Source organism: Megascapheus bottae, chromosome 2, assembly GCF_031878675.1.
Source record: "Megascapheus bottae isolate mThoBot1 chromosome 2, mThoBot2.hap1, whole genome shotgun sequence".
Taxonomy (NCBI): domain Eukaryota; kingdom Metazoa; phylum Chordata; class Mammalia; order Rodentia; family Geomyidae; genus Megascapheus; species Megascapheus bottae.
The window spans coordinates 11,118,336-11,262,514 of record NC_143510.1 but is presented as its reverse complement, the minus strand read 5'-3'; positions in this window follow the sequence as shown (position 1 = coordinate 11,262,514).

Sequence of the window (144,179 nt, the reverse complement as noted above, 5' to 3'; positions counted from 1 at the left end):
ATCCTATTATCATGTGAAGACAGTTTTAAAATATGAAGACTTTTAGATACAGTAATTCCTAAATTTCTTACTTGAAGCCTTTGTAGTCCTTGATCTTTTGGCTTTGAAAATAACCTTCTGAATGTAAATTATGCAGCAGGGGTTAGAGCCCAGAACCAACAGTTCTGTCCCTGTATCTGAAAGAACATTACAGCCTTTCTTCTTTGCCGATTGCTAAGAACACTGTCAGTACTTAAAATGAAATAGCAGTTCAGTTGTTAGACATTAACTCGATACTTGCCTTGAGACTTTGAACTCTACTACCAGCTGAAAAGCATAGCACAGCCTATTTTTCTTGGGAACAGATTCCCCTTTTAGTATTGTATTTGATGGAAGTTTTCAGAGGGTAATTTATCCTAAATACTTCTAAATATTTGAAGCAGAATACAGGGCTACATAGTTCTGCTTCTTAGATAAAATAATTGGAAATAATAGCTTAAAAATAATAGCCACTTAAGCTTTACTCCATGTAAAAAATCATTGTGCAACAAATATGTATGAAGATCCTTATTAAATGTGGAAAAAGGCGAAATCTGCCTCTGGGAGCTAGGTCTCCAATAAGGGGACAGATACATGAAATAATTACCACATGTCTCATGAAAGCAGTTGTATAATAAATGTTTAATATGCAATTATATATAATTCTATATTATAATTACATACAATATGTAATTATACACATATTTGTTTTTTTATTGTAATTAGTAAAAGGGTTACATGATATTTGTCAGATAGAAGGTGCATTAATTCACATACATTGATACCCTTTCACATGTCTTGGTACCCATTTTCCTCCCCCCCCACACCCTCCACCCGTCTTGGTTTTCCTCCCTTCCCTATCAAATTTCAAATAACCAAATACGAAAATATTCAATATATCAGATAACAAAGTGAGATACTATAACAATATGAGATAACCAAGGGACAGCAAAGGAGATGAGAGACAACATAATACATTAAGGACAACAATCATTCATTATATGGCTTTTGTTTCAATATCCTGGAGGTCTTTTCAATTAGCTTCACATTATATGGCCTTATGTATCAAGATTTTGCTCTATTGCAGATCTCTGCTAGTAGAGCCCAAGGTTTCTACTGATTATGACGAATGAGGGAAACCATTGAGCCTAAGTTCCCTTGAGTCTGGCTTACTTCACTTAATATGATTTTTTTCTAAGTCTTTCCATTTCCTAACAAATGGGGCAATGTCATTCTTTCTGACAGCAGCATAGAATTCCATTGTGTACAAATACCACAACTTGTTGATCCACTCATCAACTGAGGGACATCTAGGTTGGTTCCATATCTTTGCTATGGTGAATAGTGCTGCAATGAACATTGTTGTGCTAGTGGATTTAGTATGTCCTTGTTTCTGGATGGTTGGGTAAATGTCAAGTAGTGGAATTGCTGGGTCATAGGGGAGTTCTATGTTTAACCTTTTGAGGCACTGCCACACTGCTTTCCATAGTGGTTGAACGAGTTTGCACTCCCACCAACAGAATTATACATATATTTGTATATAGAAGTTTCCTTGTTTTCCTTAAATAATGGTTGCCATTGGCTTCTTATCGTGAGTGCGGTACTGTTCTCACTTCTTTTTCACTTCATCTCAACTCAGATATTCCACCTGGCAACATGTTTGGTAAGTACACATATTATAAGGAAGCAGGTTGACTGCTGATCACTTACAGATTATACAGTCAGAAAGTGGAAGGGGCAGAGTTTGACTTCTACTCTGTTAGGATTTAAATCCCTTGCCTTTACTGCTTAACAGAATTCTTTCTCTGGACCTCAAAATCTTGACTTCACGGGCTGGGAGTGTGGCCTAGTGGTAGAGTGCTTGCCTAGCACGCACAAAGCCTTGGGTTTGATTGCTTGGTACCACTTACATGGAAAAAGCCAGAAGTCATGCTGTGGCTCAAGTAATAGAGCTCTAGCCTTGAAAAAGTCCAAGAACAGTACCCAGTCCTTGAGCTTAAGCCCCAGGTCTAGCCAAAAAGAAGAAAAAGTCAATGTTAGCTAAGTTAAAATACTCTACCCTGATGATTAATGCTCTTCAGAAGCTGAAGCTATCATATATTCTATATTTCTGGGTTTAGAATAATGTATATTATCAAATATATATTCTCCAGTACTTTGATATTAACTTCAATATGAAATTCAAAAATACATTTATGTAAATATAATATCTGCGATTATATTTGGTGAGAGTCACAAATAGAGTTCTTTTATTATTCCTTAAAACTTAAAATTCGATTTCTTATTGAGTTCATATGATAAACATTTATAATAACTTTGCTTAAAAATGAAGAAAATTCTTACTTTGGTAGGTAAATAACCTTATTCTTTACAGTTTTCCTAAAGTGAAAATTTGGTTTTGGCATAAAATGTAAATTTCTTACTACCTCATGCTTTTCATGGATAGACTAAATCGATCTGTGAAATTATGAAGGAGAAAATGCATATTACTCTGTGGTCATACTTCAGACTATCAAAGTTAGAGCCAGTGCTTCTGTGTTTTGTTGAGGTGGAAAGGCATCACAGAACAGGGTTTGTGAGTATTGGTGGTTTTTGGATTCATCTGGCGGATGCATAGGTATTGTCCTTAGTATATGTCATCTCATAGAGAAGTGTTATGTTGAGACAGTCCTCTAAATAGAGTAGTGGTACTTGCGAGTTTTCCATTAATTTATCATATATATATATATATATATATATGTAACTGTGTTTTTGTTTTTATTTATTTTTAAATATATTTTTATTATAATTAATAGAAGGGTTACATTATATTCACTAGATAGAAGGTACATTATTTCACAAACGTTGATACCCTTGCTCATGTCTTGGTCCCCATTTAACTCATTAGCTGTGTTTTGAAAAGCTAGAGGTTGGTGGTATTTCAGTAACTAGAACTTACTAAGAGCTAGATTTTTGTTGTCATATCTTTTAGAAGACAGTATAGAAAAATGACTTTACTTTGGCTGTTGAGTCACAATTTCACATAATGACAGGGATCACTTGGTGTGTGGAATTGCTGCCACACTTAGCTTGTAATGTGGCCACAGATGACATCTGTTCATTGGCACTGTTCTCAGCCTGCTCAGAGTGCCCTTCCAGAATACCATAGTTGGGGTGTTACACTAGAGATGTTTCAGTCCTTAGTGCTCTTGGAGCTGGATGCCCAAGATCAGGGGCTCAGGAGGGTTAGGTTCTTGGTGAGGTCCTGGTTATGTCCTCCTATGGCCACACAGATACAGCAGTGGAGTGCCTTTCTTTTTATATGCATACAATCCCATCATGAAAACCCAACTGTAATGGTCTAATCTAATCCCATTAGCTCCTGAAGTCCACATCAGTAAATATCATCCCACACACCTTCAATCCATGACATTGTCCTTTTCTTCCTTTTGTTTTTAAGTCTTTCAGTAGAGCATTGTACTAACAATCCACCTTTATCAGTCCAGATTAAATTCTTGCTTAGAGGAATGATCTATCCTCATTCCACTTTATTAGCAATCGGTTACATTATCGTTTAAAACAGTTTTTAAGATAAACAGTTTGGGACTGGCACAAGAACAGGCCTGAGGACCAAAGGAATAAAACTGAAGACCCAGATATCAACCCACAGACCTATGGCCACTAATCTTTGATAAGGGAGCCAAAAAATAGAATGGAAGAAAGACATCCTCTTCAACAAGTGGTGCTGGCAGAACTGGCTAAGCACCTGCAGAAAGCTAAAGTTGGATCCTTCTTTGTCACCCCACACTAGGATTAATTCAAAATGGATCAAAGACCTTGAGGTAAAAGCATACACCTCAAAAACTTTACAAGAAGGAATAGGAGAGTCCTCCTTTCTTAATAAAAACCCAGAAACACACTTAATAAAGACACAGAAACACACAGAAACACAACAACTTAAAGATAGCTTGGACAAATGGGACTGCATTAAATTGCAGAACTTCTGTATGGCAAAGGACATAACTAGCAAGTTAAATAGAAAGCCCACAGATCTTTACTAACCATACAACAAAGGCCTCATATCTAAAATATCTAAAAAATTGAATCTCTCCAAAACAAATCTCCAAAGAAACAACCATCCCATTAAATAATGGGCCAAATACTTAGAGACTTCTTTGAAGAAGAAATAAGAACGATCTCTAGGCACATGAAGAAATGCTTGACATCTCTGGACATAAAAGAAATGCATAAACTCTGAGATACCACCTCACTCTAGTTAGAATGGCCATGATCAAGAATTCTAACAACAACAGATGCTGGTGGGGATGTGACCAGGAGGGAACACTACTACACTGTTGGTGGGAGTGCAGACTTGTTCAACCACTATGGAAAGCAGTATAACGATTCCCCAAAAGGCTAATCATAGAGCCCCCTGTAGACCCAGCAATTCCACTACTGAGCACTTACCCATTGGTCCAGAAACAAGGACATACTAAATCCACTAGAACAACAGTGTTCATTGCAGCACTATTTACCATAGCGAAGATATGGAACCAACCAGGGTGCCCCTCAGTTGATGAGTGGATCAACAAGATGTGGTATTTATACATAGTGGGATTCTATGCTGCCATCAGAAAGAATGACATCACACCATTTGTAAGGAAAGGGAAAGACTTGGAAAAATTCAGATTAAGTGAAGTAAGCCAGACCTAAAGGAACATAGGCTCAATGGTTTCCCTCATCTGTAATAATTAGTACACATCTAAAACTCTCCTAGCAGAGGATTACAATAGCTCAAACCCTAGATACAGAAGACCATATAGGATGAGGCCAAACTAATGGACCTCCAGGACATGGAAACAAGACTTTAAGTATAAGTTACTCTTTATGTATTATGTTTTTCTCCCTTCTCTTATGTTGCCCTTTGGTTCATCTCATATTGTTACATTATCCCACTTTGTTACCTGGTATATTATATAGATGTTTACTTGTTTCTTTGAAATAGGAGGGGAAAATGAGGGTAGGGGGTAGTGGGAGGGAAATGCAGACAAAAACATAAGAAGGGATATCAATGTGTGAGAAGTAAAGCATCCTCTATCTGGCGAATATAACTCTAACCCCTCTATATATTGAAATTAAAAAAAATAATTTCTAAGATTAAACAGTAATTGTCCTAGACCTTCTATTTAAGGTTTCTTCGTGTCTGATCCATGATTTAGGCTGAGTAGTCAATTTAAGAGGGAGGCTATACAATAAAAATCACTGTTGCTTTTTTGTTGTTGTTGAAAATAAGCAAATCTGAAAAATTAGGTTTGTTTCCCTTACATCAGAAGATTCAGATTCTTACCTTAATTTTTTGTATTGAGTAGCTATGTGTTCTTGGGAAAGTATTCTTTTTCAGCTTCTGTCTATACACTTGGGATAAGACGATGAAAGTCAAATAAAATGTTATAATAGAAAAACTCCACTGAAATATATAATCTGCTTTATAAAAGCAATGAGTTATTTAAAAGAAAAAGGTTATTCAGAATTAAGTGTAGAATATAGCATTCCCCTCTGGGGGTTTAAAACCCAAGACAATATATAGTCAGGAAGGTAAGTGCTTCCTGTGTGTGCTATTGTAACTAGAAAAACCTGATATCTGGATTTAAAATACTTGTCAAGATTTTGAAAATGTGCCCCTCTGCTGCAGAGCTGTTGACATGAGATAGAATAATGATTCCACTTAAGATGCTGGTAACTGCTATTACTAGTCACTTTTTATTGGAGGGTATTAATTTCTGTCTTTCTGCCTTTTCATGGTAGACAGGTGGAATGCAGAAGTAGGGTATATTTCTATGTGAATCATGAATGGAATGAAGCCATCAGGAAGAGAACAGTTCTCTCAAGTCCTCTCCTTTGGATTTTGTGATGTGATCTGGTCTTACTGCCTTGGGCTTCCTGGCCTCTGCAGCACAGCCCTTGCTCTCCTGTCCTTTAGCCAGCCACCCTGATGCTTCATGTGGCTGCTTTAGTCTTGCCCCATTGTTTTAGTTCATATCTATTAGCCTCATTGGTTTCTTTGTATATAGGAGTAGATGAGGGGCATTGTTGCTAGTTTGGTGGAAGTATTTATTGCAGCTTATTCTTAAGCCAAGTGAAATATTGAATGAAGTATTTTAAAAGGAGGACCTCTGGTTTGGGGGTTCTTTCTCAGTGACTTCTTGTGCACAGTGTCAGGCTGCTATCCACTAGATTTTTCACTTGATGTTAATACTCAGCCACTTGTATAACAGCTCTGCCTTTGATTTCTTGGTGGCAAATTGGAGATAAGAATTTCCTGGGCTTTCCTGCCCGTGCTAGCTTTGAGCTCCTGTCCTCATATGTGAGCTTCTTGGGTAGCTAGGATTATTGGCATGAGCATGTGCCTGGCCATATTTTAGTTAACTGTTGATTATATATAGTACTGTTTTGTGATGGATAATATAGTACATTTTACAAATCAAGTAGTAATATAATTTTGAAAGTCATTTTATTTGTGTCTGTCAAAAACAACCAAAGCAGATTAGAATTTATTGATATGGGTAAATGTTTAGATAGAAAAAACAATATCCCTAATGGTCCAGGACTTAAAACTAGTACCACACATTGATGTAATGGTACAGGAATATGAACCAAAAATTTGATCAAAATGATTGAGTTTGACTTATTGCCTTATCGGGGGCAGCAAGTTAACTTCCAGAGTCTCTCATCAAACTTTTGGGAGGCAGTTGTCTTTATTTCAAAGGGAATTGGTGTTAGAAGCTTGTTAGGATGGTGTAGTAGAGGGTTCCAAAGAATAAATAGAACAAGGAGGAGAAATGCAAGATAATGAGAAAACTGTCAAAACTGTGAGACATTATTGACCTTTTGGGAAATCATATCCCAACCTACTGTCGTTCCAGGACATGAGCTGTAAACTTTCTTCTTTATGTAAAGTAAATTTGGGTTGTGTTTCTCTTGTTTAAATTACTGCATTTTAAATAACATAATGTCCAAATAAGGGAAAAAGTGTTTTTAGCCTAAAAGGAGAAATTCAACATTTCTGAGGCTTTTCATATTAAATTTAGTAAGTATACAATCAATAGTTTTATTCTTAGTGGACAGATTTGAGGGCTTGCCATTGTATTACTTTTAATTCTTTAAAATGTATAACAATATTGTATTTTTTCTTTCTAGGACCAGTATTCCCATCAGAGCAAAGAATGAATGCCATATTCTATAATAAAGTTTCATTTGTATCTCCAAATCATGGAGAGTACAGTTTTTAAAACTTATTACTGGAACAAATTACCTTAAGCCTTTTGCTGTCCTAGAGTAGATATTTTCTTTTTAGCATTATCATTTCGGTTGTTGTACTTCAAAGTTGTTATGTCCTTGAAGCAATGTGCCAGAATGTCAATTTTAAAAATCTTTCTAAAGCCAATAGAGATCTAACTCTTCAAATCATTTCTGAGAGCCTACATAATCCCCCTTAAGTCTCCTAGTCTTCCATTTCAAATAGTTCCATCAGCATTTTTAACTTTATATTGATCTGGTAAACTAACTGGAAAAGAAATGGAGCTAGTAATGTGAAGGCTGAGTGAGGCAGAGCAGGTACTCGGTATTAATAGACACTCAGAGCATCATAGGAACTGCTTGAAAACATCAAGATTTAAATGAGTCAAGTCAATGCTTGTGCATGTTCTTGATCTCTAAGACTGGACACACACATTAGTTTGCTTTTCTTAATTCCAGTCATAGTTTTAACACTTTAAACCCCCATTTGTGCAGCTATTTTAGAAATACAGGAGAGAGGGTAAGGTGAGATGAGAGTTGATTTGGCTTTAAAGTATATAGAAATGAGGTGATGCCCAGGAGCCTTCAAAGCCACCATGCCAAGAAATACCAGTGCTTATTATATAGTGAGATTTTGGAAGAGAAGAATAAGAATATCCTCCTCTGGTCTTACTGTGTGAGTGTTCGCAGTCCTGTATACTTTATCATATCCTAGTGAATTTTTGTCTTTTACTTTCCAATGTTTTTACTTGGAGAATTATAGGCACATTCTAGATCAAAAAACTCAATAGCTATGTGCATATGATCATCCAGAAATACGATTTATTGAAATGAACTACAAGAAATGGAGATAAGACTTTGGTTTTTGCTGTTTGCCTTTTGATTTTTGCCTTTTGTCTTTTTGATGTTTGTCTGTTTTCTCCTTTGCCACCACTTGTGATTTCTGTACCTTTTGTCTGGTATATATGTTATCTATTTGTGGGAGGGAGAGGGGCACTGAAATGGTGGGACACAGGGTGAACAAATGTATTGGTGATACTCACTAGATGCTATGTTGAAAATTAACTATAAAAATTGTGGGAGTGGACTGGGAGTTTGGCGTAGTGGTAGAGTGCTTGACTAGCATACATGAAGACCCGGGTTCGATTCCTTGGTACCATATACTTAAAAGCCAGGAGTGGTGCTGAGGCTCAAGTGGTAGAGTTCTAGCCTTGAGAAAGTCCAGGGACAGTCCTCAGGCCCTGAGCTTAAGCCAGGACTGGCAAAAAAAATTGTGGGAGAGTTGGTTACCTCATATTATAACGGTATTTTACCTTTTATCTGATATATTGTATATGTTTATTTGGTTATTTGAAATAGGATAGGGAAGGGGGGAAAGCAAGATGAGTGGCGAGGATGGAGGGAGGGAAATGGGGAACAAGACATGAGAAAGGGTATCAATGTATGTGAAGTAATTCACCTTCTATCTGGTGAATATAATGTAACCCTTCTATTAATTACAAAAAATATATTTAAAATGTAAAAAATGTGGGAGAGGAAAGCATTTAAGAAATAGTTACTGAACTGTCGAATTTAATTAGATCTCTAATTTATTTAAGTCTCTTTTTAACAGGGCCTGCAACAAAAACTCAACAAAAGTTAATTATAATTACAATTGTAATGGTGAAAGGTTAAGATATAATCTGAGGTATATACCCTGCTATTAAGGAACTGGCATTTCTTTTGGGAAAGAAGCTCAATTCTTCCTTGAACACCTTGAGGTTTTTGAAGAGTAACAGTTCTAGTACAAGAATGGATCACACAGAGAATATTAGGCATTATGGAGGAACATGGATATGATAAAGCTGTCTAGGTGTATTCTGGTACCTATACCTATACATCCTAGGCCTCCAGCACTTGTTGAAATTGTGATTTCACTCCCATAGCCTATGGACTAGGGGAGTTAAAATTACTTGGGTACTGAATCAACATTTTAAAGTGAAGACTGTCCAGGAATGTTCATATGTAGATCTGCCTGTAGAAATTGGAGCTAACAAAAGCAGAAATATAATGCTCCACAAATACTGTCTGAAAATGTAAATTTTCTTTTTTAAGATATTTTTATTGTCATTAATAGAAGGGTTATATTATATTTGCCAGATAGAAGATATATTACTTCACAAACATTACTACCCTTTCTCATGTTTGCAATTGTGATTTTTCTTCTGATATACTTTCTACTCAGGACTTATGTGATCACTGGGAATACGGATTTAAAAATAAATATAGCATGCTCAATTGTATTTACATTTCAAATAAGTAACTGTGTATGTATGTAGGTCTCACAAATTTACTGAGAACTTTTTCAGATTTTCTCAGTGGTATGAGCTTCATTTATTCTGGTAGTTTCTCCTTCCTGAAAGCTACCTTGAACTATTATGTAGATTTCTGTATGTACTGCAAACTCCAACTATGGGGTTCTTCTTTCATGGCAGAGATTATTGCCCTACCCTTATACTCTTCCTTCAAGTCTTAACATGTACATAGTTATCCTCATACTAAGTAGGCATTTTTACTGGTGGTTTCACAGTGAGCTCTACAAAAACAAATTTCACCTGTATAATAAGATTTCTGTTTCTCTTTCTAGACTAAATCCTATAGGACAAGAATTACTTTTTGCTTTACCTTTATGTAGTCTGTTGTACTCAACATGAGAAACCTGCTGAATGAACATATGTAGAATATACAAGGAATAATAAGTCTTATCAGTGTGATTATCATTAACAAGCTACCTTTTTATTTTCTTGCCATATTTTCACAATGGATTTCAAAGATATTAATAGCCATTCTCTTTTATATATTAATGTGATGTTTGTGAGCAATAATTTTTCTATTGTGTGGTGGCCAATTCTGGTTCCTAAAATAATAACAAAAATTCATTGAGCAGGAAGTGGTGCTGTGGCTCAAGATGTAGGGTGGTAGCTATGGGCTGAAGAGCTCAGGGCCAATGCCGAGACCCAGAGTTCAGGTCCCACGACCAAAAACAATAAAACATTATTGAGCACCCTACAATGTCCCAGTTGCTGTTGGAGCTGCTTATAGATATCTAATGTGCGCCATAGCCAACCATGAAAAGATCAATGCTAACTTGGAAAACAGTAATTAATAATCCGGAATGTCAGTTAATTTAGTATTTCACAGGCTATTGATATTAGGACCAGATTAATTGTTAATTCTCTATATGGACTGAATCACTAAAAAAATCAAGATCAAAACAAAATCTATTGCTGCTACGTAAAGGAAGTTAGAGGCAGCGTTAAGAAATAATTCCATTTCCTTAAAGAATGACATTGGGATGTTGATGGGTATTGCATTGAATTTGTAGATAGCTCTTGGCAAGATTGTCATTTTCACAATGTTGATTCTTCCAATCCAGGAGCATGGGAGGTTTTTCCATTTCCTTAGTTCTGCTTTAATTTCCTTTTTTAGGGTTTTAAAGTTTTCGTCAAAAAGGTCCTTTACATTCTTAGTTAAGCTAATTCCTAGGTACTTTATTTTCTTTGAGGCTATTGTGAAAGGAGTTGCTTTCCTGATTATTGCCTCGTTCCTCTCACTGTTGGCATAAAGGAAGGCAGTTGCTTTTTGAGGGTTGATTTTATAGCCTGCTATCCTTCCAAAGCTTTGGATCAGCTCTAGGATCTTGGGAGTAGAGTCTATAGGATTCTTTAAATACAGAATCATGTCATCTGCCAAGAGGGATAATTTTATTTCCTCTTTCCCTACTTGGATCCCCTTTATGCTTGCTTCTTGCCTTATTGCACTGGCTAGGAATTCTAGTACTATGTTCAAGAGGAGTGGAGAGAGTGGGCATCCTTGTCTCGTTCCTGATTTAAGAGGGAATGGCTTTAGATTTTCACCATTAAGTGTAATACTAGCTGTGGGTTTCTCATACACAGCCTTTATTACATTGAGGAATGTTCCATGGATTCCTAGTTTCTCCAGAGCTTTTAACATAAAGGGGTGTTGGATCTTGAAATGCCTTTTCCGCATCTATTGAGACAATCATGTGATTGTGAAACAAAAGCCATATAATGTACTATGTTGTCTCTCATCTCCTTTGCTGTCCCTTGGTTATCTCATATTGGTATAGTATCTCACTTTGTTATCTGATATATCGAATTTATTTGTATTTGGATATTTGAAATTTGATAGGGAAGGGGGGAAAACCAAGACGGGTGGGGGGTGTGGGGGGGGAGGGAAACGGGTACCAAGACATGTGAAAGGGTATCAATGTATGTGAATTAATGCACCTTCTATCTGGCAAATATCATGTAACCCTTTTACTAATTACAATAAAAAAATAAAAAAAAATTTAAAAAAATTTAAAAAAAAGAAATAATTCAACAATTTGATGCTGCCGTTTCCAATACACAAGATGCACTTCTGCTTAGATGATAAATATTATAATGATTAAACAAAAGCCATATAACAAATGATTGTTGTCCTTAATCTACTATGTTATCTTTCATCTCCTTTGCTGTCCCTTGGGTAACTCATAATGTTACAGTATCTCACTTTGTTATCTGATATATTGAATTTATTTGTATTTGGTTATTTGAAATTTGATAGGGAAGGGGGGAAAACCAAGATAGGGGGTGGGTGGTGGGTGGGGGGGAGGTTAATGGGTACCAAGACATGTGAAAGGGTATTAATGTATGTGAATTAATGCACCTTCTATCTGGCAAATATCATGTAACCCTTTTATTAATTACAATAAAAAATAAAAAAATAAATAAAATAAAACAGTTTGATTGATATTAAATTTTTGCTTAAAATCTTACCTTTTGTTTTACTTAGCCATAAAAATCATCTCACCAGAAGTATTACAGTTTTATAAACCGTGGCATTCTTTCAATCCAGACATATTTTAAAATGGTGATCTATGTTCATAATCATGTTTGAAACTTAATTATAGATTATTTCTTTGTTGGAAATAGCTCCTATAAATTAGTATTCTACCTCTTATGTGTTTTTAATTAAGATTTTACATATGAATTTTTCTACATTTGTTTTAAATGTTTGATAATACAACCTTTTTAAGGTTTACAACTCCCAGCTCACAGACTACAAAGTGTTTTAAATTAGTAAGAAACTGGAGAAAATATCAAAGATGTTCAGCTACAACTGCCATGTTTAGAATAGATTATTTGTTATGGTTTGTAGGCTTTTCTAACTCTCAAAAGTCTCTCAAAAAAAGGTGAATTTCTTTGAGCTTTTTTCTTCTCTCTATCATACTTTGTGTTTGTCCTGCTGTCTTTTTAGACATAGCATGAAACACCTCCCAGATGCAGTCTCTCAATCTCAGACTTCCCAGTCTCCAGAACTGTGAGACAAAAAAAAACTTCTACTGATTATGATTGACCCAGTCTGTGGTATAGCGACTGCATCACAAAACAGACTAAAAAAGAAAATTGATATTGAAAAGTGAGACTATCACTATAGCAAATAGTTGAACATGTGGAAGCAGCTTTGAAGCTGGATAAAAACCAGAAGAATTTGGAAGAGCAGGCCAGAAAACCAGTATTGTCACTAGCAAAATATTGAGGTTTGTGCTGGTGAGGATTGGGAGAAAGAAGGGTGCTGTAGAGAAAGTCTGAATCCTCTAAGAAGAGTGCTTAGGTAATTTGACAGAATGCTGATGGAAGTATAGTTAGCCAATCTATGGTGTAAATGGAGAACAATTTCCTGGAAGATGGAGTAAAACCCATCCTCTCGGCAGTCTCTCTCTGCTTTAGAGCTTTGTGGAAGAAAAATATATGATAGATGAACTTACAAAGCCAAAGAAGCAGGGTTGCCAAAGGCTTTGTGGTGTCAACCACCACTGTGTGTCCAATAAAGAACACATGCAGAGAACTGGTATAGAGTTTAGGGTCTAATGTTGCTTTCCCTGTGTGAATTTACGTGGGTCCTGTTGTCCATTTCTTTTTTGATGTATGCCCTTCCACTGTGTTTGAAAAGCACTTAACCTTAACACTTTGAGTTAAAACATCCTAGCTAGACAGAATTTTCCTCAGGATGCAAAGTAGAGCCTTACCATCAGTAAAATCATGCAGAAAATACCCGTGTCCTCTTTTATGACTGTCAAAGTTTGTTTTATAAACTTGGTGACAAAGCTTAAAAGTGGATCTACCTACTCCATCTCTTAGCAACTACCCCATGATTTTATTTTCACCTTGTATATTAGAACTTGTACATTCCATGTGGTGATTTGGTATTTAGGTCTCTTGCTTTTATCCTTTCTCTCTCTCCTTGATCTTGGTTCTCAAATTCTTAACACCTTGGAATCTCCCCAGTGCTTTCCAGACGTAAGTCATTTTATATTTTAGTCAAGTTTGCTTGTTGTTTGCAGTGGAAATATTGATCCTCAATGAGCAAGTACTTCACCAATATAAACAGAAATCAAGCCAAGCAAGTTTCATGTTTTTGAACTGTTCTTTCTGTTTTGCTGGCTAATTTTATGATACAGAAATTTAGTTTTCTTGGGTTGACTCATAATTCTACAGAAGATCCTTCTCCAGCACCTACCTACTCACTCTCCTATCTCTTCAACAGGGCAAACCCTACTTCCTTGAATACAAGATTTCTTCCTGGTGTCTATCTTGCATGAAGAGTGTACATGTATCATTTTATATTCTATCCAGATGCTTATGATTGTTTCTACTTTGTTTAGAACCAAGGAACAAAGCTAGGAGATTGGTCTCAACTCTAAGGAGAAGGATGAGTAAACCTCTTCTGTTCTTTTTCAAGCACCCTATTTTCTGTTCTATTTCAAAACCCTATGGTTAAAATCTGCAGGTTTGCTGCATCTTTCACTACTTTGAGTAGTAAGTGACACGTCTCGGTCTCGTGATGTTGTTTCCTGTATTTTCTGCTTTTGCTAGGATGCTGGTTCTTATTTTCAAGACTAGTGGTTCTTTGCGAAGTATTGAGAAGTTGTGGATTTTTTTCCTTCTCTACCCAGGACTTGGCAGAAGGAAGCCATACATTTGTTACTTTTTAATCTATTTTCTGCTTTAGAAATGTAACTCCAATTACATTGTTCTGATTTAGTTTCTTTCCAAATATAACTGGAGTATGGGCATGGCATGTGTACCAGTTCCTCCTAGGATGTCTATTTCAGCTTAATTCTTTTATCACCCCCATTCCCTTATCAGTGAAACATAAAATTCTTACCATTGCCCCTGTGGATTTGGAGCATCTGGACTCGTGGGAACAGCTAATTCCCTTCATGACCTCTTGCTGAAAACAGTTCCTTATTTAAACATTTCCTACTATTATGCTCTTCTGTTCTGGGGTATCCAGAGTCCTTTTATTGTACTCATCATTCCTCCCATCTAAATAACTTCCTCAAAAACCTGGCTGGTATCTCTCACCTATTAGAATTGGTCGGCATTTCCCATTTTTTAAGAAAATAAAATTATTTATGTGGTAATCTTGTGTATGAGTCATTATAAAATCTCATTATCTGTACCTTAAATAAGTAAAATGTATGCAGTTGTGGCAAGTGTTTCTTTCTTTGTCAATCTCCTTTCTCTTGAATTATCTTTAATTCATTTTGCGAAATTGCCTTTCTTTTACCTGGGCACTCTCCTCCCCTATTCTGAACAATGATAAATACATCCCAAATGCATGATCTTGAACGTCAAGTTAAGCCGTGAAGACTTTTGAGTGCTGCTTTTAGAGATGAAGAGAAGGTTAAATGAGAACTTGTTAACTCTAGTTCTAGTACCCTGTTAGAATAGGCAGTAGTTTGGATACAACAAACTACTTGAGTTTGCTGTCCTATTTCTTTCCTGATTATGAGACATCTATCACTAGCTAAGAAAGCTAATTTACCACTGATACTTTCCATTTTGCTTTTGTGGTTCTGTTACTCCCAGGTAGGGAAGATTGATAGAGGAGGACAAAGGGAAACTGATATAAAGAATACCAACAAGGAAAAAGACAGCTGTTCCTCTGATTTTTCTCACCTTTTGTACTCATATCATCTTTTTTTCTATATTCATTTAATGGTATTCTCTTTCTCCAAACTAGTTTTTAATACATTTGGTTCCAAAAATTCTCCCTTAACCCTTGCTAACAAATACTATTCAATCAAATGGGTCGTAAAGACTGTCTTGATTTCCATCATAATCTCGGCTACGTTAAAATCGTAACTATCCCTAAAAATTCCCCTTTACATGTTTTCTGTGCCATACAAACATCCTTGTCTTTCTTATACAAAATAACTACTGAAAATAACTACTTGTAAGTAAAGTCTCATACAAGTTTGTATCTCTTTTATGATATGAATTATGTCTTGGTTGCATTAAAATTCAACAAGAGTACTATTTTGAAACATGTAAGCAGAGGAACGTCTGTTTTGTGATTCTCAAATAAATGTTCAAATTTGTCATTGGAAAATTAAGGTTAGTATAATTATATTGTAACTGGGATTGAAAGTCTATATCAAAGAACTAGTGTTAGTGTTCTCCAATCCTAAACCTTCACTCATCTCATTATCTATTGATTCATACAGAGTAGGCTTCTCATTGACACTGCCGACTTACAGGGACAGCAGTAAAAACATAACAGTAATTCAGAAGGAACCCGAGTTTTGTCAACTGAGCTAAACATTTGTATATCTTCTCCATGCTTTTCTGATACGTTAAATTCTGAAGTATGGGGAACATGGTTTCAGTTACCTGACATAATAAAAATCTAAACATTACATGAGATTTAGTAGAACAGTCTAAATTCATTGGTATACTTTTATGTAAAATTGAATGGAAGCATGATTTTCTAGCAGCACGAGTATCAGCGTGGAAATTAGTTAATTCATTTCTCATGCAATAGTATAACGATGACATATATACACAATTCTAATAGCTTGCTACAGTCAGAGGGTGAAAGGTCAAATTGTGACTGCTCCACTAATTCTCTCTGGTTGAAGTTCTCTTTATTTGGAACGCAACCATCATCTTCCTTCAGAAAGAGGAGACATGTGACCTTCCAATGTCATTTAACCTCTCTCTGTTTGCTTACCTTGAAAATGATGTCAAAATACCCCAACTCCAGTGTGAGTCAGTGGACATTTTCCTCCTCACAGCTGCAGATGTTTTGTGTAAAGCAGTATGAGTTCTTTCAAGAATACTATAGTATAGTATAGAAATGATTATTAGAAGTCATAGTGTGAGGTTAGTTATCTGACTCTAATCACAAGTAATAAGACCTGCATCGTTGCATTGTTCCCATGTGACTTGATACTTCCGCACAGTTCTAAGTATCTCTGACCTCAGAAGGCCTTTTCAGGAAGGATTGTCATTGGGCAGAAGTTTTAAATGTTTCAGAGGGAATACAATTGGAAAAGGTTTTGCTTGTTTTCTATTTGGCAGCTCTAGGATTTGCTTGCTAGGCAAACATTATTGCTGAACTTCTAGCCCTGGGAAGATTGTGAATCCTGCTCGGCCTGGTCTCTTTAGCCCTTTTGCTTTGTTATATTTAGGAGGCATTCTTATAGAAAATAACATTTTCTTTCTTACATTTAAATAACACAAATGTAAAACTGCCAGAAAATACTAATAGTTCTATTTTTTTCTTGGAGTTTGAAGTCCTTTCTAATAGTTTTAGGAAGAAGATAGCTCTATTCCCACATAACAATTGTGAGGAAAACAGATGTGCTCTCACGTATGGAATGACTTGCGTGTGAGTTGTGGAGAGCATATCAGAAGGAGCCTCTTCCTCACCTGGATGAGGTCTAGCCCAGTGGCCGTGGCCAGCAGTGCAGTGCAGTGCACACATCCCACTGGCCTTATGATCACCGGGTCTGAGTTGATTTGGGGTTTTCTCACTTGGCATATTACCATTGTTTTTGTGTATATTTAGTTGTAAGTTAGGGGAGTAGTGAGCCTTCTTTAGTTTCTTTCAGGAATTTTTTCCTTGAACTCAATGTATGTTTTAGGTGATGCTGAACCTACCTTTGGAATTCAGAGTTGGGCTCAGGGCCTTGTAACAGTCAGAGTGCATCAGCATGAAATTGTCTCTATGCGTTTATATGCAATTACTGGAAAAACATACTAGGCTGGGAAATCTGGAGTACTGGTTAAAGGCTTTTTAAAGAATTGGCTTCCAAATAAAGTTATCATCATGAAAATATTTAAATATCCTTGGCAAACAGAAGCTCTGCATGTTTACTTGAAATATCACCTCTGCCTAGTAATGTGAGGGAGAGAATGAGCAGGTGGGGTGTGGACACCTGAAAAACCAAAACACTCCCCTACAATTTCAGTTCTATAAATGATAAATATACACAAATACTAAAGTAAAACACATAACAACAATGTGAAAATACTCTCTATAATACTTTAGTTTGTAAAAAAAATACTGAATGACACAGCGTAAGGTAGGAGTACACATTGACTTATGGAAATTTATGAGTATAAACATTTGCTGTGGTGTATGGCACTGAAGTGTTTGAGGAAAATTGACTTGCATGAAATTTGTCTGAGTCAGTCTAAATCAGTAGCTGGAATTCGCTGTTACTATCTAGTGTTTGAGGGTAGCAATTGTGACAGTAGGTAACAACCTTCTACTAAATATTTTCTTTCGAAATGTTGCCACTCATTCAGTGAAAATTTACTGAGATGAATGTGTGGAGTGTACTCCTATCTGTTTATCTGACTAATTATGTTTCTGTATATTCTTCTTTGTGATATCACAGAGGTTCCTACCTAATGCTAGACTTCCCCATTATAATATCAGTATCAAGAATCTGTGTAGGAACACCTCGTAATTTCTAAGTAACGTATATAAATAATAAATAAAACATGTGAATAACACCAAAGCTAAGTATTTTGGATCACATATGATTAAATGTTTCTGCCAATATCTTTGCGAATAGGAACTGCAAAATACACACTAATTTCTTTGAGTTCAGCCTTTGGTAATTTTTCTTCACCTTTGTCATTGCCAGAAAACTCTGGATGTGAAATACCCTTAGTTTAATTTTACGTAGCTCTGTACCAAAAGGAACTCGATCATACTTACTGTATTATGTTAGTTAACATTCTGCTCAAAATGGCTACCCCTGGGTAAACAGAACAGCTTGAAAACTGCTACCCTAAACTGCTGGGTTATCTCATCCTTCACACCTTTGCAGACACCTGAGTGGAGAGGTCATACAGCTTCTCAGCTATGTCAGTCCTGATGACCCCTGGCATGCAGAATCCAGCTCCACAAATGGCCTTAAAATTACATTTTTGAGCATCTTTTTTTTAAATTTATTTTTTATTGTAATTAGTAAAAGGGTTACCTGATATTTGCCAGATAGAAGGTGCATTAATTCACATACATTGATACCCTTTCACATGTCTTGGTACCCATTTCCCGCCCCCCCATTTTTGAACATCTTATAATAGAACTGTTAACATATTAACAATCTGTTAGCAGTCTGGATTGTCATGAGCAAGAACCCACGTACAGTATGATCCATCATTTATTTTTGGTCCCACCAGGAAAGTACAACATTTATTTTCATAAACTAAGGCATATAAAAAGCAAGTTGAGATGCTCCAAATGGAGTACTGAGAAACAATAAAAATGTTGTTGTCTCTTTAGTGGACAGAGGACAGGAGACAGGAAACTTGTTCTTTTACACAACAAGGCAAGCTATTCTCTTGTCACTCTGGGAGAGTCTGGATTACTTCATTTGATTTTTCCTTAACCAGGGGTTGGTTGTTTCTGTAATTTATAATTCACAAGTATCGTTTTCCAGAGAGATGCTCTGTTGGAAACATGGCATAGTAGTCTCTTAGCTAACTGAAAAACATTGAGCTACTTTGATTCTCTTTTGGGGATAGAGAACTATGAATCTACACTTACAATGTGCAATTCTGGAAAGAAATTTTCAGTTGGAAAAGAATGAATGTCTATATAACAAAGGAAAATGGAACAGTCCTTGTAGAAAATAACTTTACTTACCTTAACTTTGGCAACTGATAATTTGCAAGGACGGAAGCTAAGAATCTTATTACACATGGTATGCATTAATCTTATCGAAGTGACTTTTATATTTAATCTTTGGATTTCATAATTTTTCTTTCAGTCTTGGTGTTTTCATGTGGAAACACTGGTTTGAATTCATTGAATAGACTTTATTTTTGCATAAACACTGCATATTTTGACTTTTTCCCAAGCCCCCAAATCATGGAATTCTGCAAACTGGTCTTCACAGTGGGAAGGGCTTCCTGCCACCTGGCTCCCTGGGGAGACAAGACTCCTTCATGTAAGGGGGGGATTAAATATATCAGATAACAAAGTGACATACTATAACAATATGACATAACCAAGGGACAGCAAAGAAGATGAGAGACAACATAGTACATTAAGGACAACAATCATTCGTTATATTGCTTTTGTTTTGATATCCTGGAGGTCCTTTCAATTAGCTTCATACTATATGGCCTTATGTATCAAGATTTTGCTCTATTGCAGATCTCTGCTAGTAGAGCCCAAGGTTTCTACTGATTATGACAAATGAGGGAAACCATTGAGCCTAAGTTCCTTTGAGTCTGGCTTACTTCACTTAATATGATTTTTTCTAAGTCTTTCCATTTCCTAACAAATGGGGCGATGTCATTCTTTCTGACAGCAGCATAGATTTCCATTGTGTACAAATACCACAACTTGTTGATCCACTCATCAACTGAGGGACATCTAGGTTGGTTCCATATCTTTGCAATGGTAAATAGTGCTGCAATGAACATTGTTGTGCTAGTGGATTTATTATGCCCTTGTTTCTGGATGGTTGAGTAAATGCCAAGTAGTGGAATTGCTGAGTCATAGGGGAGTTCTATGTTTAGCCTTTTAAGGCACTGCCACACTGCTTTCCAGAGTGGTTGAATGAGTTTGCACTGCCACCAACAGTGTAGTAGTGATCTCTCCTGGCCACATCTCCTCCAGCTTCTGTTGTCATTCGTTTTCCTGATCCTGGCCATTCTAACTGGAGTGAGGTGGAATCTTAGAGTTGTTTTGATTTGCATTTCTTTTATGACCAGAGATGTTGAGCATTTTTTCATGTGTCTATAGGCCATTTTTGTTTCTTCTTCAGAGAATACTCTCTTTAAGTCTTTGGCCCATTTTTTAATGGGATGGTTGTTACTTTGGAGGTTAGTTTTGGAGTGATTCAATTTTTTGAGTTGCTGATATGTTTTAGATATGAGGCCTTTGTCCGTTGTTTGGTTGTTGAAGGTCTTCTCCCACTCTGTAGGCTTCCTATTTAATTTACTAGCTATGTCCTTTGCCATACAAAAGCTCCGCAGTTTAATGCAGTCCCACTTATCCAGCCTTTCTCTGATTTGTTGTGATTCTTGGTCCTAATTAAGGAAGTTTCAACCTGTGCCAAGGAGGCCAGTGCATCTGCTAATCCTTCCTGTAAAGTTTTCAGTGTGTCAGCTTTTACCTCCAGGTCTTTGATCCATTTGGAGTTAATTCTAGTGCAAGGTGACAAAGAAGGATCCAACTTTAGTTTTCTGCAGGTGCTTAACCAGTTCGGCCAGCACAACTTGTTGAAGAGGGTGTCTTTCTTCCATTCTATTTTTTTGGCTCCCTTGTCAAAGATTAGGTGGCCATAGGTCTGTGGTTTAATATCTGGGTCCTCAGTTCTATTCCATTGGTCTTCAGGCCTGTTCTTGTGCCAGTACCAAGCTGTTTTGAGAATTATAGCTCTGTAATAGAGTCTAAAGTTTGGAATTGAAATTCCTCCAGCGCTGTTCTTTCTGCTAAGAAGTGGTTTTGCTATACGGGGTCTTTTATTATTCCATATGAAATTTTGAATTGCCTCTTCTATTTCTTTAAAGAATGCCATTGGGATATTGATGGGTATTGCATTGAGCGGTCTGCGGTCTGGGTCTGGGGCCGGTGTCTGGGGTCTCAGGTCGGGGGTCTGGGGTCTGGTGGAGGGGGTCTGTGGTCTGGGGTCGGGCGTCCTGGGTCTGGTGGAGGGGGTCTGGGGTCGGGGGTTTGGGGTTGGGGGACTGGGTTCTGGGGTCGGGGGTCTGGGGTCTGGGGCCGGGGGTATGGGGTCTGGGGTCTGGGGCCGGTATCTGGGGTCTAGGGTCTGGGGTCCTGTGGCAGAGGTCGGGGTCTGGGGTTGGGGTCTGGGGTCTGGGTCTGGAGTCTGGTGTCTGGGTCTGGGGTCGGGAATCTGGGGTCTGGACCCGGGATCTGGTGTCTGGGGTCAGGGGTCTGGGGTCTGGATTCTGGGGTCGGTGGATGGGTGTCTGGGGTCTGGGTGGGGTCTGGGGTCTGGGGTCTGGGATCTGGTCTAGGGTTTGGGTCTGGTGTCTGGGGTCAGGGGTCCGGGGTCGGGAGTCAGGGGTCTGGTTTCTGGGTCTAGGGACTGGGGTGTGGGTTCGGGGTCTGGGTCTGAGGTTGGGGGTCTAGTCCTGGGGTCTGGGGACTGGGGTCAGGGGTTTGGGGGCGGTCATCGGGGGTCTGTGGTCAGGGGTCAGGGGTCTGGGCCTGTGGTTGTGGTCTGCGGTCTGGGGTGTGGGACCAGGGTCTGGGTCTGGGGTCAGGGGTCGGGCGTCTGGTGTCAGGGTTCGGGGATCAGGTGTCTGGGTCTGGGATCTGGGGTCTGGAGTCGGGGTTCTTGGGTCTGGGGTTGGGCGGGCTCTCAGGGCAGGTTGCGGTCTGGAGTCTGGGTCTGGGGTCGTGGTCTGGGGTCTGTGGTCGGGGGTCTGGGGTCCTGGGTCTGGGGTCTGGGAATGAGATCTGGGATATGGGGTCGGGGGACTAGGGTTGGGCGGGCTCTCCGGGCAAGTTGGTGTCTGGGGTCTGGGGTGTGGGGTCAGGGGTCAGGGGTCTGGGGTCTGGGGTTTGGGGCCGGGGCCTGGGGTCTGAGGTCAGGATCTGGGGTAGTGGTCTGGGGCCTGGGGCAAGGGGTCTGGGATCAGGGGTCTGGGGTCTGGATCTGAGGTCAGGGTCTGGGGGTCTGGGTTTGGGGGTCTGGCGTCAGGTCTGGGGTCGGGTGTCAGGGGTTTGGGGTCGCAGTCTGGGGTCTGGGTTTGGGGGTCTGGTGTCAGGCTGGGGTCGGGGGTATGGGGTCGGGGGTCTGAGTCTGGGTCTGGGGTCTGGGGTCGGGGGTCTGGATGAGGTCGGGGGTCTGGGTTCGGGGGTATGGGTCTGGGGTCTGGGGTCAGTGTCTTGGGTCTGGGGTCTGGCATTTGGGGTTTGGGGTCGGGGGTCAGGGGTTTGGGGTCGGTTGTCAGGGTTCAGGGGTCCGAGGTGTGGGATCAGAAGTCTGTGGTGTGGTGTCGGGGGTCGGGGGTCTGGGGTCTGCGGTTGGGGGTCTGGGGTCTGCGTAGGGTCGGGGGTCTGGGGTCTGGGTCTGGGGTGTGGGGTCGGGGGTCGGGGGTCTGGGTCTTTATTCGGGGGTCTGGGTCTGGGGTCGGGGTCTGGGATTGGGGTCGGGGTTTGGGGGTCGGGCATGCTCTCCGGGCATGTTGGGGTCTCGGGTCAGTGGTCTGACGTCGGGGGTCTGGGGTCTGAGTCAGGCGGGCGCTCCGGGAAGTTTGGGGTATGGGATTGGGGTCAGGGTCTGGGGTCTGGGTTCGGGGGTCATGTGTCTAGGGTCTGGGGTCAGGGGTCAGGGCCTGGGGTCTGGGGTCTGGGGTCGGGGTTCTGTGGTCTGGATGGGGTCAGGGGTCTGGGGTCTGGGTCTGGTGTCTGTGATCTGGGGTCGGGGCTCTGGGGTCTGGGTGTGGGGTCTGGGTTCTGGGTCTGGAGATGGGGTCTGCGTCTGGGTTCTGGGGTGTGGGTTCTGGGGTTTGGGGCCAGGGTCTGGGTGTGGGGTCAGGGTCTGGAGTCAGTGGTCTGGGGTCTGGGGTCTGGGATCTGGCGTTGGGGGTCAGGATTCTTGGGTCTGGGTCAAGGTCTAGGGTCGGGGGTCTGGGGTCTGCGGTCTGGAGTCTAGGGTCTGGGGTCTGGGGTCGGAGGTCTGGGGTCTGGGGCCGGTGTCTGGGGTCTGGGGTCTGTGTCTGGGGTCTGGGTTCGGGGGTCTGGGGTCGGAGGTCTGAGGTCGGGGGTTTGTGGTCGGGGTGTGGGGTCTGGGGTCTGGGTCTGGAGATGGGGTCTGGGTCTGGGGTCTGGGGTCTAGGGTCGGGGGTCTGGGATCGGTGGTCTGGGGCAGGGTTCTGAAGTCTGGGGGCTGGGGCCAAAATCTGGGGTCTGGGATCTGGGGTCTGGGGTCTGGGGTCTGGGGCCTGCGGTCTGGGGCCTGGGGTCGGGGTCTGTGGTCGGGGGTTGGGGGTCTGGGGTCTGGGATCAGGGGTCTGGGGTCAGGGTTCTGCGGTCTGGGTCTGGGTCTGGGGTCTGGGGTTGGGGGTCTGGGCTCTGGGGAGTGGGGTCGGGGTGTATGGGGTGGGGTCACGGGTCAGGGGTCCTGGGTCTGGGGTCTGGGTTCCTGGGTCTGGGGTCACGGGTTTGGGGTCGGTGGTGGGGTCTGTGTTGGGGTTTTGGGGTCTGGAGCCTGGGTCTGGGGTCTGGGGCCTGGGTCTGGGGTCGGGGGTCTGGGGTCGGGTTCTGGGGCCTGGGGTCTGTGGTCTGGTGTCTGGGGCCTGGGGTCGGGTCTGGGGTCTGGGGTTGAGGGTCTGGGGTCTAGGACTGCAGTCTGGGGTCTAGGACAGGGGTCGGTGGTCTAGGGTCTCGGGTCAGGGGTCGAGGTCTGGGGTTGGGGGTCGGGGGTCAGGGGTCTGGGCCTGGGGTCTGCGGTCTGGGGTCTGGGGTGTGGGGCCGGGGGCTGGGTCTTAGGTCGGGGGTCGGGGGTCGGGGGTCTGGAGTCTGGATTCTGGGGTCTGGGGTCCTGGGTCTGGGGTCTGGGTCTAAGGTCTGGGGTATGGGGTCGGGGGACTGGGGTCGGGCGGGCTCTCCGGGCAAGTTGAGGTCTGGAGTCTGGGTTGGGGGGTTGGGAATCTGGGGTCTGGGGTATGGGGTCAGGGGTCAGGGGTCTGGGGTCTGGGGTTTGGGGCCGAGGTCTGGGGTCTGAGGTCAGGATCTGGGGTAGTGGTCTGGGGTCTGGGGCCTGGGGTCTTGGGACAGGGGTCTGGGGTCTGGGGTCTGGGTCTGGGGTCAGGGGTCTGGGGTCTGGGGTTTGGGGCCGAGGTCTGGGGTCTGAGGTCAGGATCTGGGGTAGTGGTCTGGGGTCTGGGGTCTGGGGCCTGGGGTCTTGGGACAGGGGTCTGGGGTCTGGGGTCTGGGTCTGGGGTCAGGGTCTGGGGTCTGGGTTTGGGGGTCTGGGGTCTGGGGTCGGGTGTTGGGGTGTTGGGGTCACGGTCTGGGGTCTGGGTTTGGGAATCTGGTGTCAGGCTCGGGTCGGGGGTCTGGGTTCAGGGGTCTGAGTCTGGGTCTGGGTTCTGGGGTCGGGGGTTTGGGGTCGGTTGTCAGGGTTCAGGGGTCGGGGGTGTTGGATCGGAAGTCTGTGGTGTGGTGTCGGGGGTCGGGGGTCTGGGGTCTGCGGTTGATGGTATGGGGTCTGCTTAGGGTCTGGAGTCTGGGGCCTGGGTCTGGGGTCTGGGGTTTGGGGTCGGGGGTCGGTGGTCTGGCTCTTTATTCGGGGGTCGGGGTCTGGATCGGGGTCGGGGTTCGGGGGTCGGGCAGGCTCTCCATGCATGTTGGGGTCTCGGGTCGGTGGTCTGGCGTCGGGGGTCTGGGGTCTGAGTCGGGCGGGCACTACGGGAAGTTTGGGGTATGGGGTTGGGGTCAGGGTCTGGGGTCTGGGGTCTGGGGTCGGGTGTCTAGGGTCTGGGGTCAGGGGTCGGGGCCTTGTGTCTGGGGTCTGGGGTTGTGGGTCTGGGGTCTGGGACCTAGGGTCAGGGTCTCTGGTCTGGGGTCCGGGGTTTGGGGTCTCGGGTCCTGGGTCTGGGATCTGGGATCCTGGGTCTGGGGATGTGGGTCGGGTTGGTGGTCTGGGGTCTGGGGTCGGGGTTCTGTGGTCTGGGTGGGGTCAGGGGTCTGGGGTCTGGGTCTGGTGTCTGGGGTCGGGGTCTGGGGTCTGTGTGTGGGGTCTGGGTTCTGGGTCTAGAAATGGGGTCTGGGTCTGGGGTCTGGGGTGTGGGTTCTGGGGTTTGGGGCCGGGTTCTGGGGTGTGGGGTTAGGTCTGGAGTCGGGGGTCAGTTGTCTGGGGTCTGGGGGTCTGGCGTTGGGGGTAAGGTTTCTGGGGTCTGGGTCTAGGTCTAGGATCAGGGGTCTGGAGTCTGCGGTCTGGAGTCTAGGCCCTGAGGTCTGGGTCTAGGGTCTGGGGTTGGGGGTCTGGGGTCTGGGGCCAGTGTCTGGGGTCTGGGGCCGGTGACTGGGGTCGGTGTCTGGGGTCTGGGGTCGGGGGTCTGGGGTCGGGGGTCTGTGGTCTGGGTGTGGGGTCTGGGGTCTGGGTCTGGAGATGAGGTCTGGGTCTGGGGTGTGGGGTGTGGGGTCTAGGATCGGGGGTCTGGGGTCAGGGGTCACGGGTCTGGGGCCGGGGTCTTGGGTCTGGGGCCTGGGGTCTGGGGTCGGAGTCTGGGGCCGGGGGTCTGGGGTCTGGGGCCTGGGGTCGGGGGTATGGGGTCTGGCAGCTGTGGTCGGGGATCTGGGGTCTGGGGTCGGGGGTCTGGGGTCTAGGTCTGAGGTCGGGGGTCTGGGACTGGGGTCTGGGGTCTGGGGTCTGGGATCTGGGTCTGGGGTTGGGGTCGGGGTCTGGGTCTGGGATCTGGGTCTGAGGTCAGGGTCTGGGGTCTGGGCTTGGGGGTCTGGCGTCTGGGGTCTGGGGTCGGGTGTCGGTGGTTTGGGGTCGCTGTCTGGGGTCTGGGTTCGGGGGTCTGGGGTCTGGGGTCTGGGTCTGGGTGGGGTCGGGGGTGTGGGTTTGGGAATATGGGGTCTGGGGTCAGTGTCTGGGGACTGGGGTCAGTGTCTGGGGTCTGGGATCTGGGGTCTGGCGTTGGGGGTCGGGGATTTGGGGTCGGTTGTCAGGGTTCAGGGGTCGGGGTGTGGGATCGGAAGTCTGTGGTCTGGTGTCGGGGGTCGAGGGTCTGGGGTCTGCGGTTGGGGGTCTGGGGTCTGGGTCTGGTGTCGGGGGTCTGGGATCTGGGTCTGGGGCCGGGGCTCTGGGGTCTGGGTCTGGGTTCGGGGGTCTGGGTCTGGGGTCAGGGTCTGGGTTCGGGGTCGGACGGGCGCTCCAGGAAGTTTGGGGTATGGGGTTGTGGTCAGGGTCTGGGGTCGGGGGTCGGTGTCTAGGGTCTGGGGTCAGGGGTCGGGGCCTGGGGTCTGGGGTCGGGGGTCTGGGGTCTGGGATCTGGGGTCTGTGGTCTGGTATCTTGGGTTGGGGTCTGGGGTCTGGGGTCCAGGGTCTGGGGTCTCGGGTCCTGGGTCTGAGATCTGGGATCCTGGGTGTGGGGACGTGGGTCTAGGGTTGGTGGTCTGGGGTCCGGGGTCGGGGATCTGTGGTCTGGGTGGGGTCAGGGTTCTAGGATCTGGTTCTGGTGTCTGGGATCTGGGTCTGGGGTCAGGGTCTGTGTGTGGGGTCTGGGTTCTGGGTCTGGAGATGGGGTCTGGATCTGGGGTATGGGGTCGGGGTCTGGGGTCTGAGGTCAGGGTCTGGAGTCAGAGGTCGGGGGTCTGGGGTCTGAGGTCTGGCGTTGGGGTCGGGGGTCTGGGGTCTGGGTCTAGGTCTTGGGTCGGGGGTCTGGGGTCTGTGCCTGCGGTCTGGGGTCTAGGGCCTGAGGTCTGGGGTCTAGGGTCTGGGGTCTGGGGTTGGGGATCTGGGGTCGGGGGTCTGGGGCCGGGGTCTGGGGTCAGTGTCTGGGGTCTGGGTTCCGGGGACTGGAGTCAGGCGTCTGTGGTCTGGGTGTGGGGTCTGGGGTCTGGGTCTGGGTCTGGAGATGAGGTCTAGGTCTGGGGTCTGGGGTCTGGGGTCTAGGATCGGGGGTCTGGGGTCGGTGGTCTGGGGTCAGGGTTCTGGGGTCTGGGGTCTGGGGTCTGTAGCTGGGGTCTGGGTCTGGGGTCTGGAGCCTGGAGTCGGGGTCTGGGTCTGTGGTTGGGGGTTTGGGTCTGGGGTCTGGGGTCTGGGGCCGGGGTCTGGGGTCGGGGTCTGGAGTCAGGGGTCGGGGATCTGGTGTCAGCGGTCTGGCATCTGGTGTCGGGGTCGGGAGTCTGGGCTCTGGGGACTGGGGTCGGGGAGTGGGGTCTGGGGTCCTGGGTCTGGGGTCGGGGTTCTGGGGTCTGGGTGGGGTCGGGGGTCTGGCGCCTATGTCTGGCGTGTGGGATCTGGGGTCTGGGGTCTAGGGTCTGGGGTCCTGGGTCTGGGGTCGCGGGTCTGTGGTCGTTGGTGGGGTCTGGGTTCGGGGTTCTGGGGTTTGGGTGGGTTCGGAGATTGGGGTCTGGGTCTGGCGTCTGGGATCTGGGATCTGGGGTCGGAGGTGTGGGGACTGGGTCTGGGGTTGGGGGTCTGGGTCTGGGGTCTGGGGTCTGGGTCTGGGTCTGGGTTATGGGGCCGGGGTCTCGGGTCTGGGTTCGGGTTCTGGAGTCGGGGGTCGGTAGTCTGGGGTCAGGTGTCTGGCATCGGGAGTTCGGGGTCTGGGGTCTGGGGACTGGAATCTGGGGTTGGTGGTCAGAGGTCGGGTTTGGAGTTCGGGGGTCTGGGGTCTGGGTCCAGGGTCGGGGGTCTGCGGTCTGTGGTCTGGGTCTGGGTTCGGGAATCTGGGGTTGGAGGTCTGGGGACGGGGGTCTGGGGACGGGGGCCTGCGCCCTGGGTCTGGGGTCGGGGGTCTGGGGTCTAGGTGGGGTCGTGGTCTGGATCTGGAGCCGGAGCCTGGGGTCTGGGGTCTGAGGCCGTGGTCTGGGGTCTGGGCTCGGGGTGTGGAGTCGGGGTCTGGGGTCTGGGGTCTGAGGTCCGGGGTCTTGGGTCTGGGTCGGGGGTCTGGGGTCTGGGGCCGCTGCCTGGGGTCGAGGGTCTGGGTTCAGGGGTCGGGGGTCGGGGGTCGGGGGTCGGGGGTCGGGTGTCTGGGGTCTGGGGTGGGGCATCGGGTTTCTGGGGTCTGGGGTCAGGGTTCTGCGGTCTGGGGTCTGGGATTGGGAATCGGGGGTCTTGGTCTGGATTCGGGGTCTAGGGCCAGTGCCTGGGGTCTGTGGTCTGGGGTCGGGGGTCTGGGGTCAGGGTCTGGAGTCTGGAGCTGGGGTCTGCGGTCGGGGGTCAGTGGTCAGGGGTCAGGGGTCGGGCGGGCTCTCTCGGCATATTGGGGTCTTGTTTCGGAATCTGGGGTCTGGGGCCGGGGTCTGGGGTCTGGAGTCTGGGGTGGGGCGTCGGGGGTCTTGGGTCGGGGATCAGGGCCCGGGCCTGGGGTGGGGGTCTGGATTGGGGTCAGGGGTCTGGGGTCGGGGGCCTGGGGTCTGGGGCCGGGGTCTGGGGTCAGGGGTCAGGGGTCAGGCGGGCTCTCTGGGCATGTTGGGTCTCGGGTCGGTGGTCTGGGGTCGGGAGTCTGGAGTCTGGGTCGGGCGGGTTCTCCGGGCAGGTTGGGGTCTGGGGTCTGGAGTCTGGAGTCTGGGGACGGGGTCTGGTGTCTGGGTTAGGGGTCTGGGTTCTGGGGTCTGGGGTCGGGGGTCTGGGGTCTGTTGTCTGGAGTTTGGGGCCGGGGCCTGGGATCTGGGGTCTAGGGTCTGGGGCCTGGGATCTGGGGACGGGGTGTAGGGTCTGGGGTCTGGGTCCTGGGTCTGGGGTCGCGGGTCTGTGGTCGTTGGTGGGGTCTGGGTTCGGGGTTCTGGGGTTTGGGTGGGTTCGGGGATTGGGGTCTGGGTCTGGCGTCTGGGATCTGGGATCTGGGGTCGGAGGTGTGGGGACTGGGTCTGGGGTTGGGGGTCTGGGTCTGGGGTCTGGGTCTGGGTTATGGGGCCGGGGTCTCGAGTCTGGGGTCGGGTTCTGGAGTTGGGGGTCGGTGGTCTGGGGTCAGGTGTCTGGCGTCGGGAGTCGGGGGTCTGGGGTCTGGGGACTGGAATCTGGGGTTGGTGGTCAGAGGTCGGGTTTGGGGTTCGGGGGTCTGGGTCCAGGGTCGCGGGTCTGCGGTCTGTGGTCTGGGTCTGGGTTCGGGAGTCTGGGGTTGGGGGTCTGGGGACGGGGGTCTGGGGACGGGGGCCTGCGCCCTGGGTCTGGGGTCGGGGGTCTGGGGTCTAGGTGGGGTCGTGGTCTGGATCTGGAGCCGGAGCCTGGGGTCTGGGGTCTGAGGCCGTGGTCTGGGGTCTGGGCTCGGGGTGTGGAGTCGGGGTCTGGGGTCTGGGGTCAGGGGTCCGGGGTCTTGGGTCTGGGTCGGGGGTCTGGCGTCTGGGCCGCTGCCTGGGGTCGAGGGTCTGGGTTCAGGGGTTGGGGGTCGGGGGTCAGTTGTCTGGTGTCTGGGGTGGGGCATCGGGGTTCTGGGGTCTGGGATCAGGGTTCTGCGGTCTGGGGTCTGGGATTGGGAATCGGGGGTCTTGGTCTGGAGTTGGGGTCTAGGGCCAGTGCCTGGGGTCTGTGGTCTGGGGTCGGGGTTCTGAGGTCAGGGTCTGGAGTCTGGAGCTGGGGTCTGCGGTCGGGGGTCAGCAGTCGGGGGTCAGTAGTCAGGGGTCAGGGGTCGGGCGGGCTCTCTGGGCATATTGGGGTCTTGTTTCGGAGTCTGGGGTTGGGGGTTGGGGTCTGGGTCGGGCGGGTTCTCCGGGCAGGTTGGGGTCTGGGGTCTGGGATCTGGGGTCTTGGGTCGGCAGTCTGGGGTCGAGCTCTGGGGTAGGGGGTCGGGGGTCAGGGGTCGACGGTTGGGGATCTGGGGTCTGGGTCGGAGTCAGGGGTCTAGGGTCTGGGCCGGGGCCTTGGGTCTGGGGTCGGGAGTCTGAGGTCGGGAGTCTGGGGTCTGGGGTCTGAGCCTGTGGTCTGGGGAATGGGGTGAGGGGTGAGGGGTCGGGGGTCTGGGGTCAGGGGTCTGGGGTCAGGGGTCTGGTGTCTGGGGTCAGGGTGTGGGGTGTGGGGTGTGGGGTCAGGGGACGGGGGTCGCGGTATGGGGTCGCGGGTCCGGGGTCGGTGGTGCAGTCTGGGTTGGGGGTCTGGGGTCTGGGTGGGTCGGGTGTCTGGGGTCTGGGTCTGGTGTCTGGGATCTGGAGTCTGGGGTCGGGATTTGGGGTCTGGTGTTGGGGGTGTGGGGATTGGGTCTGGGGTTGGGGGTCTGGGTCTGGGGTCTGGGGCCGGGGTCTGGGGTCTTGGGTCGGGGTCTGGAGTTGGGGGTCGGGGGTCTGATGTCAGCAGTCTGGCGTCGGAGTCGGAAGTCTGGGCTCTGGGGACTGGGATTAGGGTGTGGGGTGTGGGGTGTGTGGTCGGGGGTCCTGGGTCTGGGGTCTGGGGTCCTGGGTCTGGGGTCGCAGGTCTGGGGTCGGTGGTGGGGTCTGGGTCGGGGTTCTGGGGTCTGGGGTCGGGGGTCTGGGGTCGGGGTTCTGTGGCCTGAGGTCTGTGGTCTGTGGTCTGGGGTCTGTGGTCTGGGTTCTGGGGCCTGGGGTCCGGGACTGGGGTCGGGATCTGGGGTCTGGGGTCGGGCGGGCTCTCCAGGTAGGTTGGGGTCTGGGTTCTGGGGTCTGGGGTCAGGGGTTAGGGGTCTGGGTTCTGGGGTCTGGGGTTTGGGGCCGGGGTCTGGGGTCTGAGGTCAGGATATGGGGTAGGGGGTCTGGGGTTTGTGGTCTGGGGTCTGGGGCCTGGGGTCTGGGGTCAGGGTCTGGGGTCTGGGGTTGGGGATCTGGCGTCTGGGGTCTGGGGTCGGGTGTCGGGGGGTTGGGGTCGCGGTCTGGGGTCTGGGTTCAGAGGTCTGTTATCAGGCTGGGGTCTGTTGTCGGGGGTCTGGTTGAGGTCGGGGGTTTGGGTTCAGGGGTATGGGTCTGGGGTCTGGGGTCTAGCGTCTGATGTCTGGGGTCGGGGGTCGGGGGTTTGGGGGCTGGGGTCAGTGTCTGGGGTCGAGGGTCTCAATAAGGGGTCTGGGGTCTAGGGTCTGGGGTCGGGGACTGGGGTCTGGGAACTGGGGCCGGGGTCTGGGTCTGGGGTCTGGGGTGTGGGGTGTGGGGTCTGGGGCCGGGGTCTGGGGTCTTGGGTCGGGGTCTGGAGTTGGGGGTCAGGGGTCTGATGTCAGCAGTCTGGGCCGGGACTAGGGTCTGGGGTCTGGGTCTGGAGTTTGAGTCTGGGGTTTGGGTTCGGGGTCTGAGGTCTGGGTCTGGGGTCTGGGGTCTGGGGCTGGGGTCTGGGGTCTGGGGTCTGGGGCTGGTGGCCGGTGTTGGGGGTCTGGGGTCGGAGGTTTGGGGTCTGTAGTCTATGGTCGGGGGTCATGTGTCGGGTGTCTGGGGTCTGGGGTCTGGGGTCGGGGACTGGGGTCTTGGGTCTGGGGTAGGTGGTCTGGGGTCTGGGGTCTGGGGCCGGGTCATGGAGTCAGTGGTCGTGGGTGGTTGGTTGGGTGTCTGGGGCGGGGGTCAGTGGTCGGGTGTCTGGGGTCTGGAGTCTGGGGTCGGGGGTCTGGGTATAGGGTCAGCAGTCTGGGTCTGGGCTCTGGGGTCTGGGGTTTGGGGTCGGGAATTTGGGGTCTGGTGTCGGGAGTCTGGGATCGGAGGTCTGGTGTCGTGAGTCTGGGGTCGGGGGTCTTGGGTCTGGGTTTGGGGTTCTGGGGTCTGGGTCTGGGGTCGGGGGTCTGCGGTCAGGATCTGGGGTCGGGCGTCTGGGGTCTGGGTCTGGGATCTGGGGTCTGGTGTCATGGGCCTGGGGACTGGGGTCTGGGTTTGGGGTCTGGTGTCTGGGTTGGGTAGGTGGTCTGGGGTCTCGATCTGGGGTCTGGGGTCTGGGGACGGGGTTCTGGGATGTAGGTGTGGTCGGGGGTCTGGGGTCTGGATCTGGGGCCGGAGACTGGGGTCTGGGTTTGGTGGTCTATGGTCTGGTGTCTGGGTCTGGGGGTCTGGGTCTTGGGCCTGGGGTCTGGGTTCTTTGATCTGGGGTCTGGGGACTGGGGTCGGGGGGTCTAGGGTCTGGGGTCGGGTTCTTGGGTCGGGGGTCAGGCGGGCTCTCCGGGCATGTTGGGGTCTCGGGTCGGTGGTCTGGCGTCGGGGGTCTGGGGTCTGGGTCGGGCGGGCCCTCCGGGAAGTTTGGAGTATGGGGTTGGGGTCAGGGTCTGGGGCCTGGATCGGGGGTCGGGTGTCTAGGGTCTGGGGTCAAGGGTCAGAGTTGGGGATCTGGGGTCTGGGATCTGGGATCGGAGGTTTGGGGTCTGGGGTCGGGGCCTGGGGACCGGGATCTGGGGTCTCGGGCCCTGGGTCTGGGATCTGGGGTCTTGGGTCTGGGGACGTGGGTCTGGGATTGGTGGTCTGTGGTCTGGGGTCTGTGTGTGGGGTCTGTGTGTGGGGTCTGGGTTCTGGGTCTGGAGATGGGGTCTGGGCCTGGGGTCTGGGGTGTGGGGTCTGGGGTTTGGGGCCGGGGTCTGGGGTGTGGGGTCTAAGTCTGGGGTCTGGGGTCGGGTCTGGAGTCGGGGGTCAGGGGTCTGGGGTCTGGGGTCTGGAGTTGGGGGTCGGGGGTCTGGGGTCTGTGTCTAGGTCTAGGGTCGGGGTTCTGGGTCTGCGGTCTGGGGTCTAGGGCCTGAGGTCTGGGTTCTAGGGTCTGGGGTCTGGGGTCGGGGGTCTGGGGTCGGGGGACCGGGGTCTGGGTTCTGAGTCTGAGGTAGGGGGTGTTGTGTCGGGGGTCTGGGGTCTGAGGACAGGGCTCTGGGATATGGGGTCTCGGACCGAGGCTAGGGACTGGTCTGGGGTCTTGGGTCGGGGGTCGGGGGTCGGGAGTCTGGCGTCTCGGATCTGTGTTCTGGGGTTGGGGGTCTGGAGTCAGGTGTGTGGGGTCTGGGTGGGGTCGGGGGTCTGGGTTCTGTGTCTGGGGTCGGGGGTCTGTGGTCTGTGGTCAGGGGTCTGTCCTGGTTCACAGGCTGCTGCTCTGTTCGCCCCGCCTCTCCAGGTGGGAAGGGGAAGAAGTGGAGCTGAGAGGAGAGCAGCCAAAGGCAGTGGGAAGAACAGCCAGAGAAAAAGGCGGGCTGGAGCCGGAGTGGGGCTGAGGCTTGAGAAGGGCGGGGCTTGAGGGGTGCTGAGTACCGGGGGGGGGGGGGGGGGGGGGGGGGGGGGGGCCTGGACGAGGAACAGAGGTCAGCGGTCTAGGGCGGGGCTTGGAGGGAGAGCTCCAGGGTGGTGGAGCCAGGGCACGGAACAGGTGGTCTGGGGGCGGGGTTTGCATGGTCCGAGCCTGAGAGCGCTGGAGCAGAGCAAGGACGTGAGAGGTCAGGGGCGGGGCTTGCGGGATCAGAGCCTGAGACGGGTGGGGTGGAGCAAGGATGTGAGCGGTCCGGGGCGGGGCGAGGACACTGAACTGGTCCTTGGCGGTTCTGCCCGTGAGAGGCTCCAGTGCGGCCGCCTTTCTCTGAAAGAGCAGCATTTGTTCTGGGGCCTGCAGAGCTGGGCGGGCACTCTCGGCCTGAGGCCGGGCATCTGTTGCCTGTTCACCGGTCCTGTAAGTTGCAGGCAGCGTTTCTTCATGGGGAAGCACCTGAAGGAGGCTGTCTCTACCCAGATGCCTCGTGTGTGTGAGGAAGGCCATATTAGGCCTAAGCCCGGCTTCCGGAGCCAGCTCCCAGTCAGAGGTGCACTTTTTAGCCTTGGCAGGCCTGGGGCCTGGTGTGTGGTGGCTGTGAAGGTGTATGAGGTGGGGCCTGCTGTTTCATTTTTCCTCTTCCTGAAGGGGCTTCGCCTATGTTAGGCTGAAGCCTGTCCTCCGGAGCCAGCTCCATCAGCGGTGAGCTTTCAGTGTAGGCCCAGGGCCAGGTCGAGCGTGGACGGGTGCGGCAGCCCGCCCACCACTGCCTCCTCTTTTGTTTTATTTTCCTCCATCCAGGCCTGGTGCCGCCACGGGAGGGAGGGGTCAGAGCAAATGGGGCTTGGGCAGCTGCCACTCCACTGTGAGGACTTAAGGGGTTGCAGGTGGGGCTTGTGTGTCAGCCAGAGAGGGGTTGGGCGGAGCGAGGACGTGAGAGGTCAGGGCTGGGGCTTACAGGTTAAGAGGCTGAGAGGGGTGGGGCGAAGCAAGGACGTGAGGCGTTAGTGGCGGGGCGAGGACACTGAACTGGTTCTGGTCGGTTCACCCTGCGACCAGTCCGCCTGTGAAAGGCTCCAGTGCGAGAGAGAGAGCGGCATTTGTTCTGGGGCCTAGAGAGCAGGGCAGGACACTCTCGGCCTGTTGTGTGTTCACCCGTCTTGTAAGCTGCCGGCAGCGTTTCTTCTTGGGGAAGGGCCTGAAGGAGGCTATCTCTACCCAGACGCTGCATGTGTGAGAGGAAGGCCCTTAGGCCTAAGCCAGGATTCTGGAGCCAGCTCCCTGTCAGAGGTGTGCTTTTTAGCCTAGGCAGAGCCGGGGCCTGGTGCGTGGTGGCTGTGAGTGTGTGGAGAAGTGGGGTGAGCAGCTTCATTTTTCCTCTCCCTGAAGGGCCTTCGGCCATGTTAAGCTGAAGCCAGGCCTCCAGAGCCAGGTCCGTCAGTGGTGAGCTTTCAGTGTAGGCCCAGGGCCTGGTTGTGAGTGGACAGGCACAGCAGCACGCCCGCCACTGCCTCCTCTATTGTTTTATTTTCCTCCATCCAGGCCTGGGGACGGTGCTGCCACGGGAGGGAGGGGTCAGAGCAATCAGGGTCTGGGCTGCTGCCCCTCTACTCTGAGGACTTGAGGGGTTGCATGCGGGGTTTGTGGGTTCAGCCTGAGAGGGGTTGGGCGGAGTGAGGATATGAGTCGTCAGGGCCGGGGCTAGCAGGTTCAGAGGCTGAGAGTGGTGGGGCTGAGTGAGGACTTAAGGGGTCTGGGGCGGGGAGAGGACGCTGAACTGGTTCTGGGCGGTTCTGCCCGGGATCAGTTGGCCTGTGAGAGGCTCCACTGCAGCCGCCTTCCTCTGAGAGAGCGGCATTTGTTCCGGGGCCTCTCGGGGCACTCTCGGCCTGTTGTGTGTTCACCCAGCCTGTAAGCTGCTGGTAGCATTTCTTCTTGGGGAAACACCTGAAGGAGCCTATCTATACTCAGAGGCTGCATGTGTGTGAGGAAGGCCAGGGCTCTTGAGGTAAAGCAGTGCTTCTTGCCAGGTCTATACAAGGCATGGGCAGGTGGTGGCTGTGAAGGTGTGTGAAGTGTGGCCTGCCAAGCCCTGTGCGTTCTTTGTGCTCTTCCTGAAGAGCACATGTTAGGCCCAAGCCAGACCTCCAGAGGCAGCTCACAGTCAGCGGTGAATTTTCAGTTTAGAAGGCCTAGGGCCTGGTGGAGAGTGGAGAGGCCTGGCAAGCCGCCTGCCGCTTTCCCTGGCCTGGGATCTGCCTCATGAGGAGCTTGGTGGGGTAGCAGATGGTGGGAGCAGAAAGTGTGGTCTATGTGGCTTTTTCTTTTTTTCCTTCTGTCAGCACTACCCCAGATCCTGCTCAGCGGAAGAGATGCCTCGGGATGCTGAGCATTTGTTCTTCAGAGACTCCTTTCACTGTAGGTGCTGTGATGAGAAAAGATGAAGATTCCAGAACCTTTGAATCAATCGTAAGTGTGGGATCTGGGTGTACACTCAAATGTAGGATGGGCTGTATGGATCCCAACACATGTTGCTCCCAGCCCACATCTTGCATGGCGCATGGGGGTTAGGGTGTGAGGGGATGTGTGGAAAGCATTGTTTTTTTTTTTTGCCAGGTGATGGTGCTCTGTATTCCTAGTTGCTAAGGTGTCCAAGATCTGAGGTTTGCAGTTCACCCCTAGGTCTGTGGTTTAATAACTGGGTCCTCAGTTCTATTCCATTGGTCTTCAGGCCTGTTCCTGTGCCAGTACCAAGCTGTTTTGAGAATTATAGCTCTGCAATAGAGTCTAAAGTTTGGAATTGAAATTCCTCCAGCGCTGTTCTTTCTGCTAAGAAGTGTTTTTGCTATACGGGGTCTTTTCTTATTCCATATGAAATTTTGGATTGCCTCTTCTATTTCTTTAAAGAATGACATTGGGATGTTGATGGGTATTGCATTGAATTTGTAGATAGCTCTTGGCCAGATTGTCATTTTCACAATGTTGATTCCTCCAATCCAGGAGCATGGGAGGTTTTTCCATTTCCTTAGTTTTGCTTTAATTTCCTTTTTTAGGGTTTTAAAGTTTTCATCAAAAAGGTCCTTTACATTCTTAGTTAAGCTAATTCCTAGGTACTTTATTTTCTTTGAGGCTATTGTGAAAGGAGTTTCTTTCCTGATTATTGCCTCGTTCCTCTCACTGTTGGCATAAAGAAAGGCAGTTGATTTTTGAGGGTTGATTTTATAGCCTGCTATTCTTCCAAAGCTTTGAATCAGCTCAAGGAGCTTGGGAGTAGAGTCTATAGGATTCTTTAAATACAGAATCATGTCATCTGCAAAGAGGGATAGTTTTATTTCCTCTTTCCCTACTTGGATCCCCTTTATGCTTGCTTCTTGCCTTATTGCACTGGCTAGGAATTCTAGTACTATGTTAAAGAGGAGTGGAGAGAGTGGGCATCCTTGTCTCGTTCCTGATTTAAGAAGGAATGGCTTTAGATTTTTCACCATTAAGTGTAATACTAGCAGTAGGTTTCTCATACACAGCCTTTATTACATTGAGGAATGTTCCATGGATTCCTAGTTTCTCCAGAGCTTTTAACATAAAGGGGTGTTGGATCTTGTCAAATGCCTTTTCTGTGTCTATTGAAACAATCATGTGATTTTTGTCCTTGCTCCTGTTGATGTGTTGAATTATATTAATTGATTTGCATATGTTGAACCAGCTTTGCCTCCCTGTGATCATAGTGTATAATTTTTTTGATGAGTTGTTGTAGACGGTTGGCCAGTATTTTGTTGAGAAGTTTTGCATCGATGTTCTTCAAAGAAATAGGTCTAGAGTTCTCTTGCTTTGATGAATCTCTGTCTGGTTTGGGATGAGGGTTATACTGGCTTCATAGAATGAGTTTCGTAAATAACGTTTGGTTTCATTTTCATTGAAGAGCTTGAGGAGTATTGGTGTGAGCTCTGCTTTGAAGAACTTACAGAATTCAGCTGTGAATCCATCTGGCCCTGGGCTTTTCTTAGTTGGAAGTTCTCTAATTGCCATTTCTATTTCAGAGATTGAAATAGGCCTGTTGAGTTGGGTTAGTTCTTCTTGGTTCAATGTGGGTATGTTAATATTGGCTAGGAATTCATCCATTTCTTCTAGATTCTCAAATTTGTTGGCATAAAGGTTTGAGAAGTATTCCCTCATGAGGAAGAGGTCTGAGGTGGAGGCTTGTTGAGGAATTCTGAGTCATTCCGAGCATGGATATTGGAATAGAAGCTGTAAGAATGGAGGAGATGGTAAAAGTAATGACAGAGTGAAGATGACCAGTTCAGGGAGACAGAGGTCATTGAATATACTTTTTAAAGGACTTTATAGACTTTATAGACTGTTGCTGTTTAATTTCTATGTAAAAGAGGCTATCAGTACCTAAAGTTCTATATGCAAGGATTTTTTTGGAGCACTGGCTTATGTTGTCTTTTTTTGTTTTTGGCACAGGTGTATATAATTTTATAATTTTATATGTACTTTCAATGTAGGATACGGTCATTATATGAAAGCTAGTTATCATTTTTTATCTAGTTATTTAAGGTGCTTGTTTACCTTTTCTCTAAACTTTACAGAGAAGTGATTCAATAATTTGCATTGTAATTTATTCCCTTGTCCAGATATAAATAAATACACACCAAAAATGCTAATTAAAGCAAACCTTGTTATTCAAACAATTCATTATTCAAAGAAGTTCTCTAATATTTAATGTTAATTTTATTTTGTGGATGTCAACATTCTCTATGACCTTTTATCATTAGAATTCATAAGTGGCTAATCAAAAACACAAATAAGCATAAGAGTATTGAGATTTAAAATCATAGTTGATAAAAATACTTTGGTAGTGGTCCTGTAATACTTTCAAATATTTATTTGGTGGTAATGCATTTTGTATTGCCAGAGGGCAGCAGTTCTTCTACTGACTGTTATGATAACACTGTTTTATGTTTCTTGTCTTGTTCATTTCTTGTATTTTTTATTTTTCTTATTAAGTAGTTGTATAAAAGGCTTACAGTTTTGTAAGTCAGGTTATGAGTACAGTGCTTCTTGATTAGTATCATCCCTTCCTTTGCCCTCTTTCATTTTCCCCTCCCATCCCTATCCATAAATTCATAGTTCAGTTTTTATTTGTTTTATATTTTTTGTTGTGCTGCATTAAAGTTGAAATAACTTTTGTTCTTAGATTACTACCTTTAAAAATAAAGGTGGAAAATTAATTTATACTTAGCAGCTAAGGTTAACACTCAACTTTTCCCTACAACAGTCTTGTCCTCATTTGGCTTGCTTTGTAGGCAGAACACTCCATCCTTCAGTCCTGATTTTTGTTATTTGGAAGAGATAGTCTCATGGACTTTTCACCTAAGCTGGCCTCAAACTACAATGCTGTAGGTAGCTTCCCGAGTAGCTTCCTGAATAGCTAAGGTTGTAGACGTGTTTCCAGCAACCAATAAGGGTAGTCATCTGAACCCTTTGATTTTACTGAAGAGTGAGTTCCATTTTGATTTACTACACTTTCTATAGATATTTATGTATTATCTGAAACTGTATGCAAGAGATTATTCAGGCCAGCCACCCTGTTTCTATGTCATCTAAATTGGTACAATCTGAGTAAGAGGCACTTTGATCAAATTCTGGAGAAAAGGTGACTTTTTCCCCACTGAATGTGAATGAGGGAAGCTTAGTAGATCTATAAATATCTTGGAAGATGGAGGGAAGTAGGGAAAACTCGCACACAAATCTGGGCATGGGTGGCTCACTCTTGTAATCCTTGCTACAAAAGAGGCTGAGATCTGAGGATTGTGGGTCAAAACCAGCCCATGCAGAAAAGTCCCCATGAGATTTTTACCACCAGTTAACCACTCCAAACCTGGAAATGATGCTGTGGCTCAAGTGGTAGAGCTTTAGCCTTGAGCACAAAGAGGCTCAAGGACAGCCCCCAAGCCCTGAGTTCAAGTCCCACAACTGACAAAACAACAACAAAAATCCCAAATAATATCAACAGAAAACCAACTTCACACATAAAGATAAACACACACAGAACTTTTGGTGCCATGGTCAAGTGTTTTAGATACATGAGCTAATACATTTCACTTTGTTTTTTTATTTATTTTTTATTTTTTTATTGTAATTAGTAAAAGGGTTACATGATATTTGCCAGATAGAAGGTGCATTAATTCACATACATTGATACCCTTTCACATGTCTTGCTACCCGTTTCCCTCCCCCCCACACCCCCCACCCGTCTTGGTTTTCCCCCTTCCCCTTCAAATTTCAAATATCCAAATACAAATAAATTCAGTATATCAAATAACAAAGTGAGATACTATACCAATATGAGATAACCAAGGGACAGCAAAGGAGATGAGAGGCAACACAGTACATTTAGGACAACAATCATTCATTATATGGCTTTTGTTTCACTATCCTGGAGGTCCTTTCAATTAGCTTCACATTATATGTCCTTATGTATCAAGATTTTGCTCTTGGCTAGGGGAAGTCCTCTGAAGCTTGTCTTCCTTCCAGGTTGTTGCTCTGACTCAATGCCTTGCTAGTATCCCTGATCCTTTGTTTCATAGTGCTCCTTTTCTTGTTTATTTCTGGGAGAGTAAAGATTGATCTACAGGTAGGAACTTTCAGGAAAGGAAGAGAGTACTTATAGCTGAAGCGACAGAGTTCATTTCTGCTTTTCCTCATCTTTCCCTTTTCCTTATCTTAAAAATGTAGTGGAATTTCAGCCATCTGCTTAGAAAGAGAGGCCCTTATTCCCTCTAAAATCAGGAACGAGACAAGGATGCCCACTCTCTCCACTCCGCTAAAAACATAGTATTAGAATTCCTACCCAGAGTAATAAGGCAAGAAGCAAGCATAAAGAGGATCCAAAGGGAATCTAAGATTCCACCTCACTCCAGTTAGAATGGCCATGTTCAAGAAATCTACTAAGAACAGATGCTGGAGAGGATGTGGCCAGGAGGGATCACTGCTACAATGTTGGTGGGAGTGCAAACTCATTCAACCACCATGGAAAGCAGTATGGCAGTTCCTCAAAACACTATACATAGAGCTCCCCTATAACCCAGCAATTCCACTACTTAGCATTTACCTAGTTGTCCAGAAACAAGAACATACTAAGTCCATTTGCACAGTGATGTTCATTGCAGCACTATTTACCATAGAAAAGATATGGAACCAACCCAGATGCCCCTCAGTTGATGAGTGGATCAACAAGGGTGGTATTTGTACACAATGGAATTCTATGCTGCTGTCAGAAAGAATGACATTGCCCCATTTGTAAGGAAATGGAAAGACTTAGAAAAAATCATATTAAGTGAAGTAAGCCAGACTCAAGGGAACTTAGGCTCAATGGTTTCATAATCAGTAAAAACACTGAGCTGTCTTACCAGAGATTTACAATGGAATAAAACCTAGATACATAAGGTCATATAGTATGATATTAAATGAAAGGACTTCCAGGATATAGAAACAAAAGCCATATAATGAGTGATTGTTGTCATTAATGTTATGTCTCATCTCTTTTGCTGTCTCTTGGCTATCTCATATTGTTACAGTGTTTCACCTTGTTATCTGATATATTGTATATATTTTCCTCTGAGTACTGCCTTTGCTGTGTCCCAAAGGAGTTGGTATTTTGTGTGCTCCTTACTGTTAAATTTCATAAACTGTTGGATTTCTGTTCTGATCTCTTCGATGACCCATTGGTGACTCAACAATGTGTTGTTCAATCTCTATGAGTTACAGGGTTTTCGTTGGTGGAGATGTGTTATTCAGTTCCAATTTGATGCCTTTGTGGTAAACTCCTAGTTTACCACCTTCCACATCTTGTATAAACTGGGTAAAAGGGAACTTTGTGGCCATGGAACAATCAGCCCTTTGAGCCCTGGAAGTTGAAGGGTTTTTTTCCCCAATGGCCTCTAGTTTTAGACATTTCTGGAGGATAAGAGGAAATGGTCCCTGCACATGCATGTTTCTATAGAATGATCCTGATGAGGTCTCAGTTTCACAATCTGTATAATCAGGGGATTTGAGCCTGTTGCTGTTTACAGTTCCTTTTCCCTAGAACATTCTTTGAATTTAAGGTGAGTTTCTTTGTTTTGGTGCTGGCACTAGGATTTAAACTTAGGGACCTAGCACTGTTCCTTGTAGTTCTACCCCTTGAGCCACAGCTCCACGTCTGAATTTTGGTGGTTAAAGAGTCTCACAGACTTTCCTGTCCCATGCTAGCTTCCAACCTCCATCTTCAGATCTCAATCTCCTGAGTAGCTAGGATTACAGGTGTAAGCCTCTGGTAAGGTGAATTCCTCTTTGTCGTCTTACCTCCCTCCCTCCATTCCTTCCCTCTATTCCTCCTTCCCTTCTCCCCCCCCTTTATTTCTTCCTTCTTTCTGTTTTCCCTCCAGATCAACTTGCCTTGTGAAGATCTAGTTATGAAAGCAAGGACAGAAAGGTAAAAATGGGAAGGAGATAAAAAAATTCACAGCAATCAAATCCCTACTGTGTTGCCAGAACTTCACAAATAATATCTCATTGTTTTTCTTACAGGACCCTATGAGGGATCTGATTATTGGCACTGTTTATTTTTAATGTATAGAGACACGGAAGGTCAGTAGTATTATGTAAATTGTGCAAAGACAGGCACTGAAGTAGTAGAGTTGGGTTTTGGACATTCGTCAATCCAATTCTAAATTTGTGTTTTTGTTCCATTGCAAATAAGGCTTTGTGTATATTTGCAACAGAAGATGTAGCCAATCATCTCCACCCCCTCTTGGGGTAAACGGAGGATCTAAATTAATAATGTGAATGGGTATCAATGTATGTGAATTAATGCACCTTCTATCTGGCAAATATCATGTAACCCTTTTACTAATTACAATAAAAACATAAAATTTAAAAAAAATAAAAATAAATTAATAAAACATAGCATGGATTTAAATTATGTGAAGATGTTATTTGTCCAACAGTATCCTATTTTGCCAAGAGCATGATAAAGATAATTAACAGACTGTTTTGACAAGTGGCATTGTCATGCTATGCATTGATTTTCTCTGTATTTCACATACTTGAGAAACATTCAGGAATTACTTTTAATATTACTGGCAAATATCTTTGCTTACTTAGTTTATACAGCATTCCTTTTCATATCATGTCATAATTAGATATATCTTCTCTAATTTGAATCAAAGAAGTTTCTGAAATACCTTCTAACATTTTTATGTTTCTGAAAACCTTTATACTTTGTGATATTGTTAACTGTTATTATTTAGTAATAGTCTGTATGCTAGATACAATGTAAACCATTTGGATTCCTTGAAGATGAAAATAAGCAAATTTTATTTTATTTAATCATTACAATTTTGAAAGAAATCACAATTCTTATCTTCTTTTTATATTTGTCCAGCTCTTTCTTTTTTGTTGTTTGTCTTGCTACTGTAAGTCAAATTTTTCATCTGTATTGGGGAATAAACTTTTTCTTAGCAGTTTTTTTGGCCGATATAAATCTCATGGTATTTTTGAAGGTTTGCTGCCATTTTAGTTGTATTTTTTTTCCAGGTCACAATGAGGTACTTGTCAGTAAAATAAAGGGTAATTTGTTAGACTGTGTTCTAATAAAGTAAGACTTCTGAGCAAGACACCAGTGGCTGACATATGAAATCCTACCTAGTCACTATGCTGAGACCTGGAGGATCAGTTTGAAGCTAGTCCAAACAGAAAATTCTTCATTTCCAATTAACCAGCAAAATGTTGGACTGGTGGTGTGGCTCAGGTGATGGAGTTCCATCACCAGTACCAGAACAAAAACCCAAACGATGATGATGATGATGATGATAAATTATATGGCAGACAGCATCATAATGATTTCTACTCATAAGACATTCTGAGATGAGATACTTAGTATTTATGAAGTTTCAAGCATTTATTCAGTTCAGTGTCGTGATCGTATTGTTCTTGCTGTGTGGGCGGGAGTGAGTAAGTTCACTTTTGAATCATAGTGAAACAATGAAGGCTTTAAAGATAGGGCATGTGAATAGTAGGTGCTATCCTGGCTCTGAAAAAAATACCAGTGAACTCTGCTGCCATTGCAAAGGCACCTGGTGAGAAACACCTGGTGCTTTTCTTTTCTATTATTAAAGAACTTGATGTCAGAAAATAAAACGAAATAAAATGCTGCCAATGACACATTCTGAAAAGATGGGTATCAAATCTTTGCCTTATGGAATTCATAAGGACTTTGAGATAATAGATTATATTACTTATGAGTGTTTCCTTCTTACAGTGGTATGTGTGGCTATTCATAATGATTCTGTCATAAAATATTTTATATGGACTCTCGACTATACTTCAGCAACAAATAGTAATTAAAACTTTGGCTGATGTCTTCCAAAGTATTTCCCATGTGCATACATAAACATATAAATACTTTTCTAACACAACAGCCCTGCTAACCAGATTACTTTTAGGACTTGTGAATATGAATGTTTTGGTGAATATTGCTTTTGCACATGTAAATAGGAAGTGTGAATTTTTTCATATGGTTATTCTTTTGAAAAAGTGTCATGCTAGTAGCCACAGAGCTCTGATAAATAGATACACTGTAATTTATTGAGTCTTGGAATACTCAGCTATTACAAATTGCACTGTGATGAACATATCTGGCTCGTCATTCGTCTCTGATACCTCTTGATTCTCCCTCCACAGCACTGTAGGTATGTTCTTGGACTGTCCTGTCCACGTCAGAATATTAGCATCCCTCGCTTCTACCAAAAGATGAGAGGAACCCTGACGTCTCCCTGTGCCTCCAGACAACCCAAATTTCCCCCTCCTTCCCATGTTGCTAAGGATCCCCTTGGGAATCCAAGCTTCTCTCTGGTGAGCCATGGACCCAGAATAAATTCAGTCAAGAAAGGATTCTTACACAGTTTGCTACTGTTTTCTAACTAGCCAATTCTAAGGTACGTTAGTCCTCAGTTTCTTTAGCTGTTAACTGGGAAGATGATCTACCACATGGAGTTTTGGGGAAAATTAAACACAAGACATTACAATGCCTCACACCTGGAAAGCACTCAGTTAGTATCGTACCTACCCAAATTGAGAGAATCATTTATGGTCTCAACTTATTTCTGTCCTTTTAGGCTCTCTAAAAGAGGCATGCCAGCAATAAGAGTTATCTTCAAGTTTTTTGTTTTCAGCTGTGTGGAAGGGATATTTAGGGAGGTAGAAATTTATAGTTATGCACGAGACATCATCATAGTCAGTATTTGAGTTATGTGGAACAGTATGTCAGACAATGTGGGGAAAAATACTGAGATGCCTAATACGCTATGCATTTTATATCTCATACAGTTTATTTTTCAGTTTTTATATTTGGCAGCATGTTAGTAAAGTGATGAGATGTATATAATTTGTAAATAAAAACACACTGTGCTTTCTTGCCCCAAGTTATTTCTTTGTTCATGGGTGTGAGAACAGCATTTATTTTGGAGACCACTTGCTGGGAAGATAGAAATTCTTTTTTTATTTTGGAACAGAGGAAAGGAGTTGTAAATTTCACTGCCGTTCAGAGTGCCTACAATTCATTGTGTGTTATTTCAACATCATATGCATGAAGTTCATCATTCTTGGGGTTTTCAATAACCGCAGAATTATGCTTTAAGTGTTCCCACCCCAGTCTTTCTTTCAAGATTGATTAAAATAGGAAGGAAAGTGAAATGTTTCCTATGTTGTGGATTGCCTTTCCTTCTGCTTTGAAAATGGGAAATCAAATATAATATGTTGTCCCTTTTGCAATGTCAACAACAAATATCTCGAGAAATACTGCCCTAGTTAATTAAGTCTTTTCCTGGTCCCTCTGTTCAATCCTCTTTGAAATAAGGTGCCTAAGAGATGTGGAGTTGCTATAGACTTCAAACCTGCAACCTAAAAACAGGTTTTAGGAGCTGCTGGAGGGAGTGAGCTGTGTATTTGGCAGTGTATACCATGTACATTTTCAGTCCTGTGTGTATATGTGCATTCATATATGATTAAGAGAAGCACCACTGGGACATGAACTCAGGACCTTGAGCTCTCACTTGGCTATTTCAACTATTTCATGCTCTACCACTTGAGCCCATATCTCCACTTCTGAATTTTTTCTTTTTGCTGATTAATTAGAAATTAACATTTCATGAACTTTTCTGCCTTGTCCCCAGCTTATGCTATTTATTATTTTTATTGATGATGATGATGATTTTAGAAAATACTTGGTTTGAACTTATGGCTTCATATTTGCTCAACTTGCTTGCACATCTGCTGCTCTAGTATTTGAGCCACACCTCCAGACCAATATCTATTTTTATTCTGATATAATCAAAGAGAGAAGAGAATCTCTCATCTCTCAGACAAACCCAAAATTTGAAAAAATAAATGAACAATAAGGTGGAAAGTTAATGAAACAGGACTGTTTCATCCATATTAATTGTCCCCGCCCTTTCATGTCCAGTGTAGCTACCCTACCTACTATGTAGAAAATATTTTTTGAATAATGTAATTTCTATGCCTGCAAGCAAAACAGTGCACATGCTGTTTCTTTTCTTTCTTTCTTTATTTTTTATTGTAATTAGTAAAAGGGTTACATGATATTTGCCAGATAGAAGGTGCATTAATTCACATACATTGATACCCTTTCACATGTCTTGGTACCCATTACCCTACCCCCCACACCCCCCACCCGGCTTGGTTTTCCCCCTGTCCCTATCAAATTTCAAATACCCAAATACAAATACATTCAATATATCAGATAATAAAGTGAGATACTATAACAATATGAGATAACCAAGGGACAGCAAAGGAGATGAGAGACAACATAGTACATTAAGGAAAACAATCATTCGTTATATGGCTTTTGTTTCAATGTCCTGGAGGTCCTTTCAATTAGCTTCATACTATATGGCCTTATGTATCAAGATTTTGCTCTATTGCAGATCTCTGCTAGTAGAGCCCAAGATTTCTACTGATTATGACGAATGAGGGAAACCATTGAGCCTAAGTTCCTTTGAGTCTGGCTTACTTCACTTAATATGATTTTTTCTAAGTCTTTCCATTTCCTAACAAATGGGGCGATGTCATTCTTTCTGACAGCAGCATAGAATTCCATTGTGTACAAATACCACAACTCCTGGGTTCTGCCCCTTCTTAAGTAAATGCAGGACCTCTTCTTGTCTCATAGCTGGTGGAGTCATACAGCACTAGTCTGCTCTTGGAAAGGCACAAAATCATTCAGAGAGAGAGAGAGAGAGAGAGAGAGAGAGAGAGAGAGAGAGAGAGAGAGAGAGAGAGAGAGAGAGAGAGAGAGAGAGAGAGAGACAGGGACAGAGACAGAGAGAGAGAGACAGGGACAGAGACAGAGAGAGAGACAGGGACAGAGACAGAGAGAGAGAGACAGGGACAGAGACAGAGAGAGAGACAGAGAGAAAGACAGACACAGAGAGACAGAGAGAGCAAGAGAGACATAGACAGACAGAGACAGAGACAGAGCCAGAGCCAGGAGGGAGGGAGAGAGACAGAGACAGAGACAGGAGGAAGGGAGAGAGACAGAGAGAGCAAGAGAGAGACAGAGACAGAGACAGGAGGGAGGGAGAGAAAGAGAGAGACAGAGACAGAGACAGGAGGGAGGGAGAGAGAGAGGGAGAGACAGAGAAAGAGACAGGGAGGGAGAGAGTGTTCATGTACATGCATGTGTCTGTGGTGCCGTATTGGATGATGAGAAAACACCATGTTCAGGACAGAAATTTATCTCACAGATATCCTTAAACTTACAGCTGTTCTTACAAAAAAACTGAATAGTTCTAGAAATCCCTTTGTAACCCTCACTTTGCATTAAGAACTAAGGATTCTTCCTTTCCTTCTTCCAGAAGGCCTTCTACCATGAGATGTCTACCTTACCATTTCTTTTGCTGTCTGCCCAGGAGTATTAATTTCCTTTTTGCTCCTGGAGCACTTCAAGTTTCCCCGACTAGTTCCTTTCATATGCTGCAGTGAAGCTTTTCCAGTACTGCTGTCCATTGTCTTCTTCCTATCCTCTGTCTGTTACCTGTCTAACTCCTTTTAGATCATTATAATCTTAATGACTTAGCCTATTACTCCAATTTATAGTTTTCCTTTCTTTTATAATCCCAACTTGTAAAACAGCGCCAATTCGTTTTAGATAAAATGCCCCATTAATAGTGAGAACTGAGGTTTATAGTTATATTGACAGTATTCTGTGTTATGTTTAATACATAGTAACTCTCAATAAACATATTTGATTAGATAAACAGCAGCATAAGACTAAGACTGGAATTTAAAATGCATTGGCCAAAGTAAGGAGTTGTTTTTTTCCTTGATATAAAATACAAAAGGATGCGCCTGAGAGTTGAAAGATGAATTTAAATGCATACATTTTGAAAATTTGTGTCTCCAGATCTTCATATGTTGTTTGTTCACTTTGCATGCCTCTGCCACCTCTCTTTTCCTATCTCTTTATACATCTGGCCTTATTTATTTATCTTTGCCAGTCCTGGGTTTAACTGAGGACCTGAGCACTGTCCTTTGGCTTCCTCAAGGTAGAGCTCTCCCACTTGAGTCACAGCACCACTTCTGGCTTTTTTCTGTATATGTTGTACTGAGGAATCAAATCTGGGTCTTTGCTCATATTAGGCAAGCACTCTACCACTAGGCCAAACTTCTAACCCTCTGGCCTCCATTTATAAACCTCTGGCTTTTGTTAACCCCCATTTATGTTCCAGCTCTGGGTATCTACCAATGTCCACAGGGATATTTTCTCATATTTTCAGAACGAGGCTCCATCTTTTTTTCATGGTGTTGTTGCACTCTGTTTGCAAAAATCCCTCACCTTGCATTCTCTTAGCATTGAAGTATTGACTCTGTGCAATGAGGTACTGACTCACACTTGAGGCTGATGGGGTCATTGCCTTATCATTTTGGCCTTAGAAGAGGCTAGAGATTGACTTGATAATGTCAGTTTCATAGGAGTTTTATTCCTATTTGATTAACAGAGGCAAGACCCCTGGACAAGAGGGCTTAAGTAAACTTCTGTGGCTGACAATGTTTGATGTCGGTTGTCATACATCATGGCTGGGGAAATTAAGAATGGTCTGTGCTAGTCCACTGGGAGAGGATAACAGAAACCGTGCTTGGTCTCTGGACCTTGTCATAGGAGGAGGCTTTTTTTTGTTTGCTAGTAATAGTCTGTTTGTGCTGTAATAAACTATCCCCCCAAATAATACAGCTTTTTGCTTAATTGTTGAGTTCTGATGAATCATTGCTGCTGAGAGTTGTATGGGAAACCTCTTCATATTATAGTACATATTCAACATAGAAGGTCCCTATGGAGGGCAGGGTGTACAGCTGTGCATGGAGCAGATAGGAAGGAGTTCTTTCTTCAATGAGCTTTCCATCTGGTGATGAAGCAGCCAGTTCGCATGTGGAAAGACACAAATGTTTACCAGTGAACGGTATGGAATCAAAACAGTCAGAATAAAGTGGTGGGCAGATCTCTGCTTCTTGCTAACCATGGGGCATATTTGAGAGATGGTGTACATTTGAGTTAACATATATGTTCAAAGTGCACCAGGTTCCAAGTAGACATTAGACACTCAGTAGATGCTGGTGGCTTAAATAAAGTCCAGCGCTTCCTCCTCTTTCTACAATTTTTCTTATTTGGAAAATTGCCTGAGTAGGATGAATTTAGAAAGGCAAAATGCATGCACTTGTAGTGTGTGTGTGTGTGTGTGTGTGTGTGTGTGTGTACAGTTATAGAAGGCATAGCTGACTTTTGAGAAGAAAGAGCTTCTCTACTCTGCTAACTTGGGTTTTGAATTGTTGTTAATTCTGACTAATCATGACTAAATACTTTATATTGCCATTTAGTTTTATACAAGCATATGTGCAATGTAAATGTCACAATAGACACGAAAGTCTTTTCTCCACGTTGAAGATTATGTAGAAGAAGCACAAGCTTGCTTTTGATTCCTGATACTATGAGCAATGTCTGCATTTAATTTGCTAGTGTAAGATAACGTGGTCATCTTTTATTTTCCAGATTGAAGCTGGCCACAGGATTGTCCCAGCACTGCATTCTGGACCCTCCCTTGGCCTAACAGTCCACACTTCAGACCCTGGCACACGTGAGTAATGATCACGTTCACTTATCAGTACTTTCTTAACACACTAGACTTTGCTTTTTGAAACATCTTCCCAAGACATTGGCCAAGTTGGGTGCTAAATAAATGGTGTCATGAACACATTTAAACATTATAACATTAACAGCATAATCTGTGGTTTCCCAGTTAAAATATTATGACTACACTTTCTTTTTGGTGCACATGCACTCTGTGTTGATTGAGTAGAGAAAAACCTCCTCTTCTTTATATGAGAATTAGCAATTTCACAAGGCTGTGTGGAGTAGGCAGCAATCGTAGCCATGTATTGTGTTATTGTGTGTGTGTGTGTGTGTGTGTGTGTTAAACCTTTCATGTGTTGTGTTATTGTGTGTGTGTGTGTGTGTGTGTTAGCCCTTTCATGTGTTAGATCTTCTATTTGTACCTGTCAGAAAATGACAGTGATGGAGGAACTAGGCCTAAAAGCTTTGTATATGGTTATTTTCCTACAATTCTGGGTGGATAGTAGGAGAATAATGACAAATTATTTTTAAGAAAATCAATTCTTGATTGTTTATATTCCTTTAAATAGAAATAGTAATCATTTATTGCATTTTGTTCTTGAAGGAGTGTGGGGGAGGGGTACATGATAGCAAAATGGCAGAATAGAAGCAATAAAGGCCTGGGGTTCAGACAAACAAAACATTTTAAATCCCAGCTTTAATGCTTAGTAATTGTATGATCTTGGGAGAAACAACCATTAGAAAGAAACAAGTTCATTGTATTGGCCTCAATTATCTATAAAGCAGTGCAGGGTACTTTCAAAGTAAAAATCGGGAAACTTTGCTTAATATAGAGGTCTCATTTATATTTGTAAAGCACTTCATCACTTTCAAACATATTTTCCCAGGCTGTTTTCTTTCTCCAATTGTTAGTTTAATGACTGCCTGCTCATGTCCTTTGTGGTGGATAGATTCTGCCTCAAGTTTCTAGAGATGGATGAATATAGGGATCACAGCATTGGACAGATGGACATGGCAGTAGTTTATAATAGTTACTCAAGTTTACAGGAAGAAGGACATTGTATGAGAAGACAGGATCTGTGGGAGATGACTAGATTCAGGCATGGATGCCCTCTGTTCCTGTGTGTGGAAGGGTTTACCTTTTTTGAGGCATTTTAAGGGCATGCACAGAACTGATACATAAATCTCAGGAAAGAGCAGGACTCGTGCAAATCACCTTGATCTAGGAGGCTCTGTGGCAGGGAAATTGGGAGAGAATCTTGTAGTTAGGTGAGAAGGGACTTAGCTAGTTTCCTCTGGGGGTCAAGACTCACCTATAGGTTAAGGTTACATGATACATGATTTCTTTTTATCATAATTAGTAATGATATGAAATTCTGAAGATCTTAAAACTGTACAAAAGTTGTCATGATAAAATGATTGATAAATTAGAAAGTAAGAAGTAATCTGTGTGTAATAATTCTGTGACAGTAAATGTAGTTCATATCCCTGCATACATGAAAGGATTTTGAAATTTAAGAATAACTCTCTCTGCCATTAGTGTAGTAGGAAAATATCCCTGTAATTACATGGGATTAAACATCGTGGTAAAGTAAAGCCATATTTGATGCCATAACCTTTTACCAACTCCTGCCCAAACCCTTCCTTCTCATTGCCAGCACACTTTGAAGACTTGTACTACATTCCTCTGCCACCCAGGACAAAGATCAGGGCTTCAGTTTTGATTTATGTGTTTCTATGGTACAAAATCATTCTCTCTGATGGAAGAGTAGAATTGCATTTTGTGTTATATTGGATAAATGCCCAGAAGTAGAATTGCTGGATCATAGGGAAGCTCTAATGTTTCAACTTTGAAGAACCTCTGTACTGCTTTCCAGAGTGGTTGAACAAGTTCCCATTCTTACCAGTAGTGTAGTAGAGTTCCTTTTGGCCACATCCTACCAGTATTTGTTGTTATTACTTTTTTGATAATGGCCATTTTAACTCCAGTAAGGTAGAATCTCAACTTTCTTTGTATTTGTATTTCTGTATATTAAGTGAAGTAAGCCAGACCCAAAGAAACAGACTGCTTGATTTCTCTTATTTGTGGTAACTAAAATATGCCTATCAATCTGCAAGTAAACACACTCAGTATTACAAGATAAAAAAATACACTGGTCTCCAGACATTGACACAGTGAGACCAAAGGAGGATAATCTTGACAGAGGATCACAAAGATTCAATAGCTATGTGCATATAAAATAATATCTATTCAACTCCAGGAAGCAGAAAGAAGAGGGTATTTTAAAAAATTTGTTGGGCCAAGAGTTTGGCCTAGTAGTAGAGTGCTTGCCTAGCATGCATGAAGATCCGGGTTCGATTCCTCAGTACCACATACATAGAAAAAAGCCAGAAGTGGTGTTGAGGCTCAAGTGGTAGAACTTTAGTCTTGAGAAAGTCCAAGGACAGGGCTCAGGCTCTGAGCTCAAGCCCAGGACTGGCAAAAAAAATAATTTGTTGCTGTTTGTTTTTGTTTTGTTAATCTGTTTTTAAGAGGATGGGACTAAAGGTTAAAAAATTGCAGCAGTGATACTCACCAGGTGAGGATGAGAGAAAAAACTGGGAGAGAGCAAGGGAACGGGTGACACTGTTAAAAATGTATTCAATACTTGACTTATGTAACAGCAACCCTCTGCACATTACCCTACAAATACATACACACATATTTAAGAGTTCATATAGCAAGGGCTTTCCCATACCTGTTCATTCCATTTACAGTCACCTACCTTCAGCCTCATGTGTTTTTATGCCTTCTCCAGCCTCAGAGCTTCCCATAGACCTGGCATGCTTTATCTCCCCAACCTATCTTCCTAGTTTTACCTATACCACTTTTGCTATATGACAACTACTGGTTTGCTTAAGTGACATTTCCTATGAGAACATTTTTCTGATATCTGTAGTAAAGTTGACCACCATGGTATGAGTAATTCTGTAGTTCTTCTTCACAGTATTCCTGAAATTTATACAATGGAGCAAATTAAGAATCTTGCTTTTACTTTTTAACTATGTTGGCAATAGATGAAATAAACACATGGGAATGGGTATCAATGTTCAAGAAATAATGTACCCACTACCTGATGAATGTTACTGTAACCCCTGTATATATCATTTTGACAATAAAATACAATTAAAAGAAAAGAAAAAATAAAGAACCCTGTGATTGCCAGGCAATTGAGGGATTAAAAAAATAAAGACAAAAACCAGTCTTCCAGTCCATTTTATTTAAAAACATCTCATCATCTCTTAAGCAGTGATCTTCTATTAACATTTATGTCTAGCTCGAGGATAATCAACAGAAACTTATTTCTGAATTAATTAATATCCCATTGAGAACACATTTCATAGTGTCTCCAGGAAATTTCAGTACAACTAATGATCTTGCACATTCGTCAAAATGTTCAGAATTTTGAAATGCAGAAACATTGATAACATTTAATCAATTAAATGGTCAGACTTTAGTGTAATAAATATTGAAAAGACATCAAAATCTTTTATGTACATGGGTTCCTAAGTTTTTTGATTATTTTAAAACTTACAGTTTTAGTTGGTATCTTTAATAGTTGCAGTTAAAGCAATTATTGATTAATAAACTTAAATATTTAGTACCTAAATATTCAATACCTAATGAATTATTTTATTAATAATTGATTTTTAACATTTATTTCTTTGGATAAGTAGATGAATTAATAAATGGAGATTATCGTAATTTTTAATTCATAACTATATACTGAAATTGTATATTTTATAATTTTTATTTTATATTCCTTTTTATTATAATTAATAGAAGGGTTACATTATATTTGCCAGAAAGAAGGTGCATTATTTCACATACATTGATACCCCTTCTCATGTTTTTGGCCCAGTTTCCCTCCCCTGATCCCCTCATCTTGTATTCCCCCTTTCCTATCCTATTTCAGATATTTTATTATTTTTATTCACAATTTATGAATTGCAGACTAGGTCAAATACAATAGAAGCATTTGTTTTTTTGTATGAATTAGTGGCTCATTGGTAGTAAAACTTTTTGAATGTCTGTTCATAAGTTTGACTAATAAAAAATTAAATTAGAATTATAGTATCATATTTTTGGAAAAACTATGGGCCAACTAATTTTGTGTTTTATTTCTGATTGAGTGGCTCAGTCAACTAGACGTAATCTCTGAAAAGTTCTCTTTGGAGTCCAAAGCATTTTAAATTAATTATTTTATGAGTATGGAACCGTAATATAGATTCTGGCATAAAAGCCTATAATAGGGGGTTGGGAATGTGGCCTAGTGGTAGAGTGCTTGCCTAGCATTCTTGAAGAAGCCCTGGGGTTGATTCCTCAATACCACATACACAGAAAAATCCAGAAGTGATACTGTGGTTGATGTGGTAGAGTGTTAGCCTTGAGGACAGCCCAAGGACAGTGCTCAGGCCCCAAGTACAAGCGCCAGGACTAGCCAAAAAAAAGCCTATTATATACCACAAAAAATGATCTAACAAATGTGATTATTTTGACACCAATTCTCACTATACAAAAAACAGTCAGTTTCTTCCTTGTGAATGAAGATGATTAGGGAAGCATGTAAAGTTATCCACTTCATTTGGGTTTATGTTCTGGTCTGATATCTTCTATTTAGAAGTAGTTTTCTAAAGCAATTTGTATCATTGTCAGCATGTGGCTTCTTCTGGGAATCAGAGGCAATTAACTGCCAAATTTGCCAGTGATCTCTTTTGTTGTATGACGACCTGCAAAACACTTTTCCTAACCAGACAGTTTATAGGTTTTTCTCTTAGTGACAAAGGGAATAATACAGCTTAGAGCTTACAATGGTATATGTGCACTAAATGAAGAAAAATGTTTCATGGCTTATTCTTTGCATGAAATAGATGAAAGTACCTTCACACAGTCCTGGCAAACACATTTTAATACTAGGAGGCAATGACACATTTATATTAAACTAGGGACTGATGTCATTCATCCAAGCAATGCTGCTGAGTGCCCACAGATTAATGGTGAAGGGAATGTTGTGACTGTCCACTTTGACCTAGTCACCCAGTATTATATGCATGTCAGTTTATTAGGTCTCACCACTTTTTCAAGAGGTAGTGTCTCATTGCCCTATTCATATGGAAATAGAAAGACTTGGAAAAAATTATATTAAATGAAGTAAGCCAGACCAAAAGAAACATAGGGTGCATGATTTTCCTCACTTGTAATAATTAGAATGTGCTTATAAATCTACATGTAAACTTTATGAATAGTAAAAGACAAAATATTATACTTTGGTCAGGACTTTAAAGCATTCACACAGGGAGACTAAAGGAGGATATTCTTAGGAGAGGATCACAAGGGCTCAGTAATTATGTGCATATGATCATAGAAAACGTTGCTGCTTATGGAATTGAACTCCAAGAAATGAAAACAAGATGTTTTCTTTTTATTATACTGTTTGTGGTTCTTTTTATCTTCTGATTTTTCCCTTTTGTCTCTGTTTTTGATTTCTCTACCCTTTGTCTTGTAAGTGAGTAGGGGAGAAGAAGGAAAAATCACAAAAATGGTAGAACCAAGGAGACCTAATTCAGCAATGATACTCACTAGACACTATGTTTGACACTACGTTTGAAGTGACTTATATAATTAATAATCCCTTTGGATATCACCTTTAGAATTAAAAAGAAACATAAAAAAGATATAGTGTCTCATTAAAGTACAAGGCCATATAGTACTTAGTCCTTTGATATTTGCAGTTGTGAGATTATTCTATGAACATACCAAGATAGGCTTATTGAAGGAATATTGAGTAATCATGCTTTAGAGTCAGACAGGGTCTACTTAGTGTCTGCTATATGGCTTAGGGAATGGTAGTTGAGACCGGTTCTGGATCTGCTTTTGTTTTTCTCAGTCTGAAAAATGAAGATACTGTTGTTTGTCTTTAAGTGTTGTAAGAATTAGAATACCTAACTTCCCCAAATATGATAAGTAGACACTAAAGGATTCTTATCTTGAAATTGGGGCACTGAGCGGTATTCTTTTTATATTTAATCAAAGTTAAGCAAGAAAAATGTATCTTGTAATAATACAGAAAAAATGAAGTACTCCTTTGCCATCTAGGTTAAAGTAACTGATTTTAAGTTTGGTACATAGATTTTGTCAATTGCACTTTTTCATGTTTTCAGGAACTAGGCTATATAGAGAGATTATTGTTCATTTTTCAAAATAGGAATATTCATTAATTTCCACCTTAATAAATAGTGTACTTAGATATTTTTATGTTTTAATTTTTCATAACTGTGCTATGTATATAGTATAGCATGGAACTTTGGAAAATAAGGAAATTTTCATTATTTCAAGTATGAGCTGTAATCAGATTATGCTAAATACTTCTCCATTTTGCCAAAACAAAATCAAACCCCTAAAGCCTGGGAGAGGAATTGTATAATTTGCTAATGATGATAGCCAAGATATTAAGAAGAGTCACATATATTTTAAGCAATGACCATTAGCGTTAATGATGTTCACTTACAGTGAGTTATCGAGAATTGAATCCAGAGAGAAGTAGATGGCTTAATAAGTATTTAGAGTTTATTAATCAAATTCTTACATATTACTCTGAAGAAATAATGATGAGATTAAGGCTTTTAATTCTTAAGGACATAATTATATATGGTTGTTTGCGATGAGTGTTCATGAATGCGCTTTATTAATTACGTTCATTTAAAGGTTCATATGTCCCAGCACACTTTAATTTTCACCACACTAGATGACAAATGCAATTAGTGAATGCAATCCGTGTCAAACATATACTAGCCAGTTGAATAATATGTTTATTGCAAACAATAAGAAGTATATTATTTATGTGTTAGGCACGTGTTGATATTTTTATGTATTTTGTTTTACTTTTAAGTCTTTTACCATATAAAAGTGTGCCACAGGTGACAGGCGAAATTTTGCTGTTAAATTTTATTTTTTGAGTGATAAATTATTAGACTTTTTTAAAAAAAATTTTTATTGTAATTAGTAAAAGGGTTACATGATATTTGCCAGATAGAAGGTGCATTAATTCACATACATTGATACCCTTGCACATGTCTTGGTACCCATTACAATCCCCCCACCTCCCACTGTCTTGGTTTTCCCCGCTTCCCTATCAAATTTCAAATAACCAAGTACAACTAAATTCAATATATCAGATAACAAAGTGAGATACTGTAACAATATGAGATAACCAAGGGACAGCAAAGATGAGATACAATATAATACATTAAGGACAACCATCGTTCATTATATGGCTTTTGTTTCAATATCCTGGAGGTCCTTTCAATTAGCTTCATACTATATGGCCTTATGTATCAAGATTTTGCTCTATTGCATATCTTGGCTAGTAGAGCTCAAGGTTTCTACTGATTATGACGAATGAGGGACACCACTGAGCCTAAGTTCCTTTGAGTCTGGCTTACTTCACTTAATATGATTTTTTTCTAAGTCTTTCCATTTCCTAACAAATGGGGCGATGTCATTCTTTCTGACAGCAGCATAGAATTCCATTGTGTACAAATACCACAACTTGTTGATCCACTCATCAACTGAGGGACATCTAGGTTGGTTCCATATCTTTGCAATGGTACATAGTGCTGCAATGAACATTGTTGTGCTAGTGCATTTAGTATGCCCTTTTTTCTGGATGATTGGGTAAATGCCAAGTAGTGGAATTGCTGGGTCATAGGGGAGTTCTATGTTTAGGCTTTTGAGGCACTGCCACACTGCTTTCCATAGTGGTTGAACGAGTTTGCACTCCCACCAATAGTGTAGTAGTGATCCCTCCTGGCCACATCCCCTCCAGCATCTGTTATTATTCGTTTTCCTGATCCTGGCCATTCTAACTGGAGTGAGGTGGAATCTTAGAGTTGTTTTGATTTGCATTTCTTTTATGACCAGAGATGTTGAGCATTTCTTCATGTATCTATAGGCCATTGTTGTTTCTTTTTCAGAGAAGACTGTCTTTAAGTCTTTGGCCCATTTTTAATGGGGTGGTTGTTACTTGGGAGATTAGTTTTGGACTGATTGAATTTTTTGAGTTGTTGATATATTTTAGATATGAAGCCTTTGTCCGTTGTTTGGTTGGTGAAGATCTTCTCCCACTCTGTAGGCTTCCTATTTAATTTACTACCTATGTCCTTTGCCATACAAAAGCTCCACAGTTTAATGCAGTCCCACTTATCCAGCCTTTCTCTGATTTGTTGTGATTCTTGGTCCTTATTAAGAAAGTTTCGACCTGTGCCAAGGAGGCCTAGTGTAACAGCTATTCCTTCCTGTAAATTTTTCAATGTGTCAGCTTTTACCTCCAGGTCTTTGATCCATTTGGAGTTAATTCTAGTGCAAGGTGACAAAGAAGGATCCAACTTTAGTTTTCTGCAGGTGCTTACCCAGTTCTGCCAGCACAACTTGTTGAAGAGGGTGTGTTTCTTCCATTCTATTTTTTTGGCTCCCTTGTCAAAGATTAGGTGGCCATAGGTCTGTGGTTTAGGATCTGGGTCCTCAGTTCTATTCCATTGGTCTTCAGGCCTGTTCTTGTGCCAGTACCAAGCTGTTTTAGTCACAATAGCTCTGTAATAGAGTCTTAAAGTTTGGAATTGAAATTCCTCCAGCGCTGTTCTTTCTGCTAAGAAGTGTTTTTGCTATATGGGGTCTTTTATTATTCCATATGAAATTTTGAATTGCCTCTTCTATTTCTTTAAAGAATGCCATTGGGATATTGATGGGTATTGCATTGAATTTGTAGATAACCCTTGGCAAGATTGTCATTTTCACAATGTTGATTCTTCCAATCCAGGAGCGTGGGAGGTTTTCCCATTTCCTTAGTTCTGCTTTAATTTTCTTTTTTAGGGTTTTAAAGTTTTCATCAAAAAGGTCCTTTACATTCTTAGTTAAGCTAATTCCTAGGTACTTCATTTTCTTTGAGGCTATTGTGAAAGGAGTTGCTTTCCTGATTCCTCTCACTGTTGGTGTAAAGGAAGGCAGTTGATTTTTGAGGGTTGATTTTTATAGCCTGCTACTCTTCCAAAGTTTTGAATCAGCTCAAGGAGCTTGGGAGTGGAGTCTGTAGGATTTTTTAAATTCAGAATCATGTCATCTGCAAAGAGGGATAGTTTTATTTCCTCTTTCCCTACTTGGATCCCCTTTATGCTTGCTTCTTGCCTTATTGCACTGGCTAGGAATTCTAGTACTATGTTAAAGAGTAATGGAGAGAGTGGGCATCCTTGTCTTGTTCCTGATTTTAGAGCGAATGGCTTTAGATATTTTATATTTATTTATTGTTAATTTAATTTTATTCTCAAGGTGATGCTTCCACCAATGTGGATAGCTAGTAATTACCTTAAATATAATCACCGTAGAATTCACCTCTATTGTCAAAGAACTAAATCTACCCCTTTTCCAATCTTTGCAATTACAGTATTAAAAAGTATATTATGAAGGTGCACATTATCAGAATGGATATGTAAGAAATGAGGAAGGGTCAAGCTAGAGAGATGAGCTCTAGAGATGTGATCTCTACATTAACTGTTCTCTAGAGAGAAGCCAGAAATGGAATGAAAACAATATGTCACACTTATAGACCTGAGCTCCCAATGTTTTTCTTATATCTAACTTTGCTGAAACTTTATCAAATTTTTATACTTATATTTATTATATTTTATAAACATTTTTCCTTTATATGGAAATTTAGAGAGATTCTGTTGAAATGCATTAATTAGGAAAATTAATTATTGACAGATTCTGTGAAGATAATTACTAGGTGTTGTGAGTAATTTAGAATGCACTCCAGGGCATGCAATTTCTTCCTCCTCCTCCTCCTCCTCTTCCTCTTCCTCTTCCTCCTCCTCGTCCTCCTCCTCCTCCTCCTGCTCCTCCTCCTCCTCCTCCTCTTCCTCCTCGTCCTCCTCCTCCTCCTCCTGCTCCTCCTCCTCCTCCTCTTCCTCCTCGTCATCCTCCTCCTCCTACTTCTTCTTCTTCCACTTCTTCTTCTTCTTCTTCTTCTTCTTCTTCTTCTTCTTCTTCTTCTTCTTCTTCTCCTTCTTCTTCTTCTTCTTCTTCTTCTTCTTAATATATTTTTATTGTAATTAATAAAAGGGTTACATTATATTCACCAGATAGAGGGTGCATTACTTCACAAACATTCATACCCTTTCTCATGTCTTGGTCCCCATTTCCCTCCCCATACCCCGCCCCTCATCTTGTTTTCCCCCCTTTCCTGTCGAACTTCAAATAACCAAATATGCATGTATACAATATATCAGATAACCCGGCGAAATACTGTAACAATATGAGATAACGAAGGGACAGCAAAAGAGATGAGAGATAACATAGCACATTAAGGACAATAATCACTCATTATATGGCTTTTGTTTCTATATCCTAGAGGTCCTTTCATTTAGCGTCATACTGTATACAGACCTTATGTGTCTAGGTTTTGCTCTATTGCAAATCTCTGCTAGAAGAGCCCAAGGTTTCTACTGATTTTGACAAATGAGGGAAACCATTGAGCCTATGTTCCATTGAGTCTGGCTTACTTCACTTACTATGATTTTTTTCTAAGTCTTTCCATTTCCATACAAATGGGGCGATGTCATTCTTTCTGACCGCAGCATAGAATTCCATTGTGTACAAATACCACAACTTGTTGATCCACTCATCAACTGAGGGACATCTAGGTTGGTTCCATATCTTTGCTATGGTGAATAGTGCTGCAATGAACATCGCTGTGCTAGTGGATTTAGCATGTCCTTGTTTCTGGACGATTGGGTAAATGCCAAGTAGTGGAATTGCTGGGTCATAGGGGAGCTCTATGTTTAGTCTTTTGAGAAACTGCCATACTGCTGCTTTCCATACTGGTTGAACGAGTTTGCACTCTCATCAGCAGTGCAGTAATGATCCCTCCTGGCCACATCCCTGCCAACATCTGCTGTTTTTGATTTCTTAATCATGGCCATTCTAACTGGAGTGAGGTGGAATCTTAGAGTTGTTTTGATTTGTATTTCTTTTATGGCTAGAGATGTCTAGGCATGCAATTTCTTTAACGCTAAAACGAATCCTTTAGTTCTAGAGTAACAATTTCGATATTTCTCTATTATCAGTGTATCAATTATCTTGTGATAGTGTCTTGTAAGTTTAATTTATTGATGTATCCTAATGTGATGAAGCCATATAGATTGTATTCTTTCACATCATATGATAATTTGGAGATATTTTTCATAATTTTTATAGAGATCATAAAATGTTTATTAGTATTTATTTATATTTTTATTGTAATGTATAGAGGGGTTAAGGTTACATTCGCCAGCTAGTAGGTGCATTACTTCTCATACATTGATACCCCTTCTCATATTTTGTCCCCATTTCCCTCCCCCACCCACTCTCAATCATCTTGTTTTCCCCCTTCCCTTTCCTATTTCAAATAATCAAATTCAGATCATAAGATTTTTATTAAAAGGTTTTCAGAAAGGAGTTGCTCAGTGTGAGAAATAAAACACATTCCTCTCATTGTTTACCGTTTGTTTGGGTCTCACAATGGTTGGACCAGTTTTACTTAGAGCATTTGGAAAGTCAAGGGAGCCCTGGCAGTTTTTTAGAGTGGAAGCTGGGTGACCACCACAGATATTCTTCCTGTGGAGTCCAGAGTGAGCTTTTGTTTAGAGAATGGGGATTTCCAGTCTCTAAAGACACCACTGTAACTGAAGGGACTTTGGAAGTTTTTAATATCAGCTATTGGACAGTTGTTATCATTACTGGTATTGGGACTTACACTGAACACTTGATGCTTTCTAGTCAGGCGGTCAACACAAGCCATCCCTTCAGACCTTGTCACTTTACTTATTGTTGAATAGTATCTTGTGTTGTTGCCTGGGACTGGCCTTCCTTCTCATGGACTTCTTTGTAGCTGGGATGCTAGGTATGAACTGACACACTTGTCTCATGGTTTGAGACCAGGCCTTAACTAATGTTTTTGCTCAATCTTCCTGGGTAGCTGTGATTACAGACAGCCACAAGCCACTGTACCTAATGTGAGTGGCAGTTTATCCATCTCAGCAGGACTCATGGGAAAAAGAGTACTTTTTGAATTCTAAGTATGGTCATCCTTTTCAAAAACCTTGTTTTTCTTAGAAATGTACTTATTAATCAGGATGAACTTGGATGGTAATTATATGGTAATTTGTTTTCACTACTTCATAAATTTATAATGGTGGTAATTTGAACTTATTTCACTTTATAAAATTCTTTATAAATATAAGTTGCTGGTGATAATGTTTACTACTAGCCATTTTTCCTCCATGCAGTTTAACAAAGTAAAGTAATATACCTTTTAAACTGATAATTAATAGACAAATGTTTTTGACAAAGTAAAGTGGTACACTTTTTAAACTGATAACCAATAGACAAATATGTAAATTATTCTTATTTCTTTACCAAGAAAGATAAATCCATTTTTTCTTAAGTTTATAGCAGGTACTTAAAAGTAATGAAATTTTAATTTAAAAGATTTTAATGTGGAGATTTTTCAGATCAGAATATTTGAAAACACTGTTGGAAGTCATGTACTGGTGACTCATATCTGTAATCCTAGCTACTAATAGGAGGCTGCGATATTTGAGTCAAGATTCGAAGCCAGCACTCATTAAGAAAATCCATGAGACTCTCAACTCCATTAACAATCAGGAAGTGTAGATGTGGATCAAAATGGTAGAGTACCAGCCTTGTGCCCCAAAATATGTATATAATATTCATATATATGTGTATCTGTTTCTATATTTCTGCTTGCATATATAGAGAAATACAAATTTGTTTAAAATCAAATATTACATACAGATATTTAGATCTATAAATAAGTAACAATTCTAATACTTCTATGGAAGGATAGTTTAGTTAGAAACCCAGTTCCTGGGGCTGGGCTTTTGGCCTAGTGGTAGAGTGCTTGCCTAGTATGCACGAAGACCCGGTTTAATTCCTCGGTACCACATACATAGATAAAAGCTGGACGTGGTGTTGAGGCTCAAGTGGTAGAGCTCTAGTCTTGAGAAAGTCCAAGGACAGTGCTCAGGCTCTGAGATCAAGCCCAGGACTGGCAAAAAAAAACCCCACAAAAAACCAAAAACTCCAATGCTTTGTCTCATTTGACACACCCAGGACCAGAGTTCTAGTCCATGATGGACTAAAACAAAATGAGAGAGAGAGAGAAAAAATTGGCTGTAAGAGTGATGATCCGGATACATTCTATTTCTATGAGTTGTCCAAAATCTTCTAGCCCATACTTATAGGGAAAAAGATTTCTGGTCTATCTTTTAATTTCTTAGTGGCACTTTGTTCCATTTTTTTCTGTAGGTTATGCAATGTTAGGTTAGTTTAGATTTTAAATTTTTGGGTCAAAGAAAGATGTCACCATAAATATTTTAGCCAGTGTTTCAGAGACAGTTTTGATAATCTTTGAAAAATAATGTTATAAATAAAGTTCCAATATGTAATAATTATGTTGTGGCTACAATCTGAACATTGGATGATAATAAGACACCTACATTTATAGATCCCTAAATGCTAGATAATAAAGCTTTGTAACACCACAACTAGAAATCTGTACTGTTCTTATTAATATGAACTGCTAAAGGCTATGAAAGATTGACAGGAAGTATACAGGATTCCATTTTTTGTTTGTTGAAATTAAACTAGAGCTGTTTATTGAATAAAACACCACTCAGCTGGTATATATTTATGTTTGCATTACAGGAATTCTAGAAAATGTAAGGCATAATTGTTATGTATAAGTATTAAAATTTGTCTTTTAAATTTTATCAGAACATTCAAAATTACAATATCCATTTCTCTTAGGGTCTTTGATATATAGATTATTGTACTAAGATCCTAGGAAGAACATAACTAAATTTCTTCTGTCTTGTAGGTACTTATAACAAAGAATTCATCCGTCTGTTTGCCATAATGTTGGACACAGAAAGTCCTTTAACAAATATATACTGGGAAAATTACCCAACCTCAGTGTGTACTCCTTTTTATGATAAAATATTATTCAATTATGAAGACCTAAATAGCACGTAAGTGACTGATATGAGGTATCATTAACCATGTTTTAATGCCTAAAGGCAGAATAGATTTCAGTTGGGACCAATTTTCAAGTTGTAACTTAGTGAGAGATAATCACTTTATCTCACATCATCTTTCTTTTTTTTGCCAGCTCAGGGCCAGAGCATTGTCCTTGGGCTTTCTCAAGGCTAGTGCTTTACCACTTGAACCACAGCACCACTTCCACATTTTTTCTATGTATGTGGTACAGAGGAATTGAACCCCAGTCTTTGTTAATGCTAGGCAAGCACTCTAGACAGTAGGCCAAACTCCCGGTCTCACATCATCTCTTTTAAAAAAAAATTTGCGCCAAGGTAATAATTTTATTCTGTGTAGGAGGAAATTTGCTATCGTTTGCTTATAACACATCAAGCAACATCTGCAGTATGGTACAGGTTAGTAAGCCTGTAATTTAGAATTGGAAATATTGATTGCATCTTTCTTCTCTCAAACTTTCTGCCTTATTCCTGAAGAGATTTTTACTCATATATTTGATTTAGCCAAAGTTTCAACCACCATTGAGTGAAGTAAACTGTTATCTTTGCAGATTGCATTCTAGGATGAACTCATTTCCTCTGCAGTACAATTATTCATGTTTAAATGATATTCTGTCCTCTGGAAAGATTTAAAATGCATGCAAAGATAATTAGGAACTATATGCATTTTGTTTTCTCCTTAGAATTTTATCATCCAGAGATTTAGATTACACCATTTTTAATTGCTTTGGGCTAGAATACAGCTTTTAAATGTAGTTAAGCCACCCAGAGATAATATTTTAAGAATGCTTTAGTATGTGTTAGCAAAACATAATCAGGAAACTGCTATTTATGATGAGAAGTATGTTGGATTAAAAGAGGAATGAAGCAGAGGGAGTAGGAACTGGAACGTGTTCATGAGAGGATAGTGTGGCTGAAGAGAGTTGTACATACAAACATACGACATTATTTAGCTGTGAGTTGGGCAACTTAAATGATGTCATTTGTTCTTATCAATTTTTGTTTTTGGTTCTTGCATGTGGAATGCTTCTGTTGGCTTGCTGAAGCTTCATTTCTGTGACAATTAACTTAGAGCAGGCTGACAGGTTGAACAAAAATGCAGACCATAGGCCATCCCCGTTTTCCTTGTATTCTTAGTTAAACACAGAGCATAGTGTTTGCATCTGCTACATGCTAAGACGATGGGACTCAACATGGAGTTTTCAGACCCCTAGGTTTCCTTGAGATTTTAGGAGGTTAGAAGATAAGGTTTCCATAGTAATGATAAAGCATTATTTGCTGTTTTTTTGTGTGTGTTTGAGGTTTGCTTCACTGGTACAAACTCAATAATAGGCAAAGGCGCTGTAAAGCCTTAGTATATCACTGAAAGGACACTACACTAGTAGTTTTTGTAACTGTTACTACCAAGTGCTCAGGCCTAATTGTGATCAGACAACCCCATGTCCTTGTAGAGTAGTGAGATACTGTCAATAAATCTCAGTACATTGAGTGCATACTTTTAAACAGTTTGTGTGGCATGGTGAGACTCATTCACAAAGTACTTCTGCTGGAATGATGATACTTGATCAGATTGTAAGCTAAACTACTCTTTTGATTTCATATCCCTTTTCTAACTTTCTTATCTGAATAACTTCAAATTTTGTTCATGCAGCATAACCAGAATGACAAATCCAAGCAGATTTAATTCAGAACAAAATATGAGAAATATTGTCTTCTATCAAGTCAAATACTAGAGAGATGTGTACGATTTGTCAAAAGTTAATGCAGTTTTCACCACATATTTTTGTTAGAGTATATCAGTAGCTCATTAAATATATAATTCTTGTGAACATGGCCTACAAGATGGTTGAATAACCAAACTGTTTTTAGTTACTTGATTTCAACTTCACATTTGAAAAATATAAGTTGATAAAGCTCACATAATCATATGCTTTCTAAAGTTTTCAGTAGTTTTGAAAGTTATCATGGTATTTTTAAGCCAAGGAAATTTTAGAGCAATTCTTGTTTGTGGCCTCTTGAAAATTAATAGGCATGTATCTGAGTTGCATTTTTGCCTATACACTTGCACTTTGTAAACAACCTTTATCTCACCATATTTTTCTCTCAGTACAGAGTATGAGAAAGGAATAGCTATGAGAGGCACTAAATGTTGTCTTTTGTCACAATCTGTGAATTACACAGATACTCATGTCTCCGACTTAGAGAAAGTCATGCCTGTTTAGTGAATGACCTTCGGATGGATTCTTCAGTCACCTCTGATCTTTTTCAGGCTTCTTTCCTTCTTACAGCTTTTAGACTGCTTCAAAATTCATAAAAGCAACTAGTAGGTTTTCTTTAGGATACTAGACTGTGAAAATAGAATTGGGAATTCTGATTCCTTACAGTAATTCAGCAAAAGTTCAAGGACACTCTGCACAAAGAAGATATGAGCCATTGTACGAACTTGCAAAGGCATTCATTTACCTTAGCTCCTGAAATAACATTGGATCAATAATAAAAGGTAAAATCGACCACTGGAAATAGGTACAGTGAATTGTGCAAATGAAGCATAGCATATGGATTACTACAGTTAGCTTCATACATAATGAACTTTAATCCAGACTTTATTGTTACTTTACCAAATTACAATGTAAAGGGGAGTGAGAGGCAGTAGATCAACAATGTGTGCTTCAAACAGACCAGGGAATAGCTAGTGAGTGGTGGCCTGGTGGTGTGTTGACCATTTGTTATCTCCTGGGAGCAAAATTCTGGTAAAGAGCCTAAAATAAATTATAAGCTTTTCCACTCTACAGCCAAAAACTCATTTATAAGTTTCTCTCGTCCTCCGTGTGTTTTGCAGGGCACTTTATGGTCTGCCCAATGAAGCCTCATTGCTTTCCTTTGACGGAGAGGCAGGGAGGTCCTTCATGAATTTTCTTCATTATGACCTGTGGAATAGATAAAATGTGTACGTGTAATATACAAGTGACATGCAGTGGCAAGCTCTTAACTAGGCTCTTGGGGATACTGTGAGAATAAATAAATCCTTTTCCTGCAGGGCTTGTTGTAGGACAACAGTGAGACTGAAAAGCATCAGAAAATGTGTGATTAATGACTTATAAATTAGAAAGTGCAGTGTCAGAGCAAATCCAGTGAGTACTGTTTGGTAGCCTGCATATTAGACGAGTAATATATTTTAAAATCTTTTCTGCAGTTAGTAGATATCTTAGGTAAACAAAAAAAGCTCAGACAAAAATTGGTCTTTTGTTATCATCATACATATTTAATAAATTTTAATGTTTTGACTTATTTTGTCCTCATCCACCTGTGAGCATGTGGTATTTCATATTTTATCCATAGTTGTTCACTGCCCTTTGGAATATTTGATTTGGCTGTGATTTCCATTTGCATGTTTAAGTACATACTCCTGCAGGAATTAAAACTTGCCTCTCTCTGAGGGTTACACTCTGAGCTGTAACTTTCTTTTCTAGTGCAGGTACTCTTTACTCCTGATCAGCACATGGAGTTCATTTGGCCAGAACTGGTGTTCTGAAGCCAGTGACCTCTGTGAGCAGTTCACATGAGTGGTGTTTTTGGTTAAAGTCCTAATTAGCCTTCTACAGCTAAGGAGCATGGGTTATGAATCTGCTCATTATTATGAACGATAGGGCCAGTGCTTAAAGATTGCCAGTTTGGCACCGAATCATAATTATTGATGAAAAGGCCTTGTCCCAGAAATGGAAATCACAATCATTATATTTAATCTTTCTATGGCTAATGTATTTTCCCCCTAGGGAAACAGATGCCAGAGGGTGCTATTAGTCATAGAAAGTTCCCCATCCAGAGAAATCAGAAACACAGGAAGCTAAATCCTGGAGTTTTTAGCTACTATTTATCCATGAGCCTTTACAAAAGATGTAATGCCCAGAGTCTTCCTGTCTATATATCTGTCCTACATAATTTCACCAACTGTTGATCCTTTGGGGGTTGTTTTTATTTATGAATTAAGGTGCTTAATAAATGGCTAAACAGAATACCTTTTCCCAGAAGTTCTTACTGGACCCTGAGCAAAACATTCTATCAGAATGGAATGTGGAAATAATCCCTTTTGGTTGAAACACTGAATTTTACAGACAAGAGTGGACTGGTCCAGGACACTGTGGTCCCAGACTCCCTGCTTTAGATGATAATATCTATTCAGTTTTCTTGGCTTGAGTAAAATTACATGAATGCATTAATTTAATGAAAAATTTCATTTAAGAGAATCTTGTTAAAAAGATGAAAAAACCTCGGTACCACATACATAGAAAAAACCCCGAAGTGGTGCTGAGGCTCAAGTGGTAGAGTTCTAGCCTTGAGAAAGTCCAAGGACAGTGCTCAGGCCCTGAGCCCAAGCCCAGGACTGGCAAAAAAAAGAGCTACCAAAATCTATTTGGGGCCGGGAGTTTGGCCTAGTGGTTAAAGTGCTTGCCTAGCATGCACGAAGACCCAGGTTCGATTCCTTGGTACCACATACATAGACAAAAGCTGGAAATGGTGCTGAGGCTCAAGTGGTAGAGTGCTAGCCTTGAGAAAGTCCAAGGACAGGGCTCAGGCTCTGAGCTCAAGCCCAGGACTGGCAAAAAAAAAGTAAAGAGAGAAATGTTAAAAAAAAAAAAAGATGAAAAAAATAGTAAATTGACTTCGTGGCCAAAGGCAGTGTTTCTGTAATTTATACAATAATATAATTAAATTAGATAATCTTTAGAAACTATGAGTCTAATTTAGTCTGGGTTTTAGATTCCACTTCTTATTTTAGTTGAAGATGTGCCCCACAATAGCAGCAGAGCTAGAATTCCGGGCTTATATCTAGTTCATTGTGTTTCAGACATTTCTTAGCGCTACCAGCCTTTCTAACTAGTCAAAATATTCATTCCTCTTCCTAATCTCCTGTCATCTCTTACCCTTACTCTGCCATTTCTACTTATAGCATGCACTTTATATCTAGTGTAGTTGAAGAAAGGCACAATTGCAATTTTGCTTACACACCTCCAAACATTTACACTGACCTTAAAAATGGTAGTTGGAGTACAGAGGTATATCTACCCCTTTTTAGGCTTTCATCCTTGGCATTGTAGCTTAATGGATGTAAATATGGGTTCTGAAAGCTGCTGCTTAGCTTCAAAACTTACTGCATTCATTTACAACCTAGATGACCTTGAACAAGCCACTCTGTGCTTCACTGTTTTCTTTGAAAAACCTCCGAGGTTATTAAGAGTAAATGCCTCAAATTTCTGTGAACATTAGATGAGTAGATATTCATAAACACTAAGGGCCATGCTGGTACACAGTGTGTACTTAGTAAATGGAAGCTGTTATATTGTCCTTTACTTTGAAGAGACAAAATACTATATAAAATAATGGGTTATGAAGGTATTAAACTTTCAAAAGCACATGTAAATAAATTCTCGATTAGTTAAATTCATTTCTGTGGAACATTTTTCTGAGTGGCCTTAGAGAGACCCATTTCTTTCCTTTGCATCGTTTGTAATGCTCAAAATTAACTGTAGGTTGTATTGTATAGGAATGCAATTTATCAAGATGATAAATTTGTCATGATGAAAACATCTGTGCTCATTCTAGTCCCATTTAGGAGACAGATGCCCTTTAACACAGAAACTCATCTGTCCTCGTGTAAAACTTAAGATGAAACTTTTGGGGAATCCTTCACCTGTGGTGCAAGTGAGGCGACTGCTGTGGAGAGCTTTCTTTAGCGTTAGGAACCAGCTTGCAGTGGATCTTGGACTCCTATTCTTGTAACTAATAAACCTACTTCGTAGAACTTGTTACAGGACTGTGTTCTATTTTTTGGACCCAAGACAAGGTGATAACTAGATGACAGTGACCTTGCTTCAGATTACAAAACCTCACAAAAAGCCTGTTTAGGTAGATAACTACAATGAGGGACATAAAGTAGCCAATATATTTTTATGTAGTTCCATGGTTTATTTTTCATACAGCTAATGAGAATAAACAAATGACAGATGACTCTGTGGGGCAATATTGTCTTTTGACCCATTGAAAATGTTTAATAGTTTATATAAATCAAGCCCAATAAAAAAGTGACTTATTTATACTGGCTTCAAGGCACTGTACACAATAGTAATGACTCCATCTATTCTTCCAAATGGAGGAAGACTGAGAACAAATGTTGGTTATTAACTATTCATATATCCCACACCACAGCACCTTGACCTTTGTGTAGTACTAGCGACTGCATATAGCGATAAAGATTGTAAAATTAAATAATGTATTTATCTTCATGAAGTTAATTTAAGAGCTTTATTTTAAGAGTAATATTCTGTTGATGACATTTATTTCCTAGAGATCCCTGAGTTATGATTAGGACAACAGATCTGTTTTGTTCGGTGTAAGTAGTATTCATGAGTATTTGTTTCTTGGATTTGTGACTGTAGTAGGTATGATAATGATTCCTAATCTCTACAAGTTATGAATATGTTGCATTCTATAGCAAAAAGGGCCTTACAGATAGGATTAAGTTTGTAGACCAGGTTTTAAAATAAGGAAACTCTCCTCAATTGTAAAATTTAGGTAGACCCCATTTGATCACATGAACTTTAAAACAAAGAAAGTTACCTTGGAAGGGAGAGAAATGTGATAATAAGAAAGTATGAAATATTCATGGCACAAGAGACATTTACATTACTATTGTCTTAGAGAGGCTACATGGAAAACAGGATGAGTTTGGAGACTGGTGTGTCCGGCCTGTAATCATAGTTACTCAGCAGGTTGAGATCCGAAGGATTGTGGTCCAAGGCCAGTCAGTGAGGAGTTTTCTAGACCACATCTGTAAAATAACAAGCAAAGAGCAGGGCTGTACTGACTTAAATGGTAGAGTTCTGGCCAACCACGTAAATCAAGTAAGCGTGCCTGAGTTCAAAAATTTTATATGTATTTGTGCATGTGCACGTGTAGCTTAAAATCAAACTATATGTTGGCTATAAGTAACTTACTTTACATTTAAGGGCATGTGTAGGCTGAAAGTGAAGGAAAAGAATAGACATCCCATGCAAAAGGCAAGCAAAAAAAAGAATGAAGTGGCTATATTTATATCATACAGAGTAGAATTTCAGTAAAAATTGTTCTAAGACATAAACAGAAACAATATGTAGTTATGTAAGTTCCAATTCACCAAGAAATCATAATAGTGGTAAATACATGATCACTATCATAAGAGTAAATATATAAAGCAAAACTGCCCAGGCCATTGAAGGTCATCCTGGAGGGAGAAAGGTCATAAGATCTCTCATAACCAATTGCACACACCTATCACCCCAGCTGTACAGGAGGCAGAGATCTGGAAAATCAGAATTTAGTATAGGCAGAAGCTTTCATGAGATCCCACTTCAACAGGTGCTGGGAATGGCGGCATGTGCTAGTAGTCCAGCTAGTCTGAGAAGAGTGGACAGGAGTATCAAGGTCCATCACTGAGGCTCTATCTTAAAAATAACTGCAATATAGATCTGGAGTTTTGGTTCAAGTGACCGAGCACCTTCTTAGCAAACATAAAACCTTGAGTTCAAAACCCAGGACAGTCAAAAAAGAAACAAGAAGTGTTTCAAATAAGTAACCTAACATTATACATTACACATTATAATGACATTGAAAAAAAACGACAAATGAAGTCCAGTTTGCAGAAATTAGTATTTAATGTAGAACCAAAACAACAATAGAAACAAAGAAAATGGAAAATCAGTAAAACAAAAATCAGTGAACTAATAATTATTTCTTATAAAAATTAAAGTCCTTCTTTCTGACAGCAGCAAAGAATTCCATTGTGTGCAAATACCACAACTTGTTGATCCACTCATGAATTGAGGGACATCAAGGTTGGTTCCATATCTTTGCTATGGTGAATAGTGCTGCAATGAACATGGTTGTGCTAGTGGATTTAGTATGCCTTGTTTCTGGATGATTGGGTAAATGCCAAGTAGTGGAATTGCTGGGTCATAGGGGAGTTCTATGTTTAGCCTTTTAAGGCAGTGCCACACTGCTTTCGATAGTGGTTGAACGAGTTTGCACTCCCACCAACATTGTAGTAGTGATCCCTCCTGGCCAAATCCCCTCCAGCATCTGTTATTATTCGTTGTCCTGATCCTCGCCATTCTAACTGGAGTGAGGTGGAATCTTAGAGTTGTTTTGATTTGCATTTCTTTTATGACCAGAGATGTTGAGCATTTCTTCGTATGTCTATAGGCCATTTTTGTTTCTTCTTCAGAGAAGACTCTCTTTAAGTCTTTGGCCCATTTTTTAATGGGATGGTTGTTACTTTGGAGATTAGTTTTGAGGAAATGGAAAGACTTAAAAAAAATCATATTAAGTGAAGTAAGCCAGACTCAAAGGAACTTAGGCTCCATGGTTTCCCTCATTTGTCAAAATCAGTAGAAACCTTGGGCTCTACTAGCAGAGATCTGCAATAGAGCAAAATCTTGATACATAAGGCCATACAGTATGAAGCTAATTGAAAGGACCTCCAGGATATTGAAACAAAAGCCATATAACGAATGATTGTTGTCTTTAATGTACTGTGGTGTCTCTCATCTCCTTTGCTCTATCTTGGTCATCTCATATTGTTAGAGTATCTCACTTTCTTATCTTATATATTGAATTTAGTTGTACTTGGTTATTTGAAATTGGATAGGGAAGGGGAGAAAACCAAGATGGGTGGGGGGGCGAGGGGTAGGGCAATGGGTACCAAGACATGTGAAAGGGTATCAATGTATGTGAATTAATGCACCTCCTATCTGGCAAATATCATGTAACCCTTTTACTAATTACAATAAAAAATTTAAAAAAAAATTAAAGTCCTTCAGGGGCCGCGAGTTTGGCCTAGTGGTTAAAGTGCTTGCCTAGCATGCATGAAGATCCGGGTTCGATTGCTGGTACCACATACATAGAAAAACCGGAAGTGGTGCTGAGGCTCAGGTGGTAGAGCGCTACCCTTGAGAAAGTCCAAGGACAGTGTTAAGGTCTGAGCTCAAACCCAGGACTGGAAAAAAAAGAAATATTAAAGTCCTTCAACTATACTAAGAAATAAACAATATAAAATTAAATAAAATTAGATAAAAAGAGAGGAGGTATTACAATGGATGTTTCAGAAAGAGAAAGGACCATTAGAATTTATAACAATTATCTGAAAGAAAAATAATTGACCTAGGGGAACTGGGAAACAGTCCTACAAACATAAAACACTTATGCATTTAATCATGAAGAAATGGAATGTAGAAATGACATACAGTCATTTAGGAGAAAAGCTTAAAACATAACATTTCACTGATGAACCATACCAAACATAAGGGGGGAAAGCCAAGACAGGTGGGGGCTGTGGGGGGGGAAATGCTAGTGGTTTGATAGAACAGTTTCAGAATTTTTAAACTGGTCTTTCTGCTGGAGTATATACATTGAGTTATCAAAGCGGTGTGAGACTTGTTACTTGCTATGTGGCTAGTTTGGATAAAATAGCTCATTAAGCCCTGGTTCCTTCTAAATAAGCTTCTTCTGATAGTAAGAAGGTATAGGGAAGAATAATTAAAAGGACTTCAGCAGGCATTATACTCTGACCAAATTTTAAGAAGCAGTATGGGCTCACAGAAGAGTAGAGCTGGTGAGAATCATGCTGACTATGAGTAAGGGAATGTACTGATGATACCACACCAGCAGTGAACTCACCCACACATACCCACCCAGGCAATCACACGCTCACTCAAGTATGGTGGCTGAGGGAAAAGAATTGACAGTATAGCAATGTCTGCCTGCTAGATGGGAAATGCAGGGCATACTCCCTGGAAAGGGTTTGCTCATGGCAATGTGAAGCTGTTGCAAAGTGCTGACAGATGAGGTTCAGGCTTCTCAAGCTCATTACAGGCATTTGTGATATTTGTATAATCCCTTTCATTTGACAAATGTCACCAGGCTACCAGACATGTGGCTCTGGCCTCTGGGATGCAGATATGACCACGAATAATGTGTTCTCATCTTTTCCAGCATTCACAGTAGACACTGAAATAGTTAATGCTATTCTCTAGTTATTATGCAGCAGAAACAACCCCAGTATATCCAGAGGCATGTAACAAAAATGATTTTTTTGGTTCATGTTATGAGGCTGTGGAAAGCTTTCATCCTGATGGGATTGCCTGCATTCCGTATGTCTTTTCACTCAGAGCCCAAGCTGAAGATACAGCCAATCACCATCTGGAGCATGCTGCTCCCATGATGCATTTCTCAGAGCCAGGGATCAGCACACCATACCACTCCCCTTCCCACTTGTGCCCAGAGGCAGCAAAAAAATCACAGCCAGGGGCTTTCTGCTGGCTGTAGCAAGTGACTGGACTGAGCCTGAAATCACTGGAGCGAGAATGATACTCTGCCTACAAGGAAATGTGGGAAAGGTTCAAGAAAGTAATTGTGCACAAACGAGGCTGTCTATCACAGGCATGGCGTCTGCCTGGCATTCACTGACTTTTGCTGAATGAAAGACCACAATTTCAGCACTCACTGTTCACGGCAGTCACCCTACACAAATTCCACCATGCCTTCTGGTAGTTTGTAAAAGAGATCAGCACCATACTAAAATTGAGGATGTAATTGAGGATGTGGAACCACAAAGTTTACTTGATGCGTCAACTTTGTTCAATCACTTACCTGCTTATGCATTCAACACCAACAAATTTATTGAGAATCAATCATGTTTCAGACATTGTTACAAGAGTTCATGTTGATGATTTTTTTTCCAGTCCTGGGTCTTGAACTCAGAGGCCTGAGCACTGTCCTTGGGCTTTCTCAAGGCTAGAGCTCTATCACTTGAGCCACAGCACCACTTGTGTCTTTTAAGAAAAGTAGATAAGAGATTCCCATGTCTTTTGTTATATCTTCTTGTTATGATGATGTAGTCAGTTTCCAGGAACTTGCTTTATTCTTTTCTTAAATATATTGATGTACTCTTATGATCTTATTTAAAGTTGGGTTCCATTGAACTTGTGGTAATTTTTTTCACACTACTTCCTCAGTACGTTAATGGACGGAACTTCTAAGGAATATAAGTTGCTTTGCTCTTCACACATGAGACCTGAGGTTACAGTAGTTGGCAGTAGTCTGTCACCTCTGGATGTTCTGAAGTGAACATTCTTATTTCCGTTCTTCTTTCATCTTCCAGTGTCAGGCACTGGGTGCTTTCCATTTACTTTTCCTGTAATTACTAGAGGAGTTATGGGCTACAAATTCAGGCCTGCAAGAACCCTCTAGCATCTATAACACTGTTGTCAAAATTTGCCTCTGATGCAGAGAAACTGTGTCTCCTTTGGATGGATAAAGGAGATAGAACCTTGCTTGTCTCTTGTAGGTCCTGTCCTCCTGCTATTCTCAGCTACTGCTGATGAAAACAAGTTAACCAAGTTGGTGTTCAATAGAGCCACCATTTTCCAAGCATCCTCTGACAACAGTATTGAATTTCTGTGGGACTTTTCTAATGAGTATATAAAATGAATACTGCTATGCCATTTGAGTGCAAGAAAAAGCCTTTATGGTTACTATGTTTATTTACATTAGTTTTGTAACTTTGTAGACTATAAGGATGTGAAAACTGGAAATACATGTCTGTTAGGACAAAGCCATTTGTTTATAGTTTGATTGCAACTGAGATTATACTGGGTGAAAATAATATTTCCACTTGAGCCACAGTACCACTTGTGGCTTTTTCTAAGTATGTGGTTCTGAGGAATTGAACCTAGGGCTTTGAGAATACTAGGTAAGCACTCTACTGCTAGGCTATGCTCCCAGCCCCAAATAATGCATTTTCTGAGTCACAAAAATTCTTGACATATGAGTCAAAATGTATTCCATAAAATAAATCATTTCTATGGCATTGATGACTTAGATATACATGCTTCCTTCATTAATTGCTTCTTCCTTTGGGCAGTCCTGGGCTTGAACTCAGTGCCTGGGCACTGTCCTTGTGTTTTTCTCTAGGCTAGCACTCTACCACAGCCACAGCACCACTTCCAGCTTTTTTCTGTTTATGTGGTACTAAGGAATCAAACCCAGGGCTTCATGAATGTTAGAGAAACACTCAACCACTAGGCCATGCTCTCGGCCCCTCATGAATTGCTTTCCTCTGCACTTTACTTCCTTTTTTTCAGACCAGTTAGAATTTATTGTATAATCATTTCCAATACCAAAAACTGTCATCATCTGAAGTATCATGTACATTTTAAAAACCAGTGAGAAATGTTTGGGCAATTATGCATTTTACTTTCTAGACAAAATTAAGTATTGATAATTTTGTATATTTTATTCATGAGAAATTCAGTCCTGTTGTATACAATGTGAATATTTACTCTAAAGTCTAAAGTTAGTCCATGTAATTTTGTGCTAAAATTTATATTCTCTATTTCAATGTGTTTTTCTCTTAATTCCCCAGGGAACTTGTTAGACAAAGTTCAGGTTTCATTGTAAAAATAGCTACCCCACTACCAAGGGTATATTCTTCCACATTTTAACTAGTCCTCATTTGGTAGGGCATTCCTTTCCTCACAAAAAGTGAAGGTTATATTATTTGTATAAATATGCACAGCATTGATCTCATCCCACTATTTTGTTTGATGAAGAGAATATAATTAATTAGTATATCTATCTGAAAGAGAGACTAAGATTTTTTCGCGAATATTGTGATGTTACTAAAATGAGGTTTAATTGTAAGTACTGTAGGAAAAAATTTTGTGCTGGTCTTAAAGTGTGCTTATTTCAATTGCCCAACTACTCGGTGTTTTAGAAACAGAATTCATGACTGTGTTAAAAGATTAACATATAATAATATATCAAATTCTTCATTTCATTCATCTGCAAAGAGGGATAGTTTTATTTCCTCTTTCCCTACTTGGATCCCCTTTATGCTTGCTTCTTGCTTTATTGCACTGCCTAGGAATTCTAGTAGTATCTTAAAGAGTAGTGGAGAGAGTGGGCATCCTTGTCTCATTCCTGATTTTAGAGCGAATGGCTTTAGATATTTTATATTTATTTATTTTTAATTTAATTTTATTGTCAAGGTGATGCTTCCACCAATGTGGATAGCTAGTAATTACCTTAAATATAATCGCCGTAGAATTCACCTCTATTGTCAAAAAAACTCAATCTACCCCTTTTCCAATCCTTGCAATTACAGTATTAAAAAGTATATTATGAAGGTGCACATTATCAGAATGGATATAAGAAATAAGGAAGGGTCAAGCTAGAGAGATGAGCTCTAGAGATGTGATCTCTACATTAACTGTTCTCTAGAGAGAAGCCAGAAATAGATGAAAACAATATGTCACACTTATAGACCTGAGCTCCCAATGTTTATCATATATCTAACTTTGCCGAAACTTTATCAAATTGTGTACTTATATTTATTATATTTTATAAACATTTTTCTTGAATATGGAAATTTAGAGAGATTCTGTTGAAATGCATTAAGTTAGGAAAATTAATTATTGACAGATTCTGTGAAGACAATTACTAGGTCTGTGAATAATTTAGAATGCACTCCAGGGCATGCAATTTCTTCCTCCTCCTTCTCCTCCTCCTCCTCTTCCTCCTCCTCCTCTTCTTCCTTCTCCTCTTTCTCCTCCTCCTCCTCCTCCTCCTCCTCCTCCTCCTCCTCCTCCTCCTTCTTCTTCTTCTCCTTCTTCTTCTTCTTCTTCTTCTTCTTCTTCTTCTTCTTCTTCTTCTTCTTCTTAATATATTTTTATTGTAATTAATAAAAGGGTTACATTATATTCACCAGATACAGGGTGCATTACTACACAAACATTGATACCCTTTCTCATGTCTTGGTCCCCATTTCCCTCCCCCTACCCCCGCCCCTCATCTTGTTTTACCCCCTTTCCTGTCGGACTTCAAATAAGCAAATACGCATGTATGCAATATATCAGATAACCCGGCGAAATACTGTAACAATATGAGATAACGAAGGGACAGCAAAAGAGATGAGAGATAACATAGCACATTAAGGACAATAATCACTCATTATATGGCTTTTGTTTCTATATCCTAGAGGTCCTTTCATTTAGCGTCATACTGTATACAGACCTTATGTGTCTAGGTTTTGCTCTATTGCAAATCTCTGCTAGAAGAGCCCAAGGTTTCTACTGATTTTGACAAATGAGGGAAACCAGTGAGCCTATGTTCCTTTGAGTCTGGTTTACTTCACTTACTATGATTTTTTTCTAAGTCTTTCCATTTCCTTCCAAATGGGGCGATGTCATTCTTTCTGACCGCAGCATAGAATTCCATTGTGTACAAATACCACAACTTGTTGATCCACTCATCAACTGAGGGACATCTAGGTTGGTTCCATATCTTTGCTATGGTGAATAGTGCTGCAATGAACATCGCTGTGCTAGTGGATTTAGCATGTCCTTGTTTCTGGACGATTGGGTAAATGCCAAGTAGTGGAATTGCTGGGTCATAGGGGAGCTCTATGTTTAGTCTTTTGAGAAACTGCCATACTGCTGCTTTCCATACTGGTTGAACGAGTTTGCACTCTCATCAGCAGTGTAGTAGTGATCCCTCCTGGCCACATCCCTGCCAGCATCTGCTGTTTTTAGATTTCTTAATCATGGCCATTCTAACTGGAGTGAGGTGGAATCTGAGAGTTGTTTTGATTTGTATTTCTTTTATGGCTAGAGATGTCTAGGCATGCAATTTCTTTAATGCTAAAACAATCCTTTAGTTCTAGAGTAACAATTTCGATATTTCTCTATTATCAGTGTATCAATTATCTTGTGATAGTGTCTTGTAAGTTTAATTTATTGATGTATCCTAATGTGATGAAGCCATATAGATTGTATTCTTTCACATCATATGATAATTTGGAGATATTTTTCAGAATTTTTATAGAGATCATAAAATGTTTATTAGTATTTATTTATATTTTTATTGTAATGTATAGAGGGGTTAAGGTTACATTCGCCAGCTAGTAGGTGCATTACTTCTCATACATTGATACCGCTTCTCATATTTTGTCCCATTTCCCTCCCCCACCAACTCTCAATCATCTTGTTTTCCCCCTTCCCTTTCCTATTTCAAATAATCAAATTCAGATCATAAGATTTTTATTAAAAGATTTTCAGAAAGGAGTTGCTGAGTGTGAGAAATAAAACACATTCCTCTCATTGTTTACCGTTTGTTTGGGGCTCACAATGGCTGGACCAATTTTACTTAGTGCATTTGGAAAGTCAGGGGAGCCCTGGCAGTTTTTTAGAGTGGAAGCTGGGTGACCACCACAGATATTCTTCCTGTGGAGTCCAGAGTGAGCTTTTGTTTAGAGACTGGGGATTTCCAGTCTCTAAAGACACCACTGTAACTGAAATGACTTTGGAAGTTTTTAATATCAGCTATTGGACAGTTGTTATCATTACTGGTATTGGGACTTACACTGAACACTTGATGCTTTCTAGTCAGGCGGTCAACACAAGCCATCCCTTCAGACCTGAGAGACAGGAGATTTAAATAATATGGCATGAGGCACACTGTATATAAAGTATGTTTTTCAACTTGTTGTTTTTTTTTTATAGATGTTTGCTTTACATTTAAATAGAAGAAATTGGGGCAGGGAGAGAAGAGGTATGCATTATTAAACCAGTCATAGGTGTATTGAGGTGGTGGTCACGGATGATACAGTTGGTCTCTGTCTCAGGATTGCTCCAGGGGCCTCGTGACAATGAGTTATTTCTGCCTGACAGGGGGTATATGTGTCTGCTACCACAGACACTTGGCTACAACCACGTCCTATGGTTCCTAGACTTTTGAGGTGGCTGAAAAGTGGTCTCTGGGGAGAATATCTCAGAGCAAGAACACAAGATTCATAATGAACCAGAGAAAAGATAATACCAGAGTATCAGAACCAGTCCTTGGCTTCTTGAGGTGTTGATTGGGATTCAGATATGCTGAATAAGGATACTGAATGGGCCAAAACGAAATGCTGAGTCATGAGATGGGGAAAGTTGAGTCAAAATACCCAAGAAACTTGAAAACTGTACCTTTTGTAGAAGTAGCTTATTCCAGCCTATGGAAACATTATGTAACACTTATAAAGATATCATGATTAATGCAGCTTTCTATTTAATTCATTAATTTTATTGGCATTGGGTTTGAACTATGTCTCACATTTGCTAGGTGAGTGTTCTGTTACTTGAGCCATATACCAGCTCTTTTTGCTTGAGTTTTCTGGGCTGTTATGGAAACAGTTATGTATACTTTTCCAATTGGATTTGAGCTTGGAAGCTTGTGCCTATAACGAACTTTCTCTCAACAATGAAGTTGGCATCAAGGCAAGTATAGCTAAAATTAGGGGAGGGCCTAGGTCCTTATGCTATTGTTTAAGTTCATGGATCAAGAACTTAATCGGTGCTAATGGGTTTTTTGGAATTTAAATGATGCTTTCAATAATTCTCTTTAAAAGAATTTGTAAGCCATTTTGCCTTGTACTTCTTGAAAGTCTCATGGTTAAACAAAACTGTGGTAATGAGAAACTGAGTGGCTGGAAGTATATTGAGTATAGGGAAGAACTACATGAAGGCAACTCAGATGTGAAAAGTGGAAGGTGCTGTAAGGAGCACTCATGAGAGTTCTAGGAGAAGTTTAGGTTGATGAAATCTCCTGTACTTGCAGCGTGCTTTATTCTTGTTAGTATGGTAATTACTGTAATCATATCAGCATGGTAGGAAAAGGTCCTGCTGTTAATTATGGAGAAAGCAGGAACACTTTGTTTTACTTTCTGTAATTATTGAATATGGTATTTGCAAATCTAGAATCTTCTTTAAAAGCCTATTTTAATCTCTGAACTTTTGTTTCTTAACCTGTACAATGAGAACAAGCCTATTTAACACAGTTTTGTAAAAATGAAAGTATATGTATATATTTATATACAACTGGAGTGCTTACTATAAGTGTCTGAATATTGTCTGTAGTTATTATTGGTGGGAGGTTAAGACCAAATGAATCATGCATTCCCAAATTTTAAAATTTGTTCTTAGTAAGCAAAAATGCAACATGGGTTTGGCATACATGCTAACCTTTTCACTACTTAGGTAAAATATATTACACAATGATAAACATATCCAGGCTACAGAGGTTAAAAAAATAAGTAACATATGGATGTTTCAGTGTCCCAACTCACCAGATGATTTTTGAGGAAAGATTGTGCAGTTTTTGTAAATGAGTAGAAATACTTCAACATATTCCATGTAACAATATCATTAAGGTTTCAAAGTTTACACTAAGTCTTTTTTGAAATATCTTAAAGAATATGTGGTCATTTGTTCATTTGCTGTGATGGTATATTTTGTTAATACACTATATATACACACATGTATATATACATACATATATAGTATATGATTATATATAATTGTGATGGTGTATTTTTTGATGTTTTCCAAGTCTCTTCTTTTGGGTTGAGATTTAGAATTCATCTTGATTCCCTTGTTTAATCCAAGTAATAATTATCAATGATTGCCCATCCACTTTGTGTCAGGCCCTATACTCAGTGCCTTACAAAGAGGATTTTGAATTCTTGAACTAAGTCTGCAAGCTATGAGTCATAGATGGTAGAACAAGCCCTAAACTTGACCTTAGAGCTTGCAGATGGCAGAACATTTTCAGGCAGAACATTTTTTTTGACAGTGGTGGGCTTGAACTCAGGACCTGTGCGCTGTCCCTGAGCTCTTCAGCTCAAGGCTATCGATTTCCTCCTTGAGCCACTGTGCCACTTCCAGTTTTCTCATGGTTAATTGGAGATAAGTGTCTCATGGGATTTGCATGCCTGGACTGAGTGTGCAGATCTCCTCAGCCTCCTGAGTAGCTAGGATTACAGATGTGAGTCACTGGTACCCTCCATTCTTTTCTCTTAAACATACATCTTCCACCCCCATTGGTTTCTGAAAGGAATACTGGTAGATGTTCATACTCTGAAATGCTGAGAAGGTCTTTCATTATGTGTCCTGGAGTTCTTTACCAGGAGCATAAGCATGGGACCGAAACAGGATAGGGCAGTCAAGGTGACTGCCATGAGCATGCTAGGGATGCCCTTTTGACTGGATCTATAGGCGCTGGAGACCACACACATAGGCCTCTAACTTTATACAGTGGTTGTTACTCAGGAAAACAGAGAATTAGGGGAGATCAAGAAACATGCTGCCGCCGCTGCTGCTGCTGCTGCTTCTGCTTGAAATCTTGAACCACTGTTGCTGAGTCCACACCTCTCACTTCACCACTGCCAGACAAGGTAAGACAGTATATTTCTGCTGTCACTTGTGCTAGCTTCAGTTGGACTGACAATACCACGAAGCAATTCTGATTAATTGTTTAGAACACATTTTTCTAGAACTTGAATTGAACATTAGGGTTGTCCCTGATTACCTTTGAAATGAGTGGTTTCATGGCTTTTACAAGTGCCTGGCCCAGGCTGCTCACCATGGAGTCTCAGCAAAGGGAACCCTTGGTTTGCACACTCAGGTATACAGAGTTTGTGTTAACTAGGTAGAAGTGCATTGGGTGGGGATGTAGAGTCATTTTACACAGCAATGAAGAGAAGTTTGGGGATGCTACAAGTAAGTTAAAATGATAAGCCCTTCTTTAGGTTGGATTTTATTTGATGTGCTGAAGGTTCTGTCCTTGGTGCCGAATATTCATGTTTGTGAGGAGTCCCAGAGGCCTCACAGTGTATCATTTCCCTGTTTCAGAGTGCAGGAAGTGTGCTTTATGTCTACAGTGTACCTGGAGGTGATGAGGTGACCATTTAAGTTCTTATTTAAACCATTTGTTTTAGAAAAGCTCCCAATTTAGAGAATATGTAAGAGCACCAAACAGCTGTTACTTGATTTCTGATAAACTTGTTTTTAAATGAGGGTATATGAAGGGCAAGAAGGCATAAGAAATACATCTTTTAATAAACACCGATTAAACTCAGTATGAGGTGCATGCATTACTTCAAAGTTATTAACTTCTTGACTCAGTTTAAATTGCCATAAATTATATCTGCATGAACTATGTAGTGAGTAACTTCCTCCCCAAGTGGTGCCAATGTCAGGGGATGATAACAGGGTTAAAAGGAAATTAAACTCAAATGAAATTGTATTCCATGAAGGTTGATAGCCTTGTTACTTTTGTACTTGAAGCATTGTGGTCATGGTCTGGGGAAATTTCCTATTAAACATTATTCTTAGGGGTTTTCCCTTTGAGAAGTAGTGTAGCAGGAGAAAGTGAAATTTGGTTAGGTTTAGAAAACTGTGCAAGTCATCTTTGCCCAGTATGATTAGAAACCATGAACAGTGGATTAACTTGAAAAGCCAGTTAGAGTGACTTACAAAAATGAAATCATGCCTAACAACATTAAATGTATATTTGTTTGTTGATCTGAGGCCTTTCTGTAAAGGGAATTCCATTTACTGGAGTTTTATATCATTTTTGTGATCAAACAATACCTGTATTTCTTGTGTTCCAGAAGAATTCCTTATTCTGTTTCTACAGTCTTGATCTGTAAAGGAAGAATTGTAAAATAATTGTGAAAAGCCCGATTCCTCATTCCATATAAAATTTTTGTGATTCCATTTGCCTGCAGTCATACCTCACATAGGAGTAATATTTGATACTGATCATGTTGAGAGCATCTTTTCAAAATATCCAACTAGATGGTTATAGAAAAATACTTTCATTTAACTTATATTTCAGTAGCTTATATGATAGTTGAACGCTTTGGTGTCTTTAACAAGTTCTGCCAGTAGAAACAGTAGGAACAAACGAACACACACATCCAACTCTTGGTAAACATACGAAGAGATGGATCAGCTCATAATTGACAAGAGTGCTGGAAGCATATTGTGATCCTGTTATATAATGAAATATGTTTGGTTTCTATTCCTGTTAGACTGCTTCTACAGCCCCTGGACATTAACATTAAGGCCTGTGAACTATTAAGGGTGCAGAATTGCATGATAATGATCTGTGAAATAATTTGTGTCTGAGTCCCTGGCAAGAATCAGAATAGGGGCTAGACACCAAGAAGTGGAAGGCATGATTATAGGCTTAGGATATTCGCCCATTTTCCTCAGCCTTTGGGATGCTGGAAGGAATGAAAAGTGGGGTGAACACTGGTGGCCAATGATTTACATTAGTCATGCCGGTGTAGTGAAGCCTCCATTGTAAAACAAAACAACAACACAAAACAGAAATAGGTGAACAAATGAATCTTTCTGAAGGGTGTTTGTCCCCACATTGGGACAGAGACAAGGAGACAAAGACAGAGTAGATATATATATATATATATATATATATATATATATATATATATATATATATATAGAGAGAGAGAGAGAGAGAGAGAGAGAGAGAGACAGACAGACAGACAGACAGACAGACAGACAGACAGACAGACATATATCCCCAGTACTCTCTGTCAACATTTTACAGTCCTTGTTTGCAATCAGGATCTATAGAACTTGTTCTTTTATACTGGTCAGGGAATGTGAAAATGCTGCAGTCAAGTAATAAATGTTGAGTGGCTTTGAGTAAAGCTTTGTAGGTTTTCAGTCATATGCACCTTGTTTTACTATGAATTGATGTTACCATTAGAACTTAAAGAAACCAGTTTTTAATGCATTCTTTGTTAATGGGAGGAAAAAACATTCATGCTTTCTCACAAAAATATTGTTTATGGAAGTGGCGCTGTGACTCAAGGGGTAGGGCAGTAGCCTTGAGCTAAAGAGTTCTGGGACAACAGCCATGCTGAGTTCAAGCCTCACAACCAACCAAAAACAAAAAAAAAACAAAACAACAATAACAAAAATATTGTTTGTGCATCCCTGGGTATGCAGAGTTTTTAAATATGATATTTACTGAATACCTAAAGGGTGTAGTCTTACTGGGAGGTAAATGAAGAGTTGAGGATAAGAAATCATGCTGGTTGCTACTGAGTACTACGTGCTCCTCCTTTTCACCATGTGTGGACAGCTGGCAGTTTGCTACGAGGGAAGCAACAAGTAATCATGCGACAGTGAAGTAGAAATGCATTTGCGTTATCTTATTGGTCTGTATACCAATGGTGTATACAATGAAATCTAAGCCTTGGGTTCCTTAGAAACAATGAGGATGAGCAACTCCTGATGAGAAAGGCAAGTTCCAGATTTAAAAAGTGTGATCCAATCTGAGCCTTGTATCCTATGGTGTAGTAGGTACTGCTTAACCACACAGATGGGCGTGAAATATAAAGACAGGATGTGGAAATGCCGAGGAAATGTTTCTAGAGTTAACAAAATACTGCACAGTTCCTCCCCTCATATTATTTGTAAAGATACAGAGGTCTGATTTTGTTTTCTGGAGTAGAACTGAGCTCTGGCCTTGAGTGATAGTCCTACTTTAGCCCTCTTGAGTAGCTAGGACTTCAGGCATATATTGCTGTGCTTGTATTTATGCTGTTAGTATTACATATAGTATTATATGATATTATGGGGATAAAACTGTTTTCTGTTACTATGGAAGAGGAAACTAGGTACTTAAAAATATATGGCTTGTTTCAAAGACTTTCTGACTCACTTCCCTCCTTTCTTTTGAATTCTGGCTCTGACTCGTCTATGGAAATTTTTAGTTAGAAAAAAATGAGAAATGCTTTAGCTGTGGGTTTTGTCCATGGGCACACATATGAAACAACAGATATTCTTGCTTAGTTAAATAGAAGTGTTACTGTAATCACTAAAATCAACTATTGAGAATTTTCTCACATTGCCATCAGCAAAAAATGTTTCTTAAATAATTGAAGAAATATTAATGATTGATGCAGTAAGAGTATTTGAAAAAATTCAACTTGTCCTTTAGGACTTCATCTCTCCTCATTGTTACGGGCTTGCCTTTCTTCCAAATACTGCCTGTGCACGATTTGCCAAGGACAGGTACCTTGAGAAGATTCACCTGTTTATTAATGATTCAGCAAGTAATGCACCAAAAGATGATAACACTGGCCATTACATAATAATTTCCTTCTTGTTTAGAGCTAAGTACTTCATATTTTTACTTCCTAGAAAAAGAAGTGACAGAATATAGTAGACTCAGTGAGTCTTACTCTCTTAACAAAGAATGGAAAAAATGCAGTTTTGGGCTTAGCTATAAATGGGAGACTAAACTTGAAACAATAAAAATTGTCTATGTAAACAGTAGATATTGTTAAATAGGTGAGGCTGTCTTTGCATTTAGAGTTTCCATTGTTAAGCTAGTAGATGTTGAGAATATGCTACCCTATTCTTCTGTGGAAAATTCATCTTTTAGACTGCGCGTATATTTTCATTATGGTCTTTTTTGTTAGTTCATCAGAATTAGCAGTGCAAACTTCAATTGTTCTTAAGGGCTGAATGGACAATCTTGTTAAAATGTTTTCTATAGTTTTAATTTATTTTGGACGTTGATCAAGTCTGACCCAGATACAAGAACTGGAGTGCTTTAGCACTCCAGGACTTGGGCATGATTGGTAAGTAACATTAACCACTTTTTGGGTCCCATCCAGTAGATAACTGTTTAGTGTATTACCAGTTTCTCCAGGCTCTTAAAGTATCATTTAATTATCAAATTTGCTATAATATAGGCACTTTTAGTTAGATTGTATGGAAAGTTGATCAAAAATAGGGTTAATTCACTAAGCCAGAGCGCAACCCCTCACTTCCATTTCCAGCTGGAACCAACTATAGATAGAAGGAAATTACAAATTAGTGAGTTATGTTATTACTAATCACATGGGTAATATTGAAAGTAGAAGACAAAAGAAAGCTATCATGGTTAGATTCATTTGGGCTTATATTTTTCCTTGGTTACTCCAAAAGGGTGCTAAGCTTTCCTTGGTGCTTTCCAGTGTTAATCCTGTACTTGTGACTGAAACCTTATTGGAAACAGTCATAGCAGATGCAGTTAGCATGAGATGATTACCAATGACTGTGAGCCATCAATCTAAGGACTGGATATCTTTTTAGAGAAGGGAGAAGGACAGTTGGACATAGGAATCCTGAGGGAAGAGAACCATATAAAGATGGACACAGAAATGAGTGAGGAAGCTCCAAGGAGGATTGCCAGATAGATATACCAAGAAAAATGTGTTTCCAGGCCTCTTAGACACACACACACACACACACACACACACACACACACACACACACACTGAGTTATATTTAGGTAGTGTACTGTGCACAGAGGCAGTTTCAGACTTTTATTTCCAAACTTGAAAATGGAAAATAACTGTTAAAGAAAATTTTTTTCTTTCTGCTTCAAACTGAGAGAGAGCAAGTTGTATAACTGTTGCTTTACAGAAGCAGCTGGTAGCATATGTCAGGACAATTTGCAGCTATTACCCCCTCTTACAGATCTGAGAAAATTGAATTGCTGACTAACTAATGTAGTTGTGGGTGAAAGTCACCTTTCAGTCACCCAATGACTGTGAAACAACCCTACTTTAAAAATTCATATTGCTGAGTTGCATTTGGAAAAGTGTGTCCTCTTATAAATTATATTTTAAGATACATTAAATTTGCTTATGCAATATGTATATTTATATACATATGTCTACGAAGTATGTATTTATAGAGTAGAAGAAAAATCCATCCTCCTCTCTCCATGATGTGCTCCTTTTAACAATTGAAAGCGGTCATGAGGAAATGGGGGGATGGAGGGGAATTTGGATGAAGGTAAATGGAAAAACAGAGATATTTTGAAGGTTTATTTCCCAGTCATTTTGTGTCTTTTGAGTTGGTAATGTGAGGCAAATATTTGTGTTGCTTATACTATGCTATAGCCTACTCTTGTGATACAGAAGGATAAGACCTAATTTGATGTGGAAAAGAGCATTACAGAGATAATGAAACAGATCTACATTAAAATGTAATATCTTATGTGTACTATGAACAAAGGAAGGTTTGCAGATCAATTTGCATTAGAGCAGATACTGGTTGTCACTGGTAATTCAGGACTCTGGAGTTAGAGGTAACTTAGCTCAGGCCAATCGAGCCAAAACCTGCACATATTTTCTAGAACAAAACACTTTCATAATATCTTTGGGTCTCAGTTTCCTCACAGTGAGGGGCTGACTCTGGTGATTTTGCCTAGTTTCAAGATTCCATGTGAACCTATTTTGTTCAATTGCTGCGAAAATTGACCACAGTGTATTCAGTCTTTAGTAGTTCATTTCAGGCTCATCTTTTTGAATGTTTTGGTAAGAGAAATGAGAAAGAATCTCCTTGAAATTGAGAGAGAGCCATTCAGTGAGACAATCTTATTCCTTAATGATACCAATTCTCTCCACTTTAGGAAGGTCAGATTACTCTGTCCTACAACACTTGGAGTCTATTTGTTTTTCAAAGTTCTACTTCCTGGAACATGTGAAGGAATTGTTCCTTTCTTGGAATCTCTTATATTGAGAGACACATATTTGTCATATATGTTTGTAAGTTGCTTAACTTCTTAATAGTCAGAGGTGCATATTTGTAGGATAGTTTTTTTTCTTTTCTAAAAGCTCAGAAAGGTAAAAAGATTCAGTTTTTCCACATTCTTGGAATCACTCTTAGCTCTTTGTGATAGATATTTACTTCTAACAAGCTTTTCAAGACAGAGTAGCTTTAGACTCATTCACAAGTTGCAAAGACTCTAGGGAAGATTCTCATATACACTGCACCTAGTTTTCCTTCTTAATAAATATCTTATATCACTATGATACATTTATTATATGAAATAGACCAACATTGATATATTATTTTTAACAAAAGCCCATATATTTTACTCCATTTCCTTTTTTCCCCCTAATTCTCTTCTGTTTCAGAGTTGTACTTAGGATTGCACTTGATGCTGTAGGCTAGTGACTCTCAAATGTAATCCTAGCTACTGTAGAGGCTGAGATCAGAGAGGATCATGGTTCAAAGCTAGTCCAGGCAGGACAGTCTCTGAAACTCTTATGTCCAATCAACCACAAGAAGACCAGAGTGGCTCTGTGGCTCAAAGTGGTAGAGCACTAGCCTTGAGCAAAAGAGCTTAGGGACATTGCTCAAGCCCTGAGTTCGAGCCTGCAACTGACATTGACTCCTCCTGTCTGTATAGACTCTTAGACTTCTGTTTCAGTTTTGATTACCCTTCCTGGTTTTAAGGAGCATGCTTTGTGAATTAGATAGTATGTTCCACTGTCATAATTCTTCTCTGATGATCAGAAGGAATATGTAGCATTCTGAGAACATAGAAGTAAGACACTGTTGTTATCATGCCATGTTAAAGGGACATACTGTTGATATGTTATCACTGTTGGTATTATGTATTTCTTTAGAAGGAAATCATTATGCAAAATGTATATGCACATGTAGGGAGTTGTTTCTGAACCTCATTGAGTTTGGAGTACCTTCATAAGTTATTTGGAAATCTCTATGAAGGAGAGATTCTCTGTTCTTTCCTTCTGTTCAACCTGCCCTTTAGATGAGAATGAATTGATGGACATTCGTTTTGTACTTGTGGTGATAACCTAACACAAATCTATTACTACCTAGTTGCCTCTAGAGCTCTATGAGCTCTGTGCTACAACTCTGTCACATGATTACCAATATATTTTTGCTTTTAAAATTCAGTTTTTATTTTTAGTACAAACTATTTATGGTCACAATGTGAGAAACAGGCATTCCCTGAGGATTATTGTCTCCTTGTATTGGAGAATGGTATTATAAACCCAGATCTGGAAATTAGGCATGTTTATTACGTTTTGTGAGTTGCTCTTTGTAGCTGAGAGAACAAGGTGAAAAATAGTATCTTTTGCATGTATGGACACATTTCCATGTGTTTATGAAGATGTATGGAAGTTCATATTGCTGTTTCTGACCACTTCTTTCCTACAGGCTTTGAGTTATTTTAACTCCATGTGATATATATTTACTTGTAATAAACTTTTAAAGTCCATGTAGTTTTAGATTTTTGTGAAAGTTGTGAAGACAGTACAGAGAGTTCTCAAGTAATCTACAGCTGCTTTCCTGTATTATTAATATTTTACTTTTGTATGGTACATTTGTCACAATTAATGAACCACATGAATCACTCTAATTTTGCCTCCTGGCAAAGCACACAGCCTCTACCATCTACCATACATAATTTTATTGTTTAATATATTGTGTAAAATGGTTCATGAATTGTTAACTGATAACCAATGGGAAACAACCATGTCAACAATATAGTGTAATGGCAAGTTATTGTTGCATGTATTAACAGTCTTCACTCATTTTTAAAGTTACTTAGTTGTGTACATGTTGTCCTCACACTTCTCAATCAAATTATTAAATACAATTTTATTTTTTAAAAGAATTTATTAACATTGATTTTTACATCATATTTCAAATGACATGTTTAACAAATAAGTGGGAATTTTATTATAAAGAGCATCATTTTGACTATATATTAACAATACATACATACTTTGGAGAATTTGAGCATCAAAATGACTAAAATTAAAGGTGGAAATATTCTTAAATATAGTATCATGTAGGAAAATATATTAGTCACGATACCTTAAATGAGCAGGCAAGTCATTTGAAAACATACATAAGCATGCATTTTACCTCTCAATGATGATGTTGCTTAAGAAAAGATTAATACCTAAGAGTTTGTGATTTTTAATATTATGAACTGAGTTTGAGAGATTTTCAAATGATGTTATCTGAAAGCTTTTATTCCTATTGGATGTGTTGAAAATTGTGGCTCATGAAACCCTGACATTAATCAACAATTCGGTACATACAATACACTGCTGATACATCATGGTAAAATTTGCCATATTTTTAACAGAATATCACACTCATTTTATTTGAAAAATTTGACATTTTGAATACAAAGTAGCATTAAATACGATTTTAAGTACAGTTAGATGGACTTGTTACAGTCTACCTTCCATATTTGTTTTTCAGTTGAATGTCTTTAGCTATTATGTTTAATCCTTACTCATCTTTTAATCCTTGCCTATGAAAGAATTTATGTAATAAATCATGTGATTGAATTGTGTGCTAAATCTCCACCTTAGACCCTGTGAATGTGTCTGCTGTCATGACCCCTTCTACTTGGCCTTATGATTATTTGCTTGCATATTTTATGCCCTACTGCACTGTGAACCCTTCCTGTGCTGCAATTAAAGTCTTCTTTTTTAGAGGTTAGTATGATGCTTTTGGCAGAGAAGATATGAATTAAAGTTTTGGATCCGTGGGTCTTTGAGCTTCTGTATACAGAGTAACATTATTATCACAACATGAGTACTGGGTAGTTGGATTGTCTTGAAACACACATTTAAGATCCTTGTCAGATGTTTACATGCAACATTTGGAACAAATCTTAGTGTACTGCTTAAGAGTGAGGACTCTGTGATTAGAATGTCTACAGCTCTTTGTTCTATCTCTTAAAAATTGTGTGACCTTGGGAAGAGAACTTAATTTCATAATCTTCCAATCTCTTCTTCTGTACAATGAGATTTATAATAAAATCAAGTTTATGCCATTTTTATGTGTTGAATGCTATTAAAGCTAGGCATTATTAATACTGACTTACTGATAAATTTATTCTAGTCATATCTGCAATACTTTTCCTATTATTATTACTTTCAATAGAATATTTTCATCCTCATGATCACTCCTTATTTCTAAAGATTTGATGGCTGGTTTTTCCAGGAGAGAGAGAGAGGAGAGAGAGAGAGAGAGAGAGAGAGAGAGAGAGAGAGAGAGAGAGAGAGAGAGAGAGAGAGAGAGAGAGAGAGAGAGAGAGGAGAGAGGGAGGGAGAGAGGGAGAGAGAGTTCTCTTTCTTTGCACTGAAAGCAGTGATGATTTCCCAGCATACATCCATTGCTTGGCTCCTGGTTGAGAAGTAATTACTTTGGCATTATCTCCTATGGCATTTGCCATCTGCTGGCAGCATCTCTGAAATGATCCAACTCTTCTGTAGTCTGCCAGTAGTTTATATTTTATTGGCTATATTTCCAATTCAAATTCTCACTTCTACATTGGAAAATATGGCTGATTTCAGGAGACCTGATAATTACAGGAATCTTTAGCTTGCACTACCGAAAAGTATCTATTTTACTTTGTAAAATCCTGTTAAATGTGAGAGAAAGAACCCCTTAGAAAGGAGAGCAGAATATTGTGATACCATAAATTTTGGTTATACATCATTTGTTAACACAGAAATTATTGGAAGTGATTCAACTTTGTAATTTCTACACCACAAATGGCAGTGATCTTTGAATAATTAGGTTTAGAAGGCAGTACATGTTTTGCTTTAGTGCTCAGCTTCTCTGATTTTGGATTCTAAGCCATTTTCCCTATAGGTCGTCTAGTTTCCTGATGTTCTTTTAAAATGTCATTGCCAAGGACTGTTCAACAGGCTGGATTTGCAACTTCAGAACCACTGCTTTCCACAGCACATGAAGGATATTGTCAACCTGACACATCTTTTATCCTTTGCACTTCTGTATTTATCTTTCATGTGGATCTATGCCAAAGCCTCCTGTAAATTTTAGTGGAGTGCCTCTTAGCCTTTGAATTCCCTTTGTCTGTAGGGAGGCATATTATTGAAAGGACTCCAGGAGGGCAGTTATAATGAGTGATCCTCTCATTTGTCTGTAGGGAGGCATATTCTTGAAAGGACTCCAGGAGGGCAGTTATAATGAGTGATCCTCTCATTTTCCTCATACTCTTACAGACCTGCCAAAAAGCCGCTTATTTCACCAAAGGATGGTGCTGTCTGAAAGACACTCTTGTGCACCTGAGGGATTGCTGCCTAGTCACGTCCCCTGGAAGATGTCTTTGTTTTGCATTTTAATCACTAGACCAAAAGCACAGGCATGAATTATGGAAAGCACTAACTCTATGACTTTAATTCTCTACTTTATTGCTGTTTGTATTCTGCATCATGTGTCCCTTAGGAATATATCCCAATAAATTAAATATATGTATATGTGTGTGTATATAGGCCGATGTGTAATATCTATATACACACAGGTTATAAATTAGGGTTTGACTGTGGAATTGACAAAATCTTTTTTGTTTTGAAAATTTTGATTTGTGAAAATGTTGATAATGTCAAGTATTGGTGAAAAGGTAGAGAAATAGTTATGATTATTTTTATATAATATGGGAGAATAAAAATTGCATAACTCTTTAGGGATGTTAATCTAGCAAAAGTCTTAAAATTGTTCATTTCTAATTCATTTCATGAGAAGCTGTGTATAAGATGTGGTATTAGTTACTGGGAATGACAACGTGTTGTTACCATTATCAATCTCATTTTTGTTTGAAGTAGGGCTATAAACAAATTAAACAAGCTAGTGAATAGCAAGAATGTTTTATGGTGATTAATGTTCTGGTAAAAAGTAAGAAATGGTATTGGGGAAGTTATTTTATTTGTTTCAGGTGGGTAGTCAGAGAAGGACTTACCATGGATGTCATATTTAGGTAAAAAAAAAAACAGAAGGAAGTAGGAGAGAAGGGCATGAAGAAAATTCCAATCCAAGCAGGAGAAACTAGCAAATGAAGAGGTCTGAGGTGGAGGCTTGTTGAGGAATTCTGAGTCATTCCGAGCATGGATATTGGAATAGAAGCTGTAAGAATGGAGGAGATGGTAAAAGTAATGACAGAGTGAAGATGACCCGTTCAGGGAGACAGAGGTCATTGAATACACTTTTTAAAGGACTTTATAGACTGTTGCTGTTTAATTTCTATGTAAAAGAGGCTATGAGTACCTAAAGTTCTATATGCAAGGATTTTTTTGGAGCACTGGCTTATGTTGTCTTTTTTTGTTTTTGGCACAGGTGTATATAATTTTATAATTTTATATGTACTTTCAATGTAGGATACGGTCATTATATGAAAGCTAGTTATCATTTTTTATCTAGTTATTTAAGGTGCTTGTTTACCCTTTCTCTAAACTTTGCAGAGAAGTGATTCAATAATTTCCATTGTAATTTATTCCCTTGTCCAGATATAAATAAATACACACCAAAAATGCTAATTAAAGCAAACCTTGTTATTCAAACAATTCATTATTCAAAGAAGTTCTCTAATATTTAATGTTAATTTTATTTTGTGGATGTCAACATTCTCTATGACCTTTTATCATTAGAATTCATAAGTGGCTAATCAAAAACACAAATAAGCATAAGAGTATTGAGATTTAAAATCATAGTTGATAAAAATACTTTGGTAGTGGTCCTGTAATACTTTCAAATATTTATTTGGTGGTAATGGATTTTGTATTGCCAGAGGGCAGCAGTTCTTCTACTGACTGTTATGATAGCACTGTTTTATGTTTCTTTTCTTGTTCATTTCTTGTATTTTTTATTTTTCTTATTAAGTAGTTGTATAAAAGTCTTACAATTTTGTAAGTCAGGTTATGAGTACAGTGCTTCTTGATTAGTATCATCCCTTCCTTTGCCCTCTTTCATTTTCCCCTCCCATCCCTATCCATAAATTCATAGTTCAGTTTTTATTTGTTTTATATTTTTTGTTGTGCTGCATTAAAGTTGAAATAACTTTTGTTCTTAGATTACTACCTTTAAAAATAAAGGTGGAAAATTAATTTATACTTAGCAGCTAAGATTAACACTCAACTTTTCCCTACAACAGTCTTGTCCTCATTTGGCTTGCTTTGTAGTCAGAACACTCCATCCTTCCGTCCTGATTTTTGTTATTTGGAAGAGATAGTCTCATGGACTTTTTACCTAAGCTGGCCTCAAACTACAATGCTGTAGGTAGCTTCCCGAGTAGCTTCCTGAATAGCTAAGATTGTAGACGTGTTTCCAGCACCCAATAAGTGTAGTCATCTGAACCCTTTGATTTTACTGAAGAGTGAGTTCCATTTTGATTTACTACACTTTCTATAGATATTTATGTATTATCTGAAACTGTATGCAAGAGATTATTCAGGCCAGCCACCCTGTTTCTATGTCATCTAAATTGGTACAATCTGAGTAAGAGGCACTTTGCTCGAAATTCTGGAGAAAAGGTGACTTTTTCCCCACTGAATGTGAATGAGGAAAGCTTAGTAGATCTATAAATATCTTGGAAGATGGAGGGAAGTAGGGAAAACTCACACACAAATCTGGGCATGGGTGGCTCACTCTTGTAATCCTTGCTACAAAAGAGGCTGAGATCTGAGGATTGTGGGTCAAAACCAGCCCATGCAGAAAAGTCCCCATGAGATTTTTACCACCAGTTAACCACTCCAAAATTGGAAATGATGCTGTGGCTCAAGTGGTAGAGCTTTAGCCTTGAGCACAAAGAGGCTCAAGGACAACCCCCAAGCCCTGAGTTCAAGTCCCACAACTGACAAAACAACAACAAAAATCCCAAATAATATCAACAGAAAACCAACTTCACACATAAAGATAAACACACACACTGGGGCCGGGAGTTTGGCCTAGTGGTTAAAGTGCTTGCCTAGCATGTACGAAGACCCGGGTACCACATAGATACCATGGTACCACATAGATAGAAAAAGAAGCCGGAAGTGGTGCTGAGGCTCAAGTGGTAGAGCTCTAGCCTCCTTGAGAAAGTCCAAGGACAGTGCTCAGGCCCTGAGCTCAAGCCCAAACTGGCAAAAAAAAAACACACACACAGAACTTTTGGTGCCATGGTCAAGTGTTTTAGATACATGAGCTAATACATTTCACTTTGAATTAGATGTTCTTTTATAGGAGAAAAATGACAACCAATGTTTAGCTTTCCAAATATGCCAGTTAACCCTTGGATCAATCAGGGACTTATGATAAAAACTCTAAAATAGGGCTTTGTTGAAGGAATGATAATGTTGAATTGGTAAAGGGTAGGCCTTGGGGTAAGCTAAAATTAAATTCCTACTTAACTGTGTATAGCAGATATCTAGTAGTCATTTACAATGTATATTGTACAATGTATAATCAAAAGTACTTTATTCATGTAATCCTTTTAATGTCTCTAAAATAGCTGCTTTTTGTCCTGATTAAAAAAATCAAGTTGGAGAGTTATGAAGACTAAACTGAAGTAGACACAAGTAACTTTTGAATATACTTATTTGCTTGTTCTCCAGCAGCATTTAAGTTGGTTTATTTATTGCATCATTATAATATTTAAGGTACCAGCTGAAAAATGGGAGAATTTTTAGTAGCAATCTTGATTTGTATCTGCCTTGGAAAGCAATGAGGCCTTGGATGTCCCTCTCCAGGGGAGCTACTTGCTGGATAATGGGGTGCTGCTCTTGGCTAGGGGAAGTCCTCTGAAGCTTGTCTTCCTTCCAGGTTGTTGCTCTGACTCAATGACTTGCTAGTATCCCTGATCCTTTATTTCACAGTGCTCCTTTTCTTGTTTATTTCTGGGAGAGTAAAGATTGATCTAAGGTAGGAACTTTTAGGGAAAGGAAGAGAGTACTTATAGCTGAAGGGACAGAGATCATTTCTGCTTTTCCTCATCTTTCCCTTTTCCTCATCTTAAAAATGTAGTGGAATTTCAGCAATCTGCTGAGAAAGAGAGGCCCTTATTCCCTCTAAAATCAGGAACGAGACAAGGATGCCCACTCTCTCCACTCCGCTAAAAACATAGTATTAGAATTCCTACCCAGAGTAATAAGGCAAGAAGCAAGCATAAAGAGGATCCAAAGGGAATCTAAGATTCCACCTCATTCCAGTTAGAATGGCCATGATCAAGAAATCTACTCACAACAGATGCTGGAGAGGATGTGGCCAGGAGGGATCACTACTACAATGTTGGTGGGAGTGCAAACTCATTCAACCACCATGGAAAGCAGTATGGCAGTTCCTCAAAACACGAAACATAGAGCTCCCCTATAACCCAGCAATTCCACTGCTTGGCATTTACCCAGTTGTCCAGAAACAAGAACATACTAAATCCACTTGCACAGTGATGTTCATTGCAGCACTATTTACCATAGCAAAGATATGGAACCAACCCAGATGCCCCTCAGTTGATGAGTGGATCAACAAGGTGTGGTATTTATACACAATGGAATTCTATGCTGCTGTCAGAAAGAACGACATCGCCCCATTTGTAAGGATATGGAAAGACTTAGAAAAAATCATATTAAGTGAAGTAAACCAGACACAAAGGAACATAGGCTCAATGGTTTCATAATCAGTAAAAACACTGAGCTGTCCTAGCAGAGATTTACAGTGCAATAAAACCTAGATACATAAGGCCATATAGTATGATATTAAATGAAAGGACTTCCAGGATATAGAAACAAAAGCCATATAATGAGTGTCCTTAATGTACTATGTTATCTCTCATCTCTTTTGCTGTCTCTTGGCTATCTCAAGTTGTTACAGTATTTCGCCTTGTTATCTGATATATTGTATATATGTTTATTTGGTTATTTGAAATCGGATAGGAAATGGGGGAAAACAAGATGAGGGGTGGGGGTGGGGGAAGGGAAATGGGGACCAAGACATGAGAAAGGGTATCAATGTTTGTGAAGTAATGCACCCTCTATCTGGCGAATATTATATAACCCCTCTATTAATTACAATAAAAATACATGAAAACAAAGAAAGGGAGGCCCTTATTCTTTTTCTTTTCTCTTAATTTATTTTTTGCCATGAACCGGGCCTACTTTGCTGTAATAATTTCTGTGCACACTCTTGCATTGATGGGTTTGCTGAATGTGCCATTTGCAAACTCCTGTTGACCTGGTCTTGCACTTCAGTGACCTGTGGGCATTGTCTTACCAATTTCGGCTCCGGGAAGAGGGAAGAGTAATTAACACCAATGGATGAAATGGCTGTGGATTGAAATTTCCTATGGCTGAAAAAAATTGAGCAACAGTGTTGGTTTCCTTATTGTGCCCTACCAAGAGGAGGTCTGTGACAGATAGAGGCCAAATTGCACATCTAGAATAAAACAGGGGCAGACTCCCAGGGGGAAGACACTCTAATTGGTGATGGTAGTTGTCAAATTTGCCAGTAACTGTCACTGTGGGAGTGATCTTTCTGGAGGATTGTTTTGAAAAGTATATTCTTCTCAGTGTACTGACCCTTTGAAATTATGACATATGTGGGGAAAAATAAGAGTTTCATCCTCTGAAAGTCACTGTCATTATCTGTCTTTCTTTAGTTTTGAGGGAAAAAAACTAGGTTTCATCTCTGTGTCTCTCTAAACAAGTACTTCATTGTTAAACCTTGTCAGTCATTTGAAAACTGTGTAATTACAGTAGTGAAGAGAGATTTAGGTAGACAACACATTAAAATAGTTTAAGGGAAAAAAATTATGTGTATCAACATAATTTGAAATTTCACTTGTAATTGCATTAAACAAATATAAAGCAAGCACATAATTTTATCTAGTCTTTAAGATAAATCATAAACGGGAAAAAGAAAAGAAATAATGTCACATACTACATTAAGAACAACAATCAAGCATCCCTGAAATCCTTTTACCTGAAAGCAGTTCAATTACTAGATTTTGCCATTTGGAATTTTTCATTTTATATTTTATGTTAAGGCTATGATTTTCCTGAAATAATTATCAATTTTATGTTGGGTATCAATAATCAAATGTGAGGCTTACTAGGTAGTATGCATGTCAGTATTGTCACATACCATTTCAGACATCATTATTTATCCAAGAAACACTGTTGCTATTAGATTGTTTGAATTTATTTAAGAATGTTTATAAGCTGATCTACAAAGAGTATGTTGAACTTTCAGTTAGATTTTTTTTCTTGAAAAGATGAGTGAGAATATTATGAGGAGGAATGAGTAATGAAAGAAAATAGTAGAAATATATGTTTTGTGCTTATGGTATTTTTCTCTGAAGTAGTGGATATCATGCATGTCTGACTCGCTTCTTCGTATTCTTGGGTAATGCTATCCAGACATTGTGGTTCACTAGATAAACTACTGATTCTTTATTCTTAAATGGGGTAACTTCCAACCAGTGACAATTTAAATATTCTAATAATTACAGTTTTTAGCTCCCATTGCAGAATGCTAATGGTAATGGCCATTAGGAACAAGACTAATTTCTCTTTCTGAAAAATGCCCAAATTGTTTTGAGGAGTTTTATGGGTTGAAACCCCTTGAACTCTAGATAGACTTACCTCTACTTTGTCCTTGTCCTTCCTCTTTTTTCTTTTTTTTAATTTTTATTGTAATTAGTAAAAGGGTTACATGATATTTGCCAGAAAGAAGGTGCATTAATTCACATACATTGATACCCTTTCACATGTCTTGGTACCCATTACCATAACCACCGCCCCCCCACCCGTCTTGGTTTTCCCCCCTTCCCTATCAAATTTCAAATAACCAAGTACAACTAAATTCAATATATCAGATAACAAAGTGAGATACTATAACAATATGAGATAACTAAGGGACAGCAAACGAGGTGAGCGACAACATAGTACATTAAGGACAACAATCATTCGTTATATGGCTTTTGTTTGAATATCCTGGAGGTCCTTTCAATTAGCTTCATACTATATGGCCTTATGTACTAGGATTTTGCTCTATTGCAGATCTCTGCTGGTAGAGCCCAAGGTTTCTACTGATTATGACAAATGAGGGAAACCATTGAGCCTAAGTTCCTTTGAGTCTGGCTTACTTTACTAAATATGATTTTTTTTCTAAGTCTTTCCATTTCCTAACACATGGGGCAATGTCATTCTTTCTGACAGCAGCATAGAATTCCATTGTGTACAAATACCACAACTTGTTGTTCCACTCATCAACTGAGGGACATCTAGGTTGGTTCTATATTTTTGCTATGGTGAATAGTGCTGCAATGAACATTGTTGTGCTAGTGGATTTAGCATGCCCTTGTTTCTGGATGATTGGGTAAATGCCAAGTAGTGGAATTGCTGGGTCATAGGGGAGTTTTATGTTTAGCCTTTTAAGGCAGTGCCACACTGCTTTCCATATTGGTTGAACGAGTTTGCACTCCCACCAACAGTGTAGTAGTGATCCCTCCTGGCCACATACCCTCCAGCATGTTATTATTCGTTTTCCTGATCCTGGCCATTCTAACTGGAGTGAGGTGGAATCTTAGAGTTGTTTTGATTTGCATTTCTTGACTCTACCCTATGCTAGTTTATAATCACAAGTTTCAGATCTCAGCCTTCTGATTAACTAGGATTAAAATCATGAGCCACCAGTGACTAGCATTAATGGATTTTTTTTCTTTTTTTCTTTTTTCTTTTCTTTTTTTATTAAAGAATTTATTACCATTGATTTTTACAACAGATTTCTTTTTTTGGATTTTTTAAATTTTTTATTGTAATTAGTAAAAGGGTTACATGATATTTGCCAGATAGAAGGTGCATTAATTCACATACATTGATACCCTTGCACATGTCTTGGTACCCATTTACCTCCCCCCCCACACCCCCTATCCGTCTTTGTGGTCTCTTAAACTGCTAAGATTTTCTTTGCTCATGACTAAAATTGTAGTTTTCCATTTTCCAAATGTTTATTTTCACTGTACCTGTTGTCCTTTACCTCTGAATACTTTGCTTCCTCACTGTAGTCTTTCCCCTTGCTACAATCTCCAAGCATTCTGTTTCAAGCTGTGTCTCTGCCTATTCACTGCTGAAACAATGCTGTCTTGGTGTGGCCACAAACCTTGACTGGAAGCCAGGCATGGGTCATCTGGGCTGGCGCCACCCCTAGACATGCCAGTGGTGACTCCTCCACACCTCCCTCCCTTAACCTCTCATTGTTTTTTAATCATTTCTCTTCTGTACATTGCTTGCCTTATTTCTCATTATTTTTCAGAAACTCAAAATTTGAAAAGCTTTTTTCTTTATCATTGGTTTGAGGAGGTTGTTTATGAAATCTTGTATATAGCTTTCTTTATGGGTTGTGCTTAAGTTTAATGGGCTTCTTAGAAAATTTGGGGCATTATTTCTTCAGATATTTTATGTTCTTTTCTTTTTCTCTGTAGGGTTCATATTTGATGCTGTTTTATTTCTTAAAAGCTTCACAGGCTCAGTGATAAATGTTTACTTTCTTAAATTATGTTTTCCATGCTGTTATCTTTTGAGTGGTGTGTATCATGTGTATTGAAGTGCATTAATGTTTGAGTCTATGATCTTCAAAGTGTCAGTAACCCAGTGTCTTGGGCCCATTACGCACATTGTACTTTTCATCTCTACATGTTCATTTTTAAAGTATCTCCCATATCTACACTTAAACAGAAAGTTACAAAAACTAATAAGTACTTCTTGTCTGATAATTCTAACAACAATGTCAACTCCAGATAGGTTTTGATGAACTGTATTTTCTGCTCATTCGTTTTCTTAGAATACCTAATCATATTCCAGATCTTATAGCATTTATTTCATAGGTGCTGTATATCTTTGCTATCCTATAAAAATACTTGAGATTATTTCATTGGAAATGGTTGAATCGTTTTAATTTTGCTCTCAACACCTGTTTACTCTAGGGCTAATTGTCTCTCAGTACTGAGATAAGACCATTGTCAGTACTGCCCCATTTTCCCTGAAGATTTTAGTCTATATGTTATTTGACAATGCCCCATTTTGTTTGAGATAAGCGTTAGGAGTTGCTCATTTTTAAACTTAGTTGGGTTTTTTTCAATATTTCAGCTTCTCTTATTCTTATTTGTACCTTCTGTTTCTTTTTATTTTTTGTATATCCTTATTTTTTATTTGTTTCTTTCCTTTTGTCCTAATCTTGCCCACCTCCTTGCCATTTCCTCTGTTTACTTTCTCTATTTACTTTTCTTTCTTGGAAAGAACAATGCTTTACTGGAGATAGAACAATTTTCTGGGATTTTGGAGAGATTTTTCAAAAGGTATATAATATGGTCTTTACTACATAATATAAAGAACAATAGAATATCACACCATTTCTAAATATATTTAAAATTCATTAAAAAGAATAGGTATTCTACAAAAATTGTTGATGGATATGTATGGAGATTAGGGAAGGAAAAAGTTGAGGTCAGTTCACCATTTCAATTAAATCTTAGACACAGCACTAGAAAGATATATGTTAGAATGAGTGGAGGAAATATAGTATATTGAAGATAAATTTTGTATTACAATTTAATTAGCATAAGGAAATTTCTGCTAAAGAGATGTTTTAAAATTTGTTCAAATGACTTGGCCCTGCTAAATTATTTTGTATGTGAAATCAAAGTTTTGAAGGAAAGACTACTATTCTTGATGTACTGTTTTTCAGACAACAATTGAATCAATTAACAACCATCTGTTGTGAGACGTCATAGTAATGTGAAAATTACTGTAAGTAGAGTTCAAATATTTATTAGTTATTGAATTGAAGTGCTAGACTCAAATTTGCAAGCTTATTGAAAGCATTTCCTACTTTCTTCTAGAAGCTGATACTTATGCCAAAATTCTGTCTGGTAGTTTTGCAAGATTTGACAGTTTGATGGTGAAGGGAACATCTTTTGGTATTCATGTTCCCTACTAGAGAGAATATGGTACTTTCCAAATATACCCTTATGGGTATAAAACTCTTACCTCAGTTAATGTAGCAAAATTCCTTAAATGTTCAAAAGTTCTAGGTTTTGCAATCAAGTTTCATTTTAAATTTAAAAAATGCTATTCTTCTGTGTATCTTGTCAGAGATGAGAGGAAGGAAGTTGGAAACTTGTACTCAGCTAAATTTTGCTGGTTCATGCCTGTAATCCTAATTTCTTCAGGAGCCTGATATCTGAGGATCATGGTTCTAAGCCATCTTAGCAGGAAAGTCTTTTGAGAACCTTATTTCTAATTAGCCACCCAAATTTCCAGAAGTAGAGCTCTGTCTCAAGTGGTAGAGAGCTATCCTTAAGCAAAAATGGTCTGTGATCATGCCCAGTTCCTGAGTTCAGACCCCAGAACCAGCAAACACAAAGAATTGTCATTATTTACCTTATGAAATGGTTACCCCTCTTTACAACATATTAAGAGTAACAACAGAATCATATTAAAATATTTTTTCTTCAGTTGATGTTGTTTGTTCAGTTCTTTCTTCTTTACTATTAGGCAAATGTTTTTCTGTTTTCTGTTTGGCGTATTACATATGGAATTTCATATTGTTCTTAAATAGACATATTTACACAATTTCTGTCCTTCCATCTCTAGTTATTTGAGCCATAGTGTAGTTGTAGCAAATTCTATATCCTTGAGAGTAACAGCTTATGTTAAAAGCTAAATTGTGGCTTATTTTTTGCAATAGGGAATTTAATAGTCCGTGGTAACCTGCATGATCATAAAGCATTCGCTTTTCACTGTCAGCAAATGGAGACTGTCAGCATCTTTAAAATGAAATGTGTGTTAAAAGCAAGTCTCTCTGCCTCTGGTGCCCAGCAGCCCCGGGCCAAGCTAGTAGAGTAGGAGGGAAGGGCTTAGGCCTCACAACTATTTTCCTTCTTCAATAAGTGGTAGGATATATTAATGAATATATTTTCCATGTACATGAAGGACTTGGAGAATGTTTTTCTTCCTCTGTCCCTGGATGCAGTGCATCTTTGCAGAGGGCAGTATGTATCCATAAAACTGCAGTTGCTAAGCAGAATATTAAAATGAGTCTGTTGAATTATCTGCCAGATAGAAAATTTAGTTTGGGCTGTTTGGGCTCTTTGTTTTAATAAGGTGGCACGGAGCATAACCATAACAATCTCTGTTCTTGGTTAAGTAAAAAGCAAGAAAAAACAAAACCTTACTTTAGGTGTCAGAATTATTTATAAACTATTAAATCTACCCTAGTTCATGTTGTGATTGAGAAAAAGGAAATAAGGGAGAGAATAAAATGAAGTCTATAAACTATGTCACAATGCTGCTGAATACAGAGTGGGAGCCAGCAAATCCCACGTTAGTGTTTCTCAGCAGGATTGCCTCAAATAGATCACCTTACATGATCCCCAAATTATTTCTTGTTTAGAATAGCAGATAGCAGACAAATATCTATGAAGAGGAGTTCCTGAAGTAGCTTAGTATGACAAATGAGAGATAATAGACAAACATACAAGAAATAAATGATAGAACCCAGGCTTCGTATTGCTTGGAAATGATGAATTTAGAGACTCTCCTTTCACCCTGACCAATCACCAGTCTCTCCAAAAGCAAAAACAAACCACAGAACTCTTTGGCATGTAGATGATAGCACCACAGAAATTTCCACTGTAACTACTTCCTACCTAAAGAATCACGCTCCCACGATGTTCCAAAGGCATCTATCCATACAGATGCAATCACAGTTTGGGAGGTTTTGCACAAATCCAAGTTGAATAATTCATAAGAATGTCAATATGTGGGCAATAGATAATATTTTCCTTCCACTTAGCTGTTCTTTTTGGTTTAATTAGATTCTTCTTTCTTCCTTTTGTAGGCATTCTTGAACTGGGAATGATAGCAACTATCAAAAGTAGAAATACTTTGAAAGTGAAAGGAGAACTGTTGTTGTACACAGGCAGATTGGATGGTGATATATGTCATAGGGTTTGGACACAACAGAGAGTTCCAAAATTTTTTATACACTGAGCTCTGTCTAATGACAGAAATCCATCGTTAATAAGACATGTGTTAAACTGCTATTTCTAAGAGGAGGAATAACATGAAGCCATTAATAACATTAAATATAAACCTATTTGAGGCATAGTTGGAGAATTATGAGCAGGTGGAATTGCAGAACTGAAGTAGAAGGATATACACACTAATTTATTTAAGGCTTTTATAGAATTGGGTGATTTTGTGTAAGGCACTTTGTGAGAGCTGGTGGTTTCTGAGGAGTAATCTCTTTTCTTGAACTGCTTTCAAATTATAAAAAAAATTGTAAGGGCCGGGGTTTGGTCTAGTGGTAGAGTGCTCGCATAGCATGCACGAAGACCCGGGTTCAATTCCTTGGTACCCCACATACATAGCAAAAAGTCGGAAGTGGTGCTGAGGCTCAAATGGTAGAGTGCTAGCCTTCAGAAAGTACAAGGACAGTGCTCAAGCCCTGAGCCCAAGCCCAGGACTGGCAAAAATAATTGTAATAAGTCAAGTGGGGTTACCGGTAGCTCACACCTGTCATCTTAGATTCTGGGGAGGGAAATATTGGAGGACACAGCTTGAGGCCAGCCCTGAAATGTGTGTATCACTTTCACAAGCCATAGACATGGTGGTTTGTGTTTCTTAGCCCAGCACCTATGAGAAGCATAAAGTAAGTCAATTGTGACTTGAGTGTGTGCTTGGGAGTTAAATGAGACTCTTAAAAAACAGGACTAGAGACTTGACTCAGTTATAGAGTCAGTACCAGCTTAGTAAGCCCAAGGCCCTGAGTTCAAAGCTTGTATGACAGCGAAAATAAATGACTCTATAAATTAATTGAATAAGTACAAGTAGTCAAAGCATGGGAAAATCCTGTAATTCTGTATGGAAATGCAAATCATTTTATCTTGTTTGGACCTAATGAAATAACTTTAGACACCAAAGAAAATAACCAGGCTCTAAGAAAAGATGAACAACTGAGAATTATAATGGGCTACATGAATCCTAGTCACTGTACTGTCAGATATATAATATAAAAATGTACAAACTTGGTGATTTAGACTTTTCTTGGGTGCAAAATTTAAGCTGCAGTGTGAATGATGAAAAGTAGTGACACCAAAGAATGGCAGAATTGTGATTCTGCTTTCTGGGCTGAGAGATAATATTCATAGCATTAAGTATAAAGTTTGAACTTTTTCACACTCTGAACTTTGGAGTTGAACTGTGCTCAACATGTGCATGATAGGACATGGCAGGAGAAGGAACGTGAGTGAAGGAGGTGAGTTTATACGTAGTTGCTCAGAAAATGCCAAATACTGTCTGGACTTACATGCTACATTCTGCTTCATGACAGTAGAGAAAAGTGAATCTTATAAAGCCAGGCTTCTGTTCCAGGACTATAGATCTACAGAATCAACAAGTAGGGGAGGTAGGAAAGGAAACCCAAGGTATACAATACCAGATATTGTGCTCTGTTCATTATACTGTATTATTTCTTATCAATAAATCACTGTTACATAAAGGAATATGTAAGTTGGTGAAACTTGGTGAATATGAACATTTAAAACATCTTACTTTAAAATAAATTGGATATTTTATCTTGAAAACTCTTGTTTGGACAGTTATATAGATTTTCAATGGATATAGTTTTATCTTGAATTTGAAATGCCCCTTCTGTTTTCCTAAGACCTGTTCATCACAAACCAGTATTTTCAGGCCTCAGATGATCAGAAGCTCAGAGTTTAAATCTGGGTAGTTATGAGATTTTTAATCTTACGCAGTATAGGATTTCAAATGAAGAAACTAAAATGTGTTTTAATTTGAGACAAGTTTGGTGGCATTTTATACTTCAGTGGGTTCTAAATTGCAAGACCCTTTTCACCTTCTACAACTGGTTCCTTCTGTTCACCAGCCTGGAGAAACAAGTGTCATATTAAGTGATGGCAGAACCATCTGTTTCTGTCATTTTGACTGCACATCAGTTTCATTTCATATATGTAAATGCTTGAAGTTCTTTACAAAAGAACTCTGGGATATTACTGATTTTATGAGTTGTGATGTTTTTTGAGGTCTTGCTTTAAGTAGCAAGTAAGCTTTGAGTGCAGTTCATGAAGAACACCTATTTACTCATTTTAGGGTTAAACCAAAGCCAGTTTCTAGAAAGATGGTGAATATCTTTTTGATGTCTGAGCTCTCGATCAGGGTCAGAAAATAGTTTCAAAATTAGGTCAAACATAAGGTTACTGGTGTGAGAAAACCATCCTAAGTAGAAATAAGAGAAACTTAGAAGAAATGGGATCCATAACGAATTGTTAATGAGATCACAGTGGGAATCATAACCAAGGAGTAGAAGATTATATGATGATGTGAATAATTCATTAGGTGAATAGAAAAGATTATAAAGAATCTTTTACCATTTGAATATTACTATATAAATGTCCACACATATGCATAGATGGTGATTTTGAAATTTAGAAGTTTAATTAGCTAGCTCAGAGACTTAAGTTTCTGTTTCCTGGTTCAGGAGAAATTTTGGCCTATTATTGGATGAAATAGAGAGCTACTGAAGATTACTGAGTAGAAGAGTTAAAGGACAATGGAAAATTTTATTTGTGTAAAGAAATAAAAGAATCATTAATATCTGAAAGCTGAGTCAGAGTGTGCCTCTGAGATATCAATGAAGTATTGCAAGCAGTGGTAAAGAAAATAGCTAGATAGCACTATTTACTTTAGCAAAGATATAGAACCAACCCAGATGCCCCTCAGTTGATGAGTGGATCAACAAGATGTAGTATTTATACACAATGGAATTCTAGGCTGCTGTCGGAAAGAATGACATTGCCCCATCTGTAAGGATATGGAAAGACTTAGGAAAAAATCATATTAAGTGAAGTAAGCCAGACTCAAAGGAACATAGGCCCAATGGTTTCCATCATTTGTCATAATCAGTAGATACCTTGGGCTCTCCTAGCAGAGATTTCCAATAGAGCAAAACCTAGATACACAAGGCCACATAGTATGACACTACATGAAAGGACCTCCAGAATATAGAAACAAAAGCCATATAATGAGTGATTGTTGTCTTTAATGTACTATGTTATCTCTCATCTCTTTTGCTGTCCCTCTGCTATCTTATATTGTTACAGTATTTCACCTTGTTATCAGATATAGTGTATATATGCTTATTTAGGTATTTGAAATCGGATAGATAAGGAAGCGGGGAAAACAAGATGAGGGGCGGGGGTGGGGAGAGGGAAATGGGGACCAAGACATGAGAAAGGGTATCAATGTTTATGAAGTAATGCATCTTCTATCTGGTGAATATAATGTAACCCTTCTATTCATTACAATAAAAATATATGAAAAATAGCTAGTAAAAGAATGTGCTAGCCTTCTAGCTCTATGGCAAAATACCTAAGAAAATCAGCTTAACGGTGGCAACATTTGTTTTGGAATATACTTTCTGGAGTTTCAGTCTGCTTTGGGGAGAAGCAGAACATCATGTTAGCAGGAGTATGTGGAGGAGGAAGCTCTTTATTCACGTTAAGTAGGCAGGACAGAGAGAGAAGAGAAAAAGGAGAGAAGTGGAAGAAGGAGAAAGAGAATTGAAGACTGGAGAGCAGAGATAGAAGAGAAATAGGAGAGAGAAGATAGCAGAACAAAGATCATTTACAAGGACACATTTCAGGGATGCATTTACCAACCTTAAGTCCCAGCTCAAATTGGAAAGTTTTTATCCCTTCCCAATAGCTCTTCAAATTATGGACGCATGAGTAGGTTGATCCTTTGGTGAGAACAAAGTTTTCATGATCCCACCACTTTGTAAAAAGCATATCAGCAGGCAATCTAATCTTTAGCATATAGCTTTGGGGCAACATTTTAGATACAAGCCATAACAAAGAGGAATATATCTTAGGGGACATTAATTTCATTTTTAATCATGAGCTTGATACGCAACCAGAAATGAACAAGAGGAGCAGAGATTAAAAAAAGAATGAATATGGTCAAAATATATGAGTGTTTAGAACTGTTATAATAAAACCTCTTTGTTGTTAAGTCTGGGAGCTTAAGCTAGCATGTAAGATATGTGAAAGACATCACTGGGGCCGGGAGTTTTGCCTAGTGGTTAAAGTGCTCGTCTAACATGCATGAAGACCTGGGTTCGATTCCTCGGTACCACATACATAGAAAAAAAAGCCGGAAGTGGTGCTGAGGCTCAAGTGGTAGAGCTCTAAACTTGAGAAAGTCCAAGGACAGCGTTCAGGCCCTGAGCTAAAGCCCAGGACTGGCAAAAAAAAAACGAAGTAGTGTATTACTTATGTTTCATAGTTTTTTGCAGCTAGTTGCTCAGGAAGCTGAAGTTTCTCAGTGTTTTTGCTAGGTGGTGCAGTACAATCCTTTCCAGAAGTGAGTAATACAGGTAGGATTCTGTTTGAATACAGAACAGTTTCTGCAAAACAAAGGAAAAGAGCCTTCCTGACAGGTGGTTCCTCAAAAGACTTAACATAGAGCTCCCCTATGACCCAGCAATTCCACTAGTTGGCATTTACCCTGTTGTCCAGAAACAAGGACATACCACATCCACTATCACAATGACGTTCATTGCAGCACTGTTTACCATAGCAAAGATATGGAACCAACCCAAATGCCCTTCAGTTAATGAGTGGATCAACAAGATGTGGTATTTATACACAATGGAATTCTATGCTGCTGTCAGAAAGAACGACATCGCCCCATTTGTAAGGATATGGAAAGACTTAGAATAAAATCATTTTAAGTGAAGTAAGCCAGACTCAAAGGAACATAGGCTCAATGGTTTCCCTCATTTGTCCTAATCAGTAGAAACCTTAGGCTCTCCTAGCAGAGATTTCCAATAGAATAAAACCTAGTTACATAAGGCCATATAGTATGATGCTAAATGAAAGGTCCTCCAGGATATAGAAACAAAAACCATATAATGAGTGATTGTTGTCCTTAATGTACTATGTTATCTCTCATCTCTTTTGCTGTCCCTTAGTTACCTCGAATTGTTACAGTATTTTACCTTGTTATCTGATATATTGTATATATGTTTATTTGGTTATTTGAAATTGGATAGGGAAGGGGGGAAAACAAGATGAGGTTTGGGGGTGGAGGGAGGGAAATGGGGACCAAGACATGAGAAATGGTATCAATGTTTGTGAAGTAAAGCATCTTCTATCTGGTGAATATAATGTAGCCCTTCTATTAATTACAATAAAAATATACTAAAAATGATTCTGAGCTGGAGAATGGGCTGCTGAAGAATTTCGAGGAAGTCCTCCCAGGAGAAGATAGTCAGTGGGCCATGCCTTGGGAGTAAGACTGAGTTATAAGAACAGAGCATAGCATGACACTCTGGAGACCATGAAAATCACAGGTGGTGTTGTTGAGTTTGGATAAATAGCATGAATTAAAGGTAGAATGATTTCCTGATAGGAATGGTTTTCTCATGTGGAGTTGAATGTTACTGTTGTTGAATGAAGGAACAGGAATCAAGACACTTATTTTGTAGTAGTCACATTCTGATTTCCTGGAACTTCAGTTTCTCCTGCTTGGACCTGTGGCAAGTACTCCCTGCATTATACACTGAACACACCACTCACCATGGTTTTTAGGCTTCACGAAGTGAGGGATCGGAACAGTTCTTGAAAAAATGCGGTATTATTTCAGATGTAGTGTAAAATTTCATGGAAACATTAAAATGTGGTCAAATTGTGAAAAAATGAGTCAGCAGTTAAAATTATGTATCAGAGTAGCTTTTGTGAACTGGCTTTTGTGTACTGTGCACAGAGGCAGTTTCAGACTTTTAATTCCAAACTTGAAAATGGAAAATAACTGTTAAAGAAAATTTTTTTCTTTCTGCTTCAAACTGAGAGAGAGCAAGTTGTATAACTGTTGCTTTACAGAAGCAGCTGGTAGCATATGTCAGGACAATTTGCAGCTATTACCCCCTCTTACAGATCTGAGAAAATTGAATTGCTGACTAACTAATGTAGTTGCGGGTGAAAGTCACCTTTCAGTCACCCAATGACTGTGAAACAACCCTACTTTAAAAATTCATATTGCTGAGTTGCATTTGGAAAAGTGTTGTCCTCTTATAAATTATATTTTAAGATACATTAAATTTGCTTATGCAATATGTATATTTATATACATATGTCTACGAAGTATGTATTTATAGAGTAGAAGAAAAATCCATCCTCCTCTCTCCATGATGTGCTCCTTTTAACAATTGAAAGCGGTCATGAGGAAATGGGGGGATGGAGGGGAATTTGGATGAAGGTAAATGGAAAAACAGAGATATTTTGAAGGTTTATTTCCCAGTCATTTTGTGTCTTTTGAGTTGGAAATGTGAGGCAAATATTTGTGTTGCTTATACTGTGCTATAGTCTACTCTTGTGATACAGAAGGATAAGACCTAATTTGATGTGGAAAAGAGCATGTACAGAGATAATGAAACAGATCTACATTAAAATGTAATATCTTATGTGTACTATGAACAAAGTAAGGTTTGCAGATCAATTCGCATTAGAGCAGATACTGGTTGTCATTTGAAGTGTATTTGGACATATGAGTATCATGAGTGATTGCAGGAGTAAGGTGTACTTCTCACGTACATTTGCTGATAGTCACCCTTCAAAATGTATATGATGCCTGATATACTACAGGGGCAGTAAATATATGTATAGAGAGCATACCAATGGAGGCAGTAAATATTGTATGTTCAGAGAGCAGACTAATGGAGGAAACAAATATATGCAAAGTCTTCAGGATCATCTTGATTTGAATTGCCAAACCCTTCTCCCACTGTGCAGTGTTTTGTTGAAGCCCCATGTGGCCTTTTACTAGAATGAGTAATCAAATCAGAACGCATCCTGGAATATTTAATTGTGGATCACTGTCAGTCCTGTATAGGGAAAAGCAGTGGATCCTGTGTGGAGATGGGAACATAATTTCCAGATAAGGAGAGGAATTTGCAATGACAAGGGTTTTGAAGGACTGACTCCCAGGACAGAAAGAGGGACAGTGTACAAAGAACCAAACCAGAGATTATGATATAGCATCCAAGAGAAATTTTGTACACAGTGAATTTTATTTAAAATCCTTTCCCTAAGAGTGAAAAGAGAATGACTTCATGGGCTCCGTTCCAATGGGACTTCCCATGCTCAAGGCACTGGTATATTTTGAATAGAGGAGGAGGAGGAAAAGTGGTCATTGGGAGGGAACAGATGATGCAGGGACTTTTGACTACAGTAAGAGTTGGTTCTAGGAGCAGAGGTAAACCATAGTAAATGTTTCCTCAGAATTGTGATTGTGAAGTTGCTGTTCTTCAAAAGAAAAGGAAATGCCTGGGTCTGGCAGTGTGGGGAATGAATGCTAGGGAACAAAGGTGCCTGTGGAAGACCTTTGGGAGTGACAGGGAAGAGTTGTTTTGACTAGAATGTTGTTGGGGAAAACAGAAGTAAGTAGGTGGTGCTGCCATTGATTCTGACTGGCTGGGATGGCTGACGTGGGGCACATGTTCAAGGGTCCTGTATTAGCAGTGGTGCATTAGATGGCCTACATGTCCATATCAAAAGAGCACAGGCAGTACTCAAGATGAACACTGGGGATCACATCAGTGCATAGGCACTACTTGAAATGGATTCAATTCCTAAGGCCACAGGTCAGAGAAGGGGAAAGTAAAGAACTCCAAACGCTGAGCACAATACCCTAGCGAGAAGAAGATCCTTCTAGAGTAGTAAGTTGGAGACAGTTGAAATGGCTGGTCAGATCTCTTACCTAAGTGGTTGTGGTAGCCTTTGTTGTCTCTACTGTACACTTCACCTTCCTTCTTTGCCTCCTTACTGCAAACTTACCACCTTGTTTTCTGCTCTAGATCACAGTCAACACTTCTAGCTTTCCAGGCAGATGTTAGATTAACTGATGGGAGGTAGCCTCTTCCTGCTGTAATTGAGCACCCACCTTCAGAGATTTGCTGAGCTTTGTCTAGGCCAGGTAAGCCCTGGATGCAGCTTCGGAAGCAGGTGTGAGGGGGTACTCAGAGCTTCTGCTTTGATTCAGTTTAGTTGAGTCAGGATTCCAGAAACATGTCCACTCCTTCAGCACTCTGTAGTTAACTGCAACCCATGAAATATCTATGAACATAACTTTAAACTAGTTCAAGTCATTCCCCATGGGAAAAATTCATTTTCCAGGGGGAAAAGTGAAGACTTTCTTTTCTTCATTATACTCAGAATCCTATTATCATGTGAAGACAGTTTTAAAATATGAAGACTTTTAGATACAGTAATTCCTAAATTTCTTACTTGAAGCCTTTGTAGTCCTTGATCTTTTGGCTTTGAAAATAACCTTCTGAATGTAAATTATGCAGCAGGGGTTAGAGCCCAGAACCAACAGTTCTGTCCCTGTATCTGAAAGAACATTACAGCCTTTCTTCTTTGCCGATTGCTAAGAACACTGTCAGTACTTAAAATGAAATAGCAGTTCAGTTGTTAGACATTAACTCAATACTTGCCTTGAGACTTTGAACTCTACTACCAGCTGAAAAGCATAGCACAGCGTATTTTTCTTGGGAACAGATTCCCCTTTTAGTATTGTATTTGATGGAAGTTTTCGGAAGGTAATTTATCCTAAATACTTCTAAATATTTGAAGCAGAATACAGGGCTACATAGTTCTGCTTCTTAGATAAAATAATTGGAAATAATAGCTTAAAAATAATAGCCACTTAAGCTTTACTTCATGTACAAAAAATCATTCTGCACTAAATGTGTATGAAGATCCTTATTAAATGTGGAAAAAGGCGAAATCTGCCTCTGGGAGCTAGGTCTCCAATAAGGGGACAGATACATGAAATAATTACCACATGTCTCATGAAAGCAGTTGTATAATAAATGTTTAATATGCAATTATATATAATTCTATATTATAATTACATACAATATGTAATTATACACATATTTGTTTTTTTATTGTAATTAGTAAAAGGGTTACATGATATTTGTCAGATAGAAGGTGCATTAATTCACATACATTGATACCCTTTCACATGTTTTGGTACCCATTTTCCTCCCCCCCCACACCCTCCACCGGTCTTGGTTTTCCCCCCTTCCCTATCAAATTTCAAATAACCAAATACAACTAAATTCAATATATCAGATAACAAAGTGAGATACTATAACAATATGAGATAACCAAGGGACAGCAAAGGAGATGAGAGACAACATAATACATTAAGGACAACAATCATTCATTATATGGCTTTTGTTTCAATATCCTGGAGGTCCTTTCAATTAGCTTCACATTATATGGCCTTATGTATCAAGATTTTGCTCTATTGCAGATCTCTGCTAGTAGAGCCCAAGGTTTCTACTGATTATGACGAATGAGGGAAACCATTGAGCCTAAGTTCCCTTGAGTCTGGCTTACTTCACTTAATATGATTTTTTCTAAGTCTTTCCATTTCCTAACAAATGGGGCAATGTCATTCTTTCTGACAGCAGCATAGAATTCCATTGTGTACAAATACCACAAATTGTTGATCCACTCATCAACTGAGGGACATCTAGGTTGGTTCCATATCTTTGCTATGGTGAATAGTGCTGCAATGAACATTGTTGTGCTAGTGGATTTAGTATGTCCTTGTTTCTGGATGGTTGGGTAAATGTCAAGTAGTGGAATTGCTGGGTCATAGGGGAGTTCTATGTTTAACCTTTTGAGGCACTGCCACACTGCTTTCCATAGTGGTTGAACGAGTTTGCACTCCCACCAACAGAATTATACATATATTTGTATATAGAAGTTTCCTTGTTTTCCTTAAATAATGGTTGCCATTGGCTTCTTATCGTGAGTGCGGTACTGTTCTCACTTCTTTTTCACTTCATCTCATCTCAGATATTCCACCTGGCAACATGTTTGGTAAGTACACATATTATAAGGAAGCAGGTTGACTGCTGATCACTTACAGATTATACAGTCAGAAAGTGGAAGGGGCAGAGTTTGACTTCTACTCTGTTAGGATTTAAATCCCTTGCGTTTACTGCTTAACAGAATTCTTTCTCTGGAGCTCAAAATCTTGACTTCACGGGCTGGGAGTGTGGCCTAGTGGTAGAGTGCTTGCCTAGCACGCACAAAGCCTTGGGTTTGATTCCTTGGTACCACTTACATGGAAAAAGCCAGAAGTCATGCTGTGGCTCAAGTGATTGAGCTCTAGCCTTGAAAAAGTCCAAGGACAGTACCCAGTCCTTGAGCTTAAGCCCCAGGTCTAGCCAAAAAGAAGAAAAAGTCAATGTTAGCTAAGTTAAAATACTCTACCCTGATGATTAATGCTCTTCAGAAGCTGAAGCTATCATATATTCTATATTTCTGGGTTTAGAATAATGTATATTATCAAATATATATTCTCCAGTACTTTGATATTAACTTCAATATGAAATTCAAAAATACATTTATGTAAATATAATATCTGCGATTATATTTGGTGAGAGTCACAAATAGAGTTCTTTTATTATTCCTTAAAACTTAAAATTCGATTTCTTATTGAGTTCATATGATAAACATTTATAATAACTTTGCTTAAAAATGAAGAAAATTCTTACTTTGGTAGGTAAATAACCTTATTCTTTACAGTTTTCCTAAAGTGAAAATTTGGTTTTGGCATAAAATGTAAATTTCTTACTACCTCATGCTTTTCATGGATAGACTAAATCGATCTGTGAAATTATGAAGGAGAAAATGCATATTACTCTGTGGTCATACTTCAGACTATCAAAGTTAGAGCCAGTGCTTCTGTGTTTTGTTGAGGTGGAAAGGCATCACAGAACAGGGTTTGTGAGTATTGGTGGTTTTTGGATTCATCTGGCGGATGCATAGGTATTGTCCTTAGTATATGTCATCTCATAGAGAAGTGTTATGTTGAGACAGTCCTCTAAATAGAGTAGTGGTACTTGCGAGTTTTCCATTAATTTATCATATATATATATATATATATATATATATATGTAACTGTGTTTTTGTTTTTATTTATTTTTAAATATATTTTTATTATAATTAATAGAAGGGTTACATTATATTCACTAGATAGAAGGTACATTACTTCACAAACGTTGATACCCTTGCTCATGTCTTGGTCCCCATTTAACTCATTAGCTGTGTTTTGAAAAGCTAGAGGTTGGTGGTATTTCAGTAACTAGAACTTACTAAGAGCTAGATTTTTGTTGTCATATCTTTTAGAAGACAGTATAGAAAAATGACTTTACTTTGGCTGTTGAGTCACAATTTTACATAATGACAGGGATCACTTGGTGTGTGGAATTGCTGCCACACTTAGCTTGTAATGTGGCCACAGATGACATCTGTTCATCGGCACTGTTCTCAGCCTGCTCAGAGTGCCCTTCCAGAATACCATAGTTGGGGTGTTACACTAGAGATGTTTCAGTCCTTAGTGCTCTTGGAGCTGGATGCCCAAGATCAGGGGCTCAGGAGGGTTAGGTTCTTGGTGAGGTCCTGGTTATGTCCTCCTATGGCCACACAGATACAGCAGTGGAGTGCCTTTCTTTTTATATGCATACAATCCCATCATGAAAACCCAACTGTAATGGTCTAATCTAATCCCATTAGCTCCTGAAGTCCACATCAGTAAATATCATCCCACACACCTTCAATCCATGACATTGTCCTTTTCTTCCTTTTGTTTTTAAGTCTTTCAGTAGAGCATTGTACTAACAATCCACCTTTATCAGTCCAGATTAAATTCTTGCTTAGAGGAATGATCTATCCTCATTCCACTTTATTAGCAATCGGTTACATTATCGTTTAAAACAGTTTTTAAGATAAACAGTTTGGGACTGGCACAAGAACAGGCCTGAGGACCAAAGGAATAAAACTGAAGACCCAGATATCAACCCACAGACCTATGGCCACTAATCTTTGATAAGGGAGCCAAAAAATAGAATGGAAGAAAGACATCCTCTTCAACAAGTGGTGCTGGCAGAACTGGCTAAGCACCTGCAGAAAGCTAAAGTTGGATCCTTCTTTGTCACCCCACACCAGGATTAATTCAAAATGGATCAAAGACCTTGAGGTAAAAGCATACACCTCAAAAACTTTACAAGAAGGAATAGGAGAGTCCTCCTTTCTTAATAAAAACCCAGAAACACACTTAATAAAGACACAGAAACACAACAACTTAAAGATAGCTTGGACAAATGGGACTGCATTAAATTGCAGAACTTCTGTATGGCAAAGGACATAACTAGCAAGTTAAATAGAAAGCCCACAGATCTTTACTAACCATACAACAAAGGCCTCATATCTAAAATATCTAAAAAATTGAATCTCTCCAAAACAAATCTCCAAAGAAACAACCATCCCATTAAATAATGGGCCAAAAACTTAGAGACTTCTTTGAAGAAGAAATAAGAACGATCTCTAGGCACATGAAGAAATGCTTGACATCTCTGGACATAAAAGAAATGCATAAACTCTGAGATACCACCTCACTCTAGTTAGAATGGCCATAATCAAGAATTCTAACAACAACAGATGCTGGTGGGGATGTGACCAGGAGGGAACACTACTACACTGTTGGTGGGAGTGCAGACTTGTTCAACCACTATGGAAAGCAGTATAACGATTCCCCAAAAGGCTAATCATAGAGCCCCCTGTAGACCCAGCAATTCCACTACTGAGCACTTACCCATTGGTCCAGAAACAAGGACATAGTAAATCCACTAGAACAACAGTGTTCATTGCAGCACTATTTACCATAGCGAAGATATGGAACCAACCAGGGTGCCCCTCAGTTGATGAGTGGATCAACAAGATGTGGTATTTATACATAGTGGGATTCTATGCTGCCATCAGAAAGAATGACATCACACCATTTGTAAGGAAAGGGAAAGACTTGGAAAAATTCATATTAAGTGAAGTAAGCCAGACCTAAAGGAACATAGGCTCAATGGTTTCCCTCATCTGTAATAATTAGTACACATCTAAAACTGTCCTAGCAGAGGATTACAATAGCTCAAACCCTAGATACAGAAGACCATATAGGATGAGGCCAAACTAATGGACCTCCAGGACATGGAAACAAGACTTTAAGTATAAGTTACTCTTTATGTATTATGTTTTTCTCCCTTCTCTTATGTTGCCCTTTGGTTCATCTCATATTGTTACATTATCCCACTTTGTTACCTGGTATATTATATAGATGTTTACTTGTTTCTTTGAAATAGGAGGGAAAATGAGGGTAGGGGGTAGTGGGAGGGAAATGCAGACAAAAACATAAGAACGGATATCAATGTGTGAGAAGTAATGCATCCTCTATCTGGCGAATATAACTCTAACCCCTCTATATATTGAAATTAAAAAAAATAATTTCTAAGATTAAACAGTAATTGTCCTAGACCTTCTATTTAAGGTTTCTTCGTGTCTGATCCATGATTTAGGCTGAGTAGTCAATTTAAGAGGGAGGCTATACAATAAAAATCACTGTTGCTTTTTTGTTGTTGTTGAAAATAAGCAAATCTGAAAAATTAGGTTTGTTTCCCTTACATCAGAAGATTCAGATTCTTACCTTAATTTTTTGTATTGAGTAGCTATGTGTTCTTGGGAAAGTATTCTTTTTCAGCTTCTGTCTATACACTTCGGATAAGACGATGAAAGTCAAATAAAATGTTATAATAGAAAAACTCCACTGAAATATATAATCTGCTTTATAAAAGCAATGAGTTATTTAAAAGAAAAAGGTTATTCAGAATTAAGTGTAGAATATAGCATTCCCCTCTGGGGGTTTAAAACCCAAGACAATATATAGTCAGGAAGGTAAGTGCTTCCTGTGTGTGCTATTGTAACTAGAAAAACCTGATATCTGGATTTAAAATACTTGTCAAGATTTTGAAAATGTGCCCCTCTGCTGCAGAGCTGTTGACATGAGATAGAATAATGATTCCATTTAAAATGCTGGTAACTGCTATTACTAGTCACTTTTTATTGGAGGGTATTAATTTCTGTCTTTCTGCCTTTTCATGGTAGACAGGTGGAATGCAGAAGTAGGGTATATTTCTATGTGAATCATGAATGGAATGAAGCCATCAGGAAGAGAACAGTTCTCTCAAGTCCTCTCCTTTGGATTTTGTGATGTGATCTGGTCTTACTGCCTTGGGCTTCCTGGCCTCTGCAGCACAGCCCTTGCTCTCCTGTCCTTTAGCCAGCCACCCTGATGCTTCATGTGGCTGCTTTAGTCTTGCCCCATTGTTTTAGTTCATATCTATTAGCCTCATTGGTTTCTTTGTATATAGGAGTAGATGAGGGGCATTGTTGCTAGTTTGGTGGAAGTATTTATTGCAGCTTATTCTTAAGCCAAGTGAAATATTGAATGAAGTATTTTAAAAGGAGGACCTCTGATTTGGGGGTTCTTTCTCAGTGACTTCTTGTGCACAGTTCACTTTGGAGTGATTGATAACAGGTGTGAGTGTATTTGTTCCTATTCCCTATGGCAGGATCTTATTCCTTTATCCATGTCAATTAAAAGGGTAGTGTCAGCCTTGTGCTGGTGGCTTACATCTGTAATTCTCAAGAGGCTGAGATCTGAGGATCTCAGTTCAAAGCTAGTCTGGGCACAAAAATCTATGAGACTCTTATCTCCACTTTGCCATCAGAAAACTGGAAGTGGTGCTCTGGCTCAAGTGGTAGAGCACTAGCCTTGAGTTGAAGTGATCAGGGGCTGCATCCAGGCCAGAGTTCAAGACCCATGACTGACAATTCAATATTTGATTTCACTCCAGATGGCTAAAGTATTTGGGCAGTAGGAGTGACCCTGGCTGTATAACTTTCTAGATGACTGTCAGTGCTGGCAGCTTGATGATATGTGTGGGGTTTAGATAACCATGAAGAAACTCCCGAGCAAAAGAATTAATGGATGTCCATTAGGATGTCCATGAATGTTCCATCTCCTTACAACCATCTGGCTTTAGATTCTCCTATTTTATATATATAGCCAATGTGAGTGTAGACTTTCAGCTGTGCTGGATAGTCCTTGGCATATCTCTGGTCATTATAAGTATTTCCTTTCTCTCCAAACATGGAGTTGGAATCAAGCAACTCTTGGGTTCAGAATGCATGCCATTGGAAGCTGTGTGATTTTGCAGGTATTACCCCTATCTCTAGTGCTCAGTTTTTGTGACTGTGAATTGAGAAGAGTGATCTCAGAAAAGTTTATCAAAAGTTTAGATGTAAAAGAATTTAAAAAGTTTAGATGTATATGGAAGGCTCAGAATAGTGAGAAATGTAGGAAGTGCTTAGTATACATTAGAATCTTCTTTGTCATCATTTCTAGCCACCTGTGTTCACTCAGTGTGATCATGTACACATCCTGTTGCTAACACCCATTGAGCAGTATCTTGGAAAGATTCTTTAACTTTTGTGCCTCTAAAAGTTTTATTCTTCCTGCACCTTGGGCTTGTATCCAGGAAAATCTCAAGATATCCTTGATAAGTAAACTTAATAAAAATAAAAAAATAAATCCAACTAATTCAGTTCCTCGTTGTTTCAGAGAGACTTTTCAAATTAAAGTAAGAGTTACCTGAGGATAAAATATTTCCTTGGTTTTAATTTAGCATATTATAATGATGCATGTTGATATGATTAAACTTAACTTTTTTTGACCTGGGACAAAAGTCACCATCCAATGAGGGCATATACATCATCTTGTACAAACATCCTGTATCTTAAAGGCCTTTGCAAATACTGCAAATGTAGGATAAACTTTTGTGTAGCCCATTAAAACAAAGCTAGGTATTTATGCCCATGAAAGCATTCTAGATAGTGTCATAAAAGTAGTTCATTGCTGTTATCTGAATTATTTAAAGCTGTTCAGTACAATAAAATTTTTATTCTGTAGCAGTTTTACACAAAGAGAGAAAAGGAGGAGATCTGGGATTTGGAAGCCTGTTTTATCTACTCTTAAAAATTGTATGGCAAACTCTGAGGGCCGTTAAACTATTAAAATACTAGCATGGGAAAACCTCCCATGCTCCTGGATTGGAAGAATCAACATTGTGAAAATGACAATCATGCCAAGGGCTATCTACAAATTCAATGCAATACCCATCAACATCCCAATGCGATTCTTTAAAAAAATAGAAGAGGCAATCCAAAATTTCATATGGAATAATAAAAGACCCCGTATAGCAAAAACACTGCTTAGCAGAAAGAACAGTGCTGGAGGAATTTCAATTCCAAACTTTAGACTCTATTACAGAGCTATAATTCTCAAAACAGCTTGGTACTGGCACAAGAACAGGCGTGAAGACCAATGGAATAGAACTGAGGACCCAGATATTAAACCACAGACCTATGGCCACCTAATCTATGACAAGGGAGCCAAAAAAATAGAATGGAAGAAATACAGCGTCTTGAAGAAGTTGTGCTGCAGAACTGGTGAAGCACCTGCAGAAAACTAAAGTTGGATCCTTCTTTGTCACCTTGCACAAGAATTAACTCCAAATGGATCAAAGCCCTGGAGGTAAAAGCTGACACACTGAAAACTGTACAGGAAGGAATAGGAGATACACTAGGCCTCCTTGGCACAGGTCGAAACTTTCTTAATAAGGACCAAGAATCACAACAAATCAGAGAAAGGCTGGATAAGTGGGACTGTATTAAACTGCGGAGCTTTTGTATGGCAAAGGACATAGCTAGTAAGTTAATTAGGAGCCTACAGAGTGGTAGAAGATCTTCACCAACCAAACAACGAACAAAGGCCTCATATCTAAAATATGTCAAGAACTCAAAAAATTGAATCACTCCAAAACTAATCTCCAAAGTAACAACCATCCCATTAAAAATGGGCCAAGGACTTAAAGAGAGTCTTCTCTGAAGAAGAAAGAACAATGGCCTATAGACACATGAAGAAATGCTCAACATCTCTGGTCATAAAAGAAATGCAAATCAAAACAACTCTAAGATTCCACCTCACACCAGTTAGTATGGCCAGGATCAGGAAAACGAATAACAACCGATGCTGGAGGGGATGTGGCCAGGAGGGATCACTACTACACTGTTGGTGGCAGTGCAAACTCGTTCAACCACTATGGAAAGCAGTGTGGCACTGCCTTAAAAGGCTAAACATAGAACTCCCCTATGACCCAGAAATTCCACTACTTGGCATTTACCCAACCATCCAGAAACAAAGGCACAATAAATCCACTAGCACAACAATGTTCATTGCAGCACTATTCACCATTGCAAAGATATGGAACCAACCTAGATGTCCCTCAGTTGATGAGTGGATCAACAAGTTGTGGTATTTGTACACAATGGAATTCTATGCTGCTGTCAGAAAGAATGACATCGCCCCATTTGTTAGGAAATGGAAAGGCTTAGGAAAGATCATATTAAGTGAAGTAAGCCAGAGTCAAAGGAACTTAGGCTCAATGGTTTCCCTCATTTGTCATAGTCAGTAGAAACCTTGGGGTCTACCAGCAGAGACCTGCAATAGAGCAAAATCTTGATACATAAGGCCATATAGTATGAAGCTAATTGAAAGGACCTCGAGGATATTGAAACAAAAGCCATATAACGAAACACTGTTGTCCTTAATGTACTATGTTGTCTCTCATCTCCTTTGCTGTCCCTTGGTTATCTCATATTGTTACAGTATCTCACTTTGTTATCTGATATATTGAATTTATTTGTACTTGGTTATTTGAAATTTGATAAGGAAGGGTGGAAAACCAAGACAGGTGGGGGGTCGGGGGGTAGGGTAATGGGTACCAAGACATGTGAAAGGTTATCAATGCATGTGAATGAATGCACCTTCTATCTGGCAAATATCATGTGACCCTTTTACTAATTACAATAAAAAATTAAAGAAATCTTAATTTAGAACTTATAATATATTAATTTTTTCATAATTTTTATTGTAATTAATTGAAGGGTTACATGATATTTGCCAGGTAGATGGTGCATTAATTCCCATACATTGATACCCTTTCACATGTCTTGGTACCCATTTCCCTCCCCCCCAACCCTACCCCTCATCTTGTTTTCCCCTGTTCCCTATCCAATTTCAAAAAACTAAATACAAATATATCCGATATATCAGGTAACAAAGTGAGATACTGTAACAATATGAGATAACCAAGGGACAGCAAAAGAGATGAGAGATAACATAGTACCTTAAGAACAACAAGCATTCATTATATGACATGTTTCTACATCCTAGAGATCCTTTCATTCAGTGTCCTACTATATGGCCTTTTTGTATCAATGTTTTTCTCTATTGCAAATATCTGCCAGGAGAGTCCAAAGTTTCTACTGATTATGGCAAATGAGGGAAACCATTGAATATATTAATTTTTTCTATGTATTTTATATGGGTTCAGGAATTTAGGATATAAATTAATAATTTGTGTTTATAGTATTTTGTATTCCCAAAGAAATATAGAGGAAAGAATGGTTATTGAGAGCAGGGTACCGTATGGCTCATGCCATTTTCTTCCCATTACATATCTTGATTTATAATTTTATAAAAGATGATTTTGAAAATTTTTTATTGCAATGTATAGAGGAGTCACCAAAATTTTTTTCTTTATTTGCCAGTCCTGGGGTTGAACTCAGGGCATGGACAGTGTCCTTGAACTTTCTCAAGGCTACTGCTCTATCAGTTGAGCCACAGCACCACTTCAGCTCTTTCTGGGTATGTGGTTAACCAAGTAATTGAACCTAGGGCTTCATGCATCCTAGGAGAGCACTCTACTGCTAAGCCAAAGTCCTGGCCCGATTTTGAACGTTTACAGGAATCTTTAGCTTGCACTACCGAAAAGTATCTATTTTACTTTGTAAAATCCTGTTAAATGTGAGAGAAAGAACCCCTTAGAAAGGAGAGCAGAATATTGTGATACCATAAATTTTGGTTATACATCATTTGTTAACACAGAAATTATTGGAAGTGATTCAACTTTGTAATTTCTACACCACAAATGGCAGTGATCTTTGAACAATAAGGTTTAGAAGGCAGTACATGTTTTGCTTTAGTGCTCAGCTTCTCTAATTTTGGATTCTAAGCCATTTTCCCTATAGGTCGTCTAGTTTCCTGATGTTCTTTTAAAATGTCATTGCCAAGGACTGTTCAACAGGCTGGATTCGCATCTTCAGAAACACTGCTTTCCACAGCACATGAAGGATATTGTCAACCTGACACATCTTTTATCCTTTGCACTTCTGTATTTATCTTTCATGTGGATCTATGCCAAAGCCTCCTGTAAATTTTAGTGGAGTGCCTCTTAGCCTTTGAATTCCCTTTGTCTGTAGGGAGGCATATTCTTGAAAGGACTCCAGGAGGGCAGTTATAATGAGTGATCCTCTCATTTTCCTCATACTCTTACAGACCTGCCAAAAATCCGCTTATTTCACCAAAGGATGGTGCTGTCTGAAATACACTCTTGTTCACCTGAGGGATTGCTGCCTAGTCAGGTCCCCTGGAAGATGTCTTTGATTTGCATTTTAATCACTAGACCAAAAGTACAGGCATGAATTATGGAAAGCACTAACTCTATGACTTTAATTCTCTACTTTATTGCTGTTTGTATTTTGCATCATGTGTCCCTTAGGAATATATCCCAATAAATTAAATATATGTATATGTGTGTGTATATAGGCCGATGTGTAATATCTATATACACACAAGTGAAGTATTGGTAAAAAGTAAGAAATGGTATTGGGGAAGTTATTTTATTTGTTTCAGGTGGGTAGTCAGAGAAGGACTTACCATGGATGTCATATTTAGGTAAAAAAAAAACAGAAGGAAGTAGGAGAGAAGGGCATGAAGAAAATTCCAATCCAAGCAGGAGAAACTAGCAAATGAAGAGGTCTGAGGTGGAGGCTTGTTGAGGAATTCTGAGTCATTCCGAGCATGGATATTGGAATAGAAGCTGTAAGAATGGAGGAGATGGTAAAAGTAATGACAGAGTGAAGATGACCAGTTCAGGGAGACAGAGGTCACTGAATACACTTTTTAAAGGACTTTATAGACTTTATAGACTGTTGCTGTTTAATTTCTATGTAAAAGAGGCTATCAGTACCTAAAGTTCTATATGCAAGGATTTTTTTGGAGCACTGGCTTATGTTGTCTTTTTTTGTTTTTGGCACAGGTGTATATAATTTTATAATTTTATATGTACTTTCAATGTAGGATACGGTCATTATATGAAAGCTAGTTATCATTTTTTATCTAGTTATTTAAGGTGCTTGTTTACCTTTTCTCTAAACTTTACAGAGAAGTGATTCAATAATTTGCATTGTAATTTATTCCCTTGTCCAGATATAAATATACACCAAAAATGCTAATTAAAGCAAACCTTGTTATTCAAGCAATTCATTATTCAAAGAAGTTCTCTAATATTTAATGTTAATTTTATTTTGTGGATGTCAACATTCTCTATGACCTTTTATCATTAGAATTCATAAGTGGCTAATCGAAAACACAAATAAGCATAAGAGTATTGAGATTTAAAATCATAGTTTATAAAAATACTTTGGTAGTGGTCCTGTAATACTTTCAAATATTTATTTGGTGGTAATGGATTTTGTATTGCCAGAGGGCAGCAGTTCTTCTACTGACTGTTATGATAACACTTTTATGTTTCTTGTCTTGTTCATTTCTTGTATTTTTTATTTTTCTTATTAAGTAGTTGTATAAAAGTCCTACAATTTTGTAAGTCAGGTTATGAGTACAGTGCTTCTTGATTAGTATCATCCCTTCCTTTGCCCTCTTTCATTTTCCCCTCCCATCCCTATCCATAAATTCATAGTTCAGTTTTTATTTGTTTTATATTTTTTGTTGTGCTGCATTAAAGTTGAAATAACTTTTGTTCTTAGATTACTACCTTTAAAAATAAAGGTGGAAAATTAATTTATACTTAGCAGCTAAGGTTAACATTCAACTTTTCCCTACAACAGTCTTGTCCTCATTTGGCTTGCTTTGTAGTCAGAACACTCCATCCTTCCGTCCTGATTTTTGTTATTTGGAAGAGATAGTCTCATGGACTTTTCACCTAAGCTGGCCTCAAACTACAATGCTGTAGGTAGCTTCCCGAGTAGCTTCCTGAATAGCTAAGATTGTACACGTGTTTCCAGCACCCAATAAGGGTAGTCATCTGAACCCTTTGATTTTACTGAAGAGTGAGTTCCATTTTGATTTACTACACTTTCTATAGATATTTATGTATTATCTGAAACTGTATGCAAGAGATTATTCAGGCCAGCCACCCTGTTTCTATGTCATCTAAATTGGTACAATCTGAGTAAGAGGCACTTTGATCAAATTCTGGAGAAAAGGTGACTTTTTCCCCACTGAATGTGAATGAGGGAAGCTTAGTAGATCTGTAAATTGCTAGTATCCCTGATCCTTTGTTTCATAGTGCTCCTTTTCTTGTTTATTTCTGGGAGAGGAAAGATTGATCTACAGGTAGGAACTTTTAGGGAAAGGAAGAGAGTACTTATAGCTGAAGCGACAGAGAACATTTCTGCTTTTCCTCATCTTTCCCTTTTCCTTATCTTAAAAATGTAGTGGAATTTCAGCAATCTGCTTAGAAAGAGAGGCCCTTATTCCCTCTAAAATCAGGAACGAGACAAGGATGCCCACTCTCTCCACTCCGCTAAAAACATAGTATTAGAATTCCTACCCAGAGTAATAAGGCAAGAAGCAAGCATAAAGAGGATACAAAGGGAATCTAAGATTCCACCTCACTCCAGTTAGAATGGCCATGTTCAAGAAATCTACTAACAACAGATGCTGGAGAGGATGTGGCCAGGAGGGATCACTGCTACAATGTTGGTGGGAGTGCAAACTCATTCAACCACCATGGAAAGCAGTATGGCAGTTCCTCAAAACACTAAACATAGAGCTCCCCTATAACCCAGCAATTCCACTGCTTGGCATTTACCCAGTTGTCCAGAAACAGGAACATACTAAGTCCATTTGCACAGTGATGTTCATTGCAGCACTATTTACCATAGCAAAGATATGGAACCAAACCAGATGCCCCTCAGTTGATGAGTGGATCAACAAGGTGTGGTATTTGTACACAATGGAATTCTGTGCTGCTGTCAGAAAGAATGACATTGCCCCATTTGTAAGGAAATGGAAAGACTTAGAAAAAATCATATTAAGTGAAGTAAGCCAGACTCAAGGGAACTTAGGCTTAATGGTTTCATAATCAGTAAAAACACTGAGCTGTCCTAGCAGAGATTTACAATGGAATAAAACCTAGATACATAAGGCCATATAGTATGATATTAAATGAAAGGACTTCCAGGATATAGAAACAAAAGCCATATAATGAGTGATTGTTGTCCTTAATGTTACGTCTCATCTCTTTTGCTGTCTCTTGGCTATCTCATATTGTTACAGTGTTTCACCTTGTTATCTGATATATTGTATATATGTTTATTTGGTTATTTGAAATCGGATAGGAAAGGGGGGAAAACAAGATGAGGGGTGGGGGTGGGGGAAGGGAAATGGGGACCAAGACATGAGAAAGGGTATCAATGTTTGTGAAGTAATGCACCCTCTATCTGGCGAATATTATATAACCCCTCTATTAATTACGATAAAAATACATGAAAAAAGCAAAGAAAGGGAGGCCCTTATTCTTTTTCTTTTCTCTTAATTTATTGTTTTGCCATGAACCGGGCCTACTTTGCTGTAATAATTTGTGTACACACACTTGCATTGATGGGTTTGCTGAATGTGCCATTTGCAAACTCCTGTTGACCTGGTCTTGCACTTCAGTGACCTGTGGGCATTGTCTTCCCAATTTGGGCTTCGGGAAGAGGGAAGAGTAATTAACACCAATGGATGAGATGGCTGTGGATTGAAATTTCCTATGGCTGAAAAAAATTAAGCAACAGTGTTGGTTTCCTTATTGTGCCCTACCAAGAGGAGGTCTGTGACAGATAGAGGCCAAATTGCACATCTAGAATAAAACAGGGGCAGACTCCCAGGGGGAAGACACTCTAATTGGTGATGGTAGTTGTCAAATTTGCCAGTAACTGTCACTGTGGGAGTGACAATCTGGAGGATTGTTTTGAAAAGTATATTCTTCTCAATGTACTGACCCTTTGAAATTATGACATATGTAGGGAAAAATAAGAGTTTCATCCTCTGAAAGTCACTGTCATTATCTGTCTTTCTTTAGTTTTGAGGGAAAAAAAACTAGGTTTCATCTCCGTGTCTCTCTAAACAAGTACTTCATTGTTAAACCTTGTCAGTCATTTGAAAACTGTGTAATTACAGTAGTGAAGAGAGATTTAGGTAGACAACATATTAAAATAGGTTAAGGAAAAAATTTATGTGTATTTATCAACATAATTTGAAATTTCACTTGTAATTGCATTAAACAAATATAAAGCAAGCACATAATTTTATCTAGTCTTTAAGATAAATCATGAACGGGAAAAAGAAAAGAAATACTGTCACATACTACATTAAGAACAACAATCAAGCATCCCTGAAATCCTTTTACCTGAAAGCAGTTCAATTACTAGATTTTGCCATTTGGAATTTTTCATTTTATATCTTATGTTAAGGCTATGACTTTGCTGAAATAATTATCAATTTTATGTTGGGTATCAATAATCAAATGTGAGGCTTACTAGGTAGTATGCATGTCAGTATTGTCACATACCATTTCAGACATCATTATTTATCCAAGAAACATTGTTGCTCTTAGATTGTTTGAATGTATTTAAGAATGTTTATAAGCTGATCTACAAAGAGTATGTTGAACTTTCAGTTAGATTTTTTTTCTTGAAAAGATGAGTGAGAATATTATGAGGAGGAGTGAGTGATGAAAGAAAATAGTAGAAATATATGTTTTGTGCTTATGGTATTTTTCTCTGAAGTACTGGATATCATGCATGTCTGACTCGCTTCTTCGTATTCTTGGGTAATGCTATCCAGACATTGTGGTTCACTAGATAAACTATTGATTCTTTATTCTTAAATGGGGTAACTTCCAACCACTGACAATTTAAATATTCTACTAATTACAGTTTTTAGCTCCCATCACAGGATGCTAATGGTAAGGACCATTAGGAACAAGACTAATTTCTCTTCTGAAAAATGCCCAAATTGTTTTGAGGAGTTTTATGGGTTGAAACCCCTTGAACTCTAGATAGACTTACCTCTACTTTGTCCTTGTCTTTCCTCTTATTTCTTTTTTTTAAATTTTTTATTGTAATTAGTAAAAGGGTTACATGATATTTGCCAGATAGAAGGTGCATTAATTCATATACATTGATACCCTTTCACATGTGTTGGTACCCATTACCCTACCCCCAGCCCCCCCACACGTCTTGGTTTTCCCCCCTTCCCTATCAAATTTCAAATAACCAAGTACAACTAAATTCAATATATCAGATAACAAAGTGAGATACTATAACAATATGAGATAACCAAGGGACAGCAAAGGAGATGAGAGACAACATAGTACATTAAGGACAACAATCGTTCGTTATATGGCTTTTGTTTCAATATCCTGGAGGTCCTTTCTATTAGCTTTATACTATATGGCCTTATGTACTAGGATTTTGCTCTATTGCAGATCTCTGCTGGTAGAGCCACAGGTTTCTACTGATTATGACAAATGAGGGAAACCATTGAGCCTAAGTTCCTTAGAGTCTGGCTTACTTCACTAAATATGATTTTTTTCTAAGTCTTTCCATTTCCTAACACATGGGGCAATGTCATTCTTTCTGACAACAGCATAGAATTCCATTGTGTACAAATACCACAACTTGTTGATCCACTCATCAACTGAGGGACATCTAGGTTGGTTCTATATTTTTGCTATGGTGAATTGTGCTGCAATGAACATTGTTGTGCTAGTGGATTTAGCATGCCCTTGTTTCTGGATGATTGGGTAAATGCCAAGTAGTGGAATTGCTGGGTCATAGGCGAGTTATATGTTTAGCCTTTTAAGGCAATGCCACACTGCTTTCCATAGTGGTTGAACGAGTTTGCACTGCCACCAACAGTGTAGTAGTGATCCCTCCTGGCCACATACCCTCCAGCATGTTATTATTCGTTTTCCTCATCCGGCCATTCTAATTGGAGTGAGGTGGAATCTTAGAGTTGTTTTGATTTGCATTTCTTTTATGACCAGAGATGTTGAGCATTTCTTCATGTGTCTATAGGACATTGTAGTTTCTTCTTCAGTGAAGACTCTCTTTAAGTCTTTGGCCCATTTTTTAATGGGGTGGTTGTTACTTTGGAGATTAGTTTTGGAGTGATTCAATTTTTTGAGTTGTTGATACATTTTAGATATGAGGCCTTTGTCCGTTGTTTGGTTGGTGAAGATCTTCTCCCACTCTGTAGGCTTCCTATTTAATTTACTTCCTATGTCCTTTGCCATACAAAAGCTCCGCAGTTTAATGCAGTCCCACTTATCCAGCCTTTCTCTGATTTGTTGTGATTCTTGGTCCTTATTAAGAAAGTTTCGACCTGTGCCAAGGAGGCCTAGTGTATCTGCTAATCCTTCCTGTAAAGTTTTCAGTGTGTCAGCTTTTACCTCCAGGTCTTTGATCCATTTGGAGTTAATTCTAGTGTAAGGTGACAAAGAAGGATCCAACTTTGGTTTTCTGCAGGTGCTTAACCAGTTCTGCCAGCACAACTTTTTGAAGAGTGTGTCTTTGTTCCATTCTATTTTTTTGGCTCCCTTGTCAAAGATTAGGTGGCCATAGGTTTGTGGTTTAATATCTGGGTCCTCAGTTATATTCCATTGGTCTTCAAGCCTGTTCTTGTGCCAGTACCAAGCTGTTTTGAGAATTAGAGCTTTGTAATAGAGTCTAAAGTTTGGAATTGAAATTCCTCCAGCGCTGTTCTTTCTGCTAAGAAGTGTTTTTACTACACGGGGTCTTTTTTTATTCCATATGAAATTTTGAATTGCTTCTTCTATTTCTTTAAAGAATGCCATTGGGATATTGATGGGTATTGCATTGCATTTGTAGATAGTCCTTGGCAATATTGTCATTTTCACAATGTTGATTCTTTCAATCCAGGAGCATGGGAGGTTTTTCCTTTTCCTTAATTCTGCTTTAATTTCCTTTTTTAGGGTTTTAAAGTTTTCATCAAAAAGGTCCTGGAGGATGCCCCGCTCAAGAATTGAGGGGGGAGAGATGCTGGCTCTTATTTTCCTGCACACCCTACCCACTGTTGGGTCCCAGCGCCCTCCACATTCCAGATCCAGTGGCCTGGGAGAGGAGTCTTAGGGTCCGCCTGCTTGTCAGTTTCCAGTCAGATGGCTGGGAGTTAAGCCCGTTGGGCGGGGGGGAGTTGGGAAAGCTCTGCCTCCCTTGATGGGGTGCTGGGTCTTAGGTAGTCTGCCTGTCAATCTCCAGTCAATGGCCTGAGGGAGGGGGCTGTTGAGGGAAGGGACAGGATGCTTAATTCCTTGCCCCACTACTCCTGCCAGTCTTTCTCGGGTGGGGTGAAGGGGTCTGAGTTAAATTCTATTGCTTGGCACCCGCTCTGCTTTCCCGATGGGTTTAGGGACTTGCTGTATTACTCACGCCTCTGCGTTCCGTCTGTGTGTGTTCCACGGTGGTGGAACCAGTTCTATGCTGGTTTCTGCAGGGGTCGGGCTGCCCTCCGCCAGCCGCCAGTTTTCGCAGCTTGGAGTCAGAGGAGAGAGTTGGGGGGAGGGGTCCTCGCGTTCCGAATTCTTTGAGAAAGTTGGATGTGAGCTTTATCTGGATTTCTTTTCCACTTTGAGTCCTTCTCTGTTGCTTTTTAAGTTTGTTGGTGTGGATTTCTTAAGATAATTGGCTCGTGGGACTCCCTGGTTCTCTCTTTTTGTGAGAGAGAGCTAGGCAGCGTCCCTATTGTCTCGGCGCCATCTTCTGTCCTCTCTCTCTTTTATTTTTTAAAATCACTGTTTAAACAGGGGAGTAATTGTAGCATGGTGCAAAACAGGAAATCGTTCAGAGCGATAGGGGTTCTCATCCTACTCAACTACAAAGCCAAAGCAGAGGAACTGATGATAATGTTTTCTCTATGCTTTTTAAACTTCTTCCTTTGTTAGGGACACTTCTTGCTTCTCCTTCTGAGAGAACATACAGAATTTAATTCATTACTATGTCATTTTAAAAGGCTTTGCATTCTGAGTGCAAGCACCTCAACCCTTATCTTCTTTGTGTTTTAAAATAAATTCACTGTATATATACTTACCATATGTATTTATGTATCTATTTATCTATCTATCTGGTAAGATTGAGAGAGAGAGAGAGAGAGAGAGAGAGAGAGAGAGAGAGAATGAATATTATCACATTTTACACTAATGGATTCAAAACTAAGTGTTGGAAAATGTAGCATTAGGAAGTCTGAATCTTGGACTTACAAGGTTACCAGTGATGGAGACTTGATTATATCACCCCTGGGTTCTGCCCCTTCTTAAGTAAATGCAGGACCTCTTCTTGTCTCATAGCTGGTGGGAGTCATACAGCACTAGTCTGCTCTTGGAAAGGCACAAAATCACTCAGAGAGAGAGAGAGAGAAAGAGAGAGAGAGAGAGAGAGAGAGAGAGAGACAGAGAGACAGAGAGACAGAGAGAGAGAGAGAGAGACAGAGAGAGAGAGACAGAGAGAGAGACAGGGAGACAGGGACAGAGACAGAGAGAGACAGGGACAGAGACAGAGAGAGAGACAGAGAGAAAGACAGAGACAGAGAGACAGAGAGAGCAAGAGAGACAGAGAGAGACAGAAACAGAGCCAGAGCCAGGAGGGAGGGAGAGAGACAGAGACAGAGACAGGAGGGAGGGAGAGAGACAGAGAGAGAGAGAGCAAGAGAGAGACAGAAACAGAGACAGGAGGGAGGGAGAGAAAGAGAGAGACAGAGACAGAGACAGGAGGGAGGGAGAGAGAGAGGGAGAGACAGAGACAGAGACAGGGAGGGAGAGAGTGTTCATGTACATGCATGTGTCTGTGGTGCCGTATTGGATGATGAGAAAACACCATGTGCAGGACAGAAATTTATCTCACAGATATCCTTAAACTTACAGCTGTTCTTACAAAAAAACTGAATAGTTCTAGAAAGCCCTCTGTAACCCTCACTTTGCATTAAGAACTAAGGATTCTTCCTTTCCTTCTTCCAGAAGGCCTTCTACCATGAGATGTCTCCCTTACCATTTCTTTTGCTGTCTGCCCAGGAGTATTAATTTCCTTTTTACTCCTGGAGCACTTCAAGTTTCCCCGAGTAGTTCCTTTCATATGCTGCAATGAAGCTTTTCCAGTACTGCTGTCCATTGTCTTCTTCCTATCCTCTGTCTGTTACCTGTCTAACTCCTTTTAGATCATTATAATCTTAATGACTTAGCCTATTACTCCAATTTATAGTTTTCCTTTCTTTTATAATCCCAACTTGTAAAACAGCGCCAATTCGTTTTAGATAAAATGCCCCATTAATAGTGAGAACTGAGGTTTATAGTTATATTGACAGTATTCTGTGTTATGTTTAATACATACAATACTCACATTTAATACTCACAATACATTAATACATTTAATACTCACAATAAACATATTTGATTAGATAAACAGCAGCATAAGACTAAGACTGGAATTTAAAATGCATTGGCCAAAGTAAGGAGTTGTTTTTTCCTTGATATAAAATACAAAAGGATGCACCTAAGAGTTGAAAGATGAATTTAAATGCATACATTTTGAAAATTTGTGCCTCCAGATCTTCATATGTTGTATATTCACTTTGCATGCCTCTGCCACCTCTCTTTTCCTATCTCTTTATACATCTGGCCTTATTTATTTATTTATCTTTGCCAGTCCTGGGTTTAACTGAGGACCTGAGCACTGTCCTTTGGCTTCCTCAAGGTAGAGCTCCACCACTTGAGTCACAGCACCACTTCTGGCTTTTTTCTGTGTATGTTGTACTTAGGAATCAAATCCGGGTCTTGGTTCCTATTAGGCAAGCACTCTATCACTAGGCCAAACTTCTAACCCTCTGGCCTCCATTTATAAACCTCTGGCTTTTGTTAACCCCCATTTATGTTCCAGATCTGGGTATCTACCAGTGTCCACAGGGATATTTTCTCATATTTTCAGAACGAGGCTCCATCTTTTTTTATGGTGTTGTTGCCCTCTGTTTGCAAAAATCCCTCACCTTGCATTCTCTTAGCATTGAAGTATTGACTCTGTGCAATGAGGTATTGACTCACACTTGAGGCTGATGGGGTCATTGCCTTATCATTTTGGCCTTAGAAGAGGCTAGAGATTGGCTTGATAATGTCAGTTTCATAGGAGTTTTATTCCTATTTGATTAACAGGGGCAAGACCCCTGGACAAGAGGGCTCAAGTAAACTTCTCTGGCTGACAATGTTTGATGTCGGTTGTCATACATCATGGCTGGGGAAATTAAGAATGGTCTGTGCTAGTCCACTGGGAGAGGATAACAGAAACCGTGCTTGGTCTCTGGACCTTGTCATAGGAGGAGGCTTTTTTTTGTTTGCTAGTAATAGTCTGTTTGTGCTGTAATAAACTATCCCCCCAAATAATACAGCTTTTTGCTTAATTGTTGAGTTCTGATGAATCATTGCTGCTGAGAGTTGTATGGGAAACCTCTTCATATTATAGTACATATTCAACATAGAAGGTCCCTATGGAGGGCAGGGTGTACAGCTGTGCATGGAGCAGATAGGAAGGAGTTCTTTCTTCAATGAGCTTTCCATCTGGTGATGAAGCAGCCAGTTCGCATGTGGAAAGACACAAATGTTTACCAGTGAACGGTATGGAATCAAAACAGTCAGAATAAAGTGGTGGGCAGATCTCTGCTTCTTGCTAACCATGGGGCATATTTGAGAGATGGTGTACATTTGAGTTAACATATATGTTCAAAGTGCACCAGGTTCCAAGTAGACATTAGACACTCAGTAGATGCTGGTGACTTAAATAAAATCCAGCGCTTCCTCCTCTTTCTACAATTTTTCTTATTTGGAAAATTGCCTGAGTAGGATGAATTTAGAAAGGCAAAATGCAGGCACTTGTAGTGTGTGTGTGTGTGTGTGTGTGTGTGTACAGTTATAGAAGGCATAGCTGACTTTTGAGAAGAAAGAGCTTCTCTACTCTGCTAACTTGGGTTTTGTATTGTTGTTAATTCTGACTAATCATGACTAAATACTTTATATTGCCATTTAGTTTTATACAAGCATATGTGGAATGTAAATGTCACAATAGACACGAAAGTCTTTTCTCCACGTTGAAGATTATGTAGAAGAAGCACAAGCTTGCTTTTGATTCCTGATACTATAAGCAATGTCTGCATTTAATTTGCTAGTGTAAGATAACGTGGTCATCTTTTATTTTCCAGATTGAAGCTGGCCACAGGATTGTCCCAGCACTGCATTCTGGACCCTCCCTTGGCCTAACAGTCCACACTTCAGACCCTGGCACACCTGAGTAATGATCACATTCACTTATCAGTACTTTCTTAACACACTAGACTTTGCTTTTTGAAACATCTTCCCAAGACATTGGCCAAGTTGGGTGCTAAATAAATAGTGTCATGAACACATTTAAACATTATAAGAGTAACAGCATAATCTGTGGTTTCCCAGTTAAAATATTATGACTACACTTTCTTTTTGGTGCACATGCACTCTGTGTTGATTGAGTAGAGAAAAACCTCCTCTTCTTTATATGAGAATTAGCAATTTCACAAGGCTGTGTGGAGTAGGCAGCAATCGTAGCCATGTATTTTGTTATTGTGTGTGTGTGTGTGTGTGTGTGTGTTAGACCTTTCATGTGTTAGATCTTCTATTTGTACCTGTCAGAAGATGACAGTGATGGAGGAACTAGGCCTAAAAGCTTTGTATATGGTTATTTTCCTACAATTCTGGGTGGATAGTAGGAGAATAATGACAAATTATTTTTAAGAAAATCATTTCTTGATTTTTTATATTCCTTTAAATAGAAATAGTAATCATTTATTGCATTTTGTTCTTGAAGGAGTGTGGGGGAGGGGTACATGATAGCAAAATGGCAGAATAGAAGCAATAAAGGCCTGGGGTTCAGACAAACAAAACATTTTAAATCCCAGCTTTAATGCTTAGTAATTGTATGATCTTGGGAGAAACAACCATTAGAAAGAAACAAGTTCATTGATTGGCCTCAATTATCTATAAAGCAGTGCAGGGTACTTTCAAAGTAAAAATAGGGAAACTTTGCTTAATATAGAGGTCTCATTTATATTTGTAAAGCACTTCATCACTTTCAAACATATTTTCCCAGGCTGTTTTCTTTCTCCAATTGTTAGTTTAATGACTGCCTGCTCATGTCCTTTGTGGTGGATAGATTCTGCCTCAAGTTTCTAGAGATGGATGAATATAGGGATCACAGCATTGGACAGATGGACATGGCAGTAGTTTATAATAGTTACTCAAGTTTACAGGAAGAAGGACATTGTATGAGAAGACAGGAGCTGTGGGAGGTGACTAGATTCAGGCATGGATGCCCTCTGATCCTGTGTGTGGAAGGGTTTACCTTTTTTGAGGCATTTTAAGGGCATGCACAGAACTGATACATAAATCTCAGGAAAGAGCAGGACTCATGCAAATCACCTTGATCTAGGAGGCTCTGTGGCAGGGAAATGGGGAGAGAATCTTGTAGTTAGGTGAGAAGGGACTTAGCTAGTTTCCTCTAGGGGTCAAGACTCACCTATAGGTTAAGGTTACATGATACATGATTTCTTTTTATCATAATTAGTAATGATATGAAATTGTGAAGATCTTAAAACTGTACAAAAGTTGTTATGATAAAATGATTGATAAATTAGAAAGTAAGAAGTAATCTGTGTGTAATAATTCTGTGACAGTAAATGTAGTTCATATCCCTGCATACATGAAAGGATTTTGAAATTTAAGAATAACTCTCTCTGCAATTAGTGTAGTAGGAAAATATCCCTGTAATTACATGGGATTAAACATCTTGGTAAAGTAAAGCCATATTTGATGCCATAACCTTTTACCAACTCCTGCCCAAACCCTTCCTTCTCATTGCCAGCACACTTTGAAGACTTGTACTACATTCCTCTGCCACCCAGGACAAAGATCAGAGCTTCAGTTTTGATTTATGAGTTTCTATGATACAAAATCATTCTCTCTGATGGAAGAGTAGAATTGCATTTTGTGTTATATTGGATAAATGCCCAGAAGTAGAATTGCTGGATCATAGGGAAGCTCTAATGTTTCAACATTGAAGAACCTCTGTACTGCTTTCCAGAGTGGTTGAACAAGTTCCCATTCTTACCAGTAGTGTAGTAGAGTTCCTTTGGCCACATCCTACCAGTATTTGTTATTATTACTTTTTTGATAATGGCCATTTTAACTCCAGTAAGGTAGAATCTCAACTTTCTTTGTATTTGTATTTCTGTATATTAAGTGAAGTAAGCCAAACCCAAAGAAACAGACTGCTTGATTTCTCTTATTTGTGGTAACTAAAATATGCCTATCAATCTGCAAGTAAACACACTCAGTATTACAAGATAAAAAAATACACTGGGACATGATAAATTATACAGGTCTCCAGACATTGACACAGTGAGACCAAAGGATAATCTTGGCAGAGGATCACAAAGATTCAATAGCTATGTGCATATAAAATAATATCTATTCAACTCCAGGAAGCAGAAAGAAGAGGGTATTTTAAAAAATTTGTTGGGCCAGGAGTTTGGCCTAGTGGTAGAGTGCGTGCCTAGTATGCATGAAGATCCGGGTTCGATTCCTCAGTACCACATACATAGAAAAAAGCCAGAAGTGGTGTTGAGGCTCAAGTGGTAGAACTTTAGTCTTGAGAAAGTCCAAGGACAGGGCTCAGGCTCTGAGCTCAAGCCCTGGACTGGCAAAAAAAATAATTTGTTGCTGTTTGTTTTTGTTTTGTTAATCTGTTTTTGAGAGGATGGGACTAAAGGTTAAAAAATTGCAGCAGTGATACTCACCAGGTGAGGATGAGGGAAAAAACTGGGAGAGAGCAAGGGAACGGGTGACACTGTTAAAAATGTATTCAATACTTGACTTATGTAACAGCAACCCTCTGCACATTACCCTACAAATACATACACACATATTTAAGAGTTCATATAGCAAGGGCTTTCCCATACCTGTTCATTCCATTTACAGTCACCTACCTTCAGCCTCATGTGTTTTTATGCCTTCTCCAGCCTCAGAGCTTCCCATAGACCTGGCATGCTTTATCTCCCCAACCTATCTTCCTAGTTTTACCTATACCACTTTTGCTATATGACAACTACTGGTTTGCTTAAGTGACATTTCCTATGAGAACATTTTTCTGATATCTGTAGTAAAGTTGACCACCATGCTATGAGTAATTCTGTAGTTCTTCTTCACGGTATTCCTGAAATTTATACAATGGAGTAAATTAAGAATCTTGCTTTTACTTTTTAACTATGTTGGCAATAGATGAAGTAAACACATGGGAATGAGTATCAATGTTCAAGAAATAATGTACCCACTACCTGATGAATGTTACTGTAACCCCTGTATATATCATTTTGACAATAAAATACAATTAAAAGAAAAGAAAAAATAAAGAACCCTGTGATTGCCAGGCAATTGAGGGATTAAAAAAATAAAGACAAAAACCAGTCTTCCAGTCCATTTTATTTAAAAACATCTCATCATCTCTTAAGCAGTGATCTTCTATTAATATTTATGTCTAGCTCGAGGGTAATCAACAGAAACTTATTTCTGAATTAATTAATATCCCATTGAGAACACATTTCATAGTGTCTCCAAGAAATTTCAGTACAACTAATGATCTTGCACATTAGTCAAAATGTTTAGGATTTTGAAATGCAGAAACATTGATAACATCTAACCAATTAAATGGTCAGACTTTAGTGTAATAAATATTGAAAAGACATCAAAATCTTTTATGTACATGGGTTCCTAAGTTTTTTAATTATTTTAAAACTTGCAGTTTTAGTTGGTATCTTTAATAGTTGCAATTAAAAGCAATTATTGATTAATAAACTTAAATATTTAGTACCTAAATAATCAATACCTAATGAATTATTTTATTAATAATTGATTTTTAACATTTATTTCTTTGGATAAGTAGATGAATTAATAAATGGAGATTATCGTAATTTTTAATTCATAACTATATACTTAAATTGTGTATTTTATAATTTTTATTTTATATTCCTTTTTATTATAATTAATAGAAGGGTTACATTATATTTGCCAGACAGAAGGTGCATTATTTCACATATATTGATACCCCTTCTCATGTTTTTGTCCCAGTTTCCCTCCCCTGATCCCCTCATCTTGTATTCCCCCTTTCCTATCCTATTTCAGATATTTTATAATTTTTATTCACAATTTATGAATTGCAGACTAGGTCAAATACAATAGAAGCATTTGTTTTTTTGTAAGAATTAGTGGCTCATTAGTAGTAAAACTTTTTGAATGTCTGTTCATAAGTTTGACTAATAAAAAATTAAATTAGAACTATAGTATCATATTTTTGGAAAAACTATGGGCCAACTAATTTTGTGTTTTATTTCTGATTGAGTGGCTCAGTCAACTAGACGTAATCTCTGAAAAGTTCTCTTTGGCGTCCAAAGTATTTTAAATTAATTATTTTATGAGTATGGAACGGTAATATAGATTCTGGCATAAAAGCCTATAATAGGGGGTTGGGTGTGTGGCCTAGTGGTAGAGTGCTTGCCTAGCATTCTTGAAGAAGCCCTGGGGTTGATTCCTCAATACCACATACACAGAAAAATCCAGAAGTGGTACTGTGGTTGATGTGGTAGAGTGTTAGCCTTGAGGAAAGCCCAAGGACAGTGCTCAGGCCCCAAGTGCAAGCGCCAGGACTAGCCCCCCAAAAAAGCCTATTATATACCACAAAAAATGATCTAACAAATGTGATTATTTTGACATCAATTCTCACTATACAAAAAACAGTCAGTTTCTTCCTTGTGAATGAAGATGATTAGGGAAGCATGTAAAGTTATCCACTTCATTTGGGTTTATGTTCTGGTCTGATATCTTCTATTTAGAAGTAGTTTTCTAAGGCAATTTGTATCATTGTCAGCATGTGGCTTCTTCTGGGAATCAGAGGCAATTAACTGCCAAATTTGCCAGTGATCTCTTTTGTTGTATGACGACCTGCAAAACACTTTTCCTAACCAGACAGTTTATAGGTTTTCTCTTAGTGACAAAGGGAATAATACAGCTTAGAGCTTACAATGGTATATGTGCACTAAATGAAGAAAAATGTTTCATGGCTTATTCTTTGCGTGAAATAGATGAAAGTACCTTCACACAGTCCCGGTAAACACATTTTAATACTAGGAGGCAATGATACATTTATATTTCACTAGGGACTGATGTCATTCATCCAAGCAATGCTGCTGAGTGCCCACAGATTAATGGTGAAGGGAATGTTGTGACTGTCCACTTTGACCTAGTCACCCAGTATTATATGCATGTCAGTTTATTAGGTCTCACCACTTTTTCAAGAGGTAGTGTCTCATTGCCCTATTCATATGGAAATAGAAAGACTTGGGAAAAATTATATTAAATGAAGTAAGCCAGACCAAAAGAAACATAGGGTGCATGATTTTCCTCACTTGTAATAATTAGAATGTGCCTATAAATCTACATGTAAACTTTATGAATAGTAAAAGACAAAATATTATACTTTGGTCAGGACTCTAAAGCATTCACACAGGGAGACCAAAGGAGGATATTCTTAGGAGAGGATCACAAGTGCTCAGTAATTATGTGCATATGATCATAGAAAATGTTGCTGCTTATGGAATTGAACTCCAAGAAATGAAAACAAGACGTTTTCTTTTTATTATACTGTTTGTGGTTCTTTTTTTCTTCTGATTTTTCCCTTTTGTCTCTGTTTTTGATTTCTCTACCCTTTGTCTAGTAAGTGATTAGGGGAGAAGAAGGAAAATCACAAAAATGGTAGAACAAAGGGAGACCTAATTCAGCAATGATACTCACTAGACACTATGTTTGACACTACGTTTGAAGTGACTTATATAATTAATAATCCCTTTGGATATCACCTTTAGAATTAAAAAGAAACGTAAAAAAGATATAGTGTCTCATTAAAGTACAAGGCCATATAGTACTTAGTCCTTTGATATTTGCAGTTGTGAGATTATTCTGTGAACATACCCAAGATAGGCTTATTGAAGGAATATTGTGGAATCATGCTTTAGAGTCAGACAGGGTCTACTTAGTGTCTGCTATATGGCTTAGGGAATGGTAGTTGAGACCGGTTCTGGATCTGCTTTTGTTTTTCTCAGTCTGAAAAATGAAGATACTGTTGTTTGTCTTTAAGTGTTGTAAGAATTAGAATACCTAACTTCCCCAAATATGATAAGTAGACACTAAAGGATTCTTATCTTGAAATTGGGGCACTGAGCGGTATTCTTTTTATATTTAATCAAAGTTAAGCAAGAAAAATGTATCTTGTAATAATACAGAAAAAAATGAAGTACTCCTTTGCCATCTAGGTTAAAGTAACTGATTTTAAGTTTGGTACATAGATTTTGTCAATTGCACTTTTTCATGTTTTCAGGAACTAAGCTATATAGAGAGATTATTGTTCATTTTTCAAAATAGGAATATTCATTAATTTCCACCTTAATAAAAAGTTTACTTAGATATTTTTGTTTTAATTTTTTTCATAACTGTGCTATGTATATAGTATAGCATGGAACTTTGGAAAATAAGGAGATCTTCATTATTTCAAGTATGAGCTGTAATCAGATTATGCTAAATACTTCTCCATTTTGCCAAAACAAAATCAAACCCCTAAAGCCTGGGGGAGGAATTGTATAATTTGCTAATGATGATAGCCAAGATATTAAGAACAGTCACATATATTTTCAGCAATGACCATTAGGGTTAATGATGTTCACTTACAGTGAGTTATCGAGAATTGAATCCAGAGAGAAGTAGATGGCTTAATAAGTATTTAGAGTTTATTAATCAAATTCTTACATATTACTCTGAAGAAATAATGATGAGATTAAGGCTTTTAATTCTTAAGGACATAATTATATATGGTTGTTTGCGATGAGTGTTCATGAATGCGCTTTATTAATTACATTCATTTAAAGGTTCATATGTCCCAGCACACTTTAATTTTCACCACATTAGATGACAAATGCAATTAGTGAATGCAATCCGTGTCAAACATATACTAGCCAGTTGAATAATATGTTTATTGTAAACAATAAGAAGTATATTATTTATGTGTTAGGCACGTGTTGATATTTTTATGTATTTTGTTTTACTTTTAAGTCTTTTACCATATAAAAGTGGGTCACAGGTGATAGGCAAAATTTTACTGTTAAATTTTATTTTTTAAGTGATACATTATTAGACTTTTTTAAAAAAAATTTTTATTGTAATTAGTAAAAGGGTTAAATGATATTTGCCAGATAGAAGGTGCATTAATTCACATACATTGATAGCCTTTCACATGTCTTCATACCCATTACAATCCCCCCACCCTCCCACCGTCTTGGTTTTCCCCCTTTCCCTATCAAATTTCAAATAACCAAGTACAACTAAATTCAATATATCAGATAACAAATTGAGATACTGTAACAATATGAGATAACCAAGGGACAGCAAAGATGAGATACAACATAATACATTAAGGACAACCATCGTTCATTATATGGCTTTTGTTTCAATATCCTGGAGGACCTTTCAATTAGCTTCATACTATATGGCCTTATGTATCAAGATTTTGCTCTATTGCAGATCTCTGCTAGTAGAGCCCAAGGTTTCCACTGATTACGACGAATGAGGGACACCATTGAGCCTAAGTTTCTTTGACTCTGGCTTACTTCACTTAATATGATTTTTTCTAAGTCTTTCCATTTCCTAACAAATGGGGCGATGTCATTCTTTCTGACAGCAGCATAGAATTCCATTGTGTACAAATACGACAACTTGTTGATCCACTCATCAACTGAGGGACATCTAGGTTGGTTCCATATCTTTGCAATGGTAAATAGTGCTGCAATGAACATTGTTGTGCTAGTGGATTTAGTATGCCCTTGTTTCTGGGTGATTGGGTAAATGCCAAGTAGTGGAATTGCTGGGTCATAGGGGAGTTCTATGTTTAGCCTTTTAAGGCACTGCCACACTGCTTTCCATAGTGGTTGAACGAGTTTTCACTCCCACCAACAGTGTGGTAGTGATCCCTCCTGGCCCCATCCCCTCCAGCATCTGTTATTATTCGTTTTCATGATCCTGGCCATTCTAACTGGAGTGAGGTGGAATCTTAGAGTTGTTTTGATTTGCATTTCTTTTATGACCAGAGATGTTGAGCATTTCTTCATGTGTCTATAGGCCATTGTTCTTTCTTCTTCAGAGAAGACTGTCTTTAAGTCTTTGGCCCATTTACTAATGGGGTGGTTGTTACTTTGGAGATTAGTTTTGGAGTGATTCAATTTTTTGAGTTGTTGCTATATTTTAGATATGAGGCCTTTGTCCGTTGTTTGGTTGGTGAAGATCTTCTCCCACTCTGTAGGCTTCCTATTTAATTTACTACCTATGTCCTTTGCCATACAAAAGCTCCGCAGTTTAATGCAGTCCCACTTATCCAGCCTTTCTCTGATTTGTTGTGATTTTTGGTCCTTATTAAGAAAGTTTCGACCTGTGCCAAGGAGGCCTAGTGTATCTGCTAATCCTTCCTGTAAAGTTTTCTGTGTGTCAGCTTTTACCTCCAGGTCTTTGATCCATTTGGAGTTAATTCTAGTGCAAGGAGACAAAGAAGGATCCAACTTTAGTTTTCTGCAGGTGCTTAACCAGTTCTGCCAGCACAACTTGTTGAAGAGGCTGTCTTTCTTCCATTCTATTTTTTTTGGCTCCCTTGTCAAAGATTAGGTGGCCATAGGTCTGTGGTTTAATATCTGGGTCCTCAGTTCTATTCCATTGGTCTTCAGGCCTGTTCTTGTGCCAGTACCAAGCTGTTTTGAGAATTAGAGCTTTGTAATAGAGTCTAAAGTTTGGAATTGAAATTCCTCCAGCGCTGTTCTTTCTGCTAAGAAGTGTTTTTGCTATATGGGGTCTTTTATTATTCCATATGAAATTTTGAATTGCCTCTTCTATTTCTTTAAAGAATGCCATTGGGATATTGATGGGTATTGCATTGAATTTGTAGATAGCCCTTGGCAAGATTGTCATTTTCACAATGTTGATTCTTCCAATCCGGGAGCATGGAAGGTTTTCCATTTCCTTAGTTCTGCTTTAATTTCCTTTTTTAGGGTTTTAAAGTTTTCATCAAAAAGGTCCTTTACATTTTTAGTTAAGCAAATTCCTAGGTACTTCATTTTCTTTGAGGCTATTGTGAAAGGAGTTGCTTTCCTGATTATTGCCTTATTCCTCTCACTGTTGGCATAAAGGAAGGCAGTTGATTTTTGAGGGTTGATTTTATAGCCTGCTACTCTTCCAAAGTTTTGAATCAGCTCAAGGAGCTTGAGAGTGGAATCTATAGGATTTTTAAATAAAGAATCATGTCATCTGCAAAGAAGGATAGTTTTATTTCCTCTTTCCCTACTTGGATCCCCTTTATGCTTGCTTCTTGCCTTATTGCACTGGCTAGGAATTCTAGTGCTATGTTAAAGAGTAGTGGAGAGAGTGGACATCCTTGTCTCGTTCCTGATTTTAGTGCGAATGGCTTTAGACATTTCATATTTATTTATTTTTAATTTAATTTTATTGTCAAGGTGATGCTTCCACCAATGTGGATAGCTAGTAATTACCTTAAATATAATCA